This window comes from Chrysemys picta, chromosome 2 (genome assembly GCF_011386835.1).
Source record: "Chrysemys picta bellii isolate R12L10 chromosome 2, ASM1138683v2, whole genome shotgun sequence".
NCBI lineage: Eukaryota > Metazoa > Chordata > Testudines > Emydidae > Chrysemys > Chrysemys picta.
Genome location: NC_088792.1, coordinates 6,725,286 through 6,869,464, shown reverse-complemented (window position 1 = coordinate 6,869,464; position 144,179 = coordinate 6,725,286). Strand labels below are relative to the sequence as shown.

Here is a 144,179-nt window from a genome sequence, read left to right as displayed (position 1 = left end):
AGCCGATTGGACAGAGCAATGCACAGGGTTTAATAAAGTTCCCCTTGTTCTATTTAGTGATGTTGAATGCAGGTTCTTTCCCAATGAAACAGCTGTGAGGTGCTATCATCCCCATATCTCAGATGAAGAACTGAGGCACAACGAGGCTAAGTGACTTACCTAAGGTCAAACAAGACATCTCTGGCAGAGCAGGGACGTGAACTCAGAGCTCCTAAGCTAGGCCCTTAACCAGTGGACCATCCCTGCTCTCTGTCATCTGCCCTCCTGCCTTACTTATTAAAGTGAATGAAGAATGCTTCTTCAGACAGAGAAGCAGCAACTCCTCACTGGAGAAAATCCATCCTAGCAGCCAAGAACATCATGGGGGCTTTGCATAACATTGCAGGTTACAGGAGTGCTCTACAAGAGAGAGATGCCTCTCTCTATTTGAAATAGTCCATTAACAGACAAAGTACCCATCGATGGCGCGCAAGAATACGCAGCATTTTTCCTGGGATTGGTAGGACCAATAAAATAACTTCTTGGGTACTGCAAATGGCTTTCTTTGTGCAGGTCTCTACATTGGCTTTTAACACCGCATTGCTCAGATACCACTGCTGCAACGTGGGCCAGGTTACTGGCTACGCAGAGGGACAGCCCAGAGGAATGAGGTCTGGAAAAAAGGGAGTACCACTGATTTAGATGATTCTGTCATGCCCCATTGTGTTTGGAATACTAACGATAATATCTAGCTCTTACATACTGCGCTTAATTAGTAGAGCTCATTCGTAGTCAATAAAGAGTTTGGGAACGAGTACGAAAATTAACAGCTGAGTTCATTAGGATTAATTCAACTGAGCTTAATTAAAACGACAAAGAGAATTTACATCATTAGCAACAGAAGAATAGCCCCTCCTTGGCTGATCCTAATTTTTAGCAAGTTCACACTGCTCCGGTAATTGACATGGAGTTACTTTCAACAGGACGTGCTGCTGATATCATTCCATTTTATTAATAAATAGGTATGCTGAAGTGCTCACAGTAATTAAATACCCGTACAGAACAAAAGACACTCCTGAAACAAAGATCTTTAAAATCCTTTTACAGCCCTGCAACTCCTCTGCACTAGATACACACCGTGAAAATATTATCCTCAAATGGCAATAAAAAAAGGCATGCCACTTAGTTCTGTACCATACAATATCTCGAAATGCCCCGAAATCCCTGCTGCACACTTTACACTTGGCGAATGTGTTCTTATTGAAAAGTTGTTTTAATGCTGTAGCGGGGCGGTCACCCCGCTCCGGCTAAGAAGGGGTTAAAAGCCAGCCCTTGGAGAGGGCCGGGGCTGGGAGAAAAGCTAGGTTGATTGGGGGAAGCAGCCACGGGTGGGGTCACGGCCCAATCAGGCCACAGCTGACCCTATAAAAGGGCTGTGAGCCAGGAGCTCAGACAGTCTCTCTCTAGCTGTTGAGGGAGACAGGCCTGGCTGCTGAGCAAGGTACCTGGAGTGTAGCAGGGCTGGGGGAAGGCGAGAGGACCTGGGGAGCTCCAGCCTGGAAAACCCCCAGGCTGCAGGCCTTGGTAAAACCCGGGAAAGGTACTGGGGTTGCAGAGGTGCAGCCCAGGGCAGGCAAAGACAGCAGGTCCAAACCCTTCTTGCCGATGATGAATGGCAATTATATTGCCATCCGCACCAGTGAGCTAGATGGTGACTGGCAGTAGCCCAAGACTGAGGCAAGGTGGGGATAGGGGGTTGAGGGTTCTCCAGGGAGAGGAGACCCTGAGAGACTGCGGGGTACTGCAGGGGCAGAAACCCTGATATAGAGGGGCACCGGGGTCCGGGAGGAACATGGGGGCCAGTGGCAAGGCGAGATACCAGCCTGCAGAGGGCGCTCCGTTGGCTGGCGAGCTAATTCCCTAGACAACCAGCAGGAGGCGCCGCGCCGGTGAGTCGCCGCCCCGTTACAAATGCACTCTTGTCGATTTAACTAGTATAATTAACTTTCCACACCGAGAGGCTAAATTTATCTGAGGTTATACCGTCTGAAGAAAGTCTGGTTGTAGGAGTGTGACTGCAAGCAACAGGCACAAACATATTACATTAAAAATAGTTTGGGGAAGAGGGAGAGGGGATGAAATCTATTTAGCAGTCAACACATCTTTCCAAAGAAAAACTCAGTGCCTCGAGCAGACTTGATGCTTTAAAAGAAAAGGCAGTGAGCATATTTTACAGACGAGATTAAGGAAAAATAAAAAGGTAGGGTCTAGCTTGGAGGCAAAGCCCTGGGGATGGAGATAGAAGAATGTGGCTTTAAGCCACCTTTAAAACACCCAGGTCCTCTTAGGCAAATTAGCTCAGGCTGACTTCTGAAAAGCGTGTCTTAGAGACTTCAAAGCTTTCGCCTTGGGGTGTTCAGTTCAACACAATCCCTTTCTTTTAGAAAGCCATGAAACCAAGATTTAAAGTGCAGGTCTCCATTAAAGGGAACTGTCCCCATGCACTCACCACCACATGCTCTGGATGTATTTCACCCTTGATAGGATCTGGGCTTTCTCAATCTCTCACTGTATTGGCAGCGCTTGTATAAGAGAAGCTGGAGGCAGACAAATTGCCTGTTGAAATTCAAGGGAATGGCTTTGATTGCTCGCTCCTCTTGAGAGTACAGTCAGAGGGACAGTGTGTGTCAGAAATCCCCTCCAAGGCTCCAACGGCGGTTAAAAACTATCTGAGTCAAGATATAGGAAAGAGGAGGAACCTGCTAGACAGGGCCGGCTCCAGCTTTTTTGCCGCCCCAAGCGGCAAAGTGGCGGGGGGGGGGGCGGGGAAGCCGATCGGCGGCACTTCGGCAGCAGCTCAAAGAGGAAGAGAGGGATTGAGGGACCCGCCGCCGAATTGCCGCCGAAGACCCGGACATGCCGCCCCTTTCCATTGGCCACCCCAAGCACCTGCTTTCTTTGCTGGTGCCTGGAGCCGGCCCTGCTACTAAAGGCTGTCACCCCTGCAGGTCTCCCCAGGGGAGTATCTGAGGGCCCTAGGAGAGGATTCAACCTGCTTTTCTGAGTAACGAAACAAGATGACCGTCTGGCTGCACACCTGTTATAACAGAAAGGCCAGAGCAGTCCCTGAGGCGCAGCACATTAGATATCGCAGACCCAACACAGGGCCTGGTTCTCTCATCATCTGCGATAGTCATCCCTTCATGAATACAGTACCTGATTCACCTCACACGTCCAGGGAGTCACACCAGCCCAGAAGGGGGGGAACCAACCAGCTGGAGCACCCAAAACATGGCACTAGAGAACAGAAGCCTTCTGCTCTGAAAATTGGGAGGGAGCAAGTATCGAGATGGGGAAGAACAAGTCAGAAGGCTGGTTGTGACAGAGGGGACTGCACACCTCAAGGGATGGAGGCCTCACATAGGAGATGGGTATGTCACAGTAGGCATTCACCCCATGGAGCGAGGGTCTCACAGGGGAGGCTACCTCAGAGCAATATGTATACCTTGGGGAATTCTGCATCACTGCGCATGCGCAGAATTCGTGTCCAGTGCAGAATTTTTTTTCCGCAGAAAACACATTCTGCCTGAGAAGTGCTGCAGTTCTGCCTTTCACACACCAGAGGCCGCTGTGGTGCAACAACAGCCAGCAGCTGGCTATGTTCATCACAGCACCCTGCTGATGAAGTCAGGTTAGGACAGACAGTGGGGACATGGTGCTGCTGGGAGGCCGCAGGCTGGGGTTCAGAAGGGCTAGTGGGGGGACAGACTAGGTTGCAGGCTCAGCAGCTAGTGGGGTGACAACATTGAGCCAGGAGCTGAATGGGAGGGGTGCTGCAAGGCCACATGGGGACAGGGGGTAGGGGGCTGCAAGGCCACATAGGGACAGGGGCAGATGTGCCTGACTGAATGGGAGAGACTCTGAGTCAGTCAGGGTCTGCATGGGGGCAGCTCCCTAACAATCCCTCCCCACCAAAAAAAATACTGTTCCATACTTCTCCCCACCACACTCAACAACCCTCCTGCTTCACTCCCAGGCTCCTTCCCTCTCCCTCAACTCCTCTGTTACCCCAACTCCCCCAAGCCTTTGCACTGCTTCTGAGGGGTGCAGGAAATACGGTTCTGTATTGTAGTTTAAATGAATTAGTCAAAGTTCTGTATTAATATGCCTAGTAAGGAATCTATTTGTCAAAAAAAAAATTTCCTGGATTTTTTTTGTCTGTATTGTTACAGATATATTGCTGACAGGTATTTTGAAATAAATTACCAAACTAATTGAAACTGGCATGATAATATTGTGTTATTTTGACAAATATGCAGAATTTTAAAATATTATGTGCAGAATTTTTAACTTTTTGGCACACCATTTTTAATTTTTTGGTGCAGAATTCTGCCAGGAATACACCTGCCAGCAGGGGAAGCTGTCTCTTAGAGTGGGCCTTATGTGGTCTGCTAAGGGGGTGCATAAATGGAATCTATCAACATGGGGGTGGCCAAGCAAAGTCTGTTCACCTTGCAACCCAGAGTGTAGGTGGGAGACAGGCAGCAGTTACCTCCGCTTTTCTCAGTCTAGTTAGCAGCCAAGCAACATTTGCTTCTTCTATCAGTGCATGGAATAAAGGTCCAGGAATGTTAACTCTTAGAGTACTGAGCATACACTTCCTCTGTGAGTTACACTGTGGGGATGAAGGCAGAGTACGTGTCTTCTGTCTGTCTGTCTGATGTTCTTCGCTTATCAGATATACCTCCAGTTCATCTAGTACCAGCCAGCCTTTGTTCTCATCCCCACTTTCCATGATCGGTTTGGCTCTTGGGGAGTGTAGGAGAGGGGTGAATTATTATTAACCTGGTTGCTGTTGCTCTGGGAAAACTCTGGCAGAGATGGGGCTCACCTGGCACCCGGAAGCCAGTAAGAACCATGGTCACTCCTAACTCCTGTGGAAGCGAGTGCAATAGCTGTAGGAGCTCCATCCACTGTTCTCATGAGTCATATCCCCCTGACTGCCTGCAGTTCCATTCCACCTATGTAGCGTCAGCATTGTACTAGGTCATAAGAACGGCCCTACTCGGTCAGACCAAAGGTCCATCTAACCCAGTGTCCTGTCTTCTGACAGTGGCCAGTGCCAGATGCCCCCGAGGGAATGAACAGAACAGGTCATCATCAAGTGATCCATCCCCTGTCACCCATTCCCAGCTTCTGGCAAACAGAGGCTAGGGACATCATCCCAGCCCATCCTGGCTAATAGCCATTGATGGACCTATCCTCCATGAATTTATCTAGTTCTTTTCTGAACCATGTTATAGTCTTGGCCTTCACAACATCCTCTGGCAAAGAGTTCCACAGGTTGACTGTGCGTTGTGTGAAGAAATACTTCCCTTTGTTTGTTTTCAACCTGCTGCCTATTAAAAAAATAGGTCTTCATTGTGGAAGAAGAGGTGGCCCCTGACATAGTGCACTGAAGGTGAATGAATACTTTAAGCTGGTATTCCACAGAGAGCCAGCGTAGCAACTGGCACACCAGAGTGATGTGTCACTTGTGGAGGAGCTTCTGCATGTTGTACCAAATAAAGCTTCTACAGGGCTTGCCTTCTCATTCCTGGATACAAAACGAGGCCCTTCTCCCCTTCCCTGCAAAGAGTGCATTGCAGCAGGCCAGATAGGGGCTTACGAAAACATCAGCATCATTATGCTCACAGCATACACCAGAGAAATTAGATAAAGACAAATACTCTTGCTGTAAAGTTGCAATGCAACACAACTTTATTGCTTAGAATCCAGAACCCTAGCACATAAGAACCCAAAAGCAGAGAGAGAGGAAACAGACTGCTCCCTAAGGCAGTGAGGACCAACTCACCCTTGCTTTACGATGGCTCTTTCCAGATTGACTCTGCTCACACACTTTGCTACAGAGTCATTTAGCCTGAAAGCAGGACCCAGAGCCCCTCCTCCTTCCCCTCCCCGCTCCATCTTCTTAAAGTGCTAGCTTGTAATTCCAACACAGACTTAAATATGCGACAAGCATGGCCATGTCTGTCCCAAAGGGATGTGGCCATAGGTGGGAGAAGACACGCTGGTAGCTGCTGCAGGGCAGGTATCTGTCATCAGCAAGAGAGCTCCAGATTGCATACTGCTTTGAGCATGACGAGGGCAGACACCCTTTCTGTCCGTGATGGTAAAGTATTGGCTACGTCTTCTACACACTTTCCACCAGCCTCACCTCTGCCTAAGCAGGAGTCACACCTTCTGCCTACCTAAGGGGATTATCTAGCCATTACCACAGTATCTGAGCAACACATCAGCCTTTACATACTTATCTGCACAACACCCCTAGGAGTCAGGGCAGTGCTATTCACCCCAGTGTATAGATGGGAAACTGAGGCACAGAGAGACCAAATGGACTTGCCCAAGGTAACACAGGAAGTCTGTGGTAGAGCAGGGAATTGAACCTAGGTCTCTGGCTAATATCCAAACCACCGGATCATCCTTCCACCTCCGCTGATATACAACAAGTCCCTTCTGCCCCCTCCCACCCCTTAGCCCTTCCTGAAAAGAGTCCCCATCTGAAACTCCAACCCCCAGGCAGATGCCCTCCCCTAACGCCGCGTCAGTCCCTTTCTTTCTTCCCAGCTCCTGCACCCTTGGATATTTCTTCAAACCAGGCCTCTTCCCTCTGCAATTTCTTGGCCTGAGAGACGGGCTGAGGGACCAGCAACAGAGAGGCAGATTACTTGGGTCTGGGGGAGGTCTAGGCTTCATGGATTCTGGCAACAGGAAACAGGGTCAAGGTGAGTCAGGACTTGCTCCAAGCAAGAGTCCCGTCTTCCTGCTGCCAGAAACCATCCCTCGTTGCATAGGTGCCAACTCTGTGGGTGCGCCAGGGCTCAAGGGCCCACTGAGAAAAAAAAAGAGGGGGTGCTCAGCACCTGCAGGGCTGCATTAGTCTTTTGTGGGCCCTGGTGCCCGGACTGTGGTCCCACCCTCTGCTCCACCTGCGCTCTGCCCCAAGGCCACACCCCCGCTCGGCTTCTTCCCCCTGAGGCCCCGCCCGCTGCTTCCACAGGCGGGAGGCGGTGGAGAGGAGCAAGCAGTGGGCGGAGCCTCAGGGGGAAGAGGCCAAGCGGGGGCGGGGCCTCGGGGCAGAGTGCAGGTGGAGCAGAGGGGCCAGGGGCCATGGTCCAGGCACTGGGGCCCCTTTGATGTGTGGGCCCAGCGCCATGGCGCCATTGATCCCATTGTAAACCCAATTCTGAGCACAGTGTTGGTGACATCCAGAAAGCTACAGTGAGCCGTAACGTCTCTAACCGGGGACTTTAGTGAAGACAGCTTGTAGGTGAGTGCAATGATTTTAATTCATGACCATGTCACGATGTCGTTCATTACTGCTTTAGTAACGATCAGATTGATAAGATACCAATGATACACACACATTCAATAACTAGAATATGGAAGAAGTGTATAAATGTGCTGAAAACAGACTCCGCCCAAAACTGGCAGAGCCCCCCCCCCAAAAAACACATACACTTTCATAGAGGATCAGGGCTGGAAGGGACCTCAGGAGGACATCTAGTTCAACCCCCTGCTTAAGCAGGACCAATCCCCAGACTGATTTTTACCCTTACCCCCTAAATGGCCCCCTCAAGGATTGAACTCATAACCCTAGGTTTAGCAGGCCAATGCTCAACCCACTGAGCTATTCCCCATTCTGCCAAACCACCCACTGGCAAAAACAAAAGGTAGCACCTGTGCCTCATTGCCCCACTAGGACCAACTCCCAGCCCCCCTCAAGAAGCCAGCCAGCATCTAGTGTCCACGTGCTAAGCACTGGCTCGTAAGGGTTAAGCGACAGCAAAGAAATGTGTGTGTCTCTTAACTGTCACATCAATGACAGCAGGCTGCCTGTTTGATTGTAACAGCATCTCTCGTGGGGATACTCGGGTGAGGTCTGCGCTCATTGCAGTGCAACTCGCCCTGAAATCCTTCGCTCTTCTAGGAAATATAAAAGGCGAGGAGGGAGGGGATGGTGAAATAAATAAATAAAAGCCAGCGGGAGGTGATCAACATGCTGATTGCATTAGAGCGCTGGGTAATTGTAAACAGCAGGGGAAATGTGCCTTAGATTATTGCTTAGGACCTGGTGGGATGTTGTCTGGACCACAGTCAAGTAGGAAAAGATTTCCCTAGGACAATAGGGCATGAGGCATAAATTAGCAGAGTTGTGATATTTCCGGAAGGTAATTTGGTGTGTGAGTGAGAGACAGAGAGGGAACGGCACGCAGGGCGTGGGGCTTTAAATGCACTGTTGAGTCTGTTTTGAAAGATGTTGAAACAGGACGTCTAGAAGGTGATGCAGGGTCTAAAGAGACAGGACGCCTGGATTTTATTTGCACCTTGGCTACTTGGCTACGCAAGCGAGCGTCCAAGCCCAGGTCCACAGACTCGGACTTGCACTATCACACTAAAAATAGTTTTGCAGATGCTGTGGCTCCCGCTGGAGCTCAGGCACTGAAGCCTAGGGAAGGGGTGGGCTTCAGCCCCTGAGCCATGACTTAAACGCGCTGACGACACAGCTCTTTTCAGTGTGGTAGTGTGAGCCCAGCTCCGTTGACTCCAGATGCTGGCTGCATGTGCCCTGTGTGGCCTGGGGCACGTTGCTAACTTCGCTGCGTTTCAAGGGGGGTATGTGACATACCCAGGTACAATCTAGACTAGTGAGCCGCTGAGCCACCCTTGCCGTGCAATCTTGGGTGCCTTACAATGCCTTGCTGAAGTAGTTCCCACCTGGGCCGCTCACAAACAGCCTGCCAGCAGTCAAGCGACACCCTGAGCATCTGTGTGTAACTGCAGCCTGCCAGCCACACTTGGGTCACACTCTGGCTCTCACCAGCCTTGGTTATACTGCAGGGCGACCCCAGCACACCCCCAGTCTTAGATTTTTCCCCAGCAATGTATGTCCAGCTCTCCCCTGGACAATACAAGTTTATATAAAGTCCGTGTAGCGAGGCGAGGACTCACCGGCACGGCGCCTCCTGCTGGTCATCCTGGGAATTAGCTCTCCAGCTCCAGAGCGCCCTCTGTTGGCCGATGTCCCACCTGCCTTAGGCCCCCGTGTCCCTCCCAGACCCTGGTGCTACTTACCTCAGGGTCTGCCCTCTGCAGTATCCCCCGCAGTCTCTGGGTCCGTCCCCCCCAACTCTCTATCCCACCTTGCCTCAGTGGCTACTGCCAGTCATCGTCTAGCCCCTGCTCACTGGGGCAGACGGCAGTCTATAAACCACTCATCATGGGCAAGGGGGCTTTGGACCTGCTTTGCCTACCCTGGGCTGCACCTCTGCAACCCCAGTACCTGCTTTGGGCCTTTAGTCAGGCCTGCAGCCTGGGGATTTGCCAGGCTGGAGCTCCCCTGCTCCTTTGCCTTTCCCCAGCACTGCTCTGCCTCCGGCACCCTGCTCAGCTCCCAGGCAGCCAAGTCCTTCTCTCTCCACCGCTAGAGAGAGAGACTTTCTGAGCTGCTGCCTCCCAGCTGTGGCCTGACTGAGGCGTGGCCCCAGCTGTGGCTGTTTCCCCAGTCAGCCTAGCCTTTCACAGCCACAGCCCTCTCCAGGGCTGCTTTTAACCCCTCTTAGCCAGGGAGCGGGGTGACTGCCCCGCTACAGTCTGTTATTTCTTTAATAGAAATACACCCCCCAATGGAGTTTCCCAGATATTTCAATTTAAGCACACTGGATTAGATAAAGTAACAACACAAGTTTGTTAACTACAAAGAGAGAGATTTTACATGACTACAAGTAATGAGGTATAAAAGTCAGAAATGGTTACAAGAAAAGCAAATATAAAAGGCAGCTAGTGCCTAATTTAACAAACTGTTAAATTCAAAGCAAAGTTTACTCACCACATGCTTTCAGCAGTCTTACTGACCAAAATTCTTACATCTGGACCCCTTCTCCAGTCCAACAAATGCTTATTTTGTCCCTTCAGATGCAGTGAATCGATGGGCAGGGAGACAGAGAGAGAGGGGTGCCTAGGGGTTTTTGTCCCTCCTTTTCATAGTGTCAGTTTCCCCCTTGAAAAATGTTTCCACTGAGATTCAGGAGACAAAGAGTCGATGGGGAAGAATGTTCCCTGCTGCTTTTTCCTCACCTGTTTCAGTTTCCTTTGTTTCCCTTTCTGCTTGATGTCTGTTTACTGCTTAAAAGCAAATTAAGCCAAGCACACATTCCTTCATTTAGGACAGACCTGTCTGCCAACTTCTGCTTGGGTCTGATTGTGGTTTGGAACATGTGTTAATGACATCATACAGGGAAATCTTATAACTTCACGTACAGTGTTGCCACACCTATCTTATCAGGACAATACTCACCAACAAATTATAAGTTTTCAAATATGACTTTACAAGACGTGCCTTGTATGATTACAATAGTGTATAGGGTGTGGACACAGGGATACACTCTGTCACAGGGTAATATTTCACGTGGTAGGAGTAGTGGGGAAATTGATTAATTGTTATTAAATACTTTCAGATCCTCGAATGACTGGGGTCATGCACTACAAGTGTTAAATGTTACCATCCGAGTGAAGCTGTTTTAGGTGACCAGGAGACCAGAAAAAAATGGTGGCTCCACTGGAGTTAGTCTTTAGCTAGTGGTCCAACCAGATCTACGTGGGCAAACTTAGAGCTAGTTCTTGACAGTCATTTAAGCCTGTCAGTTTGACAGTCATTTAAGCCAGCTTGTGCCAGACTTACACCCCATATTACCTCTTTGACCTCAACAGCGTTGTAGGAACATGACTGGAGTTCTGTCTGTGTGGGGTTGCTCATTATTATCTGTATCATGATGCTGTCTAAGCACCAAGTGAGCTCAGGTTCCCATTGTGCAAGGCACTGTACAAACATGCCATAAGAGACAGTCCCTGCCCCAACGAGCTTGCAATATAAACAGAAAACACAGAGTTATTAACCTCATTTAACAGCTAGGGAGCTAAAGCACAGAGGAATATAGGACATAGGATGGGAAGGGACCTCGTGGTTCATCGAATACAGTCTTATGCTATTTCAGGCCACCCCATCCTATAATCTCATTCATAAACTGATTAAGCCCCATCTGAAAACCAGTTAGGTTTCTTGCCCTCACTACGCCTTTTGGGAACAGTTTAACAAAGAGGAGATTAAGGGGTGACTTGATTACAATTCGTAAGTATCTCCATGGGGAACAAACATTTAATAATGGGGTCTTCAATCTAGCAGAGACAGGTGTAAAACAATCCAATGGCTGGAAGTTGAAGCTAGACAAATTCAGGCTGGAAAGAAGGTCTACATTTTTAACAGTGAGAGTAATTAACCAGTGGAACAATTTACCAAGGGTTGTGGTGGATTTTCCATCACTGACAATTTTTCAATCAAGACTGGATGTTTTTTTCTAAAAGTTCTGCTCTAGGAATTATTTTGGGGAAGTTCTCTGACCTGTGTTATCCAGGAGGTCAGACTAGATGATCACAATGGTCCCTTCTGGTCTTGGAATCAATAAATATATGAGTCTCTTCCAGAACCTCACCCCTCTGATGGTTACAACCCTTCTTCTCATTTCCAGCCCAAATGTATTCCTGGCCAGTTTATCCCCAGGTGTCTTCATGCCAGCATTGTCCTTTAGCTTCAATGGCTCTTCCCACTCCCCAATGTATTTATACAGAGCAACGAGATCCCCTCTCAGCCTGCGTTTTGCTAAGCTAAACAAGCCACGTTCTTCCTTTCATAAAATAGGCTCTCCGTTCCCCTGATCATCCTCGCAGCCCTTCTCTGCACCTGTTCCAGGGCATTTGAGGCTGGGATATTTAAAAGAGCTAAGGGAGTTAGGCGCCCACTCCCACTGAAATACAATAGAATTTGGGCACCTAATTATGTTAGGCTACTTTGAAAACCCCACTGTAATTGACTTGCCCAAATTCATATAAAAAGCCTGTAACAGAGCTGAGCCTACAACCCATATTCCCTATGTCCCCGTCCGGTGCCTTAGCCCCAAGACCATCATCCCTTAACATTTACTTTACCCAAACATTAATTAAACTCATTTACTGCTCCTATTTGCTTTCTGCTTTTTTTAATGTTAGCTGCAGAAGAAAATTCACTTTTACCTGGGACCCTTCAAACTTTTTCCCACCTTATTCTGTAACCTGAATAACTGATATTAATTTTATTATATGATTTTATTTTCTTCCCTCACAGACCATAATGAAGCTTAAAACCAGCTCTCTTATCTCCTGGAATAACGTAAAGGAAATCAGTATTCACTTTGCTCAGGCCAGAAGTAAGGAAATTCAAAAAATAAGAAGCACTGGTCATGATTAATAAACCATGAAATGTGTTTCCTTTAAAAGATGAATGACCTGGTCTGATTTTGCTCCTGCTTTAGGCGGGTGCAAATCAGAAGCAAATCCATTGACGTCAGTGGACTTACATTAGTTGAAAAGTAATTTAAGTGAGAGCAGAATCAAGTCTTCCAATTCTGAGCTGACGTGCCAGAGGCGGGCAGCCATCTTGCTGACGTGCTGGAGGCGGGCAGCCATCTTGCTGATAACGACACCATTTTGTGACACTTGGCAGGGCTCAGAAACAGCCAATAAAAGCAATACCAGCATCTATTGGAAGCTACAATCTTGTCCTCCAAGATCTCGGGGCATGTCTACACTACAGTCTTAAGTCGACCTATGTCAGGTGTTTGATGTCCACACTACCCTCCTTCTGTCAGAGGGGCGCATCCTCGCCAGGAACACTGACGAGGGGCAGTGTGGGGGGCTGAGGGCCAGAGCTCTCAGCTCCACGCAGCTCCACCCCCATCCCACCCCCCAGGAGCCCAGCTGCTCCTGGGGCTTCTCACCTTCCTACTCCCAGCCGGAAGTGAGGGATGGGGGACAGCCAGTGTAGGCCAAAAGCCTAATGGAAAGACATTGTCTCAAGTAAAATTGTACTCCATTTTGCTTCTTTTGCTTTATATTCCATTTTGCTAGCTTTGAATGAGTAAGAAGAAATTGTAGCCTTAAATTAGTAAGAAGAAATTGTTCTGAGTTTATTCTTGACAGATTGTGTTAATGACTGTTTTTTAGAAGGCTAGAAGTTTTATGGCTGTAATTGCCTTATTTACTGTTTGGTGTGAGTGAAGAATGTCTGGGAATTAACTGAGAAAGGACAGCCAGCTAGGCCAGATGGTCAAGAAGGGAGTGGAGGACTCGAGAGGCTCCAACTTTCACCCAGATGGCAGATTGACGACCCTAAAGCAAAGGCAGAGACCCCAAGGACAAGCTAAAGAGTGGAGCCAGAGGGACGAGATAAGAAACAGCTGCGGATAACTCCCAGTAACAACCCAAATAATGCTGATTGGAGCAACCTTGAACAGCTGTGGTGTAACACAGCAAAGTCCAGAGACTTGTATGGGAACTTAGTACTATAAAAGAAGGGTGTATTGCCATGGGACTTTGGGTTCGTTCTGCATCAACATCGGAGCTTCCAACGTGTTCGACAGAGACCCAGCTCTCCTCCCTCGTGTGCAGTTTCATCTGGCTGCTGGAACTGACCGAGCAACACTAGGGACTGGTAACAGAGAGAGAGAGAGAGAGAATGGAAGCATACGCTGATTTCAATGCTTAAATTGTACTCTCAATAAACGCGGCATATTGCCTTATCCCCTTTAAAAAGATTCCGTGTGCTTCTTATAAGCATAACACCGCCAGGGGCTTCTTGCCTCTCGTGGGGAAATCAGCACCCAGAGACCTGTTGGCTGGCGTGCTCCTGGTGGGGAGCGCAGTATCTACACAAAAACAATGAGGAGCCCTTGTGGCACTTTAGAGACTAACAAATTTATGTGGGCATAAGCTTCATGGGCTAGAACCCACTTCATCGGATGCATGAAGTGAAAAATACAGGAGCAGGTATAAATACATGAAAGGATGGAGGTTGCTTTACCAAGTGTGAGGTCAGTCTAATGAGATAAATCAATTGACAGCAGGATACGAAGGGAGGAAAAATAACTTTTGAAGTGGTAAGAGAGTGGCCCATTACAGACAGTTGACAAGAAGGTGTGAGTAACAGTAGGGAGAAATTAGTATTGGGGAAATTAAGTTTAGGTTTTGTAATGACCCAACCACTCCCAGTCTTTATTCAGGCGTAATCTGATGGTATTCAGTTTGCAAATTAATTCCAGTTCTGCAGCTTCACGTTGGATTCTGTTTTTGAAGTTTTGTTGGTGAAGAATGGCCACTTTTAGGTCTGTTATTGAGTGAGCAGGGAGTCTGAAGTGCTCTCCTACTGGTTTTTGAATGTTATGATTCCTGATGTCAGATTTGTGTCCATTTATTCTTTTGCGTATAGAAGGACTCCTCATTGTTTTTGCTGATACAGACTGTGGCAGAGCTCCCCACAGCTCTCCCACTTCTCTCTCTTAACGCCTTCTTCACCCTTACCTTAGGGCTCCTTTTCCAGTGGTTTCAGGGTGCCTTCATTACCCAGCCCTTCAGCCGCACTTCCTCTCCTCTGGCTCCCCCTGGCTTGACTGGAGTGAGCCCTTTTATAGCATCAGAGGGGCCTTAATTAGAGTCAGGTGCTTAACAGCCTCACCTGACTCTTAATTGGAGTCAGGTGATCTATTAGCCTGGACCAGCCCCTGCTCTGGTCAGTCAGGGAACAGAAAACTGCGTATCCAGTGGCCAGTATATCTCCCTTCTGCTACTCTGCTGTTCCCAACTGGTCTGGGTCTATCACAAGACTAACATGGCTACCACTCTGAAAAGTGTCTACACAGACACTGCGTCACCCTAGCTACACCGACATAAGCCGTATGCCTCTTGTGAAGGTGGAGTTATGTCGGCGTAGTAGGGCACTTACATCGGCGGGACAAGGCTGTTGGGTGGACGCTGATTTACTTAGGTCAACATAAACTGCCTTATGTCAACCTAACTCTGTAGTGTCGAGCAAGCCATAGCTTTCACTGAAAGAAAAAAAAACTCTCTAGCTGTTCTGGTTGTAAAGAACAGTGAGCAATGGGGGCAAAATACCTAACTGGCTTCAAACCTGTGCCTGCTACGTTTGTGGAGGAGATGGGATGATGAGAGAGTCTACAATAGGATGTAGCCGATCTGCGACAGCAGATATCCCCAACAGCTGGAGATGAAACACAAGTTGGGGAGGGCTCTAAGTTACTACAGAGATTTATTTCCCAGGTGTCTGGCTGGTGAGTCTTACCCACATGCTCAGGGCCTAACTGATTGCCATATTTGGGGTCATGAAGGAATTGTCCCCCAGGTCAGATTGGCAGAGACCCTGGGGTTTTTTTGCTTCCTCTACAGCGTGGGGCATGGGTCACTTGCAGGTTTAAACTAGTGTAAATGGTGAGTTCTCTGTAATTTGAAGTCTTTAAACCATGATTTGAGGACTTCAGTAACTCAGTCAGAGGTTAGGGGTCTATTACAGAGGGGGGCAGCGAGGTTCTGTGGCCTGCGATGTGCAGGAGGTCAAACTAAGAAACTTAAGAAATGTTTGAAAAAAAGTTTCAAAATTGTGGCAAAATTTTGTTTTGGCATTTTCTAAATGAAATATTCCAGTTTCCAGTTCAAAACAACTTCTTGTTTAGAAATTTACGCTAATTATAGTTTATAAAAGTATCAATGAAAAATGATTGAAATTCAAATCAAACATTTGAAACGATCAAAACAAAAAAACTTTGACCCAAACTGACTTTTTTTTCTTTTTTTTTTTCACCCAGTTCACAACATTTTTCCAGATTTTGACTTTTTGTCCTGACTCGGGATGGAAAAATGTTTTTGAAATCTAAAAATTTTCACGAGACGGGAAAGCAGTTTCCCGACTGGTTCTAGTCTGTCCAAGCGATAAAATCCCAGCTTCCTGTGGGAAGAAAAGGACATGATTCCATTCTGGCCTCTCTGGGTACATCTACACTGCAATTAAAGATCAGCGGCACAGCCGTGGCTGGCCCAGATCAGCTGCCTCGGGCTTGCAGGGGTCAGCACTCAGGCTTGGGCTGGAGCCTGGGCTCTGAAACCCCATGAGGCGGGAGGGTCTCAGAGCCCGGGCTCCAGCATGAACCTGGATGTCTACACTGCAATTTTATAGCCCCTCCACCTGAGCCAGGTGACCCGGGCTCTGAGACTCAGTGCCACGGGTCTTTTATGGCAGTGTAGACGAACCCTCCGAGACTTGTTTCATTTCCAGAGAGGGTACGGTGGGTTGGATCCTCAGCTGGTGTCCTCTGGCCACAGCGACAACTTACCCAGCCAAGGGGAACACCCTTACACTCTCACGTTGGCATCGAATATTTTCCACCCATCTCAGCGCCCTGAAGAATTATAACTCACACAGAACGGGACAAGTTCTTCAGAGTTCTCATGCCTGAGCTGTCCTTCAGTGTCGTGAAAGAGTAAGTCCCACCGGCGTGAATGCCTCAGGCAGCCATTTTGAAAAAAACAAGTCAGGATTAATGTTACCACACACTTCCAGGATAAAGACAACCTGAAAATTACAAACATGCTATGATTTTCCATTGACTCCATCTGAACTTTAAGGTCCTTGGTTTTCTTTTATTACTTCAATGAACGATGGGGCCAAATTCTGAAGCCAACACTTGCAGAAGTATCAGAGGGGTAGCCGTGTTAGTCTGAATCTGTAAAAAGCAACAGAGGGTCCTGTGGCACCTTTAAGACTAACAGAAGTATTGGGAGTGCATCTGAAGAACTGAGGTTCTTACCCACGAAAGCTTATGCTTCCAACACTTCTGTTAGTCTTAAAGGTGCCACAGGACCCTCTGTTGTTACTTGCAGAAGTGAAACTCACCTCCCAGCAGTCGTCATATTGCTCCTCCCCGCCCCAAAAATGTCAAACCTTTTATGGACCATGTCTGGATAGAATGATTTCATACAGTCTTCGCTTTCCCTTGACCGCTCAAAAAACACAAGAGGGCAGAAGTCACGAATAACAATGTTACGGGTTTATGATGATTATTACCTTTACAGCACCCCAATGCCTCGTCTCCAGGGCCGGCTCTAGGCACCAGCAAAACAAGCTGGTGCTTGGGGCGGCACATTTTTAGGGGCGGCATGGCCGGCGCCAGAATGCCGCCCCTAAAAATGTGCCTCGGCCGCCCTAGCTCACCTCCGCTGCTGCTGCCAGGCGCGCGAAACAGCTGATTCGCGCACCGCTCCTCGCCCTTCCTCCCAGGCTCTCAAACCTGGGAAGGAGGGGGAGATCCCAAGCAGCCGCGGCGCGCGAAACAGTTGTTTCACGCGCCGCTGCTCCCCCTCCCTCCCAGACTTGAGAGCCTGGGAGGGAGGGGGAGAAGCGGCACCCGCGCCGCGGCCACTCGGAGTCACCCCCTCCCTCCCAGGCTCTCAAACCTGGGAGGGAGGGGTAGACTCCAAGTGGCCGCGGCACGGTGCCGCTTCTCCCCATCCCTTCCTCCCTTCCTCCTAGGCTTGAGAGCCTGGGGGGAGGAGGCAGGGCTGGGGATTTGGGGAAGGGGCGGAGTTGAGGCGGGGCCGGGGGTGGGGTAATTAAATAAAGGGGGGGGGCGGCCAAAATTGTTTTTGCTTTGGGCGGCAAAAATCCTAGAGCCGGCCTGCTCGTCTCCACTTCTTTATGGCATATGCAGTTTCATCTAACACCACTTTTTGTCTGGAGAAGCACAGCAGTTGACTTGGCGTTCGGGTCTGTTTCTTTCTGGGTACTGTCTGTGCGGTCTGCTCCCCAACAGTCACAGAATAAGAGCAACAGAAGTTTTACTGCAAATATTCGGTTTTAAAAAAAAAAGAAGAAGCCGGTAATAAGAAGAAAATAGCACACACATAGCTCTGAGCTCTTCCTGGCCCTCTTGCTCCATTAAAAATGTTTGAAAGAAAGTACATTTCCTAGCCCGTGAAGGATGACAAGTGTATTTTTACCCTGTGAACTTTCTTCTTGATAGGCTGGGTGGAATGGATGCTGTTTCCCTTTATGATAGTTATTTTCTACCACTCACGGCCTATCCTTTTATTTTATATAGAAAATGTATGTTTCTGAGTCTATATTTTTTTAAGACGGACAATTTTGTGGGGTGTGATTTAAGCAAGTGAAGGTGAGCTCCCAGTGCCATGCCTTGGCCAAGAAGGCGTATGCGATCACTGGATGCATAGCAGGGCAATATTGAGTTGGAGTAAAGAGGCGGTATTACCTCTGCAGATGGCACCGGTGAGTTTTGGTGCCTACACCTTAAAAAGGAAGTTGGAAAATGGGAAAGGGTTCATAAAAGGATGACTTGGAAAACCTGTCTTACACTGAGGGTCTTAAGGAGCTCCCTCTAGTTAGCTTATCAAAGACAATTAAAACTTTATCATGGTCGATGAGTGCCTATATTCTGATATTAGAGGGCTCCTTAATCTAGCAGACAGACACAGCAAGATCTAATGGGTGGAAGCTGAAACTAGATAAATTCAAACTGGAAATAAGGTCCATGTTTTTTAATAGAGAGGGTAATTCCTCATTGGAACAACTTACCAAGTAGTGGATTCTGCATCACTTGAAGTCTTTAAAATCAAGCGTGGATGTCTTTCTAAAAGCTACGCTTTTGCTCAGCCAGAAGTCATATGGCTTAATATGGGAACTACTGGGTGAAATTACATGTCCTGTGTTATGCAGGAGGTCAGAGGAGACGAACATTATGGTCCCTTCTGGCTTTAGGCTCTATGAACTTCTGTAGAAAGGTAATATGGCAGTGCTGGCTGGTTGCACAGAGGCACTTTGAAACAACTAGATGCCATTATAATATTGTCTTCCCCCACCACCACCAAATGCTTTGAGGCAGAGGAAAAGAAAATATATTTGCGGAGATTTTCCTCCAAGTTAAATCAAGTAAACCAAGCTGTGACCCTGCATCGTGGTTTAGCATAATCAGCAGCTCATCTTTGTGAACCCTCTTTTATTGGAAAGCGGCCAGCCCCTTATCTTTAAACCAACACGTTTTGATGCACCTGCAGGCCTGATTTCTGTGGACACGGGGAAGAATATAATCAGCAGGCAGGGTATGCGATCTTGTCATCTTCTATGTACTGGCCCACTGAGAGAATAAGGAATCTTAAATGAAAATAACCACTGCTTAAATACCACCAGTGTGGGAATTCTTTTTAGCTCAAATGGTTTTTGGAACTAGAAAACCAGAATTCCACTAATAGTTATTTAAGGGCAAATGTGGAAGTGTGCAATTTATCTAGTAATTGTGTCTGTTGCCCCTGGATTTGTTAGCGAGTCCTGCTCGGATGTCCATTTTGAGCCAAAAACTTTAACTCCTGTTCTGTTTGCAAACCCATTTCAACCCTCTTTGTCTCTCTTTCTTCTGGCTGAATTCCTACTCCATTTTAACAACCTCTTGTTTTAATTGATTGCTCTTCAGCGTCTTAAGAATGAAAGATCACAGAGAATGGATTTCTGCTTCTTTCCCCTCCTATTATTACTAAAACAGTTAGTCAATTTGTCAGCATGCATTAATGTTGACTTTAATGAGAGTAGCGATTTATATAGAACAAAAGTGTGCTGTACTTTACTTGTCAAGTTACTGTTGAAAATTTAAACTCTTTGCCAATGGGAAATTTGGAACTCATGCTGCACAAATTCCCTTTTCAAGGGTGCAAACATATCCTTGCCCCTGCAAAATGCACGGTGGACTCAAATCTGAATAACTGTGACTCTAGAGCCCCACATCTGTGCTTACAATCAGGTAGTTTAAAGGTGCCAGAATTCAGACTTGTGTTCAGAATCTAACTGCAGGTAGGAAAAATACGGTCCCAAGCAGGGCCGGGGCAAGGAAGTTTTGCGCCCTAGGCGAAACTTCCACCTTGTGCCCCCCCCGCCCTGAAGCGCCCCCTCCTGTGGCAACTCCCCCCCCGCCCTGAGGCGCGCCCCCCCATGGCAGCTCCCCCGCAGGGAGCCGTGTGGCAGCTCCCCACCCCAGCTCACCTCTGCTCCACTCCTACCCGAGCACACCGCCCCCGCTCTAATTCTCCTCCCCTCCCAGGCTTGTGGCACCAAACAGCTGATTGGCGCTGCAAGCCTGGGAGGCGGAAGAAGTGGAGCGGCGACCGTGTGCTCGGGAAGGGGGCATAGGAACACTGTAAAAAAAAATTGGGGGCACCAATTTTTGGCACCCCCAAATCTTGGCGCCCGAGGCAACCACCTAGTTTGCCTAAATGGTAGCACCGGCCCTGGTCCCAAGTTTTGCAGGTAGAAAAAGATGCCAGGGAAAAGTGAGACCGTCCTCCTGAAAACGTGAACCCTCATTCTATTCCACCCTTGAGTCATCAGTTGGGCACCGGCTTACAACCCTCATGGGAGTGACTCCTGTAGCAAAAGTCACAGTCAGTGGCCTATGTATCTGAAGTACTTATGGCTTCCCTTATTGTAAGAGACGAGTGCCTCGCAATTTTTAATGTATTTAAAGTGCAGCACCCAGAGGTATTGATCTTTATAGTCTGGCATCAGGCACATGACATAGACCAGGGTCACATGGCAGAAAACAGCATCATGGTCACCAGTGGCCTAAGCCAACCCAAAATGTATCATTCCCCATTCTCTTAAGATCCCTATCTGTGTCCACAGTTAAGATCACGTTACCAGCACGGCTTAGTTCTTCGACCCAGCCAGCCAGCAATTTCAGAGAAAATGGGTTCACGATCTGTACAGGATTTACAGCATGGGGAGAGGTTCTTTGGCAGATGGGCTGCCGTTGCTTGATGTAGCTACAAACCCTTCATGAGTTCACAGCCCCCGGGAAGATGCTGAAATCAGCACCAAGCAGTTCTGTGACATCACGCGATGATGAACCCCTCAGTGCTGTCAGTCTGGGAAGGTAGGAAGTGCACCCAGGAGATAAGCAAGTTAATTAACCACGGGGCTATAGGACATTGGTCCATGGCCCAATGAAGGGTATAGGAGGCCATGCCAATTATGATATTTAATGGAGTCTAAACATCACAGTGTCCTGATTTACGACACTACAAGGGACAGGAGAACCAGGTGCTAGGTCTTTTCATCTCTATCTTCTATGCACCGAACTGAGATCACCCATTGGCACCTCACAGCCAGCCAAACAGCCATCAGATGGTGATTACTTTTGGTCACCACCACATTTGACCTAGAGCTGAAAAAGCCTGGTATCCTAACAACAGCCAGTCCCTTCGACTCGCCAGTCCCCCTCAACCTGCTTTGAACGTCTTTCCTCCCCCCGCCCATGAAATCAGACATTCAGATGTCAAAACCTAGACACAGACGAGAGACAACAAGGGCCAGATCCTCAGCTGGTATGCGTTGTCCGAGCCTTGTCTCCAACAGAGCTCTGACATTTCACAGCAGCTGAGGGAAAATGCCTGCCCGCAAAATGCCTATTTCTGAGAGCACATTAAGCAAAGTAATTCAGAGCATGAGCTCTTCTGATCGGAGGCTGAACCCATTTTTCACTGGAACGTCGCCTGGTAAGTGCTTCGTCTGTTCAGTGATCCCCAGACCACTGTTGCCAACAACTTTTCCTGCTGAGAAACTCAGCCAATTTCCCCTCCAGCACCTGGATTGGCTCTAGCAATACTGGGAACCTATTAAATTGCTCTTGGCTCCAGTGAGCCCAAGCGATTCAATTTAGTGACGAACACACACATTTACTGACACAAATTCTCCCTGGCTGGGAGGCCTCTGGCTTCAATGGCCTTCACAGAGTCATGGACTCCAAGGCAAGAACGGACCACTATGGTCATCTAGCCTGTCCTCCTGCATGACACAAGCCATAGGAGCTTCCTGTATTAATGATACCTGCAACAGACCAGTGCATCTTCCAAGGCCAAAGATTGTCCAACCAATGTCATTCGCAAATCTTGAGTCAGCCCTGCCCCGCTCCAAAATATCACGTGATGACTAAGTCTCCTGATTTTAAACCAATACATGTTGGATTTTTTTTTATTTGCCTTGTGGTTTTTGAGCCTTTAAAGGTCACATTTTCATGACTTCCCCACAATCACAAGGGGCAGAAACTTACTTATTTTTGTAATGAGATTCTCATGTAACCACAGGAGCTCCAGAAGGTGCGGCTTTGGAGGAAAACACCCAATATGGCAAATAAAATTCACAAGAGCGGACAGCACTGAGTTGCTCCAATGCAAAGGTTAGCGTTCCTCCGTCATCCATTTGGGCTGAATGCATTGCTTTGGGAAGTGAAAAATTGCTGACAGTTGCTAGAGCCAATGTAGTAACCCTACGCCACACAATTCTGCTAATCCCTCTCAGTTCTGAGTCGGAACACGCCATCCTATCCCAGTCTTTGGCTCCTGGACATAATTCTACCCATCTCCCTCAGTCCTGACCTGTGTCACCCCTCTGCTATTCCAACCCTGGGCTCCTCCACATAGCTTTGCCTCTAAACCTGCAACCCCCGTCCCCCTGCTATTCCAGTCCCGTTCCCTGCGGCGCATTTCGTTCTGTCTGAAATACCTTATATTCATGACGGTCATGTCAGTGAAATGTGACCAAAAATAAACGACAGCTGTGCTCATCACACAGATGCTAATGAACTTCCAGACAATAAAATTATATGGGGCTCGCTATTTTTTCCTACTTCTTTCATCATTCTCCCCAGGAGATGACTTTATGGAATTACTGCAGGAAGTTACAGATGCCTGAATAAATAGGGAATGGACAATCCTTGACGAGGCTAGCAGGTTGCTATATACCGGGGGTCGGCAACCTCTGGCATGCGGCTCACCAGGGTAAGCACCCTGGCAGGCCGGGCCAGTTTGTTTACCTGCCGCGTCAGCAGATTCGGCTGATCACGGCTCCCATTGGCCGCGGTTCACCGCTCCAGGCCAATGGGGCCGGCGGGAAGCCGCGGCCTGCACATCCCTCGCCCCCGCTGCTTCCCGCAGCCCCCCCATTGGCCTGGAGCAGCGAACCGCAGCCAGTGGGAGCCACGATCAGCTGAACCTGCCGACCCGGCAGGTAAACAAACTGGCCCAGCCCGCCAGGGGGTTTACCCCGGCGAGCCGCATGCCAGAGGTTGCCGACCCCTGCTATATACCGTAATCTTTTGTGTCCTGTGCCATAACTTTGCTTTAGGCACCTGTTCTAAATGTACAGGAATCACAATGAGCCCCAGATGGAGTTAGCCAAAACCGCAATGATCAGGGGTTGTAACATCAAAGAGAAAAATCCTGGAAAAAACGTTATTTTTCTCCCCCTCCTGCTACAGTCCTACCGACGCCTTGTTGCTGGCTGGTGATATACGTGGGCAAGTTTGCTGGTTTCTCCTTGTGGGCCCACATCTGCTTCTGTTCAGCTCCGTGGCAGTTTGACCACTAATTTCATTGGGAGCAGGGTCAAACCCCTTTGTTGTGTCTAACTTGTGGTATGCGGTGATCACACACTGCTTAAAGGCACAGACCCCAATACCACCTAACTTAGGGCCATTTCTTCTGCTCCATTTACCTGATAGTGTATGAATGATAGCAGTTCCTTCCGAATTCCCAGTTAGCACTCTGAGGTTTGACAGCTTCTTGTCCCCAGATCAGGCCCAGTATTAGGAAGAGGGACACCGCACCTGAGCTGCTGTTCCCGTTGAAGTCAACAGCTATGCCCATCAAACTTATGCCTACGTATTCGGGGGTCCAACTGTGAACACCAGAGTTTCACATGCTTTGCCGAAGTCACTGGAGGACTGGATGGCTTAAGGCATTGGTCATGGGCAATAGAGCATTTCTCCGCTAATCGGATCACTTAAGTGGAGGCAACTCCCATGTCCTCTCAGCCTCCTTGAAGGACACTAAAGGATCGAGCTGATGCGAGAATGGGCGCAGAGAAACTTGCTGCCAGGGCGCGGGTATCTGCTGAGCCCCACGTGGAATTTGGAATGGGGATTTTTCCCCCTCTACGTTGTCATCCTAAAGGAGCCTCGTGGGCCAGATTTTCAAGGGAGCTCAGTACGTTGCGTGAACGATGGGTGATGAGCTCTGTGGACAGTCTGGCCAAAGGTGTCCCAATGGGAGGAGTTGAGTGCTCGGCACTTTGGAAATCAGACCTCTGTTTGGGTGCCTAAATGGGAGCTGAGCTTTGGAAAATCTGGCTTTAATTGTGGGGAGGGATAGCTCAATGGTTTGAGCATTGGCCTGCTAAACCCAATGTTGTGAGTTCAATCCTTGAGGGGGCCATTTACGGATCTGGGGCAAAAAATCTGTCAGGGATGGTACTTGGTCCTACTGTGAAGGCAAGGGACTGGACTTGATGACCTTACAAGGTGCCTTCCAGTTCTATTAGATATCTAGATAGATAGGTGGCTGAGCACTGAAAACCAGACCCTGAGCTCTGCTGAAGAATCAGTCCCACGTCCCAGCAGGTAAGTAGGCTGGAAGCTGGTTAAGAGGGAGACCTGTTTGGTGTAAGTGATCAGCTCTTACGGCAGCTTCGTGGCCCGGAGCCTTCAGAGTAAACTGGCCCATTTTGTCTTGTTTCATTCTGCCCAGGTGTGATTCACGCCTGGCCTTTCCTAAAACAAACCCAGCTGCAGACTGAGGGCTAGGTGGGCTGCTGTTGGCATGCAAAGAGCACAGCAATAGGGCAAATTAAAGGAGGCAGAAGAGGGCGGCGCCAATACGAATGGGAGAAAAAGATAATACCGGCTATTAAATGGGCCGAAAATAAGCAGGGGCCAGGCTATCAGGCAAGCCCAGCTTGGACTGTATCACATAAGCCGTTTCCACCAGGTAATTAAAGCCACTAACCCAATAATACTCCAAACCAACCTCACCACAACACTCTGTGCTACAGCTGGACTTTCTTCCAAAGCACGATTTGGAGCCTGGCAGCAGCAGATGGCAGTTGCTTGAGAGCAGCCGAGCATGCCTGATGGTAGACAACGTGGGGAACCGGTGCAGAGCGACATCGATAACGGGACAAGATAGAAGGGGGATGGGTGCTTTTCCAGATTTGTGAGTTATTCCACTGGGCGGATGACTAAGGTTCATGAACAGCCGAAAGGACAGCGCAGCCCATATCTGCAGAAAAGGACCTGGGGATTACAGTGGATGAGAAGCTGGATATGAGTCAACAGTGTGCCCTTGTTGCCAAGAAGGCCAACAGCATATTGGGCTGTATTAGTAGGAGCATTGCCAGCAGATCGAGGGACGTGATCATTCCTCTCTATTCGGCACTGGTGAGGCCACATCTGGAGTATTGCGTCCAGTTTTGGGCCCCCCACGACAGAAGGGATGTGGACAAATTGGAGAGAGTCCAGCAGAGGGCAACAAAAATGATTAGGGGGCTGGGGCACATGACTTACGAGGAGAGGCTGAGGGAACTGGGGTTATTTAGTCTGCAGAGGAGAAGAGTGAGGGGGGATCTGATAGCAGCCTTCAACTACCTGAAGGGGGGTTCCAAAGAGGAAGGAGCTCGGCTGTTCTCAGTGGTGGCAGATGACAGAACAAGGAGCAATGGTCTCTAGTTGCAGTGGGGGAGGTCTAGTTTGGATATTAGGAAACACTATTTCACTAGGAGGGTGGTGAAGCACTGGAATGGGTTACCCAGGGAGGTGGAGAAAATGAATAAGGAAAAGTTATTTACTCGTTCCCATAATATAAGAACGAGGGGCCACCGAATGAAATTAATGGGCAGCTGGTTTAAAACAAATAAAAGGAAGTTCTTCTTCACACAGCGCACAGTCAACCTGTGGAACTCCTTACCTGAGGAGGTTGTGAAGGCTAGGACTATAACAGGGTTTAAAAGAGAACTGGATAAATTCATGGAGGTTAAGTCCATTAATGGCTATTAGCCAGGACGGGTAAGGAATGGTGTCCCTAGCCTCTGTCTGTCAGAGGGTGGAGATGGATGGCAGGAGAGAGATCACTTGATCATTACCTGTTAGGTTCACTCCCTCTGGGGCACCTGGCATTGGCCACTGTCGGTAGACAGGATACTGGGCTGGATGGACCTTTGGTCTGACCCAGTCCTGCCGTTCTTATGTTCTTATACTTTGAATCTTACCTGAGGGAGCTATGCCAGCATAGGCTCTGCAGTGCACATCACGGCATCCTCACTTCTTTTCTCTCACACACTCAGGTCAACAATGAATCCTGGAGATTCAGGCTTCCTCCCTCCTCCCCCAGACACAGCAAAGATAAGCCCATAATTGGTTATTGCCGCACTACCGGTTCTTACAGAATTACAGGGCTGCCTGGAGGTTGTGAAAGTGAGCTGTGTTATTAGCTGTCATGCAAGACCAGCTTGTGCCGAATATCGGGCTTTAAACCACTTACAAAGGCTTCTGGGTATCAAGAACACATTCTACTGCCTTCGCGTATAAACAAGCGCCCTCCTTTCACTGCTGGCCCCCATCTCCTGAAGTATAACAAGTTCTAGACCTGTTCCATCAACCTTTACTAGTCAATTTACGCAAATTTCATCCAAATCGGATTTCAGCTGCTCACTAACGGACACCTCGTCAGCACCTGATGTGACACAGCCGACTAGGATTTCAGGCACCAGATTTAGATTTGTTTTTAAAACGAGTTTTTTCAAACGCTAACAGTGCACCCAGCTGCTGTGAAGCGTGGAGCACCCTCAACTCCTCATAGCTTCATGGGGGGGCACATAGCGTCTTCCAAAATATGCTAGTAGGTGCAAGACCAATTGTAGCAGATACTGGGCCTGATCTGATCTCACTCACACCAGTTGCATGCTGGTATAATAAATACCTAGCTCTTATATAGGATTTTTTCATTAGTAGATCTGAACGCACGTTGCAAAGGAGGTCAGTATTATTATCCCCACTTTACAGATGAGGAAATTGAGGCACAGGGAGATGAAGAGACTTGCTTGAGATCACCAAGCAGAGGTCGGAATAGAACCCACATTTCCTGGGTCTCTCATCAGGCCGCCATCCGCTAGACCACACTATTGACATCAGTTGAGTTGCTCTTCCCGCCGTGTGAGATGAGAATCAGGCCAATTGTCTTGAAGAAGCAGCATTCTTCAGTGGGCAGGTGGCTCAGCTGGGACTGGCAAACCTAAATTCTACTGCAGACTTTGTTACCGGCCTTTCTGTGTGACCTTGGGAAAGCCGCTTTGTTTCTCTGTGCTTCTGTTTTCCCTCCCATCCTTCATCTGGCTGGTCTCGTCAGATTTTAAGCGCGTCATGACAAGGAATGTCTCACTATATATCTACAGAACTCACTGCTGCAGGATGTTACCAAGGCAAACAACTTACAAGATGCAAAAGATATTAGCCATCTATGAAAGCAAATAGCTGGCAAAATCGGATGTGTGTACAAGAGCTATCACTCCTCATGCTTCAGGGCATAAAATGATCACCAGACGGGGTTAGCAAGAGATTGTTTCTCTTTCTGTTTTAGTAATACAGTGTTAGGAGCACATGATAAGGGGAGGAGCATTATGATTTGCTGCAAAGCATCCACCAGTAACCCATGGCTAAGACAAGATACCTGAACTGATGGAGCATTGGTCTGGTCTCCTATGAAACTCTTCTGTTCTTAGACTTTATCTTAGACTTCTCTAAGATATAACATATATATATATGTTACAGACACCATCACATCAGAGGACAGAGGTATAACAAGAGTCCAAGCTGAATTGAAGGAATTAGTTTAGCCATGTTCTGTAAGAGGCTCGGACATGTCCAGAGCTTTAGCCTGGTGATGGAACATAGGTAAGGTCACCTTATATTCTGTATAAAAAACAAGGAGTCCTTGTGGCACTTTAAAGACTAACACATTTATTTGAGCATAAGCTTTCATGGGCTACAGCCCACTTCATCGGATGCATAGAATGGAACATATAGTAAGAAGATATATATACACATACAGAGAACATGAAAAGGTGGGAGTTGTCCTACCAACTCTAAGAGGCTAATTAATTAAGAGAAAAAACTTTTGTAGTGATAATCAAGATAGCCCATTACAGACAGTTTGACAAGAGGAGTGAGAATACTTAACATGTGGAAATAGATTCAAAGTGTGTAAGAGAGTGGCCCACTACAGACAGTTGACAAGAAGGTGTGAGTAACAGTAGGGAGAAATTAGTACTGTATGTTGCATGCAGGTCAGGGAACAATTGGGTTGTAACTGGATCCCCTGATACAGTTGTATTTGACAGACCATGAGGCAGAGGTTGTGCTACGAATGACCAAGACATGTCATGACATAAATCACTGCATCATGATAACACGGTCACTGCATCACTTAATGACAACATTGAGTCAGACCGAAAGACATTTGGGGATTGTTTTAATGCTGTATAAGCCCTACGGACAGAACCTGGAGCAACCCTAAAGAATTGCCGTTCCCCGTTTACTCTCCCCATCTGCTTCCGCCCCGATGCCGGTTTGTTAACCATGCAGCTACGATGAAAGTCGGATCTGCTATGTGATGCCTAAGAAATCCACCATGACAGAATCAAGTTTTAAAAGGGTGTAAAAAGCTCCTGTTATCAGAAATGTATTTCACTGAGTATTTTCTGCTCTCAACACAAGGAGAACGGGACAACTGTACCCACTGGATACTTTGGAAAGCCAGCTCTGCTTGGCTAGAAGGACCCAACTGGAAATTGCTCAAGGTCCTGAGTAAGTAAAACTTGTGTGAGTAAAAGGAGAATAAGCCCTGGGGGTAAGCCAGTGAAATGTGTCATCGACTCAGCAAGAGGAAAGGAAAAAACAGAACACATAGTTACTGCAATATGGCAAGTGGAACGGGAGAAAGAGGGTGAGGTTTTAGGAGGGACCTAGTTTGGTGTGACACCATGAGGATCAGGCCTGCTAGCGGGGGCCTGGCTGCTACCAGACAAACACAGGCTTCTTGGCATGTAGCACCAGCCCTGTGCATATTCAATGAGAAGAGCTGTAGGAGAGAGATCTTTGTTCCACATCTCCTATTGCTGATGAAACACCTACAGGCTGGGAGAGAAAACGATGCAGTCAGCAACCACTGGTTACAAAATGGCCTCCATAGACCTCCAGCTGCCTGGCTCTAGAAAATATAAAGACCAGCGTCAGAAAGGCATGCTGGGAAAAAAACAGGTCTATAAGCTGACAACCCTACAGTGGGGAGAATTGGTAGGAGCCAGAAGTCGCTAAGAGCACATGGATACTGGAGCTGGAAGGTGTAACTTCCAACTCAGGTAGACGTATCCATGCTAGCGCCATCAGGGCTAGCGTGTTAAAAACAGCAGTGTAGCCTCCGTGCTGGGAGTGGCAGGAGAAGCCAGCAACTCTATGATCTTACCCGAGACCCTAAGTACTTACTCAAGCAGCTAGCCCCTTGCATTGCTGCGGCTACATGTTATTTTTAATGCCTTAGCTTGCTCAGGGTTAGCTTGGGTATGTCTGCTTGTGCTGGAAGTTATTCCTTCCAGTTCCAGGGTAGATATACCCAACATTAGATGCTCACAGGGAAGGTGCTGAACCTAGCACTGAAATGTACGGCTTGGAATAGAGAAAAAAATATAGGAATGATACGCACCTTGATTTGGATAAGCGTCAAACCATGAAGAATGACCTACAAGTATCTCAAGCACAATTAGGGTGACCAGATGTCTCGATTTTATAGGGACAGTCCCGATTTTGGGGTCTTTTTCTTCTATAGGCTCCTATTACCCCACACCCCCTGTCCCGATTTTTCACATTTGCTGTCTGGTCACCCTAAGCACAATCCTTCAAAACTGTTATTAGCTGCGGTTGCAAGTCTTAAAAGGAACTCAGCAGCCATTTCATTAACTCCATCTTTCTTCAAGGCTTGTCACTTTACTTTTCTTAAAATATATAGGGTAATAAAATATTAAGCTCTGATTGAGAGAGCGACTGCAAGCAAGGTGGACTGTGTTGCTGGGTCTTATTTTTTAGCTTCCAGACCTGGGATGTGAGAAAACATTTTTTCACAACTCCTCTAGCTCAGGAGTTTAATTTTCTTCTTTTCCATTTGCAGCCAGAATTTATGTAGCGATTTATGCTCAGCTGAGACACCAATTTGGGAATGGAAAAACCAGCGGGGAAGATGGAGAGCTGAGTAATAAAGGAACACTCAAGATGTGTGAACAGCACTTTTGTAAAGTGATTTAGTGCTGGGGAAAACATGGCTGGTTGGAAAGCCCTGCAGAACAACGCCCTCTGTTTATCCACAGAACAGATAGCAGAAGTGCAAGCTTCCCATTATTGCTCCATCAACGTGCGCTAACTCTGAGCTGCAGAGATTACCTCTGAGTAATGGGCAGTCTCCATAGCCCACGTCACAATACAGGGCCACTGCCCCTGTGTTTCTCCTCAGTGGTTCAACAAGAGCATCCACTCTCAGGCTTCCAGGACACTAGCAGTTGCATTTCTTGGGTGGAGACCCGCATCTCTCCCCCTCCTGACTGGAATATTTCCAGGCCGCACAGTTCTCTGTCTACAGTGTTATTCTTAGCAAAAGACAGTCTGCCTAAACAGACCTGCTTGCTTTCTCTTCGGAGAGTAACAACAGTGTGACTGCCACCATTATAAGTTACCGCACAGCACTTCCTGTGCCAGCAAATTTATTCTTAAAGTAGAAAGTATTACAGAGAAAACAAATTCAGAACAATACAAGAACCTGCACGCATGCTAATAAGCTCACCAGAGATCACCACAACCTTAACATTGGCTCTGGCAGAAGAAGTCCGTTTGCAAGGCGTTTGCTGGTGGTTTCAAATTCATCACAGCTTCACTTCAGAACCAGCCCACTGATAAAAGGATTAGTCCATCCTTTATACAATTCAGGGGTCTTTGATCTGGTTGATTCCAGATGCAGGTAATTAGACAATGGGTCTGTCCTCAGGGCATAGCTTCAAAAGGCCTCCTAGGAAACCCACTTCACTCATTTTGTGTTGGACCCAGGCTATTAGAAGAAATGACATGGGTGAGGTGATACCTTTTAGTGGGCCAACTTCTGCTGGTGAAGGAGACCAGCTTTCGAGCTACACAGAGCGCTTTCTAATATTTACACTAGTCAAGTTCCTAGAAAAGTTACATACGATCCTACAATCACACATAAACAATTGCATTTCCAATACAATGGACCCCAAAGGTATTAAAACCTAATTCAATAAGGTTTAACTTAATTCAATAAAGTTTATTTTCATTCCCTAAGTTTGTCCAGGATACTGTCCGTCCATGACAGCACATTCATCCGTTGACCTGAGACTGCCAGCGGAGGTTGTGGTTCTTGTGTTGTGGACCCTCATCCATTGAGAACTTGATCAAGACCAGTAGGTAAGTCTCCAAACAACTCTAAAGATAGCAACGAAGACTCCCAGTCACCCAGTTTAACGCCTGTAGAAGGAGTCCTGCAATGAGGAAGGGGAGCCTTAGAAATGTGTGCAATGGAGCCGGCCAATAATTTTCAGCTTTTGAAAAAATTATTAAAGAAAGAAAATCAGGAAAAAGTTTTTTGCCAATTTTTGCCCTGTTTTTTGACCACCTGTCAAGCCGATTGAAATTTTTTGAAATGCCAAATTTCAGCCCCGCCCAAGGCCACACCCTCTCTTTTACAGCCTCCCTTAACCTGGTGATGCCTCCCTCCATGATGGACAGCTGTACATGGACATCGGCGTGTGGCCAGGTGTTTAGAAGTAGGTTATGAGCATCTCGTCACAGGGCACTGTAGCAAGGACTTGAAATAGTATCCCATTACCTCTTTACAGCTATCCTATGGAGACACCATGTACAATTGTATTTATATTATAGCTGCATGTATGTTATCCTGCAAATAACTGACTTTCTTCGCCACTTCAGTTTCTGATGTGACACCAGGCCTACACGTCAATGGCTTAAGATAAACAAGAAACCAAACGGACAAAATGAAAGAGCTAATATGTGCGTGCTAAGTTATTATCTTCCAGCATTATTACCAGCACTGCTAAAGTGTTAAGATGTCAGATATCTCCATTTCCCACTTGCAGCGAAGGGAAGGAAATACATGAAAGCTTGTTTGAGGAAATTAACTGGACCAGTGATGTTGAACGTTAACCTGCAGAAGAGGGTGTATGTATTGCAGTCAGAACATCATTGCATAACTACTGCATGCCATGAAAAAGGAAGGCAACTGACTATGATCTAGGCCTGACCTGTTCTTCAGTGTTCCTTTTAGAGAGGGCTAGATCCTGTCACCTTTACTCAGGATCAGATCAATGGAACTGCTAGAGGAGTAAGCACTTACTCAGGGCAGTATGGGTGACAGAATTAGGGCTACCGTAATTAGAGCTTATTGAATAATAGAAACCAATGATCATTCACAAATAAATGTGGTGAGTCTGTTCTGCTGTTATTCATGGATTCATATTACTCATCATTCATGGGTGCTCAGATCACCAGCTGTCTACGGTAGAACCTCAAAGATCCGACATACCGGTCTACCGGACACCCTGTGGAACCGGAAGTAAATCAATCAGGCAGCAGCAGGAGACCCCCCCCCCCCAAAAGCAAATACTGTACTGTCTTGGGGCTTTAGCCAGGGGCTCAGGGCTTCAGCTATGAGTTCTGAGCCCAGGTGACCCCTGCGGGGCTGAAGTCGGGAATGGAGCTGCGGCGCTGAAGCCCTGAGCCCCAGCGCTCCAGAGAATCAGAACCCTTGAGCCCCTTCCTGGAGCCCTGACACCTCCTCCTGCGGTGAAGCTCCAACCCCACCGTGGCTGAAGCCCTGAGCCCCTGGCTAAAGCCCTGAGACAGTACAGTATTTGCTCTCCCGTCGACTCCGCCTGCGTTTCTCGTTCTGGGGGAGTACCGGAGTCGACGGGAGAGCGCTCAGCGGTCGATTTATCGCGTCTAGACTAGACGCGATAAATCGACCCCCGCTGGATCGATCACTGCCCACCGACTATTTTGGGGAGTCGTTTGATTGGCTCTCACAAGATAAGCCTGTTTAGGGATGCCTACACATTAAAGACACGTGCTGCTGGAGATCGCAGCTTGGGAACCTCAGCTGATTTCAGGTGCCATGTTACAACAAGGACAGAGGCAGCCAAAATCCAAACCATTTAGGATGTTGGAGGTTAAAGCCAACCCCTTGAATTGTGCCTGACAGTGAAGCGGCAGCCAGCACAGATCCCACGGGTAATGCATTCCCTGCAAGGGATACCACTAAGTAGGTAGGCAGGTGTGTTCTGCACCAGCTGATGCTCCAGAGTGTTGTACAGGTGCAGCCCTATGCCGAGGGCATTGCAGCAATCCAGCCTCTAAAGTGACAAAGGCATGGAGAGCTGTGTCCAGATTCAGAGCCCGAAGGAGCAGTCGGAGCCTCTTCAGCAAACGCAGATGGAAAAAAAGCTGCCTCCACTCTTGCTACCTGGAATCCAGTATCAGCTATGGATCCAGTGAGCATGTAGATAAACAAAGGCTGGGGACATTCTCTAATTCAAAGGGGCGGACATAAGCTCTCTCTTCTCCCCCTAACCTACCAGCAACACCCCAGGCTTACCAAGTCCTCAGCTAGCCACCAGTGATCCAGACCCAGCAAAACAGACACACAGAGCTGAAGTCTCAATCCAGTCTCGAATGGACAAATGCCCGCCTCACGCTCGCAATGAGCAGAGAGACAAAGAACTGAATGGGCTGTGGAGTCTGTACTATCCTTTCATCCCTACAGGCAATCCCTCCATGTGATGGTGGAGGAGGGTAGATAGGACCGCACGAGGAAAAGTTTGCCCGGCTAGTCTGTACTACTCCTGCCCCATGGCTTCAGTCTCTGGAACCGTCCATCCAGAACTAAAACACACGGTGGAAAAACAACGATTTAAAGAATGACTACTTTACAGTCTGCAGATCACCATGATTTACCCCCCTCCCTCTTTCCAGCCTTTGGAGAAACGGCTTCACACTGTCTGTCGGATAGTGCGCAGTTAAATAAAAGCCCTGGTGAGAGGTTAACGGCAGATGCCAAATGCTCACTGCAAACAGATGTGGCGATGTGCCTTCGCCTTGTTTGCGAGCGATAAAGCTGGACGCGTTCCAGAGCCACCAGCGCCGAGGGTGGAAAGAGCAGCAGGTTGGAGGCAGACTCTGTCTACAGAGGCAGTGAATACTTGGGCCGGTGGAACCTGGCAGCTAGTGGGAGGGAGCTGAAAAATAGCTATTTAACAAACCGAAAAACCCAGGGGTTAAAAGCGGCTCTGTTTTATGTTCCTCGCTGTGCTTCCCAAAGTTCTTTTCAAGCCGTTCTCTGACGTTTTTCTTTAACCAGCGACTGGAAGCAGCTCTTTTCTCCTCTTCTGGCTCCTAGGGTTTGTCTACACTACCGCGCGGGGTCGATCTAAGATACGCAACTTCAGCTACCTGAATAGCGTAGCTGAAGTCGACGTACTTCGATCTACTTACCACGGCGTCTTCACTGTGGTAAGTCGACAGCTAACGCTCCCCCATCGACTCCACTTGCGCTTCTCATTCCGGTGGAGTACCGGAGTCAACAGGAGAGTGCTCAGCGGTTGATTTATCACATCTAGACTAATAAATCAATCAATCCCCGCTGGATCGATCGTTGCCTTCCGATCTGGCGGGTAGTGTAGACAAGCCCTTAGGAAAGCACTATTAGAGGTTTCAAAGCAGCTCCGGGTTCATTTGGCATTTGGGATACTTGGCTATTGCACCTGCAACTAAAGCTATGTCTACATTACTGCGGGAAGTCGACGTATGCTACGCAACTCCAGCTACGTGAATAACTAACTAAAACAGGACCAAGTAAACATAGACCATCCCTGAAAGGTGTTTGTCCAAACTGTTCCTAACAATCTCCAGGGAGGGGGATTCCACAACCTCCCTTCATAACCTGTCCCAGAGCTTAACTACCCCTAGAGTTAAAAAGTTTTTCCTAATATCTCACCTACATTTCTCTTGCTTCAGATTATGCCGATTACTTCTTGTCCTACCTTCGGTGGACATGGAAAACAATGGATCACCGTTCTCTTTATAGCAGGCCTTAACATATTTAAAGACTTATCAGGTCCCTCCTCAGTCTTCTGTTCTCAAGACTAAACATGCCCCGTTTAACTTTTCCTCATTCCATCATTTTTGTTCTTCTCCTCTGGACTCTCTCCAATTTGTCCACAGCTTTCTTAAAGTGTGGCACCCAGAACTGGACACAGTTCTCCAGCGGGGGCCTCACCAGTGCTGAGCAGAGTGGGACAATGACCTCCCGTGTCTTACATATAAAACTCCTGTTAATACACCTAAGAATATCAGTCTTTTTTGCAGCCACATCACATTGTTGGCTCATATTCAATTTGTGACCTGCTGTAACCCCCAGCTCTTTTTCTGCACGACTCCTGGGTTGGGCAATGCTTTAAAGCAGTGGTTCTCAAAGGCGGTCTGCTGCTTGTTCAGGGAAAGCCCCTGGCGGGCCAGGCCGATTTGTTTACCTGCCGTGTCCGCAGGTTCGGCCGATCGCGGCTCCCACTGGCCACGGTTCACCGCTCCAGGCCGATGGGGGCTGCGGGAAGTGGTGGGGGCCGAGGGATGTGCTGGCCGCCCTTTCCACAGCCCCCATTGGCCTGGAGCGGTGAACCATGGCCAGTGGGAGCCGCGATCGGCCGAACCTGCGGACACGGCAGGTAAACACACCGGCCCAGCCCGCCAGGGGCTTTCCCTGAACAAGCAGCGGCCCCAGTTTGAGAACCACTGCTTTAAAGCACCTGTTACGTTCCCTTCTGCTCGCACTGAACATGCTGCTCTGTAAAAAGCAACAGAGGGTCCTGTGGCACCTTTGAGACTAACAGAAGTATTGGGAGCATAAGCTTTCGTGGGTAAGAACCTCACTTCTTCTTACCCATGAAAGCTTATGCTCCCAATACTTCTGTTAGGCTTGGTCTACACTACCCCCTTAATTCGAACTAAGGTACGCAACTTCAGCTACGTGAATAACGTAGCTGAAGTTCGAAGTACCTTAGTTCGAATTAGTTCGAACTTACCTTGGTCCACACTCGGCAGGCAGGCTCCCCCGTCGACTCCGCGGTACTCCTCTCGGCGAGCTGGAGTACCGCAGTCGACGGCGAGCACTTCCGGGTTCGACTTATCGCGTCCAGACTAGACGCGATAAGTCGAACCCAGAAGTTCGATTTCCAGCCGTCGAACTAGCGGGTAAGTGTAGCCAAGGCCTTAGTCTCAAAGGTGCCACAGGACCCTCTGTTGCTTTTTTACAGATTCAGACTAACACGGCTACGCCTCTGATGCTGCTCTGTGTAACGCTTTAGGAGTAAAGTGCTGTATCCTCTCCCAGGCGTGCACAACATTTACTGACGACAAAGGCCAACATTTTCAAACTCAAGCGAGGCACCTAAATCCACATTTAGACACCTAAAATGGCCCCCTTCCACTGAAGGTCAAGCGCTAGGGAGTAGTCATGTGTATTGTGGCCTTTACCAGTAGCATAGCTCCTATTTGTGCTGGGACCCAGCCAGTCTGGCTCTGCCCAGCCCTCAGCGCTGGGTTAAACCACAAAAAACAGGGTTGTCTTCTTCACTCTGGACACTCGAAACGGTGCTGCTTGCTTCTGAAGTTAGACCTTCGAGGTCTCAAGAGAAGCATCCAACCTGGGGCCTGTAACAATAGCCACTGGAGTCTGCAGATAATGACCCCTTCATGATTATTTGCATTCCCGTATCACCAAGAGGCTCCTGCCAAGATCAGGGCCCCACTGCGCTAGGTGCTGGACATGTAGTGAGAGTTGGTTCCTGTCCCAAACACTTTCCTTCTCAATAGAAGAGAGAAAGGCAATATTATTAGCCCCACTTTACAGCTGGAGAACTGAGACACCAAGAGGTTAAGTAACTTGCCCAAGGCCATTCAAAAAGCCTGTAGCAAAACTGGGAGTCTTGGGTTCTATTCCCAAGTCCCAGGCCGGAGACTTCACCGTAATCATCTTTTCTGCAGCCTCTTGGCAGCTAACCTTGATCCCTGTCACGTGACTGCAACCAGGAAACAAAATTCAATCTCTCACCCGTGCTCACCCCCTTATTCCAGCTCCCAGAGAGACAGTTAGCAATGAGAGGTCAAGATTTGGGATCACCCTTCAAGCAACGCTCTAGCCCACTTTCAGAGCCGTGTCGCCCGCAGGCATAAACCACCCTACTCAACATGAAGGACCCTTAAGAAAAGCAATCAGACCCGACCTGACTTTTATAGCCTCATGCGCGCAGGACCCATCATAAAACACCTTGCAAAATTAAACTGCCCGAAGCAGCAGATCGCCTGCGGAGTGAGTGGCTGGAAAGAGAACAAAGCGCCCCAGAGTGCTCTCTGAGGGGGCTGGTTTGGGTCTGAATATATGCTCAGTTATTGCCCCTGACAGCACCAGCTGGTGCTATGAAGTCTGGGAGCAGACAGCCTTCTGGCTGGGAGGCGCTCGCTCACAGATGGGAATGAAATGCAACCAAGCTTTTAGCAGCACGAGCAGAACGTTTACAAACATTTCATCTTTTGGCCTGAACCCACCAGTCTCCTCCCTCCAAACCCATCCCGCCCCAGACCTCCCAGGCCCCTTTTACAGCCGCTCAGATCCTGACGCCGAGCTGTGCCGTCTGCCACTCACAGACGGTCTGTGCATGTAGAAAGAGACAATAGAGGCATCGGCTATAAAGCCAGAAGGGACCATTGTGATAATCTAGTCCGAACTGCCCTGCTCCAGCCCGAGTCCCCAGCGTGTCCTCCATCTGGCGAGGGGCTGACGCACGCAGCCCATCCGTGCCGTCAGCAGGCCAGCCAGGGATTCCTCTCAGGAGCTGCTGCGGCTGTGGCACGGACCAGCGTCATACTCACCATCCTTGCCTGCAGCTGTGCCAGCTCTTGCTGGCTGTACCAGCTCTGTGCTACCCCGGCCAGATGAAGGTACTTCCCCCTATGGTCACCCAGGGGGTTAGCTGAAGCTTAGCCAGCCAGCCCTGCTCTCTGTTGCCTGTTTCAGGTTGCTACATGGGCAGCTCTCTGATGCCCAACCTGGGCCTACCTGTGCGCATCTCCCCACTTCCTTGCCCACGCTCCCAGCCCTGTGCTCAGGCTGTTGTGCCCCCATCCTGCAACCCAAACTGTCGTCCCCCTCTGTAGGCCCCTTTTCAAGGGCACCTGAGGCACATGCTTCAAGTCAGAGGAGGGATTTCCTGCCATCTGGCTAACCATGAAACCGCTGGTGGCAAGGCCAGAGCCATCACAACCAAGCAGGGCTCCACAATGGGTGACATCCTGACTCCATCCTGGGGGCAGGCTGGGTTTTGTTTTCTATACGCAAAGGGAAGCCACGCATGAGTTCTTTATTTCAGAGTAAGAGAGAACAACAAAAGCCCAGTCGCCGTGAGAGAGAGGGGGTGAGCACAGTGGGTGCGACTCTCTCTGCCACGTGCTGCCTCTGAACTGAACACAAAATGGCCGCTGCCTTCAGCAGCCAACAGAATCCTAGCAATTTAAAGGGGCGGGACAGGCAGAAAACCAAATCAAAACAGTTCCATCATACTTCTAATCTAGCTAGGATTGGGCAAGTGACTTAGCCGCTCTGCACAACGCCCAGCCCTGCTTCACAGGAGTGCTATGAGCAGGGCCGGCTCCAAGGTTTTGGCCGCCCCAAGCAGCCATAAAAAAAAAAAAAAAAAAAAAAAGCCGCGATCGCAATTGCGATCGTGATCTGCGGCGGCAATTCGGTGGAAGGTCCTTCGCTCCTAGCGGGAGTGAGGGACCGTCCGCCGAATAGCTGGACCTGCCGCCCCTGTCCGGAGTGGCCGCCCCAAGCACCAGCTTGCCAAGCTGGTGCCTGGAGCCGGCCCTGGCTGTGAGGATAAACAGATTAAACAAAGGTGATCAAAGGTTTAGAAACCCTGACCCATGAGGAAAGGTTAAAAAAACTGGACATGTTTAGTCTTGAGAAAAAATGAGGAGGGCCTGATAGGCGTCTTCAACTGTGTCAAGGGCTGTTACAAAGAGGACTGTGGCAATTATCTTTACTCCTCTCTGGTGTGGTTTTTGTCACTTTTTTTTTTAATCCATGTGTCCTCCCTCAGGTCCATAACATTTTATGTTCTGCTACCAGCCATATGAATGCTGAGCCGTAATAGATGTTGGAGGAGAAATCAAAGTTTTCTTACAGTAACTCGTTTTATTCGCCCCGTATACACTAGTCCTGGAAGAGACGTGGTCACCAAAGCATGCAGGCCAATCCCGACTTTCAGAGATTTCCGCCAAACACCAATGCCTGGTTCCCAGGGAGTGACTCTGCGCCAAAGAATTCAATCTAGTCAGATATTAAGGCAGAGAGTAAATTCTCTTGCTCCTTCACACAGCTGCCTCAACGGAACAGCAGCCGGTGACTCCTGACATAACCACACGAACTTAGGACAAAGGACATTTGGGGGACAGCTGAAAAGGTTTCATTTAAAAAAGAAGAGGCAGGCTTGCGAATTTAATTGCCACCAGCTTCTTGGTAAACTTTGGGCCCTACAGCAACGACAGGCACCACATGGCTGCTCTGCAAACTTTGCTTGTGCCGGAAACTCCAGGAGGGAGGATGCAGTGCGGGCAGCTTGCCTACAGACTACGCTTCCCTCAAGTAACCACGGAAATTGTTCTTCGGAGGCTAAGCCCCATTTAATGCATTACAGAGCAGTACTTTTATATTCAGTCTCTTCTCCAATCGAAACGATTCCTCTCCGACTTCCCTGCAGTCAACAATACAACCGACGGGCCTGAGAGAATGTGGTAAAGCTCACACGTTCCGCTCCAAAGGAAGGGAGCGAGATTTTTTTTTATTTTATATGGAGATATACCTATCTCATAGAGCTGGAAGGGACCCCAAAAGGTCATTGAGTCCAGCCCCCTGCCTTCACTAGCAGGACCAATTTTGCCCCAGATCCCTAAGTGGCCCCCTCAAGGATTGAACTCACAACCCTGGGTTTAGCAGGCCAATGCTTAAAGCACTGAGTTCTCCCTCCCCCGATGTTCCAGTCTATGCAAATCTGAGGACACAGCCTGGTAACTAGGATGGCGCCCTTGGGTCCTGCAGGACTTTAACAGCCTCAGTAGTTAGAATTGTGCTTTTCATGGGGTTTTGGCCACAGGGAGCCCTTCGCGGGGCTGAAATACAATCAGAGCGGCTTTTCTTCCACTTGGGAGCTGAAGTTCCCGGAGGAGTCAAGAACGTGTGTTACTTTAGCCCCACAGAAACGCTTCCCCGTAGCATTGAACATAAAAACATAAAACGTCCACACAAATACTAGTAACCGCGAGGGTGTTTGATCTCCTCAGCGCTAAGAGAAGTCAAATAAGGCGCAGGGGAGGGGGAGGATATAACATGTACTTACCAGCCATTAGATAGAGATGTACTCCCTTGCAAAATGGTCCTGAGGTTTGGATTTGCCAAATTTAAAGGGCCAGCTGCTGAAAGGCATGCTGGGAAATCAGTGTCGGCACTAGAAATGGTTACTTCCTGGTCCCTGATAATGAAGGACTTATGGGCTCAGATCCTCAAAGGCATTCAGGTGCCCAACTCCCTTTGAAACCAATGGCAGTCAGGTGACTAAATACCTTGGAAGAGCTGGGCCGTGCTCTTTTCTCCAGGCCATGTATGTTCCTATTGATAACTATTACAGAGCGAAACTGGTCTGACTCACCTGTGGGTTTATATTGCTAAAATAGGTCTTCGCCTTGTAACACCGTGTTTAGACTTTATGAAATGATTGTAAGTTGCTACATGCCTCAATCTCACTTAGAATATCCGGAAAGCATGCTAGACAGTAATATAGTTCTGGAACCGTAAAAATGTTTGCTTTGAACTGTAAATCCAGTCAAGAAAGAAACATCACCCAGTGTGCAATACCAGTTTGCACCCAGGAGGAGGGGTTAGCCCGGGCCCATCAGGAAGGCCTGTTGAATCCAAATGGGCCATTGTGAGCCATCAAAGAACAAGGAGTTTGCTGATTGCTTCCTGGACACCCATGAAGAGGGGGATGTGTAGAAGCACACATCCTGTCAGTTTGGACTTTAGGGAGAGGGGATAAAAATCCCTGACCAGAAGGAATCGGGGTCTTTTTATGCTGCTTGGACTCTCAGGGGGCAAAGATTCCTAAACATAAGCAAGAGATCCCCAGGATTAACCTGGGTTAGCCCTAAAGGATTTAGAGCTGCTGAAATATGCCAGCTCTATATCACCATCTGAAACCATTTGTGTGTGTATGCTTACCCACTTTAACCTGGTAAATAACTCTCATCTCTTTTCCCTAGTTAATAAATCTTTAGTTTACTATAGGATTAGCTACAAGTGTTTGTTAGTTTTGGGGTGTGAGATCTAAGGTGCAATTGACCTGAGGTAAGAGACTAGTTCTTTGGGACTGGGAGTAACCTGAATATTGTTGTGATTTTTGGTGTAAGGGACTATCTATCACAGAGTCAAGTTTGCCTGGGTGGCAAGATAGATCGGCGCGCACCATGGGGCTGTCTGTGACTCCACATATAAAGCTGTGTGTAGTGCCTGAGGAGTTCACACTTGGTTGGTGAAACCCAAATGTAGAACTCACAACCAGTTTGGGGGTTGTGCCCTGCTTCTTGTCAGTCTGCCCTGAGGTTGGCTCTCTCGCTCGTAAGCCACTCCAGACAGTATGACAGGCCAGAAGTTGAAGCTAGACAAACTCAGACTGGACATAAGGTATCAATTTTTAACAGTCAAACTAATTAACCATTGGTACAATTTACCAAGGGCCGGTGTGGATTCTCCATCGCTGACCATTTTGGAATCAAGATGGGATGTTTTTCTAAGAGATCTGCCCTAGGAGTTATTGTGGCGAAGTTCTCTGGCCTGTGTTATCCAGGAGGTCGGACTAGAGGATCACACTGATCCCTTCTGGCCTTGGGATCGATGGATCTAGTTATTGTGGGAAGCAGTTCTGGAGATACAGCTTCCCTGGGGCAGCTCACTCACAGAAGTCAGGCAAAGGGGCAGACAGCGCAGCAATCGCTCCTCTCCTCTTTCCCCACACTGGGCAGAGATCCTGGCACGAGGCTGTGGGTGAGCTCAATCAATCCGTAGACTGTGGTGCAGCCGTCTGTGGGCCCAGCAAAGGAGCTGGGTGGGGGAAGGGCTCTCCGAGCTTTGCCCCTCTCATCCTTTCGGTTCACTAGCATCAGACTGAGGAGCCAGCCAATTCAGCAGGGTGGCTGTGGGGAGCCGGCGTTTCCCCACCACCCTGTGACGCTGGTTAACTAAGTGCCAGCAATGGCCAAGGCTGTAGGCAACTGACAAACTCATAGCTGGAAACCAAACCAGCTCACCTGTGTGTTAGTTTTGTTGGAAATAGGTATTCGTGCTAGAATCATAGGCCTTGGCTACACTTGGGACTTCCCAGCGCTGCCCAGCTCTCTCGCAGCGCTGTATGTACTCCACCTCTCCGAGGGGAGTAGCGTGCAGCGCTGCACGCTCTGATTACACTGGCGCTTTACAGCGCTGTACTCGGGGGGGGGGGGACGACGTTTTCACACCCCTGAGCGCAGCGAGTTGCAGCGCTGTATAGCGCCAGTGTAGCCAAGGCCATAGAATCACAGAATCTCAGGGTTGGCAGGGACCTCAGGAGGTCATCTAGTCCAACCCCCTGCTCAAAGCAGGACCAATCCCAACTAAATCAAGAATGTGTTATAACAATGTATTTAGTGTTTAGACTTCAAGCATTTCAGCTTGAAAGTTGGTGTGTGCACTCATCTCACGGGTAGCTATAAGGAAATATCTACGTTTTGCTTTATAACGTTGACAATGTTTGCTCTGACCGTGTGAACCCAGGCACGGGAATCACCCCTTGACCCCCCCCCCTCCCCCGCCTATCCTGGAGAACTATCAAAAATTAAGTGGGCCATTATCAGACAAAAACTTTGTTAATTGCCCCAATCACCCATGGAGAAGTACAGGCAGAAGGCCTCATCCCATCGACTTGAATGCTGAAAGAGGGAAGTAAAAAGAATTGACATGAAGGTTTTTCATCCCTTTGCTGTCTGCACTCTCACAGAGCCAGCGACATTAAACTAAAGCGGAGATCCCCAGGGGTTACCCCTGGCTCCACCCTGAAAGTCATTTTGAATTGACAGATCACTACAACTCTGTGACGCTTGGGACTTAGATTGCAACTCATTTGTGTGCATGTTTGCTTGCTTTTACCTGTAACGACGTCTCTTCCTACTTTTTCCTAGTTAATAAACCTTTAAATAAGTTCTTACAGACAGGGCTGAATTTGTAATGAAAACGTTGCCGGGGCTCAAGCAATATATTTACTTTCATAACCGAGGAGGCAAATCCAGAGAGTTGCCGACTTTCTAATTGCAGAAAACCGAACACCCTTGCCCCACTCCCTGCCCCTTCCCCGAGGCCCCGCCCCTTCCCGAGGCCCCGTCACCCGCTCGCTCCATCCCCCCATCCTCTGTCACTCACTCTCTCTCCCTCCCGCCTCGCTCATTCGCTCATTTTCATGCTCAGGCCAAAGTAGGCACCAGGAGAAGGCCAGAAGCTGCAACAGTTTGAATGTGGGAGATGGAACGTGGGATTCAAATACCCTTCACCTCACTGGGGAGAGATTTTAAACACGATTGTAAAATGAATTGCCCCCCGCCCCGAAAGAGTTCCACTCGCTCGCAATGAGTGAGACTAAAGAGACTACTGCAGACGAATGATTTTTTTTGCCTTCACCCAACTGTCCTGGCAGGAGATCCGGTAGTGCTGCAGCCACTGACTGACCCCTGCCCTACCTGATAACGAACAGCATAGCAGGGGGAAAGGTGACGCTGTTCCATGTTTAATGACTAGTTAAATTGTTTACATGTACACTTTAATAGATAATGAAATGTCATTCCTGCTGCAGAAACTGACCCCTCCCTATTTTCCCATCCTGCTAACCAATAGCATTGGCCCCGTTAGCACTACAAAAGTACTTTTCCCTCTCTTGATATTCACCCCTTCTTGTCAACCGTTGAGAATAGGCCACTTCCACCTTAATTGAATTGGCCTCATTAGCACTGACTCCCCACTTGGTAAGGCAACTCCCATCTTTTCATGTGCTGTAATATTTTTACTGCTTACTGTATTTTTCACTCCATGCATCTGACGAAGTGGGTTTTAGGTTTATGCCCAAATAAATTTGTTGGTCTCTAAGGTGCCACAAGGACTCCTCGTCATTTTTGCTGATACAGACTAACATGGCTACCCCTCTGAAAACTGGTCTCTGATAGTTAGAGCTGAAGCCCAAGGTCTAATAGCCCTTCCAAAATTTTTCTTATCATTATTTATAACAACTTGGGTTATTCTTAAACCCGTTGTCGAATCTTGCTGCATTCTTGGTCTCAATCACATAATGTGGGCATGAGTTCCACAGTCTAATCACACGTATGAAAATATGTTTTCTTCTTCTGATTTTGCCATTTATTAATTTTACTGACTGTCCTTTGTTCTTAGGGAGGGAGACCAGAAACTCAAGATTTACCTTCTCTTGACCATTATTTTATATATTCTTATCACCTATGTGATATTCTTATCACATCTTACCTTCGTCATTTCTTTCCTAAAGTAACAATCCTCAATCTCTTCATATGAAAGTTCTTCCATGCCCCTAATTGACAAGGTCTAGAACCTACACCTGCCAATCCTTGAGTGACTCAGAATCGTCACCAGTAACGAAGATTTTGCAGGGCAGATTAAACCCTCGGTGACAATCGGGCAATGCAATTAAAAAGAATGAATTTGCAGCCGAGACAGACCCTGAATTTGTAACTTAATTAACAAGTCTGCTGCTGCTGTATGAGTCAGAGGAGAATCCAGCTCCTCCGCTCAGAGCTCTATACGTTGAATAGGAGTAAGAAATTTAAAAAACCAACTTATTTTTGTCACTACGGTAATGACTGTAAAAACATGGTAGGAGCAGATATGCAGAATACAAAGCGGCTAGCGATTCGGACACTTTTTAAAGCCGATTGGAATTTCAGTATATTAATCTAACCTTTTTAAGTCAATGAACCATACTTGTCTCTCGTTTAGATATGGTGAATCCTTTGACCTCCATGGAATTACACCAGTGAAAGAGCAGTGAATTTAGCCTCCTGCATGTGAATTTGGAATCTCAGAGCAGAGGTATTTATTTATATTTTATAACACTTCCATGCATTTAAAATCCTGAGGTTATCAGCTCATGAAAGTGTCAGTCTTCCGCCTGAAGGTCAGCCCTGGACAGAGGAGGAAGCCGGTTTAACTGTACATCTAGAGTGAGTAAATAGGTTTATTGGAGCATGTCAATATGCATAATGATATGACAGCCAGGAGAAAAGATTCCAAATTCTCTCCAGCTACCTTTTTTCAGAATTCAGTCTTCTGCATACAGAACTGGCGACATCTCCAGGATATTCTATTTAATCACATGTATACGTTTAAAATGAATACATGATAATGTTCCAGACCCTCTTCTCAGCATTTGAAGATGCTAGTTAACATAAGAATGGCCACACTGGGTCAGACCAATGGTCCAACTAGCACAATATCCGGTCTTCTGACAGTGGCCGGTGCCAGGTGTCCCAGAGGGAATGAACAGAACAGGTAATCATCAAGTGATCCATCCCCTGTTGCCCATTCCCAGCTTCTGGCAAACAGAGGCTAGGGACACCATCCCTGCCCATCCTGGCTAATTGCCATTGATGGACCTATCCTCAATGAACTTATCTAGTTCTTTTTAAACCTGTCATAATATTGGCCTTCACAACATCCCCTGGCAACAGTTCCACACGTTGACTGTGCAGCATATGAAAAAGTACTTCCTTTTGTCTGTTTTAAACCTGAGGCCTATTAATTTCATTGGGTGACCTCTAGTTCTTGTGTTATGTGAAGGGGGTAAATAACACTTCCCTAGTCACTTTCTCCACACCAGTCAAGATTTTATAGACCTCTATCATATCCCCTCTTAGTCGTCTCTTTTACACACTGAAAAATCCCAGTCTTTTTAATCTCTCCTCACACAGAAGCCGTTCCATACCCCTAATCATTTTTGTTGCCCTTTTCTGAACCTTTTCCAATTCCAATATATCTTTTTTGAAATGGGGCAACCACATCTGCACGCAGTATTCAAGGAGTGGGTGTACCATGGATTTATAGAGAGGCAATATGATATTTTCTGTCTTATTATCTATCCCTTTCTTAATGATTCCCAACATTCTGTTCACTTTGACTGCCGCTGAACATTGAGTGGATGTTTTCAGAGAACTATCCACAATGACTCCAAGATCTCTCGCTTGAGTGGTAACAGCTAATTTAGACCCCATCATTGTATATGTATAGTTGGGATTATGTTTTCCAATGTGCATTACTTTGCATTTATCAACATTGTATTTCATCTGCCATTTTGTTGCCCAGACACCCAGTTTTGTGAGATCCTTTTGTCATTCTTCACGGTCAGCTTTGGACTTAACTATCTTGAGAAATTTTGTATCGCCTGCAAATTTTGCCACCTCACAATTTATCCCTTTTTCCAGACCACTTATGACTATGTTGAAAAGCACTGGTCCCAGCACAGCCCCTAAGGGACACCACTAGTTACCTCGCTCCATTCTGAGAGGTGACACATTAGTCCTACCCTTTGTTTCCTGCCTTTTAACCAGTTACTGATCCACCAGAGGACTTTCCCTCTTAGCCCATGATGGCTTAGTTTGCTTCAGAGCCAGCAGCCAGGCTGGATTATAGAACAGTGTATTAGTGACACCTAGTGGTTACTTCTGGATTTTGAAAAATTAGGGTTTTTCTACACACCAAAGTTGTGCTACTTTAACTATACTGGTGCCACACAACCCTCTGGTGCTTTACACTGGTATCGCTACTCCCATACAAGAAGAATAAGCAATCCCAGTGTAAGGCACCATTACCACTGTGTCCACCCTATAGATGTACCAGTATAACTTGATTGGCTTAAAAAAAACACACACACACAGAGCACACCCCAACCGACAGTTCTCCCAGTACAAAACCTGTGCGTAGACCAGGCTTTATGTACTCAGAGCCTCCGAGGTTTGACTCCAAGTTATAAATAGCTGTTCCCCAAGCAGGGCCGGTTCTGGCTTTTTTGCCGTCTCAAGCAACAACAACAACAACAAAATTGGGGTTGCCAGAACGGCAAAGCAAAACAAAAAACCTGAGGCGCGGCCGGAGCAGCAAAGCAAGAAAAACAAAAAACCTGCAGGGCGGCCGGAGCGCGGGTGCAGGGGGACTCCCTGCGCTGCAGACATGCCCCGGCTAGCAGGGGGAGGGGGAGGGAGCGGGGGAAGAGAGAGAAGGGGGGCAGCCAGGGATTCCTTCAGCAGGGCACTCGCCACGCGGCCCCGACCACTGCGCCATCTGCCAGGAGGGCTCTGCGCCGCTCCGGTCGGTGGGGAGGGAAGGACGCGGGCTGCCCTGCCGGGCTTGCTACAGACCTGGCACCAGCTGGGGCAGACAGAGTGCACAGCCCGCTCCCAGCAGGGCGCTCCTCTCCTCCACACCACCGCCCCCTACAGGGCAGCCGGATTGGCGAACAAAAAAAAAAGCGGCCGTGCCGCCCTAGGATTGGGCGGAGTGCTGCCCCTTAGACTCTGCCGCCCCAAACACAAGCTTGCTCGGCTGGTGCCTGGAGCCGGCCCTGCCCCCGAGTCTCTCTGGTGAGAGTGGGCATGGTGCTACACACCTTGCAGAATCAACTCCAAAACCACTTGGCTGCCATGGGTGACGGGAAGTCATTAAAATAAGCATTACAGAATTTACACTCCTCATGAAGGCATATTGACCACGGCAGCCAATGAAGCTATGCTGCTCTATCCCACCCTACCAACTCCCTTGGTCTCATGGGCCTGTCATCTCTTCTCTTTTAGGGTAGGTCTACACCACCATCGAAGATTTGATTTCAGCACAGGCTGCCGTACCTGCTGTCATAAACATACAGCTAAGGATAGCATAAAATCCCTGTATCCTCACAGTTTCTTGTCAAACTGTCTTAAAGGGGCTATCTTGATGATTACTACAAAAGTTTTTTTTCTCCTGCTGACAACAGTTCATCTTAATTAATTAGCTTCTTAGAATGGGTTGGGCAACTCCCACCTTTTCATGTTCTGTATGTATATATATCTCCTCACTATGTGTTCCATTCTATGCGTCCGAAGAAGTGGGCTGTAGCCCACGAAAGCTTATGCTCAAATAAATTTGTTAGTCTCTAAGGTGCCACAAGTCCTCCTGGTCTTTTTGTAAGGGGTTAAGAAGCTCAAATAACCTGGTTGGCACCTGACCAAAAGGACCAATAAGGGAAGAAGATCCTTTCAAATCTGTGGGGGAAGGTTTTATTTGTGCTCTCTTTGTTGTTCTCTCGGACAGAGAGGGACCAGGGCAGGAAAAAAAACATCTCCTAAAAACCCTACCTGAAATAAGCATCCAAGATTACAAAAATTGTAAGTAATAGCAAGGAAATGCATTAGATTATCTTTTGTTTTAGCTTGTGAATTTTCCCTATGCTAAGAGGTAATTTTATTCCAGTTTTGTAACTGGGAAGCAGAATTAGAGGGGAATCCTCTGACTTTTAAATCTTTTTATTTATCCTGTAAAGTTATCTTCTGTCCTGATTTTGCAGGTGTGATTCTTTTACTTTTTTTTTTAATAAAATTCTTCTTTTAAGAACCTAATTGATTTTCAGTGTCCCAACAACCAGAGATTTGGTCTGTGCTCACTTTGTTAACGTAATGGGTGGTATGTTATTCTCAAGCCCCCCCAGGAAAGGGGGTGAAGAGGGTTGGGGGGATATTTTTTGGGGGGAGGGGGGAGGGATAGGGCTCCAAGTGGCCCCTCCCTGAATGTTTGTTTAAATCACTTGGTGGTGGCAGCAATACCGTCCGAGGACAAGGTGGAATTTGTGCCTTGGGGAAGTTTTAACCTAAGCTGGTAGAATATACCAGAGTTCAGAGTGGGGAGGGAACCATGATGCCTACATTAGCTTTACCCACACTAGCAAGGCTAAAATCAGCGGTGATGATGCAGTGGCACAGGTTTCAGCCCCGGTTGGCAACACGAGTACATAGCCAGGGTCCCGGACAGGTTTGTACAGCCCATTGGTCACCACACCTTCCCGGCTTCTATCAGCCATGCTAGCTAGAGAGAAGCTAGCAACAGCTACGCCCAGGCCCGCCGACAGCAATTCCAGGCCCCAGGGCAGAATAGTCAATGGGTCGCCTAGAAAGGGATGGCTGCCACCACCAGTACCACCCTGTCCGGGTGATTTAAAAGGGCCCAGGGCTCCTGGCCGCTGCTACCATGGCAGCGGCGGAGGCTGGGGACCCCGGGCCCTTTTAAATTGCCCGGGCCCCTGGGCAATTGCCCCTTTTCCCCCCACTGCACCCCCATCAGTGGGCCTGGCTACGCCTGCCCGTGCTGCAGTCACGTCTCCAACTGCACTGTGGACGTACTCGCGGGTTGAAAGCTCTTTTGGACAGGAGCTGTCTCTTAGGGCCCGTCTCCTATCCGACAGCTCCAGGCGCAACTGCAATATAACCCACAGAGTATTCCTCTCCGACACTAGTGCATGTGGACGCTGGGGGATAAACGCACAAGACCCAGACCGCTATAGATTGCACTGGGTGGTTTTATTCTGTTACAGAAAAAAAATGATTGTTTTTTCATGTTCCGGGCGGCACTGAGGCTAGTCCTGGCCTGAGCCCAGCAGCATCTAGGAAGAGCAGGCAACCTCATCCGCAGGTAGCCAGCATCAAGCTTGCCTTCCCCTAAAGCCTGGGGCAGCTGGAGTAGGAGGGGCTCCTCCCTGACTCCCTCCCATCCCCTGCAAGAGCTTTCAAGACCAAGCGGACGTGGCTAGCAGGATGGCCACCTACTCCTGGGCCGAGATGCGGCCTCATCCTCTCCAGCCTTTGGGTACGGCTGCTCCAAGAGCGGTGAGAGAGCCTGCGTTCCACCGGCCCTTCTTTTTCCCCTTCCCAGACCTCCGCACTCTTCCTCCCTGAAATAGACAAACAGGAGATTTAGAGACAAGGGAAAGAACTGGATCAGCGAGAGCCTGGGTCTGAATTTGTGTTTGCTCCAAGCAGTTTTATTGCTACGCAGCGGGAAGGTCAAACTGAGCCATCTGCGGTCACAGAGCGGTGGGCAGCTTTGTGCAATCTACCGCAGAGGTTCTCAACCTTTTTCTTTTTGAGCCCCATCCGCCCCCTGCTATAAAAACTCCACAGCCCACCTGTGCCACAGCAACTGTTTTTCTACATAGCCAGTAGATGATAAGCCAGGGCCAGCGTTAGGGGCGAGCAAGCAGGGCAGGGGCGACAGGGGGTCTAAGTTGCTCGGGCTTCGGCTTCAGCCTCACATGGCAGGGCTCGGGCTTCAGCTTTCCGCCCTGGGCTCCTGCGAGTCTAACGCTGGCTTTGCTCTTTGGTTTATTTTGGAGGTCACCGTGCAACCGGCTCACGGCCAGACTCCTGGTTGAGAACCTCTGATCTACGGGGCTGGGTTTGGTTTTAATATAAAACTTAACAGCTCTCCCACCTACGTAGGAATAGGCTGGGTCAGAACATAGATGGAAGCCTTCAAAGCCCACCAGGAAGTGGTGTACTGTTGATGATTCAACATCAGGCATTCTTCCCTCTGGGTCAGCCCTGAACCAATGCCCCATTGTAGTTCTAGGGACAGTGGCTCTTAAAAGTGCCATGTTTCAGCTGAATAGAAGTGAGGGCCTGACCACCGGTCGTCATTAAATACCCCATGGCATAGCTCATCTGTTATCCCTGGTGTCCTGACCAAGTGACCAGAGAGGTCATTACATTGTTGTGGGGACCTGGGAAATATTTCTATTTTGATTAATATCATAGGCCCTCAGTGGATCTACGTGATGCGTCCCTGTCTGGGTCAAAAGGAATTGTTAAAGAAACCAGGAAGGAAAAGTAGAACAATGGCCTAGGTAAGGAGCATCCCTTCGGGGCTATAAACCTGGCCATGGTGTTTGAAGAGGGAATCCTCCGCCCCAAGCCTGGCGCCAGGGCTGTTTGGCTGAGGCTCAGAAGAGATCAAAAGACAGGGCCTGGTTAAAAGACCTGCCCTACAGAGCGGGAGTGGAACGATCAACACACCTCTGAGACTGACAGACAGGCTGACGGGGAGTCAGGGTCCCTTGGGAGATCAGGAGACACCAAGGCTAAGTCATGTCTAGCTAGGGACTCGAGGAAAATGCCAAGCATGGCTCAGGCAACCTGTGCGGAGGTAGCTTTGTTAATTTACATCCACTCAGGGGCAGCTCTATGTATTTTGCCGCCCCAAGCCTGGCAGTCAGGCGGCTTTCGGCGGCGCGCCTGCGGGAGGTCCGCTGGTAACGCGGATTCGGCGGCATGCCTACCGGTGATCTGCCATTCCTGCGGCTTCGGCGTACCCGCCGCCGAATTGCCAACGAAGCCGTGGGACCAGCGGACCTCCCGCAGGCATGCCGCCGAAGGCTCTCTGACTGCCGCCCCCACAGCGACCGCCAGGCTGCCCCCCGCGGCTTGCCGCCCCAGGCACGCACTTGGTGTGCTGGTGCCTGGAGCCGCCCCTGCATCCACTTCTCTAAGCTTCTGGGGCCAAGTAAGTCATCCTTTGTTTTGGAGATGCTGCTTGTGTGTCACTGCATCCTGGTACTGGCCAGGCTGCAGAAGACAGAGGGGATGCAAGTGGGGGGGGGGGGCGGGCGGGCAGAGATAAACTGCTGACAGCCTGAGAGGGGTAACCCAGAGAGCCAGTCAGAAAGTGGTTGGATGGCAAGATTTTAACCCTAAAAAGAAGCAGAGGCAGGGGTGCCCTCGGGGGACTGGAAAAGGGTCTCAGCAGGGGCAGCCTTCCCAGGGCCTGTCACAGTTCTGCCCTCCAAGAGTCCCGCATTCTTCAGAGCCACTGCTCTTCACTTCCTGGCATGAACTGTTGTAGAGAGGTGGTCACCTCCCCTTCTCTCCAGTGTCCCGCACTCCCATCACCTGGGTGTTTTGAGGAGAGTAAAAGAGCAGGGAGAGGGGTCAGGTCTCTTGTAGAAAGACGCGGAGCCAGAGGTAGACGCGGGGGGGGGAGATATTGGAGCAAAGAATGACGATACCCCATCTTCAGTTCCTCAGCACCATTGGCAGGAGATAAGGAACTAAAAGGTTAATTCAAGGTGAGGGGAGAAAATGATAAAAAAAAAACCCCACCAGATCTGAATTGTGTTTTTATGGGGGGAGGTTCCTTCATTTTCAAACTTCTTGTGGAGATTGTTAGTGTGTCCAATGGGGGTTATAGGAAGTAAAACCTGGGGTTGGTCATGAGGCAGTGACGTAACAGGTGAGGATCCTGCACAGAGGCCTTTTGATCGCTAGGAGGCACCATGGAGCATTCATTCGAATTCCAGCAGGGGGGCAAGGAGTGCTGGGAAGGAGAGCTGGGTTGTCCTGGGCTGGCTGAAGGCACCAGCAAGGAACTCTAAATTAGTTCTTTGAGGGGGTTTCTTGTAGTTAACAGAGTGTTTGTTAAGCAGGTCAGGGGTGGAGCTGCGGTGAGTGGGAAGAGTGGCTGCCCTGTTTAATCAGCCATCACGTCACTCCCGGGGACATGGTCCTTATCTCACGGGAGCAGAGCAAGGGTGCCACAAGGTACAGTTTTGAAGTCCCAAGCTCACCAATGACAGCAAATTGCCTGAGCCCAGGGCACAGGAAATGCAGGGCTGTACAACTTCTCCTACTTTTACAGCTCCCAAGATTTTGTAATTGTCATCAAACTGCAGCAGGCCCCAGCATGACAGGCACACCGGCCTGGTTCCCCCCCATCCCCACAGTAAAACACATGGCAATTTTCCAAGCTCCTCGCCCGTGAGTCCACCAGCACTCAGTCCCCGGTTCCTTTCCTCTGCTCAAACACAATCCAACCACTCAACCCCTTTCACCCTCCCAGCACTGGTTCTCTAGCTCTAGTTTGCCGACTAGCCCCTCTGCCCGGCCTCCTACCCAATTCCTCCCTCTTCCCAGACTGGGCCTACAGAGCCTTCCACTTTCTGTAGACTGTCTCTCACTGCCCCTTTCCTTAATCCTCCAGCCAGTGCTCTCAGGCAGTCCTGATTCACCAGGTCTCTTCCCCCTCGCCTTCTCCTTCATCCTTTACAGCCCCAGGTGCTGCCCTGCCCTCTTAATTGGCCAAACTGGGCGCACTGGTTCTGGCATAAGGCCACCGGACCTACTTCATTGATGGGGCCGGCCAGCCTGCGACAGTAATGCGGACTCTGTTGTAGCGTGATCCGTTCTACTTCAATCTTAACTCCATAAAAATCACTTAGACATCTTGATAAACATGAAGGGCCTGATTCTGCCACCCTGATTTAATGAAGTGGATCACTGAACTCACGGAACAGAGGGCGGCAGGCTTGGGACCTACATAATGAGTGCTGACAGTACCCCTGAGGCAGGGATCGCTGCTCCCAAGACACAGAGGTTAAAGCCCAAGTTTTCAAAACGGGTCTAAAATTGGGCACCCAAAATTGCAGGCACCTATGGCTTGGTGGTCGGCTGGGCGAATCGCCCACCGCTCCGGGTGAGGTCAGCTGGAGTTATGGGTGTTGAGTACTTCAGAAAATCAAGCTGCAGGGGTCAGATTTGTAAAGGTATTTAGGCACCTAACGATACAGAGAGACACCTAGTGGGAGTTAGGCCCTAGGTGCATCTTTAGGCACCTAACAACCATTAAAAACTGGCCCTAGGGGTCTGAAGGACACACACAAATTGAGACACCCAAAATTAGCAGGCTCCAGAAGGAGCCAGTGAAAGAGATATTAGAACTCGGGAGTTCCTGGCTCCTAGGCCATAGCCCAGGCCTCTCCCCATCCCGTGTTAGACTTTCAGTCGATTTCTAATTTGCGGGCCAGCCCGGTGTCATGGATTCAGCTCAACTCTGTGAGCCGGTTCGAAGCACCAGGGCACGGATTTCCTCAGTGACCTGGGGCAAGTCACTTAATTCCTCCGTGCCTCCGTTTCCCTGTCTGTAATACAGAGACGGCACTAACCTATTTCACAGGCTTAGTTAATATTTGTAAATCTCGGCATAGGATAAATTATTCTTGACAGAAATACAGGGCAAGCTGCTTGACCCTTAATGGTTTACTTGGCTACCAGCTAAGAGTTAAATGTTTGCACTGGAGATAAGACTGGAGCCAACTGACTAGAGGGCTGAGATGTTCCCCTGTTTGCATCTTCGGCATTACCTGCCCCATTCTTTCCACTACGTGGCTGGGCTGACCCGTGACGAGTCCTAGCAAAGACCAAGGAGGAGACTGTATTTGTTTATGGTCTGGTGTGGCCTTTAATAGGTCTAGAGCCACTGTACAGACTGCTATCATGTAATCCCCTACCCCTACATTATATAGTGCCTTGTTACCTGGGATCTCAAAGCACTTTACAAACAGAATCATAGGACTGGAAGGGACCTCGAGAGGTCTTCTAGTCCAGTCCCCTGCACTCATGGCTGGTCTATGGATGGTCTAGACCATCCAACATGAATGAATTAAGCTTCAAAACAGCCCTCTGGGGTAGACAGGTGATATTTCCCCACTTCACCCAACTGCAAACTGAGGCACAGAGAGATTAACCCAGCTAAGATAACACAGCGAGGGAAAGGCGGGAACAGAACCCATGACACCAGACTCCTTCTCCCCTTGCCTTTAATCACTAGGAATAGGAACACAATGCCTCTCCACTGGACACAATTCAGCTTTGGAGCAGGCCAGGCCAGCCTCCACTGAAGTCACCAGACAATGCTCTGACAGAGATGCCACAGGAGATTATCCTTTGGTGCTGCCCAAGAAGCCTGTCTGTGCGGTTACCTGTGGGTCCGTCTGACACCAGGAGCCGAGCCATGCTGCTGATGCTCCGGGGGCAGGCAGAGAGCTTGGATGCTGGGAAGTCTGGAGATGTTAGTCTGGGAATAGGGGAGCATGTCTGGCAGCAGGAGATCACAACTTTTCCCCAGAGGGAGTCCCACCTCCTTCCTGCTAGAAGCCCTGCGTGATCCCTGCATTCGCTTGCCAGGTGACCCGCACCTCCGCGGGTACAGTAATCTGATGGGTGTTCTGTGCTCTGGTGAGCAGTACAGGAATCCTCACACCACCAGAGATCTTGGGGGAAAAGCCTTTCAGTGAACGGGATTTTGCCAGCAAAGCTTCACTAGCATTTCACAATAGCCCTTTGCAGAAACGGGAGTGATGTAGCCGCCTGACCACCCCGAGGCAAGTCCCAGTCATTACCCCTCTTTTGCAGATAGGGAAACTGAGGCAAAGAGAAGGGAAGTGACATGCCCAAGGTCACACAAGAGGACACTGGCAGAGCCAGGAATATAGTTCCTGGCTCCCAGTCCCATGCTTAGACCACACAACGCTACAGCAAGGACAGGAGCAGGGGAATGACCCACTCCACTTCCTTCTCCAAGCTCAACTTTTCATCAGCGAGGATTACATAGTGGATCTCATCCTGGATGTCCCCCTCCCGCATCTCCCAGCAGATCCCAAGAAAGGACAGACACAATGCAAACAACTTCCCCTCCATTCCTTATCCCTCCTGCAAAACATACCTTCAGCTGTGTCTGGAATCCATTCTCCTGGGTTATTATTCTGGCATGTGGTCCTACTGCACCCAGATCTTCCACAGCCAGCAACTCCTGCGTGGTGGGGCTAGCCATGGTGGCCGCAGCTAGCACCGCAAAAGCCAATAGAAGCAGCAGGCGTCTCGTCATGGTCTTAGTCTCCCCTTGGGGAATGCACAGACTCTGCTCGCAATCTCAGTTGGTCTGGGAGAAATCACAGGAGTCTCTTCTGCTGGCTGTAACTGGGAAGAAGGCTTGTTTGAACAGATGATCCAATTGAAAGGGTTTCTTTACACAAAGACCTTCTTTGGCCCCATCCCAGAGAGGCTCCATCTGACCAATCACTTCTTCCCCACCCCCCAGCCCACACAATGTGCATTGTGCAATGCTAAGAACAAACAGATCAAGAACAAGACCCCCAGCCGTGATGTCTGGCAGATTATCTACTGGGGCCTGGGTAATGTTTAGCAGGCACTTGAGAGGCAGATCAGAAGGTTGGAGAGAAGTCACCGACTTTGATATTTCTTACAGAGTCTCCTCAGGCCTCTGCAAACATCTGGTTCATGCATCATACTCAGTCGTAGCAGGGACGTTATGAGCATAGCTACTCGGATACGAACCGAATGTGAAATCATTTGCTGATACACCCACTCCCTCACTGGCAGAAGTTGTGCTAAAATAGCAAGTAACATGCTCCGCTGCTCTCTCCTGGATGGAATCAGAGGCCCTGGTGTCTTTGGTTGTCTTGCTTTGGAGCGGGGACACAAAAGAAAACAAAGGCAGTAATTGTTGTCAGCTGGATAGAGGAGAGGGCTCGCTGTCCTTCCCTGTGCTGCGCACAGATTTAATTCTGTTTAGCACACTCAGGACAGGGAGTCTCCAATGCTTAAGACATATAACAACGTAATTAACTTATAGTCAGAACAATGCAGGAAGGAAGGAGGAAGCCCTTTGCTGGCTTCAGAAACAGAGCACCCCATTTCTGCCAGCCCCTGACATGCAGGCATCCCTCTACCAGTCCTCCAGAGAGAGAAAATCTTAGCGGACTATCTAGCAAATGCTTATGGGAAATCCACATGGAAAATAACAGTTTTACACGCTGGACGCAGAATAGGAAACATCATATTTATGACATTCTTGATAGCAACCAACATCACACCAGAGGAACCCTTTAGAAATTTCGATGACGCTCCCCCAGTGAATTGGTTCAAACAAGATTCCTCTCCATGAAACTGAAAACAGGGAAATCGCAGGCAGACTTTTAACAAGCACAAAAGTTTTCTGTAACCAGATGGTTACCCCCATGGCCATTACTGGGAGAAATTGCCAGGCAGCTGTCCTACTAGCGAAGTGAAGTTACAATGAATCAAACGTATTTTTTAAAAACTGCTCGACGCTTGAAGAACCCAGCTGACAATGGGCGAGCTGTAGGGAATGAACAGGGTGACAGAATGGGGGGCATGTCTGTGTTAGACTGTGACCTCCATCGTGTTCTGTGAACCCTGTTTGGTTTCCAGAGCTCTACCCTACACTGTAACCTTCATTTTGGAATGTGACCTTCACGCTGGATTGCACCCTCCTTTATGGTCAACAGCCTCCATTTTGTGGCAGGTCTTGATACCTAGCAGCAAGATTCTCCGTGTCTAGGGGAGGGATAGCTCAGTGGTTTGAGCATTGGCCTGCTAAACCCAGGGTTATGAGCTCAATCCTTGAGGGGGCCGTTTAGGGAACTGGGGTAAAAATCTGTCTGGGGATTAGCCCTGCTTTGAGCAGGGGGTTGGACTAGATGACTTTCTGAGGTCCCTTCCAACCCTGATTTTTTTTTTTTTAAAGAATAAGAGTTAGGACGAAGCCCTCAAGGGCCATCATCACTGAATGACACTCCCCTCCTTGGAAAATGGGTTTTCTACCAGTGGGCGCCATTGACTTTAAAATGTCTCTCTACACGGTAGCTGACAGGGGCGGGAGACCGATAACCTCCTGTCTGGAAGAAACCCAATTTTCTCTTTGGTTGGTGACAGATTTTAAAACCTATTTTCAGAGATACAATAGAAGCTCAGCGTTCCGAACACCTCGGGAATGCAGGTTGTTCGTACCTCTGAAACGTTCATAACTCTGAACAAAACGTTATGGTGGTTCTTTCAAAAGTTTACAACTGAACGTTGACTTAATACAGCTTTGAAACTTTACTATGCAGAAAAAATATTGCATCTTAATTTTAACCATCTTAATTTAAATGAAACAAGCACAGTAACAGTTTCAAGCGCCCTCCCCACCCCAAGTGCCACACGTGCCTGGGGAGGCGGATAATTGCTCAGCGGTGCTGTTGGCTGTGTCTGTGTGACGGACTGCGCAGTCAGAGATTTATCCACACCAATGAATCACTAAACCTCCAAAATATCGACACTGGCTGCAGCTGCCATGGGATGGAAACTGGGACTTTCGTTTCCCACGTTGGGATCTGCAGGAGCTTCTTGGGTGCTTGACACATCTTTTCTTCAACTACTAAGATACCGTTCCTTAGTGCTGTAGCATCAGCCCCCAGCTGGCACCTCCAGGGGCACTGACTCCCTAGTGGCCTCTATTTTTGCAGCCAAAATCCCCAGAAAGGGGCTCTCCAAGGGTGGTGGGGGGAAAGACCCCCACATTCTCTGACCCTCAGGCCTGACAGAGGCGGAGAACAAACGATGATGCCAACAAGAAACTGAGACCGACTTGTCAACCCCAAACATTCAAAAATGACGCGTCAGGCTCCAAAAAATCTTGTCACCTCATCACAGGCCTCCAGGAGCTGGCACTTTAAGACAAATGCCAAATATCACAGGAGTCGCGATAAAAGCGTGAGAGCTGGCGACGCTGCTGAGAACTGGTGCTTTCGTCTCAGGAATGGAACCGAGCCGTGCTTCCTGCCGGAAATGGAAGAGTCTTTTCACAGATCACGGAGGCCTTTCAAGTCTCAGGCAGGGGTTTGGGCTGAGCCAGGCACTTGGGAAGCTGGAGTGACTGGGAGCATGGAGAAGCCAGTGTGGACGGAGGGATCAGGGGCTTAGGGGCTGGCTGAGCAGTGGGGGGACTGAGGTTTATTTGGGGCAGGGATAGAGCCTGGGGGTGCTGTTTTGGGTCAGACGAAGCCTGGGGCAGCCCCCTATTCGACCCCCACTTCCCATTATTTCACATCTGCTCCTTCCCCCCACAGCCCCAGCCATCCTGCCCCTTCAGCCCCCTTTCGCCACCCTTCCCACCCCTTTCACCCCCATTCCCTCAGCCTACCCAGCCCCCCCACATTGCTCCGTGTCCCCCACTCCGCTCCCTCCAAAGCCAGTCACTGGGGCTGTCAGACAGCTCCCTCCGTCTACCCCAGGCTGCCTGAGCAGCAGCTGGGGGCATTGAGAGCACAGAAGAGACCGTCACCTGCCTCAGGGCTGGACCCAGCCGCCCCATCGGCCGGGAGGAGGACACCTGTGGGGAGGGGGGTCCCTCGCACTGAGTGTCCTGGGCTCAGAGATCCCTGTCGCTTTGCAGACAGCAGCACAGGGGGAGGGGTGGGTCGGGGGGCGGGACCAGAGGGGGACAGATGCTGCGCTCTCCTCTGGGGAGGAGGCAGCAAGAGGGGACACAGACCCTTTGGAACAAGCATTGTCCAGAGGGCCCTGAGCTGGGGCAGCTCCCACCTCTCCTCCTCCCAAAGGAGCCCTTGGCACAGCCCCTGGGGCTGGGTGGCACCTTGCCTCTGCCCAGCAGGCTGAGAGCCTCCCATGGCAGCTCCACTGTGCACCTCCCCAGCCCAGGGCAGGTTGTGACGCTGCTGCCAGCTCTGATCAAAACAGTGGGTTGAGCTGAGACCTGACAAACTCACTGCTGGGTGTCAGGCCAATTCACTTGTGTATTAGCAGAGGATCAAAAGAGGCTGCTAGATTTATATGAATGTATTTGGTTTTAAACTTCAAAACATTAACAAGATTTTGCATGGATCGTTTTCACTTATCTGTATCTTGTCACTATTTTGCATAGTCTGACCCCCCCCCATCCTCTCTCTAAATACCCCTCCCAACGTGAGGGAAGCCTTGTGCAATGCAAATAAAGGACGCTTTGCAGAAAGGTTACACATCCTGAGTACTTCGAAGCGAGTGGTCATGGTACAGGACATTCTGAGGTCAAAGACTCCCAACGCATCTCTCTCTCACGGCCATCAAAGCAGGAACCACATGATAGCTGTCCTGTCCAATTGTCCTATATATATGTATATGGATACAAAGGAAAACCCTGCATCTCGGGATGGTTTGGACATCAGGGCATTCTATCAGGGCAGAATAACTGAATGAGAAGATGGAGAGCCCCAGACTTACTGTGGGTAGCCCTGAGAGACTATTGGGAAAATAGCAGATGACAACCTCTCTGCTCCCATTTGGAATTACAAACTGTGACTCACCTGTACATAGATTTGACCTGCTTTGACCTCTCAAGAACTCTTTCTTTCTTTTGTTTTTTTAAGCTAATAAACCCTTAGTTAGATTATTACAGAACTGGCTGCCAGCGTTGTCTTTGGTCTGAGATAGAGGATGCAGCTTGGCCTGGATGAGTGGCTGGGCTCTTGGGCCTTGGAGTAACCTGGAATATTTGTGATTTTTGATGTCTGTGAGGATTTTAACCAGGCCTTCTCTACTCAGAAATTCCTCCCTCCCCAAGGGAAACAGGAAGGGCCTTGGTGCAATATGCTGAAATCCCTTCTGGGTTTCCTCACCCCACAGAAGCCTGAAGCAATAGTCAGTTACCAGCACTGACCCTGGCCTCTGCCCAGAACGGCCCTTTGTGGGGTTTTGTGTATGGCACAAGAGGGGCACGAAGGGTAGCAGGACAGGCAACATGCACATGGTGTTACACTGGATCCTGCCTTTCCAACTGGCCTGGGTCTGACCCTACAGCCCCCAGCACCTCTGTTCTGAGATCTTCCCTTTTTGTCCACTGAAAGCCATGAGTGGGCAGTAAGAACACCCGGGTCAACCATTAAGACATCGCTTGAGAATGGGACCACGGGCCTTTTATATCCACACCACCAGCCCAAGTACGGTCATGCTCAAGTGACCAGAAGCTACCAGTGGATAGAGGACTCTCAGGTAGCCTAAGTGAACTGAGTTGGGGGGCCCAGCCCAGTTTCCCCAAGATCAAATGGCCACATCCCAATGACACTCTTGGTAATTCCGTTTGACAGGTGTCACCGGGTGGCGCTGTCATAGTCTAAGATTCTTTTCTTAGTGTGCGAGCAAGTTTTCAGCCTTGGGAAGACATGCTGTGTGTGAGTTTTGTGTTATGCTAGGTTTTGGTGTAAAAGGGAGCTGTGAGAGCAGCAGGAGAATTTGCTCTCTGCCTTGGACTCTGATTAGAGTCAATTCTGGAGATAGAGTGGCTATTTGGCCATCTCCATTTCAGGATTGGTGTGTGCATGTAAATAAAGCAAGTTACACTTAGAATATACCCAGATTGTCACTGATTTCTCCTCCACTGGGAAGCCAACCTGCAAAGCCCCACACAGCTGCTATCGCTCGGCTGAGGGGCAACCCTGGTTTCAGAAGAAGGGACAGACGTACTTCAATATCCTTGGATCAAAAGCCCCAAGAAGTGCCTCAGTGTTTCACAAACATCAACCTTCTGCGAGGTAGGTGACACCTCCCAGTACTGAACCAGTCCCCTCTGGTATGCAGAGCAGCACCAAACAACAGGTCCAGCCAGGACATGGAGAACACCATATCCTTATCTCAGGGGGAATGTAGGTAGCTAGAGTGAATTTACCAGTTTGGGAAGTTAGCCAGGATTTTGGATTCACACTGTCATAACTATAAAGGGAAGGGTGTAACAGCTGTCCTGTGTACAGTACTATAAAATCCCTCCTGGCCAGAGACTCCAAAATCCTTTTCCCTGTAAAGGGTTAAGAAGCTCAGGTAACCTGGCTGGCATCTGACCCAAAGGACCAATAAGGGGACAAGATACTTTCAAATCTTGGGGGTGGGGGGTGGGGGAGGCTTTTGTTTGTTCTCTTTGTTTGGGAGTTCGTTCGCTCTTGGGACTGAGAGGGACCAGACATCAATCCAGGTTCTCCACATCTTTCTAAACAAATCTCTCCTATTTCAAACTTGTAAGTAAATAGCCAGGCAAGGCGTGTTAGTTTTCCTTTGTTTTCTCAACTTGTAAATGTACCTTTTACTAGAGTGTTTATCTTTGTTTGCTATACTTTGAACCTGAGGCTAGAGGGAGGTCCTCTGAGCTATTTAAGTTTGATTACCTTGTAAAGTTATTTTCCATACTGATTTTACAGAGATGATTTTTACCTTTTTCTTTAATTAAAAGCCTTCTTTTTAAGAACCTGATTGATTTTTCCTTGTTTTAGATCCACGGGGGGTTGGATCTGTATTCACCAGGAGTTGGGGGGAGGAAGGAGGGGAATGGTTAATTTCTCCTTGTTTTAAGATCCAGGGGGTTTGGATCTGTATTCACCAGGGAATTGGTGAAGGTCTCTCAAGGCTACCCAGGGAAGGGAATTAGTTTTTGGGAATGGTGGCAGCAGACCAGATCTAAGCTGGTAGTTAAGCTTAGAAGTCTTCATGCAGGCCCCCACATTTGTACCCTAAAGTTCAAAGTGGGGATACAGCCTTGACACACACGCTCCATCTTTTCTACAGCGTCGTGGGAATTTTAGTGGCCCCAAATGGTCAAGAACTTGGTTTTAATCCTCATTGGAAAGGCAGCGCCTCCACCAGCACAGCAGCCTCTCACCACCAAGCGTGGCATTGCCACGACTGAAAAGAGAAGGAGCCCCACCGACTGAACCAGAGCCGCTTTCTACGGACCCTACGTGTTCCGTGGAGGTTTGCCCTCCGAGCCGGCACTGACCCAACTCCGGTTCGCTTGTGAACGGAGACAGGACCACAGCACAAAGTTCGGTGACGGGGCTCAGAGTAATCAGGGCTGCAGTGGGCATGAATGCTGAGCCTCTGGCAAATAAAGGTGTCTGCTGCAGGTCAGCGCCGAGGCACGTCCATGGGACAGCCTGGAAGAAGCGTGAATCCCTGCGGCCCTGAACTGCGGACGGAAGACTGATCCAGAGATTTTTAACCCTGCACCTTTCCCCAGGTGCTAGCAGGGACATTTATTTGTATCCTGTGTAAACTCTGCTCTAAAGATCCCTGTCAAATTCTTACACACCAGATGTTGCATCTGAGGAACTCCAATGCGTTTAAATGTATATACGCTGTGCAGCATATCCCAGGATGATGTCACGGCATCTTGTCTGTTCTCTTGTGGCTGTATCGTCTGATCAGTGAATAGCAAGGTCACGAACTGAGGTCATATAGGAAAGTTGGCATGACACTTGGCCCCGTTTTTCACGTCTGTCTTCCTCAAAGTGTTTACAACCTTCATCACGAGCTGCTCCCTAGGATAGCTCTGTCCTTGACAATGTCTTCAAAGTGATCCGCATTTCTACCCCTCAAAGTGAGCTTTTAAATAAATCCCACATTTATGGGAATGCTGCTACCACAACTGTGATTCAACCAGGAGTTGGCTAGCCTGGTCCAGATCCCAGGGCAAACAGCTCACCCTGCGCATAAAGGGCACCTAGGCACGCACCCTGACGTGCTCCAGGAAGTTCTGATGCTGCGGGGGCCACTGAAAAGGATTCATTATTCAAAAAGCCCCAAGCTCCTGCCGCGCTGTGAATATCGACACAGGTTTTAGAAAGCCACAGTGATAATCTGACACTGAATTAGGGTGTGTTCACCGCTGCTGCTCCTCACCTGTGTGCGCCTGAGCCGACGCTGCCCGGGCACCACTCCCTCCCCCCCAAAGCGGATGCAGCCGGCCCACAGGACTAAACCCGATGTGAAATTAACTGCCTCTGCAGCACATGCTCCCGCGGAAGTGATGCACCCAGCACAGGAAAGGGACATTTTGCACCGTTGCCGGATCATTTTATTATGAAAAAAAATACTGGCTGCAGCCCGGTTTTATCCGTAACAAACCCCACTGATACAGCACCAGCTCCTGTATGTGGGGGGGATCTGAAAGCAAAAGGGAACAATATGAATCATACATGAATCTGTCTGCTAGAATGCAGGCGAGGCCGTTTTCAGTGACCGTGCAGAAAGCTCTCCAGCTGCAAAGCCATTTCGGGATTCTTTTGTACAGTCATTGGTTTCTTCTTGCCCTCAGCAAAGTCTCCATGCAGCGGGAGGCTCCACCCGTCCTCTGTTTAAGTGAGGGCAGCTCACCAGCCCCTCTTGTCTATGCCATGGGCTCAGCTGTACTGCAGGAGAGATAAAAGGGGTCAGCAAAGGAGTTGGCTCTATAGGCCCCCACCCCCCCCCCTGCAGAGAAACACGCTGTCTGCACTGGCCAAAGAAAGCGTCCGCACCTCTCCAGCGCACTGCTCTGAAACACGGCTTGAGCTAGGAAGATGCTACGTCATTCCCTGACCAGTGTAGGTAGGGGCCGCAATTTTCACGTTAAGTTCCCAGGGATGACCGCTAAGCACAGGGCTGTGCGGCGTTCCGCATGCCACTCATGACCCATGTGCTCCTTTAACCTGATCCAGTGCTTTATCCGGAACTTTTACTTCATCGAAAGTCCGGAAAAGCTCCATTGGACACCCCCCCCCACTCACACATCCTAAACCCCACACTGCAACGATCACCCCCTGCGAGGCTGAGCCAGACACGCTCTCCTGGGGATGAGAACGCAGGACACAGCATGCACAGTGCACGGAGCATTCCCGTGTGAAATGTTCACACACAGCAAGCCACGTGGGTCTAGAATGGACTGAGGGGCTCCCCGTATCTGCCCCTTTAGGAGCTGCTGTGCTCTGGCTAAAGCAGTCAGGTCTCAGAGAGAGATTCCCCTCTACTCAAGTCCCAGGGAGTTAAGGATTCCGTTAGCAAAAAGTGACAAGACCAATCTGACAAGCCCCAATGAGTCTGTGCTCTGAGGCAGCCAACCGGACCTCCTTAATCAGAATCACTTCCTTCCTGCTTTGCTGATCCCACAGCTGATGCCAGTTCTTCCTCTTGGCCTCTCAATCGCTCTCCTGTGTGGGCAACAGAAAAGCCAGTCAGTGATCACTGTGTAACCAGAGTTTAGAACGGCACGTGAAAGGGGAGATCTGAACTGGGCTACCCAAACTTCCAGAATATCAACCTTGCCAGCAAGTTTCCCTGCTCCATTGATTCTGGATTGGCTCAGGTCCCAGTTATTTCTGGAGTGGATGTGAGTGTCACCCAAATGGCTGGGCGAAGCTGGATTCTACTGGACAACCTGTACCACTGTAGGCTCTGGGCACATCCCATAGACATGTCTATCTGCCCAGTGGGCAGCAAGATTACCCCTCCCCAAACCAGCCACCCGCCCATCAGGGAAGCAATCAAGGGGAACTAACAATGGTTTAGACATATCCAGTGCTCTGAGGACCAATATGTTCTGGCTGGCTGCCAGAGGCAGGCAGCATCACTCTCCACTCCAGAGTCCTCCTCAATGCCCCTAGAGAGAGGGCACCTGTGGGGGCTCATTCCTGACACTATTCCACAGCCTTTTGTTTTAAAAAGTTCGACCGAGCTCCACTGAGCTTGCACTGGAGATCGCTCTCAGCCGTGAAATTGCTGGAGGAGTCAGGATTCAGCGCAGAACCGGAAATAAAGGTACAGCATCAGTGCTAAGAGTGGTCCAGAGAGAACTGGCAAGAGAGCGCCAGCTCTCTACAAGTCCAACATGTTTAAAACGCCCTCTCTGTTCATTTCCACTCATGTTGGAAAGTCTTCTCTGTTGCTTTCTAGACTGAGTGAGAAACTGACTGACCCTACGCACCGCTCTGTTCACTCTACACACCACTGTAATATGCTTTGTACAAAATACGCCTTGTGCAGTATCATTTGAAAACTAATCACTCACTGATCATTAATAGGCTTGTGTGGTGAATGTACACGGGGTGTATGAAGAGTTCTGGATACATGCTGGAATTATGACTAAAGTGTGTTTAAACCCAGCATGTCCGGGTGAGTTGGTAAACAGGTCTGTCCTAAACAAAGGAATGGGCTTTTACCCCACTTGACATATAAGCAGTAAATGGGGCCATCAAACTAACAAGGGGAGGAGATCACAGGGAAGAGAACACTTTGCATTTTAGCAAAGACCTGGGAGGGAAGAAAGAGCAGGAAGCGTCCTTCTCCACCAGACTCAACGTTACCTTTCTCATAGCTTGAAGGAACTGTACTTGGAGGGTAACCTTCAGAAGAATCCATTTCAAAGATTCACTGGACTATAAAAGAAAGGGGCAGAAAACCCAAATTCTCTCTCTCACCTAACATGACAAAGGAACCAGCACTTTGGGTTTTGGAGGAGATCCTGATGGGAGGAGCGAGGGGGGTGGCAGCCCCCATCTTGCCAAAGATGGGGCGAGAAAAGCCATCTTGAACAAAGCCTGTACCTTAAGGTTTAGACTTTTAGATGCATGTTTTCACTTGTTGTTGCTTGAAATCAATTCTAACTTTCTCTCTTACACTTGAACTCACTTAAAACCCTATCTTCTTTTGTTCATCAACTTGTTTTATTTTTAATCTAAACCCACAGTGCTGTTTGATTCAAGTGAATGTTAATTGCAGTTAATGTGGCAAGCTGTTTGATTTTGTCTCTTTAAAAGGAACAAACGACCCATATTATTTCTGTGAACACCGCAGGAGAGGGCTGGACATGGCAGAGGGCACGGGTTTGCGGTCACCTGCTAACATGAACCAAGTCTGGTAAAGACAAGAGTGTGTCTGTGATAACTGAGGCAGACTCTTGGATTCAGAGTGGTTGAATCAGAGCTGTGGAGCGCACAGAACACGGCGTGCAAGCTGGTTGCGTGTGCCTCCCAGGCAGGGAGTGGAAGCATTTTGGGGCACTCAGAGTTATAATACAAGCAGTGACCCAACCTCCCACTGGTCTGAATTGCACCCTGAAGCGTGACACTGACGATCAACAATACTTATTGCCTGAAAATGAAGCCACGATTTTCAAAGATAAATACGTAGGCACCTAAGTAAGTAGCCTGCTTCTCAAAGGGCTGAGCTCCGCCGCAGATCCCTCTGAGCTCAGGAGCGACTGCTGGGATCACTTACTCAGATGCCTACAGATCAATTAAAGAGCCTCATTTTTGTCTCCTGCCTTTGAAAAATCTTGGCCCCAGTCCTTCCTAGTCTATCACCATTTCCACAGCTCCCGCCGTTAGTTCAACAGCAGCAGTGCACTTACTTATCAATTCAGCGATTGCCCTTTGCGTTCTCTTCTCCAGTTTTTCCAGTTTCTTGGCTACGTCTCGTTTTAAATCCCTGGGGGAGAGGATGGTCATTTAGCAAAAAAGCCCAACACACAAGCACACACAGACACAAAGCTAGCCCACCAGCTAGCACCCATGCGTCTATTCAGAGCCAGTCTGGGGTCTTAGATTAAGAACAGCCACAGAAACACTGTAAGCTCCTTGGGGCAGAGATTGTGTCTTACAGAGCAAGCTGCCAGCACTTTAATCATCATCAGAGCCAATGCAAGGGCCACAGACCAGTCGGATGGAATACCCCTGCCACTGGTATTCCCTAAATACCACTGCCAGAAAGGGGAGCAGCGGCATTCCCTTAAAACAGGAATTAGATGGAAAGGGTAAGAAAAGTGCAACTTCATGGGGGGAAGGGGGGGAGAGTGTCACCTCACTGGGGGGAAGAAGGAGAATGAAGAAATCCTCGGCCTCTGCCCCTCCCCACAGGGCAATTCTTGCCCTTCCTAAGTATGAGAAGACAAGCACCATCTACAAGACCGAGAACTCCATGAGATTCCTGGTGGCCACAAGTGTTTCTGAGCTACTGACACTATGCAAGACCCACAACTCACATTAGCCCCTCCTCAACGCCCGTGCCCAGCGATCCACGTGGCCCAACAGTCACACTCGAAGAGAAGCCAACTCACCAGCCAAGCACAAAACACCGACACTCAACCAACGAGGAGAAAAGGTCTAATGCACCAGCTGCTGAGCGGCTGCACAGGCCACCTCCCAGGCCTGTGTGATTTGTGAAGTATCTGAACAGGAGGATGTGAAAACCCACCTGAGGAGCACGTGGGACCAGGCCCTTCTGTGCCCCTCATTTCCATCAGGAACCTGTCACACCCTCTTTGAACACAGATGCTCTTGGCTTCGGAGGCCCCTGTCAGTAACATATGCCTTTGCTTGTTATCCTGCGCACACGGTTCCAGCTGGGTGTGTGAAGCCTGGTGCCTGTGCCTGCCCACATGCTGAAATCAAGGTGCTGTCATGCTGTGGGACCATCGCTCACTATGTGTTTGTACAGTACCTAGCGCACCAGGGTCTTGATCCCAATTGAGCCTCCACATGCAACTGCAGTGCAAAGAACAAGCTTCACCAGATCCCTTTGTCATTAGGCAAATAGAAACAAAACCAATTGTATCCATCCTAGAAACTCCCAGAAGGTGGAGATCAGCACCACTTATCTGTCCCATCTAGCCAATCCCCCGAGAGCCAGAGCCTGTTCAGTCTCTACAGGACATTTACTAAGGTTTTCTGCTGTCTAGCTTCAGTGGTGTCCAGGGACGGGGATTTTAGTTCTCCCCTTGGGAGACTGTTCTGTACTCGGATCTCACTACTGGACAGTTTCCCTTGATGCTGAACATAAGTTTCCCAATTTCTTGTCATCCCAGCTGGTACAATCTTAACAGGGTTAAAGTTATGGAAATAGCTGGAGAGCGTCCCTGCTACCATGAACACACACGCAGATGCTTAGGACTAAAAGGACTGACTCTACGCAAGCTGATTCCTAAGATAGCGCTTACCAGTCTGGCTTTCTGGGGGCGAGGTTTGCCAAATCCTAGGGGAAAAGGAACAAAGGAATTCTCATTAGAAGCAGCCAAACCAATGTAATGGAAAAGAGTGAGTTTACAAGTGTGCACAATTATATTTCAGACCAGGTATTGAAGATCAAGACACATACCACTTCTTCAATGATAGGCTCTGGCTTCGCGGCTTCTAGTTGGTCTTTCACCTTATCTTCCACTAGAGGGACCAATAGAACAACAAATGTTAACAGAGTGTCTCATAAGCATGAAGACGATGCTTCACTTTGGTATTTAAGAAGCTTTTACAAAACCGAACCCCAACAAACATGCTTTGGAAACTACTTCTGTACAAAAACATTCCCCTGCAACTTTTGCAACCCAAACACTGCACTCCAGAAGCAAAACTGACCATAAACCACGTGAAACTGACGTCCATTGTCTGAACCCAGAGAAATGCGAGAAGTGAACAGCCGCAGCACTGAAGTCAATTGGACTCAAACTGCGTTTGAATATAAGCTCTGCTGCTGTAATATTGGAAAGGAAATGGATTTGCTTATAACATGTGACTTGAGTTGACAATGTCAATCTAAAGCAAGCAATGATGCACAGGAGTGAGCGTTCCTGCAGAAGTAGCATTTCCAGAGCCCTGTCTCTCAACCTTTTGGATACCAGGGACTGGCTTGCTGCCTTCCTAGACTACAGTAGGGGGATCACAGGGACTGGCACCGATCCACAGACCGGTTGTTGAGAAACACTGTCTTAGAGGAAGGACGGAGCCCCACAGTCTGAAGAATTGATAAGATGATTGGTAAACTTTATTCCCAACTATTACTGTATTTAGAGTAATCATGGGAGACTTCCCACTCCATAGCTCTGTGGCAAGTTACTTCTAAACTCCTTTATATTATCCATCCCAGAACTCCGACTTACACACAGCATAGGATACCCCCTTCCCTCCTGCAATGGGCACATCCACCACTGGGAATGAAACACCCCAACCGGGAGAGCTCTGAACTCAGAGAAGTACCTGAACTAGATTAAAATCCCTGCTTCAAAACCAATGTAAAGCCCCGAGTGGACCAAGAGACAAGGAGAAATCGACGGCAGAATTCCATCTTTCTTTCTGCCCAGACATTGCAAGAGGGAGAGGCCCGGACACTCCAAGCACAGCAATATTTACTGGAGGACACGACTCTGCACTTGAGAGTGCTATTTCTATCACATGCCCCCTCCCCCAGGTGTTAGAAATCCATTGAGGAGTGGTTTCAGAGTAGCAGCTGTGTTAGTCTGTATCCGCAAAAAGAACAGGAGTACTTGTGGCACCTTAGAGAGACTAACAAATTTATTAGAGCATAAGCTTTCGTGGACTACAGCCTACTTCTTCGGATGCATATCGGTTATATGCATCCGAAGAAGTGGGCTGTAGTCCACGAAAGCTTATGCTCTAATAAATTTATTGAGGAGTGGGAAACTCTAGCCCGTTGGTTTAATTTGTCTCTGTTTTGTGCTTTCATGGATGCTCCCGGCCAGAGAGGAACCGGCTTCGAATGATGAAAACAAAAACACAAAAAGAAACATGAAAAAGATGCAGTATGATTAGTGAAGGGTGCTGTCTGGCAGAAATCAAGGGTAGGGCAGACTCTACTCCCTTGGCAAACTCAGGCTAGGACTACAATATGGTTAGAGCCCAATTCTGCTTAGAGCGTGGTTCAGTTCAGGCTACAGGAAGGAGCTCTCTCTATACCAATGGTTCTTAACCTGGGGCCCACGAGCTGCTTGCGGCCCAATCAGCACACAGCTGCGGCCAACGTGACATCCTCCGGGCCATACAGGATGTATATACAGTGTGTGGATATGGCCCACATAACACAGAGAGCTGCATATGCAGCCCACAATGGTAAACAGGTTGAGAATCACGGCTCTATACTGTAAGACCAGGCCATGAGAAGGGATGACTTGCAGTGGAGAGATCCTCTCCATTTTGTTACCTGACCTCTACGTCAAACTAATTTACTTCTTATGTGGTTTTAAATGAACACACCCTGTTTTGATACATATCAGGATTCCTGACTTATCTCTGCCCTCCCACAACAATCACTGATTTTAAACAAGCCTACATCCCAGATTTCCATGTTTCAGCTTCAGAGCAACTCCCCTCCCAAGGCATATAGCACCACACAACACTTCCAGAGGCAAGGCTCCTGAAGGCAGCGTTGGGCTATTACAAGCCACTGACGTTCTCTTTAAAGGAGATCATAGCTCTGTCGAGGGGCTGGTAAAGATGACCGGTTCTCAGACATCACTGGAAACAATCGAGGCAGCTATGCCCACTTCCCACTATTATAATTGTGGGAAAATGCCATTATTGTTTCGCAGGAGGGCAAATTATGAGATTCTGCCCACAGCTGAGATCCACAGAGGCCCCAGTATTTCTAATTATAGCCACCGCTCCCGCACTCCAGGGTATTCTTCTTCATCCTTTCCAAACTAATTCCCGACACTCCCATTCTTTGGCACCCATTTTAAAGAGCTCTCTTCTGTGAGGGTTTAACCCTGCCATGCTAGCAGCAAGACAAATAGGGATTTTTGTTTTACATGAATGAAGGGTAAGTGGGTTTTCAAGCTGGAGAACGGTGCCAGATTGAAAGCCCTGAAGTTATGGCTAATATTTTCAAACGTGGTTGCTTAAAGTTAGGTGCCTGGTTCTTGGAGCGTGCTGAGCACCCATCAGCTCTCACTGACTTCCAGGAGAACTCTGCTCCTCTGAAAATCTAATGACTAATTTACAGGCCTGAATTTGGCTTTCCAGACCTAACTTTAGGCACCCACGTTGGGAACCTTTGGCCCGATGTTGTCAGAAAAGGTTTGGCGTGGGCCGTCGCCATGCAATCTCCTCCACGCTGCCACATTGATGTGCCTCAACCCCGACCTCAAGGGAGCCACCACTGGAGGGCGGTCTTCATGCTCCTTCAATCCTTGGCACATCTCCCGAGTCACTCAATGGAGCCTGTTCGTGACAGACACAGACTCCGGCTTAACAGAATTGGCTCTGAACCTCACAGACTCATTTTGCACAGGCCATCCGACTGCTGATAAGTAGGAAAACCCTTTCCATGGCTTCTAACCCGAGCTGGAGTCAAACCCATGAGCTAGAGAAGAAAGGATCGATTGCCCTGTTGAGAAGCCTCTGGCCCATTCTTTGGAGACATAAGCATAAATGACTTGGTAGTTACATCTGCTGGCAGGGGAAGCCGCGGTGTTGTTCCTGCCTATGCAGTCCCTACTCCTGCTCATTTCTCGCTAGTAATGGCCATGGCCTGTGGGAGAGGTTTATATGAAGTGCAAAAACCCGGGACATGGGCACTGAACCACTCTAGTCTAGTCTATATAGGACCAATCCACTGTCACACTCAGATGGCTTCTAGGATATAGGGACTATTTGCTCATTTCTCTGATACTGCTGGGAACGAGGATTTAATTCATCCTCCGAGCCATTCGAAGTTCCCCAACTGGGCACCGGGTACCACACAGCTGAGTTGGACCAAGTTCGACACTAAGACTGACAGACCGTGGGAGGCGCAATAACAGTGTAAATACTGAAAATACTGAAAAGAGACTCATCGTTTAGACTAATCTCTTCAGAGCAGGGAGTGCAGCTTGTTCTAAATTCCCAGAGTGGCAGGCACGTCCCCTCACCATCTAGTTTATAATAATAAACTGGACAGAAAAAAAAAAATCAGGCAGGTTTCCAATAGTTGGTTTGAATTGAAAAAGCAAGGACTGGTGATATGCAATCTTTCAGCTCAAGGTCACCGGGTCAAAGGCAGCGAAGGTCAGTGGCTTAACTGATGGACAACTGTTTGGCAGCCAGCATCAAATGAGTATGGTGGATCTCCCTCCGGTGCCTCGTGGAAAGGATCTAGATGAAAACTATAACTGGGCCCTTGTTGGCAGCAGAGGCCAAGGATTGACGCATTCCTGCTACAGCAGTACCAGAGATGGTCTCTCCAGATAGGGCAACGTGGAGGAAATTGGACCTGTTGCTGACCCTGTCCTATAGGCAGAGGACTTCACTCTCCAGGGTGATCAATCCAGCATCTTTCACATCTTCTAAGTTTTGTTTTTTAAATGGGGGGAGGCATCATTCCCAAGCTCTCAAAAACTCCCTCTCCGGCGCCTACCTGAGGCTGGCTTGGCCTGAGGCACCTTCCTTTTCTTGAGATCTTCATCCTCAGGAACATAATTTCGCAGCTTGAGCTCCCTAGAAAGTAAGGGGAGAAAGCAGGAGACGTGTAAACACATGCACATTCCCCCTCAACGGGCAGCCACCATCTTAACTGACATGCACAAGAACAGAGATGCAGAAGTAAAGTTCTCACTTTCTCTAATCAATAAAGAAGAAGAGCGACTTTGAACTACATGGACACAATTGAGGCTGGTTGACCCGCAAAGTGAGGCAAATTCGACAGACCAGCCACCTGCTCAATTATTTTCTCTGTGGCAAACAATACTTAATGGGGAAGTCCTGGCTGTGCAGGGGCCCATATTTCACTGCTTCGATACACGTGGGATTTCACTGAAACAAGTGGGTTTGATTCTCCCAGCAGGAAAGCCCCAATGGGGCCCATTCGCCTGTGGCGTAAGGCCACTGCTGACGTGACTGAAGCCAACAGAGCCACAGCACTGGCATCCGGTCAAGGTGCAAGAAGGTAATGGCATATTTCAAGGTAAGATAATGTAAAGGTTAATTGGAATTGAACAGCCCTTGTTTGCCTCATGTCCAGGGTGTTTAGACCCAGCAATTTATGGAAGGTGAGCTGAAAGCAACATGCAAAGAGAACGCAGTGTGGATTTCTGGGCAGAGTTCTTCCACTCGGGCTGCGTGGAGCTGGTGGGCAGGCAGAGGGAAACTAGGCTCAGCACAGAGATGGGTGTTCATTAACCCTTTCCAGGCCAGGATGTGAAATAAAATAAATAAATTAACGGCGATATCCCATCTCCTAGAACTGGATGGTCATCGCGTCCAGCCCCCTGCCTTCACTAGCAGGACCAAGGACTGATTTTGCCCCAGATCCCTAAGTGGCCCCCTCAAGGATTGAACTCACAACCCTGGGTTTAGCAGGCCAATGCTCAAACCACTGAGCTATCCCCCCCAAAGAGTTCCAGAGATGCTACCAAGCCCCTCTGCTTTGGGGTCCATTTTTGGGTCCTTTTTATAATCTCTCTCTGGTTTAAGTCTATTGTTTTTAGGTGTTTCAATGCTAATGGAAGTCCTGACCCTGCACATATGTAGCTCTACTCATGTGTGTAACCTCATTACTTCAGTGGGATTACTTGTACATCATCTCGCACAGTAGAGGTCCATGACTGGGGCTCCCTGGTGCCACAGTCAGACAAATAACAACAATAAATAAGAATCTGCGTATGCTTTTGCAAAATCAGGGCCTTGGAAAGCAAGATCCCCGAGCAGGGACCTTGGCTCATGTGCTTGTGAACAATGCTAAGCAACAGCTGGTGCTATATAATAGTATTTTAGCCCATAAGGCAAATTAAGAAGATTAAACTAATCTAACACTTTAGATTGGTTTATCTGTTCAAGATGCTCTAAAGCTTTCAATTGGTTTAAATTGTTAATGCACCTTTAAGGCCCTCAGTTTAAACAGCAAAATACATTAAAAATTGTGGGGGAGGGGAAATGGACAAGCGGGTTAGAGAAAAAAACCAAGGGGTGGGAGCCAATCACGCTGTGCTAAAAACCATTTCTTAAATGATGCACCGGAGAGTAATTCCTACCTAGAAATTCATACGTACCCTGCAATACCTAAGGGGGTGTGGGCTCTTCTATTTGTAATGAACCTTGAAATTAACTCACTTCTTGGTTAGGCATTCGCATCAGTCAGAACTGCCCTGGAAGAACATTTGACTGCTGCTGTTCCGCATATTGGATGACAAAACATTTTCATCTCGATCCTGCGTAAATACCGAATAGTATTTTTTCCTTTAAAAAAAAAAAATCCGTGATGGAGCCATTTGGGATTTTGCAACTTTTAATGGCCAGTTTTAACACAAGAGGCCGTTTCCCACCGGATCCTAGGGCCTCTGTCTTTAAAGGCAAGTTCTAGGTGAGGTATGCCACCATTGCCTGTTTTAATCTGAAATCATTCTTGTCACACAAAAAGGGGCAGCATTTCACTTGCTACTGTCGGAATTCCTCCACCCAGCCAGCGGTCAACGGTGTTGGTCTGTCAGTTCTGATCCTGGAAACCCATTTCCGGTGTTTTTAGTAGAAATGAAACAGATCCCACTAAATCAGCTGCACTGCACAGATTCAACGTTTCTTTTGAAGTCTCACTTCTACTTTTGTTCATACTTTGGTAGCGGCAGGAGGCCCCAGCCAACATCAAGCCCCCGCTGCGTTAAGTGCTGTACATACATATAGTGAAAGCCGATCTCTGCCCCAAAGAGCTTACCGTCTACGTAAGCAAAGCAGGCAGAGGGCAAGAGAAAGGGACAGAATCTACCCCCTTCCCCCACAGCGACAGGAAAGATAGACCAGTATTTAGGGTGCTAGCCTGGGACTTAGGAGACTCAGGTTAAATTCCCAGCTCTGCCACAGACTATGTGGTCTTTCCACGCCTCAGTTCCCCAACTGCATGGGGATCACAGTACTTGCAAGTGATTGGGGGAATAAATGAAAGTTTGCGGTGCTCAGATACTACAATGAGGGGGCCACAGAAATATCTAAAATAAGCAGAAGAGCGGGAACCAAGCCCCAGAGCGAGTTAGTGACTTCCCCAAGAAGTTTGTGATAGAGCCTGGAACTGAGCCCACATCTCAAGTCCCCCTCACTATAACATAACACCAAGAACCAGACCAACTTTCCCACCATTGGGCAGACACCAGTAGAACAAGGGTGATTAAGAGAAACAGATTCCAGCAGAGATTAGCATGGGCCTGAAATACAAATGGAGGCCAAACATTTCTCCCTTTGTGTCAAATGCAGGCCAGAGTTCATGGGATTCACCTTTAAACACGACAATTGTGCTTGTTGTGTAGTGCGCTTGGCGCTGGGAGAGCTGCTGGGGAGAAATCTTTCACGAAGCTGGGCTTGTAAAGGAAAGACTGAGGGGGGATGGGAAGCGACTGATTAACCTTACGGGACCAGGTGTGTTATGATGACAAGAACTGCTCCCCTGGGCAGCAGCTTGGGGACTCCCAAGGGTGTAGTCCCAGGGCCTGGCGTGATTAGTGGGTTTGCCAAGATTTCTAAGGTTAAAATGAAGGCAGCATTCACCGATTGCTCTCGTCCAGGAGGGTCAGGATACTCAATACCTACGGAAGTGAGCGGGAGTAGCCAGGTGCCCCATGCCTCACAAGAACCTTGTGCTGCAGATAGCAATCACTAACAGTAGTGCCTTATCATGGTTGACTGATCACCTCCCAGAGGGCTTGCCAATCTTCAATTCCCTCCCCGGGGCCGGGGGAATTTTAGCCCCATTACAATATACTGCTATTTATCCAAACAGCACGGGGAACACGGATTCTGTCTGGATAATGGAGAGAGCAGCCCTTCACCCCAGTCCTCTCCCTCAGTCAGAAACAGCTGGACAGGATACAGACTTCGCTGTTGTCACTACGCATGCACAGTAACGGCCCGGCAGCCGACTCCCCGGCTCCTGCGGCCGCTCGGCTCGGTGCGCGCATGCCCCAGCGTTGGCTCCCTCGGGCCGCCCAGGGAGCAGCATGGAGGCCGTGTCGAAGAGGGAGCTGGGCACCTCGGTTCTGCATAAGCTAGGGCGAGAGCTACAACACTGACCAGGTGAAGAGCAACTCCATGGCAGAGGGGTGGGGAGGAGGCGAGGGAGCAGTGAGTGGGGATGTGCACACACAGGTGGCAGGGGGGTTCACAACAGCAGCTGGGCAGGGGGTTTCACTAGGGGGTTCATGACAGCAGCTGGGCAGGGTAGCACATGGGCAGTTGTTTTGGGAGGTGCAGACAAGGAAGAGGTTCAGATAATAGGGTTTCAGATAAACGGGAGCAGACTGTGTATAGGTGGGGAAACCGAAGCAGAGAGGTGAAATGAATTACCCAAGGAGGGGGTCAGACATCGGAATAGGGATCGAGAGCACATAGCTTCCTTCTTATTCTCAGCACACTGAACCACATCTCTCTCCATTGCAATGCATTTTTTTGTGCCTATGTGGGAAGAGGAATTTAATCAATAGAAGTTAATTTACTATCCTCGAGTCCTACCAGGAGAGCCAATTCCTTTCAGCAACTGCTCCTTTCATTCCTTCTGGTCCCAAATGATTGATCCATTTTTTTTTATTTTTTTTTCGGAACAAGGCCCCAGTGCTGTTCACACAAACATCTCAGGGTTATTTATGTTTTTATTAACCGTCCCCACTAAGCAGAATTCAGTTGCCAGCCTGGCGAAAACATCAGTAACTAATTCATCCAGAAGGTAATTGGATGTCAGGCAGTGCTGTTAGACACTTGGCCGGCAGGCTGGATCTAGTACGCTGAAGGGGTTTCTCTCGCTAACCCAGCAGAGTCAGACGCTGCAGAATGGAAGCATTCATTTAAAAGTTTCTAGTCACTTTAGTTCATGTCAAGAAGGTTTTCCTGTGACCGGAGTGTAAACCAATGCTGACTTCCGGAGGTCGGCCACTCCAAAACAATAGCTCAGAGCGAACAAGTCAATGGGGTGGTACCATCAAGCCTAACTGTGACACTTGGCAAGCCGGATTGCCAAATCACCATGTGGAATTTTGTGCCTAGGTGCGTATGCAGCTGCCACAGCCGGGTGCTCAGACTGGGAAACTGCTTGGACAAGTGGCCAAACAAAGGGCAGAAAACAGCAGCGGTCCTAAAAGCACTCCGCCTAGTATTTCCCCCCGCGCTTCACTTCCTAAGGCTCTGCAAGCTTCTCTAGGCAAGCAAAAGGGTCAGCCCACGCGGAACCACTTGCAGAAGATACATGAAGGCCACGTTCTATGGTCCTTGGGCAAACCTCCTATTCGCTGCTAGATTTCGAGAGGCCTCTGCGACCCTCATTTGGTAGGCCCACCTCCCACTTAACAGAGTTAAAACCCTAATTTGAAGTAAGAGGGGGAATCCTGGAGAAAAACAGACCTTTCCCAACCGTGTCCAGGGGAATTTCAGCCTGGCCTATGGCAGCCCCATGCCTTGTGCGGACCAAGGTGATCAGCCTGTAGGGTTTTACTGCTGGTGAAGTTTACACAAACCATTTCTATTGATACCGATATCAACCCAGGGCCGCAGGGTTGTGTGTTAGTGAACTGATCTGCTGACAAGGCAGAGCCAATTGGGCTCCTGGCAAGTTGCCCCTGCAGCCCTTGGTGTTGCAAGTCTTTGGCACCCTTCAACCTACTCTCCATCTGGGGATACGCAGCATATGGACCAGGTAGGGAGGAGGCTCTAGCCCAGTAAAGAGAATAAGGTTTAAATCTGATTCCCCAACAGAACATAAGAACGGCTGTACTGGGTCAGACCAAAGGTCCATCCAGCCCAGTATGCTGTCCACTGACAGTGGCCAATGCCAGGTGCCGCAGAGGGAGTGAACCTAACAGGCAATGATCAAGTGATCTCTCTCCTGCCATCCATCTCCACCCTCTGACAAACAGAGGCTAGGGACACCATTCCTTACCCATCCTGGCTAATAGCCATTAATGGACTTAACCTCCATGAATTTATCTAGTTCTCTTTTAAACCCTGTTATAGTCCTAGCCTTCACAACCTCCTCAGGCAAGGAGTTCCACAGATTGACTGTGCGCTGGGTGAAGAAGAACTTCCTTTTATTTGTTTTAAACCTGCTGCCCATTCATTTCATTCGGTGGCCCCTAGTTCTTATAGTATGGGAACAAGTCAATAACTTTTCCTTATTCACTTTCTCAGTTTAGTAATGCAGTTGAGTAATAACATAGCTTTTTGCCCATTGATGCTAAGCTGAATTCAAATCCCATGTCAGACTACAAACAAAAACGTGGGGGTTTTATCACCGTTAGCCTCCGATGGAGATTTATCCCTGAGACAAAACGGCAAGAGCAGAATTTGTTCGGTGCTGCTCAGGACTGAGATAGCAGCAACGCTGTGGGCCAGGACGGAGGTGCACCAGCAGAGCCATGTGAGGGCCTGGGATAAGGATAGCAATGATGCTGCAGGTGCAGAAAACTATTCAGTGCCTAAATGTACTACACCCAGTTCCAGTCACGGCTTTTTGTCCCTCACTAAATTCACGCACGACTGTTTGAAACAAACAAAAAAGGATCCCTTTAATTGTTCAATATAAGACAATGCCATGCACCTGCCTCCCGTAATTATCAGTGCCCACTGTTCCTGGTAGCTGCCTCCCTGGGGTGCTCATGGACTATGGAGTTAACTCCCAAGGCTCCAGCGCTCATCAGGAAGAGACAGAGCTGGTGTATGTTAGTCTTTCCCACTCTCTGACTTCTTGCCCACCCTCACCCCGTGGTTCCTTGTTGATGATCTGTAATGTTTTATGGCAAAGAGGTAGTGTGATGCCAAATCAAACCCAGTAATTTATTGTAGGACTTGAATAGACTAGGAGAGGAGGGATTAAATGTGCTATCTTGAAAAGCAAAAGCTTACAGAGGCTGGAGAGAGTGAAGTCAAGGTAACTGATTTCTCTAGCACTGTTTCATCCCCAAAAACAGATCACAAAGCACTTCACAGAGGATGAGTTTGATCCAAATCGGGCTGAAGTCAACAGAAAGACGCCCACTGACGTCAGTGGGATTGGGATCACGCCCTATATTTAGGAGCCCTCCAATGCACTGCAGCCTCTTCTGGGGTGAAAGGCAACACCGGTTTAAGAGCACACAGCAATGCTACATGGCCATTTCGATGCTACAAAAAAAACTTATTCGTTCTGCCAGTTACTAAAAAAAAGAAACCCCCTGTTAATGCAATGTTAAGGCCGCAGTGTTAAGGAATCAAAGTCAGACAATAAGGATGTTTAGACTGAATTAATGGCCTTATCTTTTCCCCATTTACCTTATCTTTGCCCCTTCCCTCACAGGCCCATGCACTGTGATACATTTAATAAACGTGATTACGTATTTCTCAGATACAACACAAGACACCTCAGCACCAGAGTGGAGGCCTATCGGCAAGACTGGCCCAGGTCCTCCATCACTCACACCAAACAAGGTGCAGCTGGGTAAGGCAAGCTCTTACTGAATTTACGGCATGACTGTCACCTGGGGTCTAATGAATCCACAGTGGAGTAGTGTCCTTTTAACTACATCTCTCTCTGTTTTTAATCTTTTACCATTTTTTGTACAAATGCTTTTGTAGTTCAACAGAAATACAGCATTATCCAGAGAACGCAGCTTCCTACCTCACGACTTCATAAACCCCACATTCGGGAATGCGCAGGAGAGCTACTACGACTGCATGCACAACTGCAGTAACTGATCATCCAAATGACCGGCTCAGTAACTAATGGGGCAATAGTACACGACATGGGACTTCTGAAAGCACAGGTCTGGATCATTTGGTTCCAGGCAACAAATACGCCCATTACATTGATCTGCATTATAGAGCACAGACATGGAACCGCAGTTAAGCCTTTCCACTACAAGTCCCCTTTTTGACTCTCATTGTACTACATCTAGCATCAGTTCTACTGGCACCTCCACTGGGGAAGGATTTCCGTAAGGGGTCAAAACCTCATTTTGAGGCATCAATCAGGCATCACCCAGGTGTGATGCAGCTGTTACTTGGAACTGCTGCACAGTAAAAATGCAGTTGACATTTGCAACCAATACAGAGTTTGAAGAGTAATTCCTATAAGATCTGAAGAACTAGCTTGATGCAAAACAGAGGATACTTACAAGGTGCTTAAAGCTTTCTCCAGCTGGTTTGGTTTTCACTCTAACAGTGTTGAGTGTTCCGCGCAGTGAACATTGTTTCCCAATTAATAAATGGGCTTTCAAAGTCTTTCGGTGATGCTTTTGCACACCGTCTCCTCATGCCTGTCTGAAGTGTGCTGTAATTTGCCAGGAAATCTTCTGAGAGCAACTTCCTCAGATGCAGAGCCCATCACATGCTCCAGCTGCTATCACAAAGCAACCACTTGAACTCTCATTAACTAGAATGCTTAAAAAGGCAATACATTCGCATCTTGGTGAGGACGAGGTTAGTAGCAAGGAACAACTGTCTAGAACACTCAAGTGCACGCTTTTAGGTGAAGAGTAATTTTTGTTAGCGTTTTGAAAGGCAGAACGGGCAGAAGGCGCTGAAGCACTTTTTACTGAAGGGAAGGCACGGGGAAGCTTGCAGTAGGAGGTAGCAGTTATATGGACCTTGTAAATATTGCAAGGGCTCTGCTCCTGCAGAGTTTAGAAGCCATCCCCCACTGGCTCGTCTTCCTGCCAACCACCCATCCTCCTCCAATTCTGAAAGCTCACAAAACTTTAGACATTTCTAGATTCTTTCCACACACTCATTCCCTCAAGTCTTACTGCTCTAGATGCCAGCTGAAGACTACAAACAAGATGGTGCATCGTCTGCCCCAAGCCACAGCCAAAGCTCAATGGTTCATAATGCCCAAGAAGCCAGCTAGCTCCTATTCTGAAGCACAAGTGCCATGTTAGTGGTTTTCGGTTCTTGGGAAACGGTTGCTATGTTTAAGGAAGTCCTGCATGTCCTCCTAAGTATCTCAGCTGTTTCTGGTCATTTCCGTCAGAAGCCTCAGAGAAATACCATCTGGGTTTGATTATTCACTGCACTTTAACTTCCCAAGCTGCTCCATAGCTTCATTTTTAGAGTCTTCAATCTCTGTTATAGCTACTCCAATTTGCTTTAAAAAAGAAAAGTGCCCTTGAAATGGAAACTCCTCACTGTCCTCTAAAGAGAGAGACTGATATAAAAGAATACTCCTCTGCTACTTCAACGTCCACTTATCTCTGGGTGGTCTAGGCCAGTAGTTCTCAACCAGGGGTCTGGGGCCCCTTAGGGGCCCTCAAGCAGGTTTCAGGGGAGGCCTCCAAGCAGCATTAGACTTGCTGGGACCCAGGGGAGAAAGCCGAAGCCCCATCACATGGGGCTGAAGCCCAGGTCCCCTATCCTCACCACCCGGGGCTGAAGCCTGAGCAATGTAGCTTCGTGGGGGCCCCTGTGGTGTGGGGCCCCAGGCAACTGCCCTGCTTGCTACCCCCTAACACCAGCCCTGGCTTTTATATGCAGAAACTCAGCTATTGTGGCACAGATGGGCCATGGAGTTTTTATAGGATGTTGCAGGGGGCTCAAAGAAAGAGGTTGAGAACCTCTGGTCTAGGTGGCCCACAGTCACACACGAAGACTCTTTGCTTCAACATGTAAAGAATTTATGTACGTTACCTCGATCTTTTTACCTGGTTCTCCTGGAGTCACTTTGCCCTTTTTTTTTTTTTTTACTTCCAATTTGAACCTTTACAGGCACATTTGTTTAATATGTCCCTGGCATTCGGACAAAGATTTCTGTATTTCTGAAAGAAGAATTTGCAGCCTAACATTCTTGAACTTTTCTGCTTTTGGCTATTTCTACAGACAGTTCCACCACTAACCTGCTGTGTGTGACCTTGGGCAAGTCAATTTAGCTCTCTCTGGTTCAGTTTACCCACGTACTATGTTCCTATCTCTTGGGGTGCTGTTTGTAAGTCATAGTATGGAAGGTGCTAAGATTTTCCTCCCTACGTGTTGTTGAACTTTCCCATGTTTTTATAACCCATTTCCCACATAGTTTTCAAGATTACCCTTTCATATCTACCACCATCTACTTCCTTTGGTATTTCTGGGTCTAGCAGCCATCTATCCATTCTTGACCCTCATTCTCATTGGACTGGCTTGTTATGAAGGGTTCTTACATTTTCAAGCTACTCTATTTATCATACTTCATATTGTCATGCAGGGAATTTGCTGTATTTGCTCTGTTGTTGACATAGCAACCAAGAATTTTTTTCTGAGAGTATATTACCCCACTGTTAAAAATAAAATAAAAGATCTCTCATCTGGCTGAGATCACCTCTTGTCCAATCACAAAGAGAAGAGCTATACTACAGTACCACCTCTTGGGGCAGGAGGCAAATGCATCTCTAAAGGACCTGCCAACACAGAAGTCCAGAAACTACTGTCTGCTTAAAATGGTGCAGTTCTTTCCCATCATGCCTGGATTCCTTACCCAAGGGAGGGCAGAAAGGGAACGAGAAACAAAGAGGGAAGAGTAGCTCCCCACCGCCTTCTTCTCAAAGACAATTTATCTTCAGAATCAGTGTATTGCCATGCATTGTAGGTTGGCTGCTTTCACTAAAATAACTGAGCGTGTTGAAGCACATTCTCTCTTCCCCAAGCCGCTGCCTAGGGCTCCTTTAGGCACCTGTGGAATGTCAAAAAAACAAACACATCATTAGCCTGTCAGACCCCAAAACAACACAGGCTGGAGAGGTGTCTGGTTTCTCAAGAGGGATTCCTCAGGGACCACGTGAGCAAGGGGGAGATGGCCAATTCTGGATGCCGCTGAGCATGGTTGAAGTAGAAGAGCTTCAAGCACATGCAGGTGCCACGTGCCCATCAAGTCTCACATGATGCCTGGCCAGATTATTTGACACATTCCAACTGGATACAAATAATCTAACCACCAATTACAAAACAGATTTAGAACTACCCAAAGCATCGCAGAACCTGGGGCCAGCCTGGCAGCACATCAGAAAGAGCTGCGCTGACAGACAAAATCCAAAACCTGACCCTAGCTAAGGCATGCGTCGGCATTGCATCGAGGAGCCATATTCCCAAATTACGAATTGCCGCAATTCTATCTGGAAAGGACCATGCATCATCCATCCCTTACAACGACTTCCTTACTTGGTTGTCTCAGACACATGCTACCAACCATTCTGCAGGCACGGAGGGAACCTTTGTGCAAAGAGACTGCCCCCGTCGAACTCGAGTAGCACCCCAGCAGTGACAAGACAGGCAGATCATGAACTGTGCTGCTAGTGAATGCCACACCCTGAAGTCTGCTGTCAAGAATTTGCAGGGCTGGCCGAGAACGCTTTCACGCTAGGGTCTTTCAGCTGCACTGTCCCTGCTGCTTGGAGCTGTCGTGGTGGATATGGGGATAGGGCTCTGTGCAGTCAATCGCTGTTTACCACTGTTTGTTGGACCAGCTAATACTTCTGTGAGGCCTTCACCATAAAACCCAGGTAGAGCCTGTTGCAACCGTCTATCCTCGACGGAGGCCTTTATCGCTATCACTTGGTGCTCAGCTGAAGGAAGGGGGCACATATAGCTAGCCTCAGAAGTGAAGCAGCACTGAATCCTGTAGGACACAAAGTCCAAGCACCACCTTGACATTGGCGGATAGGCGTCCTCAGAGGGAGGGATCAAAGCTCCTGACAGTTCCTAAAAGTACTTCTCCTCTCTACCAGCCTCACTTTGGTTTTACCCAGGTTGGGAAGAGTCAACTGCTTTTTATCCCCCTATCTAACCACTCAGGCACTGGGACAATTGCTTAAGTGGAATTTAAACTGGAGTCTGTCCTCACTTCCAGGAATGGCAGCGGGTGAGAGCACTGTGGAGGTGGCACATGCTCGGACCCTGGCAACAAAAGGATGAAGATGTCATCAAGATGTCAGTCAAGGGCCCCACACTCGGCACGTCAGGATGACATTAACAGACTCAACTCTCACTACCAGGACAACGGGCCACTAACAATGTGTGGGGTAAACAAACACAGACCATCATTAAGGGTCAGATGTTATCCCTGCATATAGCAACAGCGGTCTCTCCTGTAGAAAAGTAGCTACAATAGCCAAGAAATAGGTACCATCTTCCACAGCACAAATGAACTGTATTTGCATAGAAGCTGTTCCTGGTATCACCCTTGTTGTTCCTCCTTTCCAATCCATTGCTAGGCAGGTTTGCCATCTTATTTTTTGTGTATGGAATCTGAAGACTGGTTGTTTCAACCTGACCCGTGACATCCTGCCATAAACCAGGGGAGAGTGCACTTCACAGCCCTGGCTTCCTGCAACTCCTCCCAGGAAATAATTCTCTGCAAGCAGCAATGTGTGGAGTTGTAATTCTTAAGGATGACTAAGTGCTGAAATGCCAGCAGCGGATTAATTACAGCCTTGTGAAGTTTAATTGCTAGCATGGCTGGTTAAGTCACAGGTCACGCCTTTCACTCTCCTCCACCCTTGCCGTGCATTCTTTGACATTCCTCACGAGCCACAAGCCCGGTTTGCAGAGCTACGGCATAATTTCCAAGCTCAGAGCATTTCCTTCATGGGGTGGAGGTTTAAATCATCAGTGAACGATGGTTTATGGGACTCCGAGGCATGAGATCAATAGTCGCAAGAACAGCCCTACCTTACATAAGTAACCTGCTTTCTCCAAATCATAGAAAGGGCCAGAGTCCACCCACACCCATCCTTTGCAATTGCAGGACATCGGCCATGGGAGTGACAGCACACGATTGATCCTAACGGTTGTTCCCTGATCAAGAGTCTGGAGAAAGACAGACTATTTATAGATCAAGCACACAAGCTCCTTGCCACTATGTTCAAGGTGAATCACCAGAGTCAAGTTCGGTGATTAAAGATGCATGGGAGCAAGAACTGCCCTGGGTTTGACACTTTTGTAGAGAGGCCTATTCAGCACTCACTTCTGTGTTGGTATCTTGCAGCACAAAAGCTTGAGGAAAGAGTAGGAATAGAAGGTTTCTTAGGCCTTGGCTACACTTGCGAGTCGGGGCGCATTAAATCGGTCCCGGGCGCCCTAACTCCTGAGGTGTCCACACTGGCAAGGCACGTAGAGCGCCCGGACTCCGCAGCTGGAGCACCCCGGTACGCTACCTCCACGAGAAGCATAGAGCTTGCTGCACCCGGGCTGGAGCGCCGCGGTGCCAGTGTGGACGCCCTGGTCGATTAATGCGCTCTGATCGGCCTCCAGGAAGTGTCCCACAATGCCTGTTCTAGCCACTCTGGTCATCCCTTTGACGTCTACTGCCCTGCCCTCAGGTGACCAACTTTCAGACCCGCCCTTTAAATTTTCTGAGAATTTTGAAAATCCCCTTCCTGTTTGCTTAGCAAGGCATGAAGTGCTCTCAGCGCATCTTTCTAGGTGACCATGCCTCCACGCGCCAGGCGATCCCCAGTATGGAGCAATGGAGAGGTACTGACCTCATCAGTGTTTGGGGGGAGGAAGCTGTCCAGTCCCAGCTGCGCTCCAGCCGTAGGAATCACAATACCTGTGGGCAGATATCAAGGGCCAGGATAGAAAGGGGCCATGACTGCAGTGCAGGGTTAAAGTGAAGGAGATGCGGAGTGCCTACCACAAAGCGCGGGAGGCAAACCGCCACTCCGGTGCTGCCCCCACGACCTGCCAGTTCCACAAAGAGCTGGACGAGATACTTGGGGGCGACCCCACCTCCACTCCGAAGAGCACCATGGACACGTCAGAGGCCGTGGCAGCCCAGAGTGCAACAAGGCAGGAGGAGGAAAGCGGGAGCGAGGGTGCTGAGGAGGAGGGGGACCCAGAGCCAGAGGACGGCACGGCATCCCTAGATGCATGCAGCCAGGAGCTGTTTTCAAGCCAGGAGGAAGGTAGCTAACCGCAGCGGACGGTGCTTGTGGAAGAACAAACAGCAGAGGAGGTGCTTGGTAAGCGGCTTTTATTTTGAGAAGGGAGTTGTTGGGTGCGGGCTGTTGGGGCGAGGAGGGTTGCAGAAAGAAGGGTTGGGGCTGCGTGCCTGCCTAGATGCGGAATAGGGCATTGATGTGCTCTCTCACATCGCGGTAATCGGCCTCAGTGATCTCATCGAAGGTCTCATGCAGAAGCTGGGCAATCCGCTTGCGCAGGTTCCTTGGCAGAGCTACTGTGCTCCTTGTCCCAGTCAGGCTAACATGTCCGCCCCACTGTGCCGTGAGGGGCGGGGGGACCATTGCTGCACACAGGCAAGCCACATATGGGCCAGGGCGGAAGCTGCATTGTTGCAGAAGACCCTTCCTTGCTTCCCAGGTCACCCTCAGCAGCAAGGTATCTTCCAGGACGAACCCATCCTGTGGAAAATGTGGGGACAGTGGCTCCCTGCAGCTGTTGGCTCTCCCAAAGACGCAGAACCCCAGAGGACAGTACGGCCCTGGAACAATCAGTCCCTCCTGCCCCTGTGGTTACTCACCATTTCGGGGCTCGTGGTTATGTGCGCTTGGGACAGGCAGTTTGTGCTATTGTGTGCAATGTACTTGTCTTTAAGATCAGCCGAATCGTTGCTCTGTCTAGTGTGAACAATGCTGCCTCTGTTAAATGTTGCATTTTGGCTTTACAGATGCAATCTTGAGATCCCAGCTGTCCTTGTTATCAACGGCTGAAAGGCTGCACAGATTCAGGAAGCGGCCACGAAGAAGCAAGGAGGACCTTCTGCATGAAGTCATGCAGCAGTCTCTTACTGAAAAATCAAAAGCTACAGGAGTGGCGGGAGACCGAAAGGAGGCTCCGCCAGGAGAATGCGGCTCGCCGGCAACAAACCACGGAGCGGCTCCGAAGCATTATGGAGTGCCAAGCGGACTTGACGCAGGCGCTCGTAGCACTGCATATGGAGCAGATCTGCCCCCCCTTTCTTCCCCGCCCCCCGCAGCCCTTGTCCCAAAACTCTTTCCCTTGCGCCCCCATGTCACCACCAACCCACTTTCCCCAACATCCGGTTTCTTATCACCACCAGCTGCCTCCAACACCCGTAGCTTCACCACCCAACCCTGCAAGCTAAGACCCTTACCCACTGCACTCAACTCCGCTCACCATGCGTTTTAGCCAGCCTGAAGTGCAGCACTCATTGCACGGCACTCCAGACAGAAAGGCTGAATATGATAACAGGACATACGCAAATCTGTGATTGTTCCGTTCCCCACCCCGCCCCCTTCCCTCCTCCCACACAGTACAGATGTGTCATGCCATGTGTGTTTCTCCAGCAGTTGTGTTTCTTTTCGATAAATGATTTTTCTGGGTTTGGAAACATTCTTTATTGCATTAAGTAAAAGATCCCGTAGCCCAGGAAAGCAACAGGCACCGCTCGTCAGTGTATCATACGTAGCAAACACAGATGCATGCTAGCATTGGAACCACTGCACTTCACCAAACATTACTGGTGGTTTTCAGCATCAAATGGCTCCCTCAAGGCATCCCTAATCCTTACGGCTCCTTGCTGGGCCCCTCTAATAGCCCTGGTCTCTGGCTGTTCAAATTCAGCCTCCAGGTGTTGAACCTCAGCAGTCCATGCCTGAGTGAAGCTTTCACCCTTCCCTTCACAAATGTTATGCAGGGTACAGCACGCAACTATAACCGTAGGGATGTTGTCAACGGCCAGGTCCAGCTTCCCATACAGACAGTGCCTGCGGGCCTTTAAATGGCCAAAAGCACACTCCACAGTCACAGTCATTCTGCACCGACTCAGCCTGTTGTTGAACTGCTCCTAGCTGCTGTCAAGGCTACCTGTGTAGGGTTTCGTGAGCCATGGCATTAAAGGGTAAGCGGGGTCTCCAAGAATCACAATGGGCATTTTGACTTCTCCTACAGTGATCTTCTGGTGCAGGAAGAAAGTCCCGCCTTGTAGTTTCCTGAACAGGCCTGTGTTCTGAAAGATGCGTGCGTCATGCACCTTTCCAGACCAGCCTGCATTAATGTATGTGAAATGCCCACGGTGATCCACAAGCGCCTGGAGAACCATCGAGAAATTCCCCTTCCAATTTATGTGCTCGGAGGCTAGGTGGTCTGGTGCCGGAATTGGAATATGCGTCCCATCTATCGCCCCTCCGCAGTTAGGGAAACCCATTTGTGCGAAGCCATCCACAATGTCACACACATTGCCCAGAGTCACGGTTCTTCTGAGCAGGATACGAATAATGGCCCTGCAAACTTGCATCAACACAATTCCAACGGTAGACTCGTCCACTCCAAACTGGTTAGCAACCGATTGGTAGCTGTCTGGAGTAGCCAGCTTCCAGACTGAGGCACCACGCGCTTCTCCACCGGCAGAGCAGCTCTCAATCTTGTGTCCGTGTGTCGAAGGGTGGGGGTGAGCTCAGCACACAGACCCATAAAAGTGGCTTTCCTCATCCGAAAGTTTTGCAGCCACTGCTTGTCATCCAAGACTTGGATGACGATGTGATCCCACCACTCAGTGCTTGTTTCCCAAGCCCAAAAGTGTTCCACGGTGGTGAGCATGTAGGGTAACCAGATGTTCCGATTTTATAGGGACAGTCCTGATTTTGGGGTCTTTTTCATATATAGGCTCCTATTACCCGCCACATCCGTCCCGATTTTTCACACTTGCTGTCTGGTCACTCTATGACTGTGACATGTGAATGCCACAAGCAATTTCATGTCACATGCATGTCGACATCATCGTGGGACTCCTCACTGTCACTTTGTAGCTTAAGGAATAACTCGACTGCAATTCGTGACGTGCTGGCGAGACCCATCAGCATATTTCTCAGCAGTTCGGGATCCATTCCCACAGACCAAAAGGGAAGACAGAGCATGCAGTACAAAAAACGCTGAAAGATGGCGCCAAATGTGGACGAAAGCACAAGGATTGCTGGGATGCGAAGCGATGCATCAAGGGGCATTGGGACAGGACCCAGGATGCCCCGCGCCCTTCTTCCCCCTTCCCATTCCGGTGCTGAGGCTTGTGGGAAGAGGTGCTCTGTGGGACAGCTGCTCATAATGCACCGCTCCGAATGCCGCTGCAAGTGCTGCAAATGTGGCCATGCCACTGCGCTTGCAGTTGAGTGTGAACCCACGGCAGCACTTTCCCTGCTGCTGTCTCCAAGGGCTGGTTTAACTCCCGGCGCTCTACATCTGCAAGTGTAGACAAGGCCTTAGCCTAGAGTTTGTCAGGAAAATGGAAAAACATCCAATTGATTTGGCCACTGACAACTAGCAAATATGAGAACAGTGCATGTTGAGTGCTTTCCTGTCTATACTCTATGGTTTAAAATAAAGCTGCTGAAGTTTATGGTTAAGAACTCTTTAAAGCATAACTGTTTAAATAGACTTACCACAGAAGAAGGGGAATTGCCCCAGTTACCAGGCTGGCTCAGAAGTGTCAACCGGCAGCACAGATTCTTGGAAATCAGAATTCTCGGGGTATGTCTTCACTGCTCACCGGACCACCGGGCAGCAATCGATCCAGTGGGGATCGATTCAACGCGTCTAGTCTAGACGTGATAAATCGACCCCCGAGCGCTCTCCCGTTGACTCCTGTACTCCAGCGCCGCGAGAGGCGCAGGCGGAGTCAATGGGGGAGCGGCAGCTGTCGACTCACCATGGTGAAGACACCACGGTAAGTTGATCTAAGTAAGTCAACTTCAGCTTCGTTATTCACATAGCTGAAGTTGCGTAACTTAGATTGATCCCCTCCCCACCCCCCCACAGTGTAGACCAGGGCTCGGAAATTCTCAAAAATCTAGGGCAGCAGAAGTGCTTCGAGGACACTCTGAAAGTACACCTTAAAAAGGGAGGCGTCGACCCAACACACTGGGAGGACTTGGCGCGGAACAGAACACAGCGGAGTCACACCAGACAACAAGCTAGAGCCCACCAAGCCGTGCTCATGAGACAGAGAAGCAACAAAGGAGGAAAGAAAGGGCACAATAGTCCAGCCAACAACTATGTCTCCTCCAAGATTACACCTGTCACTTCAGTGGGAAAATCTGCAGGGCACGAATTGGGCTCCTCAGCCACCTAAAACCCATCAATAAACCTCTTTGGCAAACATCATCCTCGCATCGAGGGATATCCAAAGAAGAGATTCTTAGAAAGTAGCCCCATTAATAAGGTAAGAAAACCCATCAAGAATTCACCAGGGTTTGAAGCACTGTATGTGTGGCTTTAAAAAAGTCTTTAAACCATAGTGACAACTCCAGAATTGTCCCAGCCAGGCGGGTCAGCTTGGTGGAATTTGTAAACTAACACAGAAGTATCTTTTTCCTTTGGGTACTCATCTGACCCCAGTACCATCTGAGCACCTCAGTATCTTTAATGCATTTATCCACACAGCACCCATGTGGTGGGCAGTGCTGTCATCTCCAATTTTATAGATGGGGAACTGAGGCACAGAAACTAAATGGCTTGCCCAAGGTCACAAGGAAGGAAGTCTGTGGCAAAGGAGGGACTTGAACCTGGGTCACCCAAGTCCTAGGCTAGTGCCTTGTAACTGAGGAACCATCTTCTCAGTTCAGGCTTTCCAAGGCTTGTAGCACATCAAGACAGACAACACAGGGAGAACTTCTGTGCAACAGTTATCCAATGGGCTAGAAAACTTCTCTTTAAAGCAACTTATCTAATGATCACCTGGATCTTAAACGGAGTTGTTCAACAAAAAGATAATTGTCACATTCTTTGTGGTATATAAGAACGACCATACTGGTCAGACCAATGGTCCATCTAGCCCAGGATCCCGTCTTCCGACCGTGGCCAATGACAGATGCTTCAAAGGAAATGAACAGAACAAGTCAATTAACAAGTGATCCATCCCCTGTCATCCAGTCCCAGCTTCTGCCAGTCAGAGGCTTAGGGACACCCAGAGCACTGGGTTGCATCCCTGACCATCTTGGCTAATAGCCATCGATGGACCTATGCTCCATGAACTAAGAGAATTTTTTCACTTCAAGGTCCCAGAAACAAAGGCAAGGTTTTCATCTCGAGGCCAAAAGACCAAAAACATCAAGACACTTGATCACGGCCTTGGATAGACCAAGAGACTCCTTTTGGCCTTCACAACGTCTCCTGGCAACGAGTTCTAGAGGTTGACTGCGCGGTGTGTGAAGTACTACTGCCTTATGTTTGTTTTAGACCTGCTGCCCATTAATTTCATCAGGTGACCCCTGGTTCTTGTGTTGTGTGAAGGGGTAAATAATATTTCCTTATTTACTTTCTGCAGACCATTCGTGGTTTTATAGACTTTTTTTTTATAGACGGCTCCTAAGACTTTGTTATCTTTTTTTTTTTTTTTTGACTGCTACTGCTCATGGAGGCGATGTTTTCCGAGAATTATCCACAATGACTCCAAGATCTCTTTCTTGAGTGTTTACAGCTAATTTAGACCCTATCATTTTGTGTGCATCACTGGGCTTATGCTGTCCAATGTGCATTACTTTGCATTTATTAATTCAGCCACATAGCAACCCGGTAGCTACACTGTTGGCAACATGGAATCCTCTCTCCCAATCTCAAGTGCAGCAGGAGGTACACCTGGCCAAAGACAGCCAGAAGGAGCTTAGCAAAGCTGGTGAGGACGCAGGCAACTAAATAATTTTCTTCTGATGGTTTCCACATGAAACCAAAGCAGGCGGGTCGGTTCTCTTTTTACAGACTCAGATCAGTCACGTTGGTTAGACGATACATCCAGGGCGTAAGTAGGTCACAAGATTATTTAGTGGACAATTACAAATCACTTGCCTGGATCAAGTTTTTGGTTGTCTTCAACTCCAGACAACAGGGTTTTTCTTGGCCTGCTGCATAGCCTCTGCAGTGCTACAGAAATACTGCTGCAACCTTAACTGTGGGACAGCTAGCAGCTGTCCCATAAGCTTTGATTTCTAGAGCCTACTGCTTCTCAAGTTCAGGATCAACCTGATCAGTCTCCCTTTAGTGACTAGCCAGACTCACAAGCACCAGTCCCTGTTTCAAGGGGCTGTGGTAGTTCAGAGACACCACTGGAAGATGCAAATCTAGAATGAAAGCAAGGTATCAGTTTCCTGGAGTTGTAGGCCACCCCTATTTTTAAAAGAATATTTGTCTGGTAAAGGAGTGAGCTAATAGTGAAATTCCTAAGTACATCAAAGAAGTTTAATTGCAAAGCTAATATCTCTATCAGCTGAACAGTTAAAACTGAATTTGAGATTCAAACATCCACTACAGAGAAGAGACTGTTCTAATTTGCCTTGCAAAGTTACATTTGGATCCTGGCAACACAGAGAGTAGTTGGACAGACATACTACCCAACAGATTGCAAGAAAGCAAACTTGTGTAATTGCTAAAGAAAGCAAACTTTACTCTTTTTACAACAAATTGTACTTTCAAAAGCATGCGACTCCCCCTGACCTAGCCCTGAGCATGCATCAGTGGGCAGAGTTAGGCCCATTGATACAAAACTGACTTCTGACAGGGAGCAGCTGGTGTCACGCTTAAAGCTTTCTTCTCTCGTACAGCTGCTCTGAAGTTTCAAGGACACTGTACACAAGTGAAAAGACCCTTTGGCCTTTATGGCACCAGCCAGAGGTCAGGAGATTATGAGAATTTCCAATAGTCCCTGGAGGAGAAGGTGGTTTGCCAATTCCAGAGTACACAGGCTGAAGATCTGGTATGAAACAATGCGACTTCTGGCACAGTTCGAGCTCCTCATTGTGCTGCCTGACAAGACATTTAAAAGGGAGGAACTATAGGGCTGAAAGTCAATTGAGGCTGTTTTACGTCACTGTTAGGGCTCTCCAAAGAGAACATGGCTAATATCATTATAAACCAGGGTGTGGATGTACAAACGCATCCCCGATGGCACAATAATGCCATCTCTTATGGCAGAGATGCCACAGGTCTGACACGTCTAGTCACAGCGTCACAATATGCATCAGCTTGTTGCTCACTCAGTATATCAAGTGGCAGAGGGCTGGAATCTAATAGCAGCTCATTCATTATTCACCAGGCTCTATACCTTCAACTCTTGGCATGTCAGCTCACTTACCTTCTGCAGGGCCCCGCTACCCTTTCAGGTACAAGAACAGTCTGATACACGAGTTTGCCTCTTCACCCTGCTCCATCCCACCAGTGCAGAATGACAGCCGGGCAGTCCTTGCACACAGCACTTCCGCAGCAGAATTGAAATAGACCAGGGACACAATAGTGTCACTCTGCTCCTGTCAGCATCATTGAGCAAGTGTTCGTGTGCAGAAGCAGCCGTTCAAACGCAGCTCTCCAGCAGGGGGATTTCTACACTGCCAGATGGTGAGGAAGAACGTGAAATTCCCTTGATCGCACACTAAATTCAAAGCCCCCGAGGCTTCTCTTGGGACCTGCAAATACTTTGCCATCAAGAAAAGCCTGTAGTTGATCAACTTTGTTTTTACACCATGCAGTTACAAGGAACGCACAGTAGCAAGCCACAATTAATGTGAGCCCCATTTGGCCTTTGGGCCTTCACTCATGAGTGCCAAAAATAACTCCATGCTTAAGGCACGGCAGGAGGAGAGAAAGATATAACCACGGAAGAAGGCTAAATTGTGTTCAGATTCTGATAATAATGATTCTGATAATCCTTCCCCTTGTGCGTCAGGCCCTAAGAGTAGGTCTACACAGCAACTAGACACCCAGGGCTGGCCCGTGCCAACCAACTCGGGCTTGCAAAGCTTGGGCTGCGGGGCTTTCCATTACCGAGGAGATGTCTGGGCTCAGGCTGGCGCCCAGACACTAGGACCATGCGAAGCGGGAGGGTCTCAGAGCTCCTGCTGGAGCCGGAAGTCTACACAGCCATGAAACAGAGTCGCACCCGTGGCTGGCCAGTGCCAGCTGGCTCGGGTTTTCCTTTGGTGTGCAGACATACCCCGAGAATTACTCCCAAACAGAAGGGCTGTTTGCATTTCCTAAAGTGTCTGAAATGGAAAATTTCTTACTGATAATTTCCTTTTTGCTAGGGCTACATTGTCTGTGTTTTTTATTGTATTCCCTCAATGTCAGATAATCTTCACCGAGCGAGAAAATTCACAGTAAGCTATCTGGGCACTGGAAGCCAAGGAAAGATCCTAATTAGCAAACCATGGAAAGCAGCACTAACACAACACACAGTCAGAGACATCCGTCTGAAAAATAAACAAATTACTTGTGTTTGGCGGCATCCTCTTCGTCATCGTCTCTAAACTGCTTATTCTCAGGTTCACCATTGTCCTTATTCTGCAAAACAAAAAAGTTTCTGTCAAGCTTCTGCTTTCCCGAATTATGCACAGTAACAAAAGAATGGAGTGGCACCAGAGCCACGCTGAAAAGAGGACACGGGACCGATATGAACACCAGTGGTCTGTACAATTTAAACCTGACTTGCTTTTAGTCAAAGCTAGCTGCAATTTTCCCTTGTCTAGTTTGCACCAAAGACAAGGACAATTAAATTATCTTCTCCTTAGAGGCAGCCATGACACTCAGAACGAATATTCTCCTTATTTCTGGATGTCCAAGCCAATTCAGCGAGCAAACAACAAGCCATGGTAAATTCTAAGCTAAGAGACCTGGTCTGCAGTATAATTCCAACCTTGTTTTAAACAGAGTAATGTTGATAGTAGGGCACTGTAGGGCGAAGAACAATGCAGTAGATTGGTAACAGCTGTGTACAGCTTCACCAGGTTGGGGAGGAGATCAGAGTTTAAATCCTGGGCTCCCCTGGCTAGGAGGGAAGGCAGAACTCTATTCTGGCCAATAACTGAAGTGATAGGGACTGGATCCGAAGGGAGCTACATGTTGATATGAAGAGTCCTATTACGTCCATCTCTCTGAGTGCAGGATTATTCCCTAGCACACAACCAGGTTGTGTTTACACTAGCCTGCTTTCTGAAACATATCCCACGTTTGCTAGCAATGGGTCAGCTACACCAGTGACAGCAACAATGGGAGCTCCGCGCTGCTTTTAGACAGGGCTCCAGGCAGCCGCTGACTTCTTTATCATTCAAAATAACTCCGGAGGAAGTTTTAACAGGTTTGCAAATCATTACTACGTAAATCAGAAACACAGCATTAATGATTACAACACTGAGCTTATCTTTTTTAGAGCAACATTACGCAGTAATAGAATAATCAAATCTCTGTTTAGTGGGGTGTTACCATATTAGAGTGAGTCACTTTCCACTAGCCCCGCTGTGTTTTTTTGTGATTGCAGTGAGTGTCAAGTGACTACTGACTCTACTCATATTTATTAAACCAGCCATGTCCATCCACCTGAATATTAAAAAAATCAGATACGTGTGCTAGGATTTATTTGCAGGGGAATGTACTTTGAATAATCAATAAATGGTAACCAAACATCTAAGCATTTATTGGCCCTCTGTTCTGTTGAGTATGTAATTGAAGCATTATTCTTTCCATAACCATGCCCCATATTTTCGGAGCCATTCCTCTAACGTGGAGCTCCCCCCGCCCCCAATGAGGCGCTATCAGTAACCCAGCAGCTATTAGCAGATGTGAATTTAATTCTTTGAACCTGAGCAATTCCACCAGCAGGATTATCGAAGGATCACTGGGTAATCCTCCTGGGGCTTTTTGGTAATCATTTGGTAATTGCAACGTTATCTAATTAAAATATTACGATGCAAATCATTGCTGCTGCCACTGTTATATAATTGCAACGAATCTTATACAAAGTGTGACGCATGGTCAGAAAGGGTTAAGCATCCTGCAGGATAATTGACCCAGGTTCAACCTTTAGAGACATATTAGAAAGGGATGTAAATGGTAATTAGGGCCATTCCATGTTAGACAGGCTAGAACTTTGAAATGCAAACCTATATTGTTAGAAATTAAAGGGGGATACTAATTGCATGTGTTTACTTATATCTTGTTTAATGATTAGCCCTGTAAACAGACAGTTCCTGTCTGTCACTATAGCTATTAATTCAGAGCTCAAAAGGGAATATTGACATTTAGATGAATCTTGGGTGAAATAATGTCATTGTCTATATATCACTTTAATGTTTCTGATAGACTGCCTAATAGATAAATTGCCTTATGTAAATCAGTGTAGCTAATTACCGGTGATGCTTGGAAACATGTCCACTTCAAAGTATCTGTGATTGCCTATTGTTCACCTAAGGACTCCGAACTGTATAAAGATGGCTTGGGTCCCAATCCTTTTTATCTCCGACCTGCTTGATGCTTCGTGCAGGGAAACGTAAGTCGTAAGGCTGAGATCCCAACCCTGACTGGACCACCCTGACTATGAACATTTGGACTATAACCCATGAATATTTCTGAAAGAACTCTTTGCAACTACAAAGCTCACCATCTCTGATATGAATTCAATCTCAAGAACTGTGCCCATGTCTGTATGTATACTGATCTTTTAACCAATACTATCTCTCTCTTCTTTTTTAATACATTTTAGTTTAGTTAATAAGGACTGGCTGTAAGGGTGTATTTGGGTAAGATCTGGAATATTCATTAACCTGGGAGGTAATGTGTCCGCTCCTTGGGGATTGGTAGAACTTTCTTACATGATGAATAAGATTTTCAGTAATCCTCATCATATCTGACTTGGGTTTTTGGGTGGAGGCCTAAGGCGGGTTGCTTTAAGGGAACTGTGTTATTGACTTCTGGGTAACCATTGAGGTATTATAGAAGCAGTTTTATGCTGGTTTGGTAAATCTAAGTATTGGAAAATCCACCAGCTTTGGGGATTGTCTGCCCCATTCTTTGCAGTTCACCCTAACTGAGTGACCTCACTTGGCTCCCTTGGGACTCCGGCCACAGTAATAAATATCCAACAATTTATAATATTTCATTATGAAGCATATGCCAAAATTCTCTAACAACCGGACAGGTATACCATACCTCTTTCACCACAATTTCACCAACTTTTATCCCAATTCACTCTCTCTCTCTATATATATATTTTAAACCTGGCTGGCGGGAGGTACCATTGAAATAGATATTAAGGAATTTTCTTTTATTTTGCTACAGACTGAGGTTGCTGACTTTTTTCCCAGACCAAAGCCAATTCCTCTGGGGTAATTTGTCTATCCAATTCTTTTTTTCTTTGTGAATATGTGGATGTTTCTTTGTTAGGAAAGTTCTCAGGAAAGATTGACATAAATTAATTATAATTTTTTATTTTCTAATCAACAAGAAGCCAGCACTTCTACGAAAGTTGGCTTTCTGTGGAAAAGTTTTCTAGGAAATTGGGAAACATAATGCCTAACTTGAAAGTACTGGTACCGAAGGAGAGTGGGCCAGTTAAAGCAGGTTTTGGTTTCTAAATAAGTTAGAAAAGTTTCTTTGAACAGTTGGCCAAACACATGTAGTTCATGGCTCTCCAAAACTTTAAAACTCTGCTGTATGATTTGGGTTAAAATTTGGATTATTTGCAATGGGTGTAATTAGCAAAGAAAATGAACGTATTCTCTCTGGTTCTATCCCCCAACCCATACAGTAGTCTTTGCTAAAGGATTTATATAAATTGCACAAAGACATGCACATAGGTGGATTTTATTTGTTTTAATCCATGCTATCCTAGCAATATTTAGATTGCCACAATTTTCCTGTTCAATAAAGACCCAGTGTTTGCTTGAGCTGGCTGGCTTGATAGTACCATGTAACATTTAGAACTAGTTCACCCTGTTTAATGGAACTGTAGAGTATCTGCACTCTCTCTCTTTTTTTATTCTATCTGAATTCTAACATTCTTTGTATTCTTGCTAGAACTTTCCCAGAAGATTTTGAAACAAGAGATATCCTTGGCAAAATATTCAATTTGACTGTAAATATTCTTCCTCACCAAGAAACTGTGTATTTCCCTCAGCACGCAACCTTTGTTCATTTGCTGAAGTAGAGGTTTGACATCTTCTTCTGCTATCCCTCGATGCAAGGATGACGTATGCCAAGGGGGATCATTGGTGAGTATTTAAGTGGCAGAGGAACCGAATTCGTGCCCTGCAGATTTTCCCACAGAAGTGACAGGTGTAATCTTGGAGGAGACAGAGTTGTTGGCTGGACTGTTGTGCCCTTTCTTTCCTCCTTTGTTGCTTCTCTGTCTCATGAGCACGTCTGTTCTCCTCAAAGTGGGCTGTGGCTTGGTGTATGGTGTGGTGCCACTATGTTCTGTTCCACGCAGAGTCCTCCCAGTTTGTTGGGCTCATGCCTCCCTTTTTAAGATGTACTTTCAGTATGTCTTTGAAGCGCTTTGGATGCCCTCCGCAAGCCCTTCTTCCCTGATTTAACTGAGAGAAGAGTCCTTGATTCGGGAGGAGAGTGTCCGGCATACATACACAGTGGCCAGCCCAATGGAGTTGGCATTTCATGACCTGCGTTTCTACACTGCTGATGTTGGCTGCAGAGAGAACGCGGATGTTACTGCGTCAGTCTTCCCAGCTGGTCCTGAGAATCCTCCTGAGGCAGCGCTGCTGGAACCGCTCCAGCCACTTGAGATGTCGGCTGTACGTTACCCAGGTCTCACACCCATAGAGAATGGTGGGGGATGACAACTGCCTTGTAAACCAAGATCTTAGTACCTGTTTGTAGATCCCTATCATTAAAGATTCATTGGAGTAGTCTTCCAAAGGATGTGCTGGCACAGTGGATCCTGTATTAAATTTCTGCGTCAATGCTGGCTGTTTGGGAGAGGTGGCAACCAAGGTACGGAAAATGGCTGTGACCCAGGCTGTGACAGGCATCTGCAAAAAGATTTAGGGTGCTTTACAGGTCGGCCTCTGTGTGTGCAAGAATGACACAGTCATCTGCATACTGAAGGTCAGTGATGCCAATTCTCGTAATCTTAGATTTTGTTTGGCGACGTTGAAGATTGAGGAGTTGGCCATCCATACGATACTCAAAAGTCCATCAGGAAGGTGGTCGCGAATGAGAATCAGGATCACAGCAAGGTAAATGGAGAAGAGTGTTGGAGCAATGACACAGCCCTGCTTGACACTGGTGCAAATTATGAATGGTTCGGTCTCTGAGCCGTTGCACAGAATGGTGGCAGTCACCCCATCATGGAGTAGTTGGATGATGGAAATGAATTTCTGTGGACAGCCAAACCTACACAGCACCTTCCATAGGGCATCACGGTTGATAGAGTCAAAGGCCTTGGTTAGGTCGATGAATGTCATAACAGTTCCAGGTGTTGCTCTCTGCACTTTTCCTGAATCGGTCATGCCACGAAGATCATGTCGGTTGTGCCTCGGGATGACCTGAAGTCTCGCTATGATTCAGGGAGGACTTCCTCGGCAAGGGGGGGGAGGGGGAGGCAGTTTAGTAGGATCCAGTCAAGAATCTTCCCTGTGATGGAGAGGAGAGCAATACCTCTGTAGTTCCAGCACAAAATTTGACATCTTACAGCTGCTTCAGGTTGTTTGAGATTTAATTCCAAAGTATCTTATGGAATTTGTTGCCCATTTGCACCCAATTGTTTTCTGGAGGGACAACTTCTCTGTATCTGGAAAATTACGCATAGCGATGTCTGACCCAGCTCACAGCAGCTTTACATAACAGTTCTTAAGGCATGTGTACCCTACAACGGTGCAACTAGAGTGCTGCAGCTGCGCTGCTGTAGTGCAGTTGTTCCTTACATCGACGGATGGGTTTTTCTGTCACTGTAATTAATCCACCTCTTTCAGAGGCGGTAGCTAAGCTGATAGAAGAATTCATCCATCAACTAAGCTGAGTCTACAGTGCAGGTTAGGTCAACCTAACTACATCATGCAAGGCATGACATTTTTCACAGCCCTGAGCGATGTAGCTAGATTGACCTAAGTTTTAGGTGTAGATCAGGCCTCAGAACATTTGTGGCCATTGGCATCCTATCTACACTAGGCGCTCCCACTGCAAATACCTAGCCATACCCCCTTCTACTATGGTCAATGCTTAGATACAATGTGCTGAGAGGGTACAACAATGGGTGCAATAGAATCTCTCTCCCTGGTGTCTTCCTTGACGGGAGGGAGAGTGAATGAGGCATTGTCCCTTTTCTGGGTGAGAGTGAGTAGAGTAAAAGATAATAGGGATTGTGGCAAGTAGGGAGCATAAGAACGGCCACACTGGGTCAGGTCAACGGTCCACCTAGACCAGTATCCTGTCCTCTGGCAGTGGCCAGTTCCAGATGCTTCAGAAGGAATGAACAGAACAGGGCAATTTCAAGTGACCCATCCCATCATCCAGACCCAGATTCTGGCAGCTGCAGCTTTAGGGACACCCGGAGCATGAGGTTGCATACCTGACTATCTTGGCTAATAGCCATTGATGCACCTACCCTCCACGAACTTATCTAATGCTTTTTTGAACCCAGTTATACTTTTGGCCTTCACAACATCCCCTGGCAAAGAGTTCCACAGGCTGATGTGTGTTATGGAAAGAAGTACTTCCTTTTATTTGTTTTAAACCTGCTGCCTATTAATTTCATTGGGTGACCCCTGATTCTTATGTTATGTGAAAGGATAAATAACACTTCATTATTCACTTTCTCCACACCACTCATGATTTTTAAACCTCTATCATATCCCCCCCAAGTCGTCTCTTTTCTAAGCTGAACAATGCCCGTCTTTCTAATTTTTCCTTGTTTGGAACCTTTTCCATATGCATAATCATTACGGTTGCCCTTCTCTGTGCCTTTTCCAATTCAAATATATATGGGGCAACCAGAAATGCATGCAATATTGATATGGCATTATGATATTTCTGTTTTATTATATATCCCTTTCCTAATGGTTCCTAACATTCTGTTAACTTTTTTTGACTGCCGCTGCACATTGAGGGGATGCTTTCAGAGAATTATCCACAATGACCCCAAGATCTCTTTCTTGAGTGAGAACAGCTCATTTAAACCCCATCATTTTGTACATATAGTTGGAATTATTTTTTCCAAAGTGCATTACTTTGCATTTATCAACACTGAACTTCATCTACCATTTTGTCACCCAGTTTTGTGAGACCCCTTTGTAACTCTTCACAGTCAGCTTTGGACTTAACTATGATGAGTAACATTGTATCATCTGCAAATTTTGACACATCACTGTTTACCCCCTTTTCCACATTATTTATGAATATGCTGAAGTCCCAGTGGATCCCTGGGGACACTTCTATTTACCTCTTTCCATTGTGAAAACTAACCATTTATTCTTACCCTGTGTGTCCTGTCTTTTACCCAGTCACAGATCCATGAGAGCACCTTCCCTCTTAGCCCAAGACTGTTTAGTTTGCTTAAGAGCCTTTGGTAAGGGATCTTGTCAAAGGCTTTCTGAAAGTCCAAATACATATATTAACTTGATCATCCTTTTCCACATGCTTGTTGACTCCCTCAAAGAACCCTAATAGATTGGAGAGGCATGATTTCTCTTTAAAAAAGCCATGTTGACTCTTCCCCAACATAGCATGTTCACCCACGTATCTGATCATTTTGTTCTTTACTATAGTTTCAGCCAATTTGTCCGGTACTGAAGTTAAGCTTACCAGCCTGTAAATCCCAGGATCACTTCTGAAGATTTTTTTTTTAAATAGGCATTGTATTAGCTACCCTCCAGTCAACTGGTACAAATCCTGATTTAAGTGATAGATTGCATACCATAGTTAGTAGTTTTGCCATTTCATATCTGAGTTCCTTCAGAATTACCGGGTGAATACAAACTGGTCCTGGTGACTTAGTACTAATTTATCCATTTGTTCCAAAATCTCCTCTATTGACACGAAGCTGGGATAGTCCCTCAGACGTGTCACCTAAAAAGAATGGCTCAGATGTGGGGATCGCCCTCGTGTCCTCTGGTGAAAAACGATGCAAAGAATTCTTTTAGCTTTTCCACAACGGCCTTGTCTTCCCTGACTGCTCCTTAAGCACCTCCATTGTCCAGCAGCCCCACTGAATGTTTGGCAGGCTTCCTGCTTCTGATGTACTTAAATTAATGTTTTGCTGTTAGTTTTGTGTCCTTAGCTAGTTGCTCTTCAAATTCATTCTTGGCCTGCCTTATTATACTTTTACACTTGACTTACCAGAGTTTATGCTCTTTTCTATTTTCCCCAGTAGAATTTGACTTTCAATTTTTAAAAAATGCCTTTTTGCCTTTCAACTGCCTCTTTTACTCTCTTGTTTAGCCATGGTGGCTTTTTTTTTTTTGGTCCGCATACTTTCTGGGGTGCAGAAGTATATATTTAGTTTGATCTCTATTATGGTGTTTTTCAATAGTCTCCAGGCATTTTACCCTGGTGACAGTTCCTTTTAATTTCCATTTAACTAGTTTCCTCATTTTTGTGTAGTTCCCCTTTTTGAAGTTAAATGCTACTGTGGAGGGTTTCTTTAGCATTTTCCCCCCTACGAGGATCTTAATTTTAATTACATTATGACTCCTATTACCAATCGGTTCAGCTATATTCACCTCTTGGACCAGATCCTACATTCGACTTAGGACTAAATCAAGAATTGCTTCTCCCCTTGTGAGTTCCAGGACTGGCTGCTCCAAGAAGCAGTCATTCATGGTGTCTAGAAATTCTATCACTGCATCACTTTCTGAGGTGACACATACCCAGTCAACATGAAGAAAGTTGAAATCCCCCATTATTATTGCATTTTCTGCCTTTGTAGCCTCTCTAACCTCCTGGGGCATTTCACAATCACTGTCACCATCCTGGTCCTACTACTGCTAGATTCTTATTATTCAAGCATGGGATTTCTCTCCACAGAGATTCCATGGCACAGTTTGATTCATTTAAGATTTTTACTTTATTTGACTTTCTGCTCTCTTTCACATATAGTGCCACTCCCCCACCGGCACAACCTACTCTGTCATTCCTATATACTTTGTACCCTAGTATCACTGTCCCACGGATTATCCTCATTCCACCAACTTTCCCTGATGCCTCTTATATCAATGCCAGGCACTCTAGTTCACCCATCTTAGTATTTAGATTTCAAGCATTTGTATATAAGCACTTGTACAGTTTCTCAATATTCAGTTGCTTGCCTTCATATGTTATATTTCAGTGAAACTCTTTTACATGTGACTACTTTATCAACTTCTTTCCTATCTTTACTAGGATATAGAGTTTCCCTTCTAATAAATTCATCCCGATGTTTCCACGAAACTGTGTGCTCCTCCACACTGGTCAGCTTCCCCCCAGTGCTTAGTTCAAAAAATCCTCCACATCCTTTTTAATTTTAAATTCCAGAAATCTGGCTCCATTTTGGTTTATGTGGAGCCCACCCTTCATGTATAGGCTCCTCCTTTCCCAAAAGGTTCCTCGGTTACTAATAAACATAAAACACTCCTCCCTACACCATCATCTCATCCCCACATTGAGATCCTGCAGTTCTGCCTGTCTTCCTGGCTGCGCGTGGAATTGGAAACATTTCAGAGAACGCGACCGTGGAGTTATGGGTTACAGAAGAGGTGGTAAGCCTCATCACCTGCATGTAAGCAGCTACAAGTTGCCCATCGGTAGCATGAATACCTGTAAACTGCATTCCCTTCCTTCTGACTATCTGCTGCTAATACGGCTGCCCCAGACAGAACAAAAACAGAGGAGGTTTGAAACCAATGTCTTAACATTCAGGTCCCTCTCTCCCAAGAGAAATTAATGCTGGTTCCTTCTTTGCAACAATGGCTGTTAAACAAGATTTCAGGTTTCATTAGCAGGATCATTCAAACCAAGTGCTAATTTTTCCAGTTCCCAGAGTCAGCCTGCAAAGCCAGGAAATGCTGAGCAGCACAGCCTCTCTGAAACCCAACTAGGTAAGAAATAGTCATGGCTTTACAGTGAAGTGTTCTTTTGTCACTGAGTCTTTTACAGAAGGGCCTTTGTTCCGTGTGTTTTCTCATAGCACCATGGTTGCTTAATCAATAGATCAATGTGTGGATCATACTTCCTTTTGAGACTGCCGGGAGAAATCCTTGTATTTCCCTCAATTCCATTTCCAGTTACCCTACAAATTATAAACTAGGGCTTTCAGGGTTGGTCTTGAACAGTTTAGCAATACACGCTAGCTGAGAAAAGCAAAGTTACAAGTTAGTAGTGGGTTACGGAGGGGCCGTGGGAGAGGGTTGTGTGTTTCTAAAAAATATAAACTCTGTCTTCCACCATGCAGCTGATTCATAGTGCTCCGAGTCAATTTCATACTGGAGCATGTCACAAGGCTGGCAGCAAGAGGACTGCCTATTGAGTAATGCCTAGGAAGCTGAGCTTTGAAGACACTTCATATTTATTTCCCCACCCACCTCCCACCCCCACAGCACTGGAGCTTCATGACTCTGTTCCACAGGAAAGCAAAATATTGGATCAGTGCAACAGAAAAGGGCCTTGAAAATGCCTGTAGCCCCATAGAATAATTGTGCACAAAGACAGCAGCACAGAGGGGAAGGGTAAACGATCACTCACAAAAGAGCGTGATGTAAATGAGTAGTTTGCCTAGCTATTCTTCCCCTCTGAAGAAGGTAGGAGGCACTGGATATAATGTCAATAACCATCATCTTTGTCTGCGGACGGCAACCTCTTGGAACACCATGGCTCTTTACACAGACTCCCCACAAGAGAAAAATCACTTCAGACACACAGTACAAGCTGGGACCTACCTACACAACAGCTTAGCTCAGAAGGTGAAACACCAGCAGATTCTTGCAGGAATTCTATTTCAGATTTGGGGACGATTTATATCTTCAAGTCAGCGGCACTGCTATGGGTACCCGCATGGCCCCACGGTATGCCAACATTTTTATGGCTGACTTAGAACAACGCTTCCTCAGCTCTCGTCCCCTAGCGCCCCTACTCTACTTGTGCTACATTGATGACATCTTCATCATCTGGACCCATGGGAAAGAGGCCCTTGAGAAATTCCACCAGGATTTCAACAATTTCCACCCCACCATCAGCGTCAGCCTGGACCAGTCCACACAAGAGATCCACTTCCTGGATACTACTGTGCAAATAAACAATGGTCACATAACCACCACCCTATACCGGAAACTACTGACCACTATACTTACCTACATGCCTCCAGCTTTCATCCAGACCACATCACACAATCCACTGTCTATAGCAAACCCTAAGATACATCCACATTTGCTACAACCCTCAGACAGAGACAAACACCTTCAGGATCTCTATCAAGCATTCTTAAAACTACAATGCCCACCTGAGGAAGTGATGAAACAGACTGACAGAGCCAGAAGGGTACCCAAAAGTGACCTACTACAGGACAAGCCCAACAAAGAAAGTAACAGAACGCCACTAGCCATCACCTACAGTCCCCAACTAAAACCCCTCCAGCACATCATCAAGGATCTACAACCTATCCTGAAGGACAATCCCTCACTCTCACAGACCTTGGGAGACAGCCCCCCAACCTGAAGCAAATACTCACCAGCAACTACATACCACACAACAGAAATACTAACTCAGGAACCTATCCCGCAACAAACCACGTTGCCAACTGAATCCACATATCTATTCAAGAGACACCATCATAGGACCTAACCACTTCAGCCACACCATCGGGGGCTTGTTCACCTGCACATCTACCAATGTGATATATGCCATCATGTGCCAGCAATGCCCCTCTGCCACGTACATTGGACAAACCGGACAGTCTCTACGCAAAAGAATAAATGGACACAAATCAGACATCAAGAATTGTAACATTCAAAAACCAGTAGGAGAGCACTTCAATCTCCCTGGACACTCAAAAACAGACTTAAAAGTGGCCATTCTTCAACAAAAACACGTCAAAAACAGACTTCAACGAGAAACTGCAGAACTGGAATTAATTTGCAAACATGATACTATCAAATTAAGCCTGAATAAAGTCTGGGAGTGGCTGGGTCGCTACAAAAAAATATTTTCCCTCTGTTGATACTCACACCTTCTTGTCAACTGTTGGAAATGGGCCACATCCACCCAAACTGAATTGGCCTCGTTAGCACTGACCCCTCACTCAGTAAGGCAACTCCCATCTTTTCAGGTGCTGTGTATTTATACCTGCCTACTGTATTTTCCATTCCATGCATCTGATGACGTGGGTTATAGCCCACAAAAGCTTATGCCCAAATAAATTTGTTAGTCTCTAAGGTGCCACAAAGACTCCTCGTTGTTTTTGCTGATACAGACTAACACGGCTACCCCTCTGAAACCTTTCACATTTCTGAAGGTGTTAGCTGCTGTCCTTTCAAACTAAGGCAATGTTTGCTTCCGAAATACGCTTCCTTCGTCCGGTTAAACCTGTAACCCATCGCGCTGCTGCTTGTGTACTAGCAGGTGCTACCTAATCAGCATTTCTAGTTAGCACTGCTGGAGTCTCCTGCAGACTATCAGACTGTGTAGGAGAGTTTTCCTCTGAGCTATTCCAGCAGGGCTAAGATGCACAGGAAGACAGAACCTGTATGTAGGATGGAGAGTTTACAGTAAGATACTTTGTCTATCTGAGGATCTCAAGTGCTGGAGTGGGTGGCAATAGCCCCACTCTCCCGGTAAGGAAAGTAGGGCACAGAGAGCCCAAGGCTACGCAGCGAATTGGAGTGAGGAGCAGAACGCCTCTCTTCACTCCCAGCAGGGCTATGCCAGAATCACCAGACAGCACTATCCTGATCAGTTACTCATACTGGGAAAGAGGCCCTTTGTTGTGCCATTTTAGCCCAGCTTATGGTTCTGTTCTGTTTTCTGCAGCCACCTCTCTGTCCTTTCCAGCATTCTCTAAGTTCTGCCAACCATCTGGGATTCCTATCTGAACATGTGCGTTTTCTAACACAGCGATCATACAATTAATACAGTATAATTCATTGTAGCCCTGTTGTCCACTACTTCCCCACTCTGCCTTCCCTTCAGCTTTTTCCTTGGCAAGCTGCCTTCCACCGTCATCTTCTCCAGATGGTCTCCACTTCTGCTTAGTGGCCATGTGCATTACTGTAACTTTCATTTCTCAAGCTCCAGGAGAGGAAACATTTCTCTTCACAACACTGCATTGCCCCGCTTTTGGCTTCTATTTCCAGTAATAGCGCCACATTTCAAATGCTGCAGTCATTTTCCCTCCTTGGAGGTGGTCAATTTCCACAGGTCTGCAGAGCAATAAGTCAGTTCAAGGCACTAGCCAGATCGGCTTCAACTTTGTTTTCTTGTATTTAAACTGAAAGCAGCAGGGGGAGCTGAAAACAACCCTTGTATTGCTCTGCCCTGCTCTTATTTCTAGCACATCCTCTTTCTGATATGCCCTGTGGTGAGACTCCAACAATGCTGGTTATTAGCAGCAGTAAGTCACACCACTGGAGGTAGCTGTATAGCTAAGGCCTACAAAACTGCATGCTAGCTGCCTGCAAATGAAAGTCGTCCCCATATCTCAGTCTGCTGGGCATAGACAGCCCTTGAATGAACATTTTTCAGAGTAGCAGCCGTGTTAGTCTGTATCCGCAAAAAGAACAGGAGTACTTGTGGCACCTTAGAGACTCTAAAAAATTTGTTAGTCTCTAAGGTGCCACAAGTACTCTTTTTCTTGAATGAACTGCCAGGGTAAAAAATATATATATATGCTGCTCATTTACAATCTGGTAGTTACTTAGTTCTCAAACATCGCAATCCTCATCCATTACTTTTGGCTTGAAGCCACCAATATGAAAATGACTTTTGGGTGGATAAGGTAGGGAGTTAATAAAGCAAAGAGGTTTAAGATAAAAAGGACTTTGTTTTACAAAAACGCTAAAGGGGACTTAGACTATTTCCTGATATAGACACAACTCCCCCCTCCTCCACAAAAGGCTGGCACTGAATTATTCCAAGAGGACTAGCATCCCGATGCTACGCAATGTCAGTGGCAAAGATTCACAAAGAACAAACTGGTAATAGCCCAACTTATTAACAGAATATATGTGGACTTTGATTTAGTTGGGGATTGGTCCTGCTTTGAGCAGGGGGGTTGGACTAGATGACCTCCTGAGGTCCCTTCCAACCCTGATATTCTATGATTCTATAACTCATAAGACTGCAGAATTTGGGCCCTGCAAGAACCTTTGATGCAAGTTAGGGTATAATCAGTGTCCATGTGTTATGTTCTTATTCTCTTAGCAAGTGCCAGATGGCGATAAAGACACATTTGGTCGCAGTACACTAAACAAATGCCAGATGGCGACACTGCAGAAAAATACATGGTGGGTGTGTACCAACTGTCAGCAAGAAACCGCCCCCTGCTTTTCTTCCAGCCTCTGGGCCATTGCACTCACCATCTACACCCAAAGAGCTGCCTTTCCATGCTAAGGATTATGGGTAGCATCTAAAGGACTTTGCTCAGCTCACAAGGTCTGTACCCTCCATTGCAGTATCAATGCCCCCGAATGCCTGCAACATTTTTGGAGAAACCACCAGGTCATGTACTATAGCAGCTTCCTGAATTCAAGCATGAACGGTATGGGAGAGTAGGCCTTGTTCATCAGCAGGAGGGAACTTTGTCACAGAAGGTATTTCAACCTCCCGTTTTTCCCCTTTGTACAGTTTAGTACTACATCTGAGATCGTGTGCCATGCAACACAGGTATCTTTCTTCTCAGCTCATCAGCAGGCTGAGATGCAGCAGTGACTGGTGGGTTTATCACCTCCCAGATGGATTACTGTAAAGTCCTAAAACTGGGGGATGATGAAGGCTGCAAAGCAGCTCCATTTCATTCAGCGTGCAGCGGTGCACCTTCCAACCAGAGCGAAGTAACAGGAGCACATCACCCCAGGGCTCCACATGTTTCTCTGGGCCACTGTTCAGTACCAAGGTACTTCAGTGTCTTGGTCCCACCAATCTACAAAGGCCTGAGTGGAGCAGGCCTCAACTACCTGAGGATATTGTGCTTGTACAGACGGGCACTGTCATGAGAAATATAAAATTAATAGAGCCAAGGCAAGGCTATTAGGCTTTTTCAACAGCAGGACCTTATCAATTAACTATACAATCCTATCCCCTTAAGAGCTAGAGAAGAGCCATCTCTTTGCATTTGCATTTATGGATAAATGCAATAAAGCCAAGAGGAACTTAAGTCATCTAGCCTGACCACCTGTCAGTCACAGGACGCAGAATTTCATCCAGATACCCCTGTATTAAGCCCAATAACTTGTGTATGACTAAAGCAGATCTTCCGGAAAGACATCTAGTCTTGACATGAAGACATAAGGAAATGAAGAATCCACCACTTCTCTTGGTAGTTTGTTCCAGCGCTTAATCACCCTCCCTGTTAAACATTTGGGCCTAATTTTTCATCTGAATTTGTCTGGTTTAAACTTCCAGACGTCACTTCTTGATATGCCTTTCTCTGTTGGCTTAAAGAGCCCTTTAGTGCCCAGTATTTTCTCCCCCCAAAGGTACCCATGCACAGCAGTCAAGTCACCTCTCAGTCTTCTTTTCGATAAACTAAGCAGGTGCAGCTCTAAGCCTCTCACTGTGAAGCTTTTTCTCCAGTCCTCAACTCATTTTTGTCGTGCTCTTTTCTGCACCCTTTCCAATTTTTCAACTTCCATTTTAAAAGGTGGCCACCAGAACCGGATGGAGTACTGCACTGCTGATCTCACCAATGCCATACACAGAGGAAAAACTCACCTCTCTCCTCTTCCTCACTCCTCCCAGTTTATACATCCAAGCCTCAAACTGGCCCTTTTTGCCAATGCAAGGTCATGTTGATTTTCTTGTCTACTACGTCCCGTAATTCCTTTGAGTCCCTGCTTTCCAGGATACAGTCCAACATTCTGTAGGTATGGCTTGCATCCCTTGTTCCTGGATGTGTAACTTTGCATTTGGCTACATTAAAATACATTTCATTTCAATGGCCCATTTTACCAAGCAATCCAGATTACTCTGTATGACTGCCCTGTCCTCTTCACTTACCACTCCACCGATCTCTGTCATCCACAATTTTTTTAATATCAGCAGTGATTTTATATTTACTTCCATATCACTGACGACAATATTGAATGGTGTCAGACCTAATACTAATTGTTGCAGAACCCCATTAGACACATCCCCATTCGATAATTCCCCACTGACTACTTTGAGATTGGTCAGTTAGCCAGTTTTAAATCCATTTAATGTGTGCTTCTTTGATATTGTATTGTGCTAATTTTCTAATGAGAACGTTGTACAGTACTAAGTCAAATGCCTTACAAAAGTTTAAGTCTGTTCTATCTACACCAGTGGTAGGCAACCTGCAGCCCATCAGGGTAATCCGCTGGCGGGCCGCGAGACAGTGTTTATATTGATCTTCCACAGGCATGGCCACCCACAGCTCCCAGTGGCCGCGGTACACTATTCCCAGCCAATGGGAGCTGCAGAAAGCTGCGGAGCCCGTGCCGCTTCTCACAGCTCCCATTGGCCGGGAACAGTGAACCACGGCCACTGGGCGCTGTGGGTGGCCATGCCTGCAGACGGTCAATGTAAACACACTGTCTCGCGGCCTGCCAGCAGATTACCCTGGCGGGCCGCAGGTTGCCCACCACTGATCTACAGTGTTAACTTTATCAACCAAGCTTGTAATCTTAAAAAATGGCCTCAGATTTGTTTGACAAGACCTGTTTTCTGTAAAAGCATGATGACTGGCACCAATTATATTCCAATCCTTTGATTCTTTATTGACTGAGTCAGCTTTTCCAATATTTTACTGGGATCGATGCCAGACTAATCAGACTTTAATTACCCTGCTTACCCTTTTCGAATATTGGCATGATAAAAGCTTTCTTCCAGTCTTCTAGAATTTCCCCAGTATTCTAAGATTTAGTCTCTAAGGGGCCACAAGTTCTCCTGTTCTTTTTGTGGATACAGACTAACACGGCTGCTACTCAAACTAAAATCTAACTTCAGCAGGCCACTGATTTGCTTAATCTTTTAGGACATTTGGGTGCAAGTTATCTGGGCCTGTAGATTTAAAAATGTTTATCCTTAATAGGTGTTGTCTAACATTCTCCTTAGCTACTAATGTCCTGGAAAGTAATTCATTCTCATGTCATGCTAGTGCATACCCATTTCTTTCCAAATAGATGTACTGAACATTTTTCCTTTTCTGTACTATTCTTAATTTTCAGGATTTTTATGTTCCCAATAAAAACAACTCATTTTTGTCTTTGGCTCTACCAGCCATGGATTTTTACCTGATATCTTTAGCTTCCCTTACCAATTTTCTACATTTCACAACTTATAATTTAGATTGATCGCTGTCTGCCTCCCCTTTTCCTATTTTTTGTTTCTTCTTTTTATTAATTGCAGCCTTTACTTCCTCTCTAAACCCAGTTGGGCTTTTACCCTGAGTTGTCCCCTTTCTTAACTGTGGAATTGTAGCTTTTTTGCCTTGTAATAAACTACCAATTTTCAATCACATGTTGCTGACTAAATATTTCCTCCCACTCAATTCCACTCAGAAGTTTCTTCAGCTTTGAGAAATTAGCCCTTTTGAAGCACCAGGTATATGTATTACTGGTTAGGACCATATTGTTTGCCCATACTAACTGCAATCAGGTCATAATCACTGGTCCCTAGACAACCAACAACTTCCTTTCCGACAGTGTCTTCAGAATGGGCCAGATGGCACCTCCTCTGTCTCCCAGGAATCAATATGAACTTCCTTTCCTTGGAGTCTCAGTGGAATGGTGGAGAACACAAATCCCCAAGGTCAAATTTTGCTTGCACAATTTGAAGGGTGCTAGTGACCAGACACCAATTTGAAGGGGGCAGTATCTAAATACACAGACACGAGTATTATCCAGATGCACAGAGCCATTTGTCCAGCAGCAATCAATGTAGATTTCCCCATTTAGATAGCGTTCTTGGCTTAAGGCTACCAGCAGCTTGTTGGACACAGCCATGGACACATTCAAGAAGCCGTTTCAATGAGGACTGAGGAACATAAGATAAAACTTTGTGTCTTAAAGTTAATAAGCAAAAAGGAATATTATAACTCACAAGCAGTGGAGGGGGAAAGCAGAGCTATACTACATGGGGATGCAGAAAAATTTTTGTTTTTAACAAACAAAGGAAATTAAATGCTCCAAAACTTTGTTAACACGGAGCTAAGGTTGCCCAGTGGTGCCTCGTGCTCTTCCCGAATGTGAAACATGCCTAACTTTAAGTCTCTAAAAACTAAGAAATAAAAAGATAAGGGACATGCCAGCACCTCAGTGCAACCTTAACCCTGCCCCCACCCCACCCCCCTGAGCTGGGAATAGTTCAGCAAGGATGGTGCAAATAGTAAACGACCAAGAAAAGTGGCAGGTTCTCCATTTCTTGCCATCTTCAAATCAAGACTGGATGCCTTATTGGAAGATGCTCCAGTCAATCACAAGTTATTAGGCTCCATACAGGAGTAACTAGATGAAATTCTCTGGTCTGTGTTATACAAGAGGTCAAACTACATGATCTAATGGTCCCTTCTGGTATTAAAATCTGTGAATCTATAGTAAGTAGCTCTGAGGAAGGACTAAGAGAATGTGCCATTGTTGGGGGGAGGAATAGCTCAGTGGTTTGAGAGTGGCCTGCTAAACTCAGGGTTGTGAGTTCAATCCTTGAGGGGGCCATTTAGGGATCTGGGGCAAAAATGTGTCTGGGGATTAGTCCTGCTTTGAGCAGGGGGTTGGACTAGATGACCTCCTGAGTTCCCTTCCAACCCTGATATTCTATGATTCTATTCCACAGATTTGAATTTCTGCATGCGTTCCAGCTGCATTCCCTGCTGTACTGAATAGTGGAGGAATGAGTTGTAACAGCTTGGCAGAGCTGTCTCTATGATATGAGAAGAAGGGCACGTGTACCTTGAGAGAGCAAGAATGTCATTTCAGGGCTGAATTTTGTAGGCTGTGTCACTAGAGGTGCGTGAGGGTGTCTCCTTGCCAAGGGAATTGTCAGCATTCTGGTGGCACCGATGACAAAGGTCTCCGGGGCACAGTGAGGGGTAAGGAAGGCAATGTCTCAGAAGAAATCCTCTGGCCAAGATTGAAGATTTGGTAACAATTAGCAGGACTGGGGCGGTTTATATGGAGTAGGCCAACGTTTGAGTGCAGGCCAGGTGTAGGTAGCTCCTGTTTGTTACACCTGACCTAACCCCAAGTTTTGCCTTAGCAAAGAGAAGGTGTTACAGTTCAACTGTGTCCTACAGTGCTTATATGCTCTGTTCTGGAGTGTTCTGTAGCATCTGTGAGGGTAGAACACTCGTCCGTGTGTTATTGGCATGGCGGGGCTTCACTTAGAGAAGGCAGAGGTAAGGTTGTATTGAAGCAGGTGGCATGTACCCCAACTTTGTATTGCCTGGTTTTCAGCAACGTAGTCACTCTCCACATCCTGAGGCATCACTAGGTAACCTTAATTCTGTGTTAACAAAAGTTTTGGGACATTTAAATCTCTTACTACCACGAATGGAAAACACGAGAGGATCGTTAAGTGCCATCCACTTTACAATACCATTGGGTAGCCGAGTTTCCATTAGTGACCAGTGAATTTTTACACAAATACCAAAGGACCAAGCAGTTTTAATTCCCGGACTGGGTAGTTAGTATGAATAAAAGCAAGTAGTAAAAAAAGCTTCATTTTAATATTTACAGAGGAGAGCCAGGAAAACATAAAAATTCATAACTACATATTCAGGTCTTAAAGATCCATTGAGACTTTGTGACAAACCACTATTTAGAAACAATTTTCTTATACCCACCCTATTTATTAAAGTATGAAAACATGACTGTTTTTAAGAACCTCTGTGTTCCTGGTGCTTATTCCTTATTGAAGTCATAAACCCTGTTCAATCACAGTTGGTTGCTATGGAAATGATTAAATCACAGACAAAACGTTGTGACTTCACATAAGGAACAAACAGAAGGAGCAGAACAGGCTCTGAAAACTAAATATCCTGCTTTCACATCAATGCCTCTAAAAATCCTAAGCAAATAACTACAGGCACCAATTCTTACATGTCCTACCTAATCAGCGGGAACACGTTTCTCATTCATGTATAAAGAAATACATTTTTTCATCACAAAAACCTTAAATTCATGAAATGGTGTGTTTGCCATTTTCAATATACTTGTATTATCCAAATGTCAGTGCCTAAGTATTTTCTTTCCACAACTACTGTTAAATGTGAAGTATCCGTGGATGTATTTGGCAATTAACAATACAGTTGCTAGCACAACTGAAATGAATGGCACAGAAGTTCTGCGGAAATCAAAGCTATACACAGAGCTGAATCGTTTTATTTACTAGCTATCGCTGCAGAAACCAGGGTGCCGTCACATGAGCTTTCAATGAGATATAACTATATGAAAAATCTGAAGGGGCAAAAACAAGCCACTTTTGAGCCAGAGGGAGATAAACAAAAATGAAGATTTTAAATCAGGGTTCTTCTATTGTTTTTAAATAGATTAGTGAACTTTCCACCAATGCTCTAGAAACATTACCCTTTACCATCCAAGAAAGTGTGGCATTATCTAGGCCAAACCAAAGTTATAAGAGGATGGAAGGTGTAAAAATAGCACATTACGATGGTTCAACCTTAACTATGCAGAGGCTATAGTCTCTCTGTAATAGTCCAAGACTTTGGTACAATGGGTTAGCTGAGAACCAATCCACAATTTTAATTCCAAACTTGTGTTGTCACCTTAAGTAAAGTCCTTAATGATCCCTTGACAGGTTGTTATTGTTTTAGTTTAACTACTTAAAATTCTTTTTCAAAATGTTTTTCCAAAAGCCAAGCCTCCAGGTCCAGTCATTACGTAACCACTAGAGTTCCTGAGTGTGTGGGATGCTACTCCCAGCAAGTGATTTGTATAGATTTCACTTGTATTGATCAATGCTACTGTATTATTCTGTGGCATTAGAAGTTGGCACTTCCTTCAAATGTGTTGAGAGGGGACTTCCATTAACAGAATCTCTTTGGCAGGTGTTTTTAGTATTCTCTTTTCTTATGACTGCAAGAAGTGTTCCCATGGGGTTTTTCAACATCTTCAGAGGGGATCATGATCCCATAACGAAACAGCTTTGGTTAGGTCGACCCAGAATGCTGCTGAGAAATGTGATGCACCCTTCACAGCAGGAGCCAGCAGGGAGCTTTGTCTTTGCTGTTAGGAAAATGCTCTCACATGAACATGGACACAGCTGCCAATTTGCAAGAGCATCAAAAAACAAATGTGTAATATTTCAGAGGTAAACTGGTGTTGGTCTTGCATCTGAGTCTGGATACTTTCCCTGAGGAAATCCCCTCTATCATGGCTAATGCCTTAAATGAAACAAGCACCCATAATGCTCTTGACATCTGCAGATAGCAGAAAACTATCCCACATCCCAAGAATTAACCTGGATGAATAGTAGAACCTGGCACATACAATCATCTCACAATGATGTATGCAATTAAGAACGTGCATCAGCTCTCTTAAAATGTAAATCAGTATCGGTTCCTGAAATACATTCATTCTAGCATAGCGTATATTCTCTATAGGGTGCAGCCACTACATAGCAATGTGTTCCCACATTTGAGTGGGCCTGACCTTCCATCCAATGGGGCAGTGGCGCATAGACACCGTGGGAGGACAAAACGAAAGTAACTTGTTATATAGACAGTGAAGACTTATCTTCTGAGTTTGACAAACTAATAGCTTGCAAGATGCATTCCTTCCAATATATGGTAACCAATTTACGGTATATCATGCTCTACGACAATCTCTGCATCGTTCAACACAATTTATAAAACCAAGAAATAATCCTCAGTGCTGTATTTCAAAGAACTTGGAAACAATTTGCTTGCTGTGGTCCCAGATCACTTTCTACCATACCAGACTGCACACTTCCTTTCTATCACCCAGAACAGAAACTCTCCCTTGTGTTTCACACTGAGCAAACAAACAACAAGAAACTGTTAGTTGCCAAAAACCCCAGAGCAAATTTTACTAAACCCGGGACCATTTTTAAATGATCTTGGATAATGAGAACTGTTCTCTTTCCTAGGGTTGGTGGAAAAGACTAGATGGCTTGTTCAGTTTTTAGAAACATTTCAGCTAGACTGGTACCTTTGCTGTCTTAGGACAAAAACAAAAATAAACGCCACACATGGCCAGTTTCACTTCTCCATCGGAAAAAAAACCAGGGAGGTTTGTTTTTACATGCAAGGACCTGTTAAGAGATAAAAATTTTAGCCAGACCCAAGCAGAAACTTCTCTCAGCAGATATACTTTCCCCATCCCCACCCCTATATTTACAGAACAGGTTGGTCTCAAATGATACTGGGAGAATTTCACAGCTTTGCACACACTAATTAAGCATTGCCACTTGGGTGCAAGACAGATCTAATTCTGCATTTTTGGAGCTGATGATTAACCTATTTTCTGGCGTTTCTTTTTCCCTTCATAAATTAAACAAAAAAGCCTGTTGAAAGGCAGTGCCAGTCAGCCATGCAAGAACATGAGCCTACTTCCCCAGCTACGCAGCCATGGGTTTTTCTTTGCCTTAAAAAAGCTCGTGTGCATTCAATTTTGTTCTTCCAGGCAGAACATTTCTGGAGAAACCTGTTTGTTCACAAAGAGAGTTAAGATCTTCTCATCTTGTCATTATCTATAAATGACGATGAGCTCTGAAGCAATACAGGAACTAAACTTAAATTGGAAAGCCTACAGTGAGAATCATCTAGCAGTTAGCTAGCTAAATGGATCTCAAATCACTTTACCAATTGAATGCTTAGGCTTTGTCTACACTAGCACTTTTGTAGGGCAGGGTGTGAAAAAAACCACACCCCTGACTGATGTAAATTTCACCAACAGAAGTGCTGGTGTGGACAGGCTATGCTGACAGGAGAGCTCTCTCCTACAGGCAAAGAGCGTCTACATGGGAGACCTTACAGCGACAGCTATAGCGGTACAGCTGTGCCACTGTATGGTCTGTAGTATAGATATAGCCTTAGTGAATGGGATAGGAAATAGCCAAATATTGTCATATAAATCATCATCCCATCATACAAATCAATGGGATAAACTCATCTTGGGCTCAGAGGTCTGCAATCCTAACTCATCTTTGCACATGGATATCTGTTCACCTAGCACTCCTATGCCAGTAGTAATAGGATTGCTCAGTGCCCTGTATGTGAAATAGGGAGAGTACATATCTATCTGACAGAAATGTTGGGAGACTAAGGCCTTGTCTACACTACGAGAGTAGTTCGATTTTACTTGCATCGAATTTTTGTAATCGATATTGCAAAGTCGAGCGTGTGTGTCCACACTAAGGACAGTAATTCGACTTTGTGCGTCCACACTAACGGTGATAGCGTCGACATTCGAAGCGGTGCACTGTGGTCAGCTATCCCACAGTTCCCGCAGTCCCCTCTGCCCATTGGAATTCTGGGTGTAGCCAGCAATGCCTTCTGGGTAACAAAATGAGTCGAGGGTGCTTTTGGGAAACTGTCGTCATCCGTCCATCACTCCCGCCCTCCCTCCCTGAAAGCGCCGGCGGGAAAACAGTTCGCGCGCTTTTCCAGTCATTGACAGCGCGGACGCCACTGTACTCCGAGCATGGAGCCCGCTGCGACCATCGCTGCAGTTGTGGCCGCTCTCAACGTCTCGCAGCTTATCATAAAGGTTTCCCTGAGGCAGATGCAGAAAAGTCAGGCAAGGAGGCTACGGCACCGCGGTGATGTCCTGAAGTCTGAGAGTAGCACAGACCTGTCAGAAAGCAGGCGACCCAGCGCCGAGGACATCACAGTGGCAATGGGTCATGTTGATGCCGTGGAACGGCGATTCTGGGCACGGGAGACAAGCACTGAGTGGTGGGACCGCATAGTGCTGCAGGTCTGGGATGAATCCCAGTGGCTGCGAAACTTTCGCATGCGGAAGGGAACTTTCCTGGAACTTTGTGAGTTGCTGTCCCCTGCCCTGAAGCGCAGTGACACCCGGTTGCGAGCTGCACTGAGTGTACAGAAGCGAGTGGCCATAGCCCTGTGGAAGCTTGCAACGCCAGACAGCTACCGGTCAGTCGCGAACCAGTTTGGGGTGGGCAAATCTACCGTGGGGGTTGTTGTGATGCAAGTAGCGAAGGCAATCGTTGATGTACTGCTGCCAAAGGTAGTGACCCTGGGAAACGTGGAGGCGATCATAGATGGCTTCGCAGCGATGGGATTCCCAAACTGCGGTGGGGCCATAGATGGAACTCACATCCCTATCCTGGCACCGGACCACCAGGCCACCCAGTACATTAACCGAAAGGGATACTTTTCCATGGTGCTGCAAGCACTGGTGGACCACAGGGGACGTTTTACCAACATCTACGTGGGATGGCCGGGCAAGGTTCATGACGCTCGTGTTTTCAGGAACTCTGGTCTGTTTAGACGGCTGCAACAAGGTATTTACTTCCCGGACCACAAAATAACTGTTGGGGATGTGGAGATGCCTATAGTCATCCTCGGGGACCCAGCCTACCCGCTAATGCCCTGGCTCATGAAGCCCTATACTGGCGCCCTGGACACTGAAAAAGAACTCTTCAACTACCGGCTGAGCAAGTGCAGAATGGTGGTGGAGTGTGCTTTTGGCCGTCTCAAGGGGAGATGGAGAAGCTTACTGACTCGCTGTGATCTCAGCGAAACCAATATCCCCATTGTTATAGCAGCTTGCTGTGTGCTCCACAATCTCTGTGAGAGCAAGGGGGAGACCTTTATGGCGGGGTGGGAGGTTGAGGAAAATAGCCTGGCTGGTGATTACTCACAGCCAGACAGCCGGGCGATTAGAAGAGACCAGCGGGAAGCGCTGTGCATCCGGGAGGCTTTGAAAGCAAAGTTCCTGAGTGAGCAGGGTAACCTGTGATTTTATAGTTTGTGTACTGAGAAGCTAAACCTGCCCCCGTTTCTTTACCCAGGTAATGTTGACTATCCTATCCAGTTACATACCCCCTTCACCCCCCCTCCAACACACGTGTCGAAATAAAAATAGTTCTACTTTGTTAAAGCACACCGTTTTCTTTAATACTGTTTTAGCGGGAATTTTTTAAAACTGGGACGCAGACTGTGGTGCGGGGCGGGTCTAGTGTTGTGATGCGAATGCAGCTTCTAAACTCAAGGATTGACAGGCTCCGCTGCGGTGGGATGCTTGTTTCAACGGAGCCTGTCACCCCTCCTGATCGGGACTGTGTGTATGGGAGGTCTATTTGACTTTGTGGCAGGGGGAGGACGGTTACAGATCCCATGCTGTGTGGCTCTGTGATCCTGTCTAAGGACCGGCGCTTAAGATCTGTAACTGCCCTCCCCCGCCACAAAGTCACAGAGCAACCCACCCCCCCCAACATTACATCAAAACAACCTCCCAGACTAACCGGGGCAACTAGTCACTGCATCACTGCACTGTGTATGTGCCCTGCTGCTGTGCCTGCCCCCGACTATGTACCCTGCCAAAGGAGACTGTCCTGTCCAATTTCCAACCCCCTTTCCCCTCCTCCTCCAAAAGAACATGATTGAAACAGTAGTTAACAGAAACGAATTTTTTATTATCAACTACACATGGCATTGGGAGGTGAAACTTGGACGTGGGCTTGTGTCAGGCGGGAAGGAAAGAACTTTTCAAATTTTGGGAAATGAGAGCCTTCTGCTACTAGAGCTCTCTGCAGGGGTGGAGTGAGAGTTAGCAGGGACTCTGCCGCCTCTCCTTCTTTGCACTTTGGGTGAGGTGGGTATGGGACTTGGTGGCGGGGGAGGGCGGTTAGAGATGGACTGCAGCGGGGCTCTGTCCTCCTGCCTCCGTTCCTGCAGAACATCCACAAGGCGCCGGAGCGTGTCCGTTTGCTCCCTCAGTAGTCCAAGCAGCGTTTGAGTCGCCTGCTGGTCTTCCTGCCGCCACCTCTCCTCCCGATCCATGTTGGCTTGGTGCATTCGGGTCAAGTTCTCCCGCCACTGGGTCTGCTGTGCTGCCTGGGCTTGGGAAGAGGCCATAAGCTCAGAGAACATGTCCTCCCGTGTCCTCTTCTTCCTACGCCTAATCCGCGCTAGCCTCTGGGAGTGTGATTCCAGGCTAGGTTGTGAGACAGTCGCAGACGGGGCTGTGGAAATGGGAAAAAGGGAGTGAATTCCTCTGAAAGATAAATGTAGTTGTGAACAAAGAACATAGTCTTTCTCTGTGAACAAGACCATGCACAGCACCTTTCACATGCGCACTCAGCACAAGGTCGAATTCTCGGCCTTCGCATTCTGTGCCTGGGGTCTTGAACAGCACATTTGAGAAGCGAGGCAGCACAACGGAATTTCTGTTGCAGGCAGACATGGTAAGCCGTACACTTGTGGCAGTTTAAAACTTTTATATTACCACTGGCCTCATTTCACATTTAAATCAATGTCAGTCCCTGCTGCCAGCAATCCGGCAAGCGGGAACTCTGCCCCTGTCCCACCCCCTCGCGGCTGTCCCCGGGAATGATCCCTTTCGGCTGCCCCTCTCCCGCCTCCACCGCGTGGCTGCAAACCAGCGGTGACAGTTCTGTAAAGGAACGGGAAAGCAGTCCCAACACTAACATTCCCCTACCTAATTAAAAGCAGGTCACCATGGCCGACATCACCCTGATGAGGATCTCCGAGAGCGACAAAGAGAGAATGCTCCGGGAAAGCCTCCAAAGACCAGGGCCGTATGCCGCCCTGCTGTGCAGAGCAATGATCCCCGAGTACCTGATAATCTCGTGGCGCGGCAACGTGTCGTACTTCGGAGGACCCAATAAGGCCGCTCTCCCCAAGAACCTCATGCAACGGCTTTCAAGTTACCTCCAGGAGAGCTTCATCGAGATGTCCCAGGAGGATTACTGCTCTATCCCCGCACATATAGACCGCATTTTACTGTAGCTGCAGTAGCAGGGAATACACAGTAGAGCGGCTTGTGCAGGACAATCACTGAAAACCGGACATTGCTAGATTTCTTTTCAAAACTTGCACTGCCCCTTACTAAACCGTTAAGCGCCTAGGGCACACTAATCATGAACAACCCATTCTTTTAATTGTTAATATTCCTGTTTTGTTAAAAATAAATGTTTAGATGTTTACAACACTTACTGGCTGATCCTTCACCAGATTCTGTGTCCGGGGTAATGGCTGGGGACGCTTCGTAGGGGATCTCTGTAAGGGTGATGAAGAGATCCTGGCTGTCGGGGAAATCAGCGTTGTGAGAGCTGCCAACTGCCTCGCCCTCCTCATCTCCTTCCTCATCTTCCCCGTCCCCTAACATGTCTGAGGAACCGGCCGTGGACAGTATCCCATCCTCAGAGTCCACGGTCACTGGTGGGGTAGTGGTGGCGGCAGCACCGAGGATGGAATGCAGTGCCTCGTAGAAACGGGATGTCTGGGGATGGGATCCGGAGCGTCCGTTTGCCTCTTTGGTCTTCTGGTAGCCTTGTCTCAGCTCCTTGATTTTCACGCGGCACTGCGTTGCATCCCGGCTGTATCCTCTCTCTGCCATGTCTTTAGAGATCTTCTCGTAGATCTTTGCATTCCTTCTTTTGGATCGCAGCTCGGAAAGCACGGACTCATCGCCCCACACAGCGATGAGATCCAAGACTTCACGATCAGTCCATGCTGGGGCTCTCTTTCTATTCCCAGACTGCACGGCCATCACTGCTGGAGAGCTCTGCATCGTTGCCAGTGCTGCTGTGCTCGCCACGATGTCCAGACAGGAAATGAGATTCAAACTGGCCAGACAGGAAAAGGAATTCAAATTCAAATTTTCCCGGGGCTTTTCCTGTGTGGCTGGTCAGAGCATCCGAGCTCGCACTGCTGTCCAGAGCGTCAACAGAGTGGTGCACTGTGGGATAGCTCCCGGAGCTATTAGCGTCGATTTCCATCCACACCTAGCCTAATTCGACATGGCCATGTCGAATTTAGCGCTACTCCCCTCGTCGGGGAGGAGTACAGAAGTCGAATTAAAGAGACCTCTATGTCGAACTAAATAGCATCGCAGTGTGGACGGGTGCAGGGTTAATTCGATTTAACGGCGCTAACTTCGACATAAACGCCTAGTGTAGACCAGGCCTAAATGAGCACCACGCCTGAAAAGCAAATCAAGTGCTTGGATGGAAGGCGTGACATTTATCCAATGTGTTTAGAAAGATTAAATCGTTTTAGTAATTGGATGTTACTGAAGAACAATGTTTTAATTATACAGCCTCTCAGTACATCTCTTCAGCATTAAGTGACTTGCCCAAAGCCACTGTGCAAGTCAGCAATAGGGTAGGAAATACGGCTGTTTGGAAAATGGGGTTCCCCGGTCCCAGCAGAAAATTTCTACTTTTCAGCAAAATGAAAAACCAAAATAGTTAAATTCAGAAATACTGCCGCAGTGCCTCGTGATCCCATTCTCCTTTATAGGACAGAGCGCCGTGGCAGCGGAAGCCTAGCTAACAGAGGAGATGCGGAAATGAGGGAACTGAATAACACCTCCCATGAGCCCCCTCTAAATCAAAAATATTTAGAATTTTGGTTGAAAACTTCACTTTGCAGGGTTCCATTTTTCTGTGAAAAAACAAAGTCAGAAGACTTCCACGGAAAGCAGATGCTTTTTATGAAACGTTCTATTTAGTCAAAAGCCCAACTTTCTGTCAAAAAATAATATAGACGGAAAATTTTCTGTCAACCCCAGCAACGAATAAAACTTGAGGTCAGCATGGTGTAACAGGGAGGGCAAAGGAGTCCGGAGACCTGGGTTCTATTCCTTGCTCTGTGACTTCGGACAAGTTGTTTTCTGTGCTTCAGTTTACACATCTATAAGGATGATACTTACTCACCTTTGCAAAGTGCTTTGAGATTTACTGATGAAAGCCGCTACATAAGCACAATGCATTAGTATTAAATGAAAGGAGCTATATATAAATACAAAATTGCACAATTTGAGTTGAAGAGTAGTTCAAAGTTCAGCGTTACAAAGCTGCTTATCATTTGTATAACTGCCAAAAATGAGAACTCTCCTAAATTTGGATGTGATTCTCTAAAGATCTTAACATCCTTAACAGATGATCAAATATTCAAACACCACATGATAGCATTACTTTGCCAGCTACATTTCGGTAGTGACCTGGTGGCAACAGCACACAACAACAACACACAAGTTTAAGGACAAAAATGAATAATGCAATGAACAAATGTAGGGCAAAATTAGGGAGGCAGAGTATAATTATACAACACAGAATTTGGCCCACATACTGAAATTAGCACTCCTCGTCTTGTCATGGGATCTGCAAAGACCACAAGAGGTCAGCAAGAACATTAGGCTTTTCATCTCATCAGAAAGACCAGCCCCCACGAACATAGCATTCCCTGATATGCAAGGGCACTGCTACAGTACTTCTAGGGGAAGTGTGTCCTCTGTGAATCCCCAAAGCCATTTCTTACAGCATTTGGGTTTTTTCTAGGTCTCCTAATCAAGAACAGATCAATGCTACCTTATCTTATGACGCTGGATGAGATCACACTGTGAAGGGCTCTGACTGCAGAAACCAAGGTTTGGGTGAAGCCTCTACAGTTCTGACTTTACTAAGCATATTTCCTCAGAATAGGGGACAATTTCCACATGTAAGTCTTGAGGAGGGAAGGTGTGAGCGTAGCTTTGTTCTGAATGAAGATAAAGTCGTGTATATTCCATTTGAAAAGAAATAATTAGGTAATAAGATAGGGCTAATACAGAAAAAAAAAATCTGTAGCCAAAACTCCTAGCCAGAGAAATTACAATAGGAAGGAATGTGGAAAGGATTTATAGCTGTATTTTTACAAATGTTAAAACAGATGGGAAAGGAATCTAAATGTGAATTTTAGGGGAAAGAACTGGTAAACAGTATATGTGTATTCTCAAAAGGAAGTGGCAGTAGATTTGACTAATATTTCTCCATAAGGCATCCATTGCAACTGTTACGCAGATTTAAAAGAAGCTTTTAAAAAAGACCACTATTTTACAGTATCTGACATATTAACCAAGAATCCAGCTTCCATCCAGAGTAAGACTATCACTAGTTATTTTAAATTCTGGAATATTTAAGTTTTGCATAAGACAACAATTATGCCATCCACTTACTGCTGTCTTTTGGAGAGACTAGAACATCTGGTTAAAGATTCAATTACTTTTGTGCAATTCTTGTTAGTTGGTAGCTAGACACACAATTGCCTGATTCAGGAGGAGAACATTTCCTCTGTTGTACATGGCAGAGGGGCATTGCTGGCATAGGAACCAATCCCTGCAACAAACTGCATTGCCAACTCTGTCTGCATATCTATTCAAGGGACACCATCATAGTACCTAACCACATCAGCCACACCATCAGGGGCTTGTTCACCTGCACATCTACCAATGTGATATATGCCATCATGTGCCAGCAATGCCCCTCTTCCACGTACATTGGACAAACCGGACAGTCCCTACGCAAAAGAATAAATGGACACAAATCAGACATTCAAAAACCAGTATAAGAGCGCTTCAATCTTCCTGGACACTCAATAACAGACTTAAAAGTGGCCATTCTTCAACAAAAACACGTCAAAAACAGACTTCAACGAGAAACTGCAGAACTGGAATTAATTTCCAAACTTGATACCATCAAATTAGGTCTGAATAAAGTCTGGGAGTGGCTGGGGTGCTACAAAAAAATTATTTTCCCTCTGTTGATACTCACACCTTCTTGTCAACTGTTGGAAATGGGCCACATCCACCCTAAATGAATTGACCTCGTTTGCGCTGACCCCCCCACTCAGTAAGGCAACTCCCATCTTTTCAGGTGCTGTGTATTTATAGCTGCCTACTGTATTTTCCACTCCATGCATCTGATGAAGTGGGTTATAGCCCACAAAAGCTTATGCCCAAATAAATTTGTTAGTCTCTAAGGTGCCACAAGGATTCCTCGTTGTTTTTGCTGATACAGACTAACACGGCTACCCCTCTGAAATCTCTCAGCAAGTAGTGCACTTCTATTCGTCTGGCTCCATTTCCTAGAACTTGTCCTGCATGGCTGTGCAGCCACCACTACTGAAGTGTGGTTTAGTGCAGTGGTTCTCAACCGGGGGTCGCACCACTGGGGGTACACAGAGGTCTTCCAGGGGGTACATCAACTCATCTAGATATTTGCCTAATTTTACTACACGCTACATAAAAAGCACTAGCAAAAACAGTACAAACTAAAATTTCATACAATTACTTGTTTATATTTCTCTATATACTATACACAGAAATGTAAGTACAATATTTATATTCCAATTGATTTATTTGATAATTATACGCTAAAAATGAGAAAGTAAATAAATTTTCAATAATAGTGTGCTGGGACACTTTTGTATCTTTAGGTCTCATTTTGTAAGCAAGTCGTTTTTAAGTGATGTGAAATTTGGGAGTACGCAAGACAAATCAGACTCCTGAAAGGGTTACAGTAGTCAGGAAAGGTTGAGAGCCTCTGCTCTAGCGGTTACTCCAAGGGACTTGGAGTAAGGGGTCCTAGGTTCTACCTATGTAGCGTGACCTTAGAGAGACCAAAGAACTTGCCTATGCCTCAGTTTACCAGTCTAGAAATGGGACTGCATCTTACTTACATCAAAGGGAAGTCGTGAAATTTAGTATTTACAAAGCACTTTGAAAGCCTTAGGTCAAAGGTACTGCAGATATGCAAAATATGATTTACTTAGAATAGACCTCTTTACTTTTTATGTTCGCTCTTTTGCCAGGTTGGGTTGTGTTTGGACTCTTGGAATATGGTCATTTGCTTAACTGTCAAATAAATGCTTTGGAAGACATGCCCAGTCTTGAAAGAATTAACTACTACAAACACTCAGCCTGCAAATGGCATTATCTAAATTGACTAGCGAGATAGAGCAGCTAAGTAACATTTCTTCATGGATTAGATGACTAACAATTTTTCATTGCGAATTGTCTTGTACATTGCCGGTGAAATAATTTTGTCTGCAGGTTTCCACATCTAAACACTTGAGCTGTGCAGTGATAGCATATTATTTTCTTGATAAGCCCTAAATAGAAAGAGCCTTGGCTAGCGCTGAAGTGTACATTTTTGTCTCCTTGTAATGTAACTTTACTATGCTGTGTTGTTACCACAGCAACTATTTTCTCAGCCACTTTGTTCTCTGCTTTCAAGAACACAAGCTGCTGCTACACTCTTTCTTCTAAAATAAAACTAAGGGGGGGAAAAAAACACATTTGAAGAAGGCATGCTGCCAGTCACCATGCTATGCATCTCTCTTCAATGTGGAGAGATCCCCAGGTTAGAGCTTAGGTTGGTTGAGTTAGAGTTTTCAACGACTGCAGACTTGCTGTCTGTTTAGAGCTGCAGTGAAAGTGTGATGTAGTACATAAAGTGGCTAGAGAAAGAGAACTCAGCTAGGAACCTGTCACAGCACATGGACAGCTCCTAGTTCCCTTTGCTGGTTGATATTTTCTGGCCAAAAACAAGATAGCCCCATGATGCTAGCTAGCCTCATGTCCCTACCACGTGTGCTCTTTGCATTCTTCCGTTACTAGCAGTCAGTGCTGGGCATTTGGTTCTGCTGTACTCAGGATGTAACACCACACCCATCCATGGTGCGAGTAGCGGTTAAAGAGCATCCACGTTCCTGCTACTCTCGCCCCACCTTGATAACACACCCTCTGTCTGTGATACCGGTGACAGCTGCTTTTGGACTGGAGCTGGGAGACTTCCCCGCCCAGCAAACCTGCTCCTTCTACCCTGAACAGGTTCAGAGCATGGGGTTTATTTACTGTACACAATTTGGAAAAAGTCCCACTCCAGTATTCAGCTGGCTCTGTAACTGCAGTTTAATGCTGCTCCCAGAGGGTTAGATGGGAGTAATGTTGGTGCACAAATAAGAAAAAGCTACGTTTGGAATATCCCTGCACAAGAAGTGTCTCTTTATGATGCACTATCCTGTTGTGTCAGTAATATGTAGCATTTACACAGCACTTTCCAGACAACTATACCCCCAATAACTATGAAAAAAGCATTCTCATCTCCATTTCACAGGTGGGGAACCTGGAGCTGGGCAGTTTGCTTAAGGCCATGCAGCAAGCCAGAGCTGGAATTTGAACCCACAAATTCCCAGCTCACATGCATAGTTCACTAGATCATTTTCTTAAGACTTACAATATTATGCTTATATATGCACATTTTATGTACTCTCACTCACACTAACTCAGAAACTGAATCAGATGCTGGAGATGGATGGGATCTAATAAGTTATCTAGCCCTTTGCCCTGCCAGTGCAGAATTCTTCCCTTTTGCACTATTTGCTACTGTCACGGTATGTTTAAAACGAGACTGGACGAATAATGGGGCTTCCACCATTCTCTTGGAAGAGTATTCCACAGCCAATGGAGATGTGATTAGATACCAAAGCAATGAGCCTCTTGTAAATACTTAAAATAGTGCATTGTACAGAAGATGTTTTCCCTGCTATTAAGCCCCCCTTTTCCCCTTTCTCCTACTTGTCCCTACCCCTGTCACCTTACTTCCTTAAACTCACCTCAGGTCTGTGGTTACTGAGTACATCCTCTGTGCATGTGGAAGATGACCATGGAAGTGACACATTACTGGAGAGGAATCTTTAGTCAGTGCCCTTTGACAGAGAATCCCAAACAGCCTTATTTCCCTATCTTTTCTTAGAGGCTTTGACAGTTGTTTCATCTCAGACAGCAAGCATGAAATTCCCAGACAGCCCCAAACCACTCAGAGTTTAGTAAGACAAGATTTATTTAATAAGAGAAAATCTTATTAGAAGGAAGGAAGGAAGGTCTGGTGGCTAAGGCATTGATTGGGACTCAGCAGGTCCAAGTTTTATTACCAGCTCTGCCATAGACTTCTTGTGTGACTTTTCTCTGTGCCTCAATTCCCCATCTATACAATGGGGTAATGCCTCACAGAGGAGTTGCAAGAATAAATCCATTAGCGCACCTGACGCAAAAAAGGAACGAAAGCAATGGTAGAGAAAACAAAAGAACCAGTACACACGTCTCATTTTAACTGCTGCTAAAGCTGATCTAGACAGTGAATAAACAAAATCTTATACTTCTAGAGAATGTAACCTCCTATTCCAGCTTGCCCCTTCTGCTATGACCTCTTTGCAAAGCAGTATGTCTCAGACCCAGCCTGTCACGTCAGGCATCTCATGTCAGGCTCATGGTGTCTCTCTGTGGTCATAGAATATCAGGGTTGGAAGGGACCTCAGGAGGTCATCTAGTCCCACCCCCTGCTCAAAGCAGGACCAATCCCCAGACAGATTTTTGCCCCACATCCCTAAATGGCTCCCTCAAGGATTGAACTCACAACACTGGGTTTAGCAGGCCAATGCTCAAACCACTGAGCTATTCCTCCCCCCCCGCCCCATACACCTCTTCATTATATTGCTTGGCCTGCCCATGATATCCCTCACATCGCTCTATCCAAGGAGGGTAATCCTTCTATGAAACACCCACTGTAAGTTTCCTAAATCCATTCAGATGGTATTCACCGCTTATGATAATCAGTTTTGGTTCCCAATTTTCTGTACCACTTTCACAGCCGAAGGAGGCTTTTGAAAGTACACACACACACACACACACACACACACACACACACACACACACACACCTTCCAGCCATTTAATATCTGTGTTTCAGATTATTTTTCTGTGGCTGTAAATACATCACCTTTGAAACATTCATGCTGTGTGTGAGACATTTCGAATAGTAGAATGATGTGCGTTGGCTGTATTTAGGGAACGAAGATTTTAAAGAAAACAAATTTCAAGCACCGTTAAAAAGAGATAGTGGGCTGTCAAATGGAACCCAACCAAATCTGAAGGCAAACACATTTTCAAGTTTCAAAGAAGGTGTTAGAAAAAGAAAGTCAAACAAGTGCATGCGCGGGAGGGGCTCGGATCGCGTTTTAGCCACATTATTCTCCAACAGACAGCAAGCTATTCAATTCAAGTGAGTCAACTTCAGGCGCTTAAGAACAAGAGCTCAAGACCACGTTGATGCTGCCCCCAGATTCATTGCTCACTTCCTCCAAAAAACAATAGATGGCAGTTTAAATTCCAGTGGAAAAAAGGTGCCGAGGATGTGTACCATAGGAGAGCTGTCACACCCTCTTCCCCCCCCATCCCCTTCCCATGTTTAGTATTAGTATAATAACTTGTCTGCCTTTGCACTACCCTCTGGAGCTTGCACTACCTCTGTATCCATTCACTGTGATTATACGACCAGCTACAGATGAAAAGATGCCTCATGTCAGTCATCGATTTCCATGGAGTTTACTCAAAAGCTCCAGCAGAAAGAAGAGTCAGACTGCACAGCTGGGACCACCGAGCGGCAGATTAAAGGAGCCAAGGTTTTAGCGCAGCACAGTTTGTGTTGAAAAGGAGCCGTTAATCTTTTTTTATGGGTACAGATGGAAAAAAGGAAAAACTATGTAAAAACTCTCTGCCCATTACCATGGCAATGCAAAAATAAGTCAAGATAACGAGCATCGTGAAAATCAGAACCCATAAACTTATTGCCAGTTTCTCATGTGAAAATTAATCCTCATTTACAAGATAAATATGGGATCTCACCGGGTTTTATTATATTACAATGTTTTTATACTGGGGAAAGGGAAGACGTCCAAGTGAGTTTGCGGCAGGTTTCAAAGATTTGCTTCCAAATGCCAGTGTGTTAGACTGCTTTGCTACTTTTATTCAAAAATGGAAAGCAGCATCTTATGGAAACTGCAAAAAGCAACAACTCAGGAAAAAGTGACAGTCACGTTTCGTTTGCCGTTAGCATCGATTTGTAGCAGCCTAGTTCTGTTAAATACTCACCTCAACCAACAACAAAACTGCTTTAAATATTAAAAAGCAAAGAGCGTGAAAACACCTAGATAGCAAGAAATAGGAATGAAATGCGGTCACCTGCTGCCATACAGAAGGAAGGAGACAGCCACCTTGGAGGGCTGTGGACTTGTAGTCTAAACATAGAACTAGGAAGCCAGGGACTTCTGAGTTCGCCATTCACTTGTCATGTGACCACAGGCAGGTGACAACCTCTCAGCTTCAGTTTGCCCATCAGTAAGAAATGAGGATGTAAACCAGCCTCTTTGGTTTTCCTATGCCCTATACCAGTGGTTCTCCACCGGGGTACGCATACCCCTGGGGTTATGCAGAGTCTTCCAAGGGGTACATCAACTCATCTAGAAATTTGCCTCGTTTACAACACGCTACATAAAAAAGCACTAGAGAAGTCAGTACAAGCTAAAATTTCATACGACTTGTTTATATATTGCTCTATATACTATGCACTGAAATGTCAGTACAATATTTATATTCCAATTGATTTATTTTATAATTATGTTGTAAAAATGAGAAAATAAGCAATTTTTCAGTAACAGTGTGCTGTGACACTTTTGTATTTTTTTTTGGTCTGATTGTGTTAGCAAGCAGTTTTTAAGTGAGGTGAAACTTCAGGGTAAGCAAGAGAAATTAGACTCCTGAAAGGGGGTGTGTAGTCTGGAAAGGTTGAGAGCCACTGCTCTACACCACATCTGTCTCTCAAAGGAAGTGATGGAAGCCCCACTGTTCCTCGGTCTAGTTTGACTATGTCTTTCTATATAAAAAACACAACATACAAGCTAGATATGATTCAAAGACAAAGAAACAAGTACATACAGATCAAAAACAACCACTTCTGTCTGAAATTTTACCTACTTTTGTTAAAGTAACTATTGTAAATTGACAGACCACAGGAAAATATCCCCCATTTATTTACTTTGTGCATTTAGGAGTACTGTGTCTAGTCATTTTCACTGTTTCCCCTGTATAGTCAGTTTCCCGTTTGTGTGGGTCTTTCATACAGCAAAGGCAGAGAGTAACTCATTTTAGAAAATAGAAAACAAAAATTAAAAACCACAAAGCCTGGCAGGGGACACAGGACAAGTGTAGACCCTAAGAATGGTTTTAGCTTTGTTTTAAACCGATCACCTTATAAATTAACAGCATCCCTTTAAAACAGATCTACTACTTTTGTGCTTAGCATTTGTGCTGTACTACACGTGCCTTGTACACCTCTACTCCGATATAACGCAGTAAAGCAGCGCTCCGGGGAGGCGGGGCTGCACACTCCAGCGGATCAAAACAAGTTCGATATAACGTGGCTTCACCTATAATGCAGTAAGATCTTTTGGCTCCCGAGGACAGCATTATATAGGGGTAGAGGTGTATCTGTATATTCGTATGGAGAGTTTGATCTCTGCACTAATAAAGCTTTTTCTCTCTATTCCAACCTTCCTGTCATCCAAATCTTTTAGAAGGAACCAACTAATAGTAAGCAGATGCAAATACTCAGTAATTCACCACACAGTGAGGCCTCACAATTTTCAGTGCTTGATTTTAATGCTCAAATTTTGTTGTTAAATAAACATCCTCCCTCTCTCAAGTAGTCTGAATTAACAATACGGTAGCAGCTTCCTCCCCTAGCAAGAGCAAGCCACAGACTTTATCACACCAGCAGCGGCCAATGAACATTTCCTCCCCCATTTCAAAACACACAATTATTTCCACATTAGAGATTAAGCAGCAACCCCCAGGTTACAAAGCAGTGTTTAAGACAACTGCACTGTTCGAAAATATATTGCTAAAAATATTACTAAGTAACTGGTTGTGTGAAAAGGGCTCAGCTCACAAGAAAGGCAAAACGGCTCAGTTGATTCTTTTATATGGATAATTCACAGACCCACAGCTTCACTATAATACTAGCAGTGAGGACAGAACTAAATAATACTTCGTTATGTATTGTAATTAAAATCAAAATGTCTCCCTACAGCGAAACTAACTATTTGGACCACACATTGGCACATCTGTGGTATCCAACAGCAACTAAGAAAAACTAGGTTTTCCCCATTTTACGTGCTCGGTTTTCAAAACAGTATGTGGTATAGATGGATTCCAAATAGGGTGACCAGATGTCCCGATTTTATAGGAACAGTCCCGATATTTGGGGCTTATTTTTATATGGGCTCCTATTACCCCCACCCCGTGTCCTGATATATTGAGGCATCAACAATTCTAATGAATGCATGCTCCAGTTTACACAGTGTTTTCATCTACTTACAGATGTACCACAGTACATGCCCACAAAGTAGCCCTTTGAAGAATCCACATCATAGGACTTTTTTTTGGTTTTGAAACACTATAAATTTCATAAAAAGAAAGCGATCAAATACTCCAGTGATTGGCGGAAGGTCAAAATCCTAAAATAGACAGATGCAGATGTACAAATAAGGTGGTTTCTCAAGAGCCAATCTTAGACACCATCCTTGCGACCATGGATTTCACCTCCCTATACACCAACATCCCTCACAATGACATCAGCGTTCCCTGCCTCAAATATTTACAAGATAATGGGCAACCCTCAGATATCTTCCCCAAACACATCCATTTCATCCTCACCCTCAACAATTTTACATTCAACAGCAAACACTTTGTCCAAACCATGGCAACAGCTGTGGGTACTACGATGGCTCCTCAGTATGCCAACCTCTTCATGGGTCACCTTGAAGAAGAATTTCTGGATAAATGCACCACAAAACCAATGATATACCTGAGATACATCAAAGATATTTTCAGGCTCTGGACAGATGACCTAACCTCCCTCATAGAGGGACTCCCGCTAAACTATCTCTAGAACACTCCCACACTAGCATCACCTTCCTGGACACCACAATCAGCTTCAGCAATGGAACCCTACAGGTAACTATATACACAAGAAACCCACAGACCACCACACCTACCTGGACAGATCCAATAACCACCCAAAATACATCAAGAAATTTGTTATCTGCACCCAGGCACTCTGATACCACAGACTATGCTCCGAGTAGAAAATCCAGGATATATACACCTTAACGCACTTAAAACTGCCTTTACCAAACAAGGACACTCCACCAGAGAAGTAGATTGCATCACGGAATGGGCCACCCAAACACCCTGAGAGAACCTGCTTCAATACAGAAATAAAACCACCTCTCAACGCACACCCCTAGTTGTCACCTACCGCCCCACACTGGAATCTATACGGGGTATCATTAAACCACTGCAATCCATACTTAATGGGAACCACATCCTAAAAGAAATCTTTCCTGAACCCCCTCTTCTGGTCTTCAAACAACCCCCAACGTCTCCAAGCTCATCATCAGAAGCAAGATCCCCACAGATCAGGGATATACCAACTCAAAACAGCACCAGACCCTGCCAGAACAACAGATGCAAAGCCGGTGGAACAATGCTCCAGCAAAAACTTTGCCAACTCCTCGACAAAATCTGGATCTGCGACGAAATGTCACCTGACTTTAGGAATGCCAACATTGTTACAATATTTAAGAAAGGGGACAAATCTTTGTGCTGGAACTACAGAGGTATTGCTCTCCGCTCCATCACAGGGAAGATTCTTGCCCGGGTCCTACTAAACCGCCTCCCCCCCGGCCGAGGAACTCCTCCCTGAATCACAGTGTGGTTTCAGGCCATCCCGAGGCACAACTGACATGATCTTCATGGCATGACAGATTCAGGAGAAGTACAGAGAGCAACACCAGGAACTGTCATGGCATTCATCGACCTAACCAAGGCCTTTGACTCTATCAACCGCCATGCCCTATGGAAGGTGCTGTGTAGGTTTGGCTGTCCACAGAAATTCATTTCCATCATCAGCCTACTCCACGATGGGATGACTGCCACCATTCTGTGCAACAGCTCAGAGACCGAACCATTCATCATTCGCTCTGGTGTCGAGCAGAGCTTGGCATCACTGACTTCAGCATGAAGATGACTGTGTCATTCTCGCACACACAGAGGCCGACCCACAAAGTACCCTAAACCTTTTTGCAGGTGCCTATCACAGCCTGGGTCTCTCTCTCAACATCGGGAATACCAAGGTATTCTATTACCCCTCACCTGCACAAACTACTCTTCATACTCTGCAAATCACCATCAGCGGAGAACCCCTGGAAAATGTGGACCATTTTCCTTACCTTGGCAGCCACCTTTCCCAACCAGCCAGCATTGACACAGAAATTGAATACAGGGTCCACTGTGCCAGCACATCCTTTGGGAGACTACTCAAACAAATCTTCAATGATAGGGATCTGCAAACTGGCACCAAGATCTTGGTTTACAAGGCAGTTGTCATTCCCACCCTTCTCTATGGGTGTGAGACCTGGGTAACCTACAGACGACATCTCAAGCCGCTGGAGTGGTTCCAGCAGCGCTGCCTCAGGATGATTCTCAGGACCAGCTGCGAAGACTGACACATTAACACCAGCGTTCTCTCTGCAGCCAACATCAGCAGTGTAGAAACGCAGATCATGAAATACCAACTCCACTGGCCTGGACACTTGTACGTATGCCTGACACTCGCGCCCCAAAGCAAGGACTCTTCTCTCAGTTAAGTCAGGGAAGAAGGGCTCGCGGAGGGCAGTGGAAGCGTTTCAAAGACATACTGAAAGTACATCTTAAAAAGGGAGGCATCAGCCCAACAAACTGGGAGGACTCGGCGCGGAACAGAACACGGCGGCGTCACACCATACACCAAGCCACAGCCCACGTTGAGGAGAACAGACGTGCTCATGAGACAGAGAAGCGACAAAGGAGGAAAGAAAGGGCACAACAATCCAGCCAGCAACTCTGTCTCCGACAAGGTCACACCTGTCACTTCTGTGAGAAAATCTGCAGGGCGCGAATCGGGCTCCTTGGCCACTTAAAAACCCACCAATGAACCCCCTTGGCAGACATCATCCTTGCACCGAGGGACAGCAGAAGGTGAGACCTCACCCAGTGCACTAAAATACTCCAGGAACAACTACGTCAATGAAACCAGACAATCACTACACCCTTGAATAAACTCTCACAGAAAAATGATAAAAGACAAAAACACCCAGTCACTTGTGGGGAACACTTTTCACAAAATGATCCCTCTAGAGCTGACCACTGAGTCCTCCGTCTCCACAGAAACTTGCACAATGCCTTCAAAACACAAGCTGGGAGCTTAAATTCATAACTCGGTTAGACATTAAAAATCATAGACGAACAGAGAGTGAGGCACTGGATTTACATCTTATTACAACAAACTGTAATCCACTAACAATCACCCCCCAAACTGCCTTTTTTCCCCCTCCCACCCTCCTTTCCCCCTATGACTGGAGGAGTGTTAACAGGCCACTTCACCTTGAATGGTCCCTTGAAATATGTGTTAACTACTTGTGCTGAACAATCTGTTCCACCTTGTATTTAGCTCTGACATGTACCGTTTCCCAGGCCTGAAGAAGAGCTCTGTGTTTGTCTCTCTCATCAACAGAATTTGGTCCAATAAAAGATATTACCTCACCCACCTTGTCTCTCTAATATCCCAGGACCAAAATGGTCACAACAACATCACTACATACAACCTCTTAAATATTTGCAACAGAGAAAGAGATAATGCTAACAGCTTGCAATGTCAACTAGCTTAATGGAAAATTGTGGTAAGTTGGAATAAGATTCTCTATGTACTAAGGGTGGAATTTTTAAGTGCTTACGTGATTTAGATTTACAAGTCCCATTGACATTCAACAGAGCTTGTGCTCCTAAGTCACTTAGGAAGTCCAACCCCAAATGTTTTGATGTTGATTCCATGCAAGTGTGCCCATTTAAAACCAGTGGCCAATTTCTGATTTAGGGTTAACTGTAAAAGTTTTCCCTGCTCCAAACAGCACTTTGGACGCAATCCTGCGTTTCTTATGTAGGCAAAGCTCCCCAACAACTTCAATTAGGGACTGCAGCACTGGGATCTAAGAGTCAACTGAATCCTGCAATCCAAGTGGGTTTTCAATTTTCCATGAGGAATGATACAACTACCCTCCATCTTATTTTCATTTACTGTAAACAAATGATGTTGAGGCGTATGCTTTACGGTCCCAATCCTGGAAACACTTACATGCGAGTAGTCCCATTGGCAAGGAGACTGCTGAAGTACATGAAGTTAGGCATGTGTTTAAGTGTTGGAAGGACCGGAGCCTAGGCAAGCTAGGAGTCACTAGAAGTCAGGTAATCACATGACTAAAAGCTTTAGGCCTTGGCTACACTGGCAATTCACAGCGCTGCACTTGCTGCGCTCAGGGGTGTGAAAAAACATCCTCCCCGAGCGCAGCGCTGTAAAGTGCCAGTGTAATCAGCGCCTGCAGCGCTGCACGCTCGCTCACAGCGCTGCAAGCTATTCCCCTCGGAGAGGTGGAGTACTTGCAGCACTGCGAGAGAGCTCTCGCAGCGCTGGCGGCGCGGCTACACTCGCACTTCACAGCACTGCCACGGCAGCGCTGTGAATCCGCGAGTGTAGCCAAGGCCTTAAATAAATGTAAGAGACCATATTCTCTAATTGTGTTCCAAGATTTATAATCAGATAGTGATGCTGCACTCAATAGCTAAGAGATGGCCATTGAAAACAACCAGGCATGTAGTATTAAACTTTAAAATGAGCCTAACTTAATTCTTTAGCAATAATAACCTTAAACAGTGAAAAACAGCATTCCGTTTAATGATTTGATTTTCAGCTGTTTAATGGAAAAAAGATAGGTCATATGAAAGAAGCAGACAATAAGCGGTCTGGACGACAAGAGAAATGTTAGTATATTAATTAGAATTAACATAAGATTTAAGCAAGTTGAGAAAATTATGATGCAGCTACAGTACAAATGCAAAAAGAAGAACAGGAGTACTTGTGGCACCTTAGAGACTAACAAATTTACAGTACAAATGCAGCAGCTGCCCCTAGTACTTATTATGCGGTTTTACACCTTTGTATAAAATGCATGCAGTGTTAGAGTCTTCCACCCCACTGCTGTGCCGAATGACTAAGTGATAAACTTCTCCCCAAGTATTCTCTCTTATGTTCACATTTAGGAGAGGCTTGCTCTTATAGATATAATATGACATACACTCAGTTACTTAAGAGAACAACCCCTGTTTTTCCCCCACAAGAGCTGGAAGCACTTCTTACTCTCTGTTTCAAAATTAAAATTCTTAAAGTTAAAAAGACTGATCAACATCATTATGTGAGTGTTACCAAGGCTGGCATCAGAAAAACCGGTGCTGCTTTCCTCTTAATTGGACGTGGCACCAAAAACATCAGCTAAGTGCCAATTATGTAACCAACCTCTTTCAAAGATATTTAAATATCCTAAGCCTGCAGAAAAATGTGCAAGGCCATATTAAACATTACAACACTGTCCTGCGCATTTCCTCTTCTACAAAGAAACAAAAAGAGGGGAAGTTTATTCTTCAAAAAGCACTGTTCCCATGTTGTCCCTTCATATGGATTTCTGTTCGATACTAGATAAAAGGCTATTGGAGCTTTTATCAGTTTTACACCTTCTCCAGTTACTCACAAATACATCAGCTTTTAGGAAAATTGTGTAGCATAATCAGGTCCTGGTCTGTGACTGCAGCTCCCTTAGGCACCATCACAACACAAATAATCATACAGGGTTAAAAGCACCTTCCATGCATGCTAGTCACTTAGCTTGAAATGAGCTTCCAACCCAGCTGGGGAAAACCCCCTTTGCCTAGAAGCCCAAGACAAGAAGTAGCACCCTCTGAGTAAATAAAAGTGTCAGGTCTCCTGCCCATTGGATGAGAACAGGGGAGGATGAGTGCAGGATCTGAGCAACAGCAAACTGAGCTGCCAGCTGCCAGAGGGGAGGGTAACCATAAGGGCTGGGGCTAGGTCTACACTACGGGAGGGGTCGACCTAAGATACGCAACTTCAGCTACGTGAATAGTGTAGCTGAAGTTGCGTATTTTAGGTCGACTTACCTGGCCGTGAGGACGACGGCGAGTCGACCGCTGCCGCTCCGCCGTCGACTCCGCTGCCGCCTCTTGCCACGGTGGATTTCTGGAGTCGACGGCAGAGCGATCAGGGATCGATTTATCACGTCTTCACTAGACGCGATAAGTCGATCCCCAATAGATCGATTGCTACCCGCCGATCCGGCGGGTAGTGAAGACGTGCCCTGAGTGGTAGTGAACTGTAGTAGGGGCTGAGCAGAGATAACTACTGAGTTGCCGGTCAGAGGGGTGATGAATGGGCCTCGTTGGTACCAACTACATACAATACTTTGGGAGAAGGTGAGAGCATCCTGGAAAGAACCTCTCCTGGGCCTCAGCTTGAATGGGTTTTTAGTGCACTGATCAGGGGTCTATGGTGAGTGGAGAATCGAGAGATGTGGTTTAGGCTTTTCAGGTAGTTCAAAGGCAAGCAGCTGTTTAATTTTCCAGCCAAGTTGAAACAGGCCACATAGCAACATCTAGAACCTGGTAAGCTTACCAGCAGCAGTTTTAGGCAGGCAGACTTGGGTTTGCTCTTAAGAGGGAGAATAAAGCGTGCACGCTAAAGGGCACCGTCGGAAAGCGCCTATCATTTTCATGTCAGAAAGATAAAATGTTGTGTACTTTGCTGGAAGCATGAGAAGCTTGGGCATCAAGACACTCTGATCGTAAGCGGGTGTAAGACCGTTAGAATTGGCTTCCTAAACATATACAACCACCCCTGCCGCTCATGTGAAATGCAGGGAAGCAGGAAACGTGTCACTTTGTCCCCAAGAAGCTCCCATTACCGATTGCTCCATAAAACGCTCCATGAGAAGACCTTAAACTTGGCTACCTTATTGAACACCAGTTATAGAGTTGTTAAACATGACTTCAGTTTGAGATTTTGAAATACACTGCAACTTGCAAGCCAAAGATGGCCTTAATCTTGGAGCAAGCTATATTTAACAGCCACAGAGGGAAATGCTTTACAAAGAAAAACAGAGTCTGAGAAAAGTGTCTCAGAAATACAGTCAGAAAGGTAGGTTTTAATACCATACTTGCTGCTGGATCCACTGACGGGTCTGTAGCTGAGCCAAGAGTCTGCATACATCAGTTTTGTGTAGGATGGAAACCTTGTACTACAGTATCTTTGTGTGATATAGTACACTTGGAATCTGGGACAGCTGATGGTATCACACAAGGAATACGATCAGCTTTAGCAGTGGCACGGATTGAGTCAGAAGAGCTCAAACCAAATTTCAGATTGCATAGCAACGACTATGGGCTTTTCAAATGTTGTACAGGCCAAGTTTAGATAAGGTAATTATGCTGTGCACTGCACCAATCACAACCACCTCTATTGTGTAGCTCAACAAATGTTATTCCTTTCTTTAAGAGGGAGTTTGTTTTGGAATACGTTTTCCAATTTTACTATTTAAAGTGGCAAATAATAACAGTTTCAAGCTCTGGCTAATGACTTTGATGCTCCTATGAGCTACTTCAGAAGCATCCACCATGTACGCTGAGTTGTTGGTCAAGCCCCAATAATGAAGACAGTGATAAGTCATCATTTGATTCACACCTATTATGAACATACTGCAGAAACTAAGTCAAGCACTGATGCAACCCAACTTACAGGAATTCTTAAGGACACCAACACAGGTAAATTTAAGAGCACCCCTCTTTACTTTCCAAGGAAAGGCTCTCTTGTTGAGGTGTAGCACCACGATTAAAAGTGGGATCCAACAGGAACTCAAAAAAGTATCCGGCCACACATTGCATTTGTTTACTTAATTTTGAAGACTACCCAAATGAAAAACAAAGTAAGCCACACATTACACTCACCCAGCATGAAGCAACTGTTTCCTACCCAGAAAGGGGACACCACATTTATTTTGCATGTTCTTGAGCAGCACAACAATGGAAGCTTTCACTCTGTAGTTCGCCGGAGAAAAGGATTTACGTCATGAAGTCTAAGCCAGCATCTGAATGAAAAAGTGGGCCAAGTTCACACATGGTGTAAAGCCTAGACGTCAAAGGCACTACAGATGTGTAGGGTAATACAGGTTTTTCTAGAAAAGCCCAAATTCTTAACTACATGGATTTCTTCTGAACTTCCAAAGACTCTAACCAGCCTGAAGTGACTCAATACCCCTGAGGAAACAGAGTGGAAGTCTGAGAATTAGCCTCTTTCTCGCTAGGTGGACACTACAGTTGTAGCTGACTCAACTCCTAGAGCAGGAGTGGCCAACCTGTGGCTCCGGAGCCACATGCAGCTCTTCAGAGGTGAATATACGGCTCCTTACCGAGGCACTGATCTCGGGGCTGGAGCTATAGATGCTAACTTTCCAATTTGCTGCTCAACTCCCTGCTTTGCCCCAAGCCCTGCCCCCACTCCACTCCTTCCCCTAAGGCCCCTGCCCTTTCCCCTGAGCCTGCCATGCCCTCACTCCTTCCCCCTCTCCCCATAGCCTCCTGTGCACGTGAAACAGCTGATTGTGGTGGGGGGGGGAGGGAGAGTAGGCACTGATTGGTGGGGCAGAGGCGCTGGGGAGCTGCTGACGTATTACTGTGGCTCTTTGGCAATGTACATGGGTAAATTCTGGTTCCTTCTCAGGCTCAGGTTAGCCACCTCTATCCTAGAGACATGACAAGATTCCCATAGCGTAAGCAATGTCTCCCGCTAACTAGGGAAGGCTGAGCCTCATCTGTCTCCAAAGGCAAAGAGACAAAAGAACAGGGCAAAACAGGGTACCATGTACAGGAAGGGGATTTAATAGAGGGAAGGAAAATATATATCACCTTTTTGAAATTACCTAGAAAAAGTACAAAGGCTCTGTGCTCCCTGGTTCCTTATCTTATGTGCCAGTCCATATAGGCCACAAACGAGAGTCTTATTTTCTGCAACCCCCATTAAAGACCAAGGATAATAAAAGAAGTGGAACTAATAGTTTTCAAGAAGCCCCAGGTAAACAAACTCTGTATGTGTCTTCAAAATGACTATAAAACTGTCCTAATGCGACTCAACAATTGCAACCTTCCTTCCCACAATCTTCCAGTTCCACCTTTGAGGGAGAAAAGAGAATGCCCTGACCAAAACTGACTTAAGTCATTTTGTAAGGTCATCCTGAATTTACCTGCCAAGACACTTATACAAACCCCACCATCTTAGTACCTAAACATCAATCCAGAGTGATGCAGCAAGCAGTGATTGCAAGGCCATTTTTAACTATCCCAGAAATAATTTCAGGGTAGTAAAACACCACATTATTAATTATTATTATGAATACAGTACTATAGGTCTAGAAGGTGCAGTCATGGACCAGAACCCCACTGTCCTAGGCATTATACAAAGGGGCAGTTACTATTCCAAAGGGCATACAATCTAAGGTTCCAGGTATGTTGACTACAGTGGAGTCGCATCATAGGCGCATTTAACTTACGCGATTTTAACTATACGCACTCAGCAAAAACAAAACAAAAAAAAGAACAATAATTTAAATACTGTACCTGTAGTGCGGGCGATTCCGCCTGCCATTCCACTCAATGAGCATTTGACTATACGCGATTTTTGCCTTATGTGCTGACTTCAGAACCTACCGTGTAAGATGCGACTCCGCTGTACATACTATTTTCTGTTGTGTTTTGCACTGCCCTGTAGCGTACCTGCTACTGATTTTAGGCTGATTTTTGTAGCTGACACCCAGTTATCCATTTGGTACAGATCATCTACTGTACAGCAGTAAGTACACTTAGGCCTTGGCTACACTTGGGAATTCACAGCGCTGCCGCGGGGAGCAGCAGCAGCGCTGCGAGCGAGCGTGCAGCGCTGCAGGCGCTGATTACACTGGCGCTTTACAGCGCTGCACTCGCTGCGCTGGGGGGGGGGGGGCGTTTTCACACCCCTGAGCGTAGCAAGTTGCAGCACTGTACAGCGCCAGTGTAGCCAAGGCCTTATAGCGCTGTACAGTCACTTCACAATGTGACAATATCATATCTCAACATCATGAAGTAAATGGTTTTTCCCTGAAGGACAAAATCCAGGAGGTGGTAACTGTCTACTTTACACACAGAGTTCAGGCACTGTAATGAAGATCAAGCCATTTGAGTCATTCATTGCCCTGTCCCCAGTGATTGCTGAGTAACTTCTCATCTCTCCACAGGACTCATGCTCATCTTTCCTCCATCTTCAAGGGACTCTTTCCCTGCCCACCCAACCCAACCCAACCCCTTCTTTCATTTACTGTCCTCTTACTAGGTGTTTCCACACAGCTGATCTGGAGCTGGTAGTCTATCTTTTATCATTGCAAATTTACCATCACAAAGTTGGTAACCAAGGTGACAGGCAATGAATGCAGGACTGAAAGCCATGAAACTCCCAAGTCATAATCATGGGACTGACGCATGCATGGTCTGAGCAAATCACACACCCCATGTCTCAGTTTCCCCATCAGTACCATGCAGGTAACACCCTCCTGATAGACTGGGGGATTAATTAAGATTTGCAAACTCCTCCCCCCAACCAATAAATCAGAAACTGCTATAAAAATACAAAATATTTGAATATGATAGAATTAATCCCCAGTTTATACTTAACTCTGACCACCAATCCCCATTTGTGCACTTCATTATTGGGGCTTATTTATTATTTTAACACCACTCAAAACGAAATGAGCCAAGTGCCACCCAATACAGACAGCAGACATGATCCCATGGAGCTTACAAGCTAAAACAGACACAAGGCAAACAAGGTGGATGGCAAGTAGGGTAACCAGATGTCCCAATTTTATAGGGACAGCCCTGATTTTGGGGTCTTCTTCTTATATAGGCTCCTATTACCCCCCACCACCATCCCAATTTTTCACACTTGCTGTCTGGTCCCCCTAATGACAAGACAACAGCCAAGAGCAGGAACGGAAGAGTAGAGGTGGAAGAACAAAGGTTGTACATCAGCAAAGGTACATGGTTATTCAGCAAGGGCTAATACACAGCACCATGGAGCAAAGATAACAATGAATTGATAAGTAGCAGAGTAGGGCTCTGATTCCGCAACTGGACCCACCCAGGGGATCCCTCGCAAGCACTACAGAGCTTTTATGAAGTCAATGGGATGGAGGGGACTGCGCACAGAAATCCAGTTATGCATCAGGGACACAATCAACAGGTTACTGGTTGGCTGAGTACCACGGGCAGGTCCCGTTGGGGCACACGGTCTTCCTGCCGCTCCTGAAAGGTTCCCCCAGACACCCCACAGGCTTCTCTCAACTCCCATGCACACCTCCCCACTACCCTGCTCCTCTATGGCCACCCCACCAATTCATCAGTGCCCCCCACCGGCCTTATGCCCCGCCCAAATACTGAGTGCACCTGTCTCCCTCAGCTCCTCTCACCCCGGGGGGCCTCAGCTGTCCTTGCCCCCCCCCGCCATCCCTTAGACTCCACCCCCCCGGTACACTCACACCCCACAGGACCCCCCTGTCTCCCCAACACCAGCAGCTCCCAGTGCTCCCCACGCCACCCGCCCCTGGGTGACACTTGGTGCCCCCCAATCCCGTTACACCCACAGCTCCCCCCTCGCCCCAGCCCCTCCCCCTTCCCCAGAGCGCCCCCCCCCCCGGTCCCCCATCTCCTCCCCCACCGGGCCCCGCGCTCCCACCCCGGGCTCCGGCCGGGTCACCTTGTGCGCCCCTGTCCGGCTCCGCAAGGCCTTGAGCCGCTCCCTCCGCCGCAGCGCCTCCTCCTGCAGCCGCCCCACGCCGGAGCCGGCAGCGGGAGCGGGGCCGGGGCCTGAGTTGGCAACGGGGGCCGCCATCTTCCCCAACGCCCGGCAGGCACCGCGCGAGGGAGGCCCGGCCAATCGAGCGGCCTCCTCAGGGCCAGGGGGAGCCCCGAGCGCATCGATCGGAGCCTGAGCGCTTCGGGCGGGAGCCAGGAGGAGGGAGCAGGGGGAGGGGAGCAGAGGGGCTGGGGCAGGAGGCGTGAGCAGGGTGGGGGAGGGGAGCAGAGGGGATGGGGCAGGAGGAGGGAGCAGGGGGAGGGGAGCGGAGGGGTTGGGGCAAGAGGAGGGAGCAGGGGGGAGGGGCTGGGGCAGGAGGAGGGGAGCAGAGGGGCTGGGGCAGGAGGAGGGAGCAGGGGGGATGGGCTGGGGCAGGAGGAGGGAGGGGAGCAGGGGGGATGGGGCAGGAGGAGGGAGCAGGGGGAGGGGAGCGGAGG

The 144,179-nt window shown here is 47.3% G+C and overlaps 2 protein-coding genes and 1 long non-coding RNA gene across 4 annotated transcripts; all 3 read right to left on the bottom strand.

Moving 5' to 3' along the window:
* Positions 1-49,606: 49,606 nt before the first annotated feature.
* LOC112060422 (uncharacterized) lies at positions 49,607-55,861 on the bottom strand. Its single transcript, XR_002889733.3, has 2 exons — positions 55,597-55,861; positions 49,607-49,996 (listed from the first exon to the last, which is right to left on the bottom strand). It is a non-coding gene; the product is annotated as an uncharacterized LOC112060422 (long non-coding RNA).
* A 7,682-nt stretch (positions 55,862-63,543) lies between these two features.
* Positions 63,544-143,843, bottom strand: CCDC12 (coiled-coil domain containing 12). 2 transcript variants are annotated; one of them, XM_005308780.4, is made up of 8 exons: positions 143,644-143,843; positions 94,362-94,432; positions 72,648-72,727; positions 68,622-68,683; positions 68,464-68,498; positions 66,880-66,956; positions 64,598-64,681; positions 63,544-63,899 (listed from the first exon to the last, which is right to left on the bottom strand). In XM_005308780.4, the coding sequence occupies exons 1-7, from the start codon at positions 143,776-143,778 to the stop codon at positions 64,602-64,604; spliced, it is 540 nt and encodes a 179-aa protein (XP_005308837.1). In that variant the 5' UTR covers positions 143,779-143,843; the 3' UTR covers positions 63,544-63,899; positions 64,598-64,601. The 2 variants fall into 2 exon arrangements, with proteins under 2 accessions (XP_005308837.1, XP_005308836.1); XM_005308779.4 differs by having other exon boundaries at positions 63,544-63,904; positions 143,644-143,839.
* LOC135981232 (uncharacterized) lies at positions 119,639-122,176 on the bottom strand. Its single transcript, XM_065582542.1, has 2 exons — positions 121,203-122,176; positions 119,639-120,208 (listed from the first exon to the last, which is right to left on the bottom strand). Exons 1-2 carry the CDS (start codon positions 121,777-121,779, stop codon positions 119,733-119,735), a joined length of 1,053 nt encoding a protein of 350 aa, XP_065438614.1. The 5' UTR covers positions 121,780-122,176; the 3' UTR covers positions 119,639-119,732.
* Positions 143,844-144,179: the final 336 nt, after the last annotated feature.

Coding starts and splice junctions, on each gene's coding strand:
- LOC135981232 (XM_065582542.1), bottom strand. CDS start 121,779: ATGCAGAGCTCTCCAGCAGTGATGGCCGTGCAGTCTGGGAATAGAAAG. Junction 120,209..121,202: donor ATCTGGTGAAGGATCAGCCA/GTAAGTGTTGTA, acceptor CCATTTCCACAG/CCCCGTCTGCGACTGTCTCA.
- CCDC12 (XM_005308780.4), bottom strand. CDS start 143,778: ATGGCGGCCCCCGTTGCCAACTCAGGCCCCGGCCCCGCTCCCGCTGCC. Junction 94,433..143,643: donor GCCGGACAGGGGCGCACAAG/GTGACCCGGCCG, acceptor TTTGTTTTGCAG/AATAAGGACAATGGTGAACC. Junction 68,684..72,647: donor TCAGGCCAAGCCAGCCTCAG/GTAGGCGCCGGA, acceptor TGGTCCCTCTAG/TGGAAGATAAGGTGAAAGAC.